At 31.9% G+C, this 105,943-nt stretch overlaps 1 protein-coding gene across 2 annotated transcripts; it reads right to left on the reverse strand.

The window, feature by feature from the left end:
• Positions 1–13,345: 13,345 nt before the first annotated feature.
• On the reverse strand, positions 13,346–100,235 carry LOC143234904 (kinesin-like protein KIF18A). 2 transcript variants are annotated; one of them, XM_076472600.1, is made up of 19 exons: positions 100,138–100,235; positions 94,855–95,316; positions 94,147–94,304; positions 88,531–88,635; positions 82,162–82,272; positions 75,531–75,731; positions 74,213–74,313; positions 72,375–72,450; positions 71,828–71,902; positions 65,702–65,956; positions 63,137–63,211; positions 62,276–62,452; positions 59,763–59,884; positions 51,952–52,060; positions 45,099–45,366; positions 36,822–37,349; positions 19,364–19,930; positions 16,708–16,897; positions 13,346–14,022 (listed from the first exon to the last, which is right to left on the reverse strand). In XM_076472600.1, the coding sequence occupies exons 2-19, from the start codon at positions 95,297–95,299 to the stop codon at positions 13,974–13,976; spliced, it is 3,612 nt and encodes a 1,203-aa protein (XP_076328715.1). In that variant the 5' UTR covers positions 95,300–95,316; positions 100,138–100,235; the 3' UTR covers positions 13,346–13,973. The 2 variants fall into 2 exon arrangements, with proteins under 2 accessions (XP_076328715.1, XP_076328716.1); XM_076472601.1 differs by lacking the exons at positions 88,531–88,635; positions 94,147–94,304; positions 94,855–95,316; positions 100,138–100,235 and adding an exon at positions 86,973–87,093.
• Between the last annotated feature and the right edge of the window lie 5,708 nt (positions 100,236–105,943).

Consider the following 105,943-nt stretch of genomic DNA (forward strand, 5'->3'; position numbering starts at 1 on the left):
ATGTTCTTGGAACTCTACCATGAAGTAACAATAGAAATTGATACATCATGGTTGTGATAGACTATTTAATGGGATGGCCAGAAGTACACACTGTTCTTAACCAGGAAATAGAAACTCTGACAAGAAAGTTCATCAATGAATTATCTTCAGTACTTAGTGTGCCTATGGAACTTCATATAGATCAGGGAAGGAGCTTTGAATCAGTCTTGATTACAAAAACGTGTCAGGTCCCTGGGATAAAAAAGAGAAGGACTACAGCTTAGCTATATGAAAAGTGTAACAGTAACTGTGTTACATAAATTGGTTGGTTATTATAGCCAGTAATAAAGAATTTTACCCTTCATTATGCAAAAAAATGTCAATTTTTTTTCTAACAGCCTAGTGGAGAGATAAACCAAACACTATTAAATAACTTAGCCATTTATATGAATGAATATAAAAAAACGTACAATAAAAATTTTCTACTGCTGCTGATGAACTATTATACAACAGCTCATGCATCTACAGGTAACTGATCATACTCCCTGATGTTGAGAGAGAACCTAAAGTGCATCAGACCTTCTTTAATCTGAAATAGTCACTCAGAAGAATATCACACAAAATATGTAGAGATTAATACACACCTTCAGTACCATCCTTGACTTTATATGAGGAGAACTCAAATCCATTAGTGATAAAATTAAAAGTTGCTATGATGTTAATGCTAATAAAACTAGATTCCATTCAGGTGACATGGTATGATTACAATTTCCACCAGATGAAAGGATAATTCCAAAGTTAAGTGTAAGCTATACTAGAAAGAATCAATAATGTGGTTTAAACAATCTAGAAAGATATGTGATATAGGCCACGTTATCCACTATAACTGTCTTTGAAAGTATTTTCAGTGAAGAGAATGGCCAAATGGGTAACTACAGAAAATAAATTGAGTGTAAAAAAAAAAAAAAGTAAACTTTTATGTTTTTGTACAAATGAAAGGTAAAATATTTATTATTAGGATACAGCTGACACAGTTTACTTAGCTAATGTATGACTGGCCAAAGAATAAGATCATCTGAGATCAAGACTGAACACCATATATGACCATATGAACTTGTAAAATTCAAATCCTACCTTGTTTCAGAATTGCATTTTTTTAGAATTTATTATTCTAGTATATGTAGAAATCATTAAGTTGATTACATTGTGGTTTCCTTTGCGTCATTCATTGGAGATAAAATCTGTTTTGCCCATGAAATAACCAACTCTAATGCTGCAATGGTAGTTCTGGTGATACCTGAAAGTTATAGCTTCCCTTTTGCTTTAACAAGAATGACCAGTCATGTGTAGAAATGTGGTTGCTATGGGTAAATCCAATATTACCTGTTAAGCAAGGAATATTAAACGTAAATAGTATATTACATACTCTCAATACAAAGTCTAGAAGTTATCATTAGGTGAAGTTTAGCAAAAGAACAGCTTCAATCCAGTAAATACTGCAGTCTAGCTTCTAACCACCCCCCACACATTGAGTTTGTGTTATTTGACAAATATTATTTATTTTGTCTAGTCCAGTGGTTCTTAACCTTGTTGGAGGTACTGAACCTCAGAAGTTTCCAACTTGCATTCACTGAAGCCTTCGTAATTGAAAAAATAAAATACAATTTTTTTCAAATTCAAAACATAAGTAGATATTTTATTAGTGCACAAAATGAACCATGCATCAGTTGTACACAATATCACTGTGTTCAAAGAACAAAACATGAATTTCACACAAAAACAAAAAATATAACTCAATGAATATTTACTGCAAATCAATGTGACTTTTGCTGTTGCCTTTCAGAGACAAGTACAGAAATGTGCAGCTTCACCTTGGCAAGTGCCACTCTCATATCATTTTTGCACCAAAGCCTGTTCCTTTTCTTTGTTTTTATGTCTACCATCCTCAAAAAGGATTGCTTGCAAAGAAACGTTGTAACAAATGGTATGAGTATCTCAAGGGCTTTCTTAGCAATAAGAGAGTATGCTACGATTTGTTGACACCAAAACATTGAGAGCATTGTTGTTCTGAAAAGTTGCTGTTGAACCAGGCTCTGCTTAAGTTCAATGATTTCATTGAGGTATTCATCATTGACATCTGCTGTCGCAACACTAAATGTGAACGACTGTCTCACCCATGGTAGATATGACTCTCTGGTGGGGAAGTATCCGTCGAGAGACTTTGCAAGCTCATCTAAGTGCATGGCAATTACTTGCTTCAGTTCCTCGGGTACAGAAATGTCTCCGATTTCAGACACATCTTCGATCTTAATTACACAGTCGTCCATCAGAGGAAAGTTTGTGAAGTTATCATTCTCTGTTCGTTGTTTCCATAACGGAAGCTTTTTTTGAGAAGCCTTCAGGTTTCCTTCTGCTTCGATGATGTTGACTCCATCGCCCTGCATCTGTTGATTGAGAGCATTGAAGATATCGGCCATGTACGCCAAAATGAAAATGAACTCGAATTTTTCGAAGTAAGCTGCATAACAACATTGGTGCTCTCGCAAAAACAGGGCTAATTCCATATGCATGGCAAAAACACGATTCAGCACCTTTAACCGGGATAACCACCAAACATTAGAATGGTAGAGAAGTACCTCGAATTCAGAACCCTTTCATTACACAGCTCTTTGAAGATGTGGTGCTTCAGAGCACTATTTCACACAAAGTTCACATATTCCACTACAATTTTTAATACTTCTGCCAGTTTTGAAGGCAAGGTTTTTGTTGCCAACGCAAGCCTGGGCAGAACACAGTGTATTACAATGATGTGTGGTGCATCGGCTTTCACCAGAGTTTCGTCCCAGCATGACTGGAGCTCTGTCTGAACAAACTAGAGAAACTATATCCCATGAAAGATCGTTGTCTCTGAAGAAGTCATCCATAAGTTTCTTCACATTGGTTGCCTTAGTTGTTGTTGTAAGAGACTTACAAAATAAAAACTCTTCTTTTTTCTTTTATCTCATCATTCTTTACATAGTGCACAAATACAACAACCTGGCTTACATTGGAAACGTTGGTGGTCTTGTCGAATTGAAGGCTGAATTTTGCTGGGCTTGAAATCAGATCTGCAACTACTTGAGCCCAGATGTCATCTATTCTTCTGCTGATGGTGTCATTTGAAAGAGGAATTTGGGATAACTTATTTTCAGCAGCTTTTCCCAGCATGATATTTGCCATTTCAATGCAGCTGGTTTTACAAGTGCTTGACCAATGGTGTGTGATTTGCCCTGCCTTGCGATCAAGTACGCAACTTTGTACAATGCTGCAAGGATCGGTTTGTCTATGGGTACAAAGCCGAGAACAAGTAAAGTAGCCTTTTCATCAAACCTGGCTCTCTTTACCTTGAATTCAATTTAGGGAGTGTTCTCTTAGTTCTGCCGGTGCTAGACTAGAATTGCTAAACTTGGCATTGAGGACGCTGACTCCCATCATGTTCCGTTATACACGTGAATCCATATTCGTCCAACTACTTTCTGTTTTTGCTTGGCATTGTTAGTATGAAGGGATTGAAAGATTAGAAAAAAAATCACAAATGACACGATTACTACAGTCGCAAGTCGACTGCTAAGTGCACGAAGTTCCCTGCAGCACAGATATTAAGGCCAAGTGGAGTATGACGTAGTATGTGTGTTTTGACCTCCACCGAACCCCTGGGGTTCGATTTAACCCAGGTTAAGAACCATTAGTCTTGTCTCTTCTTTTCATTCTCACAAACTCAGAGTGAAAGAATTCAAAACTACTTCACGATAAATATTTTGTTGAATTTTGTCATTCAGCAGACCCTATAACTGGTTTGACCTGAATATAGCAGAGAAATGATCTTTCTGAGCAGGGTGTATGCACAATAACCTGGCAACTACCTCACATAAAAAAAAAACACACCACATACAAATCAGTCAGTTGTGAAAACCGTATGCCTACAATTTGAACAATATCATGTCTAAACATATGGTAGGAGTACTAGCACCAACAGTTATTCAAAAACAGTGCCTTTAAAGAGTAATAGCGTATGGAAACCAAAACTGCTTATGAACAGAAAATTAATTCTGACAAGGGTATGTAATTTGATAATCACAATGAAAAATTAGAGAAAACATTGCCACATGTCAAATGGTATTTTATCATTCTCAGGATAATCAGTTTCATATGAATATAACACATACCTAAGAATAAAAGGTTGTGTGAACAAATAAAAGCTGATCTTCCAAAGTTAAAAGAAAAAACCCTGAAAATTTACAAATAAACATAGAAATATAAGCTAGTGAAAACAAAAATATTAATTTTTATTGATCAAGATCTGTTTGAAAACTAGCTAAAATTGTTTAGTAGCTTTAAGAATTAAAAATAATGTTAAAAGTTTTTAAATATATATATATTCTGCTGTCAGTTGTCCTGAAGTTGCTGTAGGATATCAAATTGTGAAGAAATACTATCAGTGTAGCTTCCTCAAAGATTTATGACTTTAAAAACCTTAGGCATCATAGCTTGATAGACAGATTTTGTGATTAAAAGATGGTCTATTCTGATTAATCTCAAATTTCCACTACTAGTTTAACATAAAGAAATGCTCATAACTAGTAAGTGGTTTTTATTAAAAAGTGTAATTATATATACTTTCCTAAGTGAATACACTAAGTTCAAAGTGGTTTTCAGGAACTGAGTAAGTGTATATACGTATTATATGACTACCAGAAGGTTATGAAATAGCTGGATGACATAAATTGCAGAAGTTAAAAATTGTCAGATTTAACCAAGTCAATATATTTTTACTTAGGTATGTGCAGAATTTTTTACAACATTCATACAAGTTTTGTAGTTAAATAATGTTCTCGTAATAATAAATTGACAAACAATAATTTAAAAGGATAATAAAACAATTTATGTTTTTAAGAAAAACACTACATTCTGATAAAACAGTATTGTGTCAGCTGTTTTACTCCATTTCATTACTGATTATTACTCAGCGTTCTTATTAATCTCAAAGTTGTTTAAATTCAGAATACTGTTATTTTGGATTTAATTTTTCTTCTTCTGGTTGCTTTTCCTTCTTCTTCTATTTTTTGAAATAATTATTAACATTGATATTTATGTTTTACTGTTCATCAACATTATTATCAAGTCCCAACCAAACACATTTACTAACTGTTTTTGGTAACTGATAAACATTATATTCCAACTGTCTGAAACTTTTAATTTGGATTTTTGTGGTTGTTAAATTTTAATAAATTCGTTTTTTATTCAACCATGGTTATAGTGGCTGTTTGTTTTAGTACATCCTGTTCTGTCTAAAGATGTTACCCAAAAATAAATCACTTCTTTGTGCTTATAAATCATTGCTTGCCAACTTATTATATCAACATAATGTGCTTTCTTACTCAAGCAGTCTTTTTAAACAGGATGTTAAGAATTCTTGATTGCATTATTTACAAACCTAAAAATAAATTCCAAAAAATTGTCATTCAACAGAGGTTTTATTCTCATGGCCAGGCTTCTGTATTACTTCTCCTTTTCAAGTTCATCTAAGCGAGTGTGACAGCTTGTTATGAGCGAGGATTTAATCTCACTTTAAATGTAATGAGAATGATTACTGATGTATGAAACCAAGGATTTCTGGATAATTAAGCAGGACTATTGTCCAACTCAAATGCATGAGGTGTTTCAATATGTTTTGCAAATGTAGTCTACTGCATTGTAACCATCTGGTGCATGAAACACACCATATTTCATTGAGAAACCAAGCTGTATACGTTCAAACATTTATCTATCTGTCCATATGCCAGTGTCAATATGTAACTATAGACATTCGGCTGAAATGGTAAGTGGGATGATAACAGAATCAATAACGATGCAGATAAATCAAGCACCTAACATTACATTGCTGTATGACATTAGAAAGTGAAAACATAGCTTCCATAGCATAATGTTACTGATTGAGGACAGCAAAAATGATCTATAGATATTGCATGGCCTGTTGGTTAGGGTGCTCGACTCACAATCTGAGGGTCACTGGATTGAATCATCACCACACCAAACATGCTCAACCTTTCAGATGTGGGGGCATTATAATGTGATGGTCAATCATACTATTTTTTGGTAAAAGAGTAGTCCAAGTGTTGAACAGTGAGTGGTTTTGACTAGTTGTCTTCTCTCTGGTGTATAACTGCTAAATTAGGTACAGTTAATGTATATAACTATTGCATAACAAATCAAACCAAAAATAAACCAGATTCAAATCAAAATAAGATACTGAATGTAACACTTATGGTCATCTGGGTGAGACAACAATAATATATCATATAAAACTATTTCCATACAAACTGTCTTGGAGTATCATAATATGGCCAGCACTTAAATTTAAAGCTTAAATTATTGCATCTTTTTATTTACTTTTATTTTGTATGAGTTACTTCACTTTAAAAAAGGGACTTCAAATTTAATTCAAGTTTGCATGGACAGTTTCTATCAAGTCATAGAATTCTGAGCCATGAATTCATAATACAAAAATAGAACAAACTATTATCCAAAACAGATCACAAAAAACAACTGAAAGAAGAGCCTAAAGAGAAAATAGAACAATAAATCAATGAATGTATAAGGTAAAAATATGAAAACTTCAAAAACTATTTCACAATAGAAATAAACCATTATAACTATATAAATTACCCAAAATTAAAAAACATTAGTATTTTCAGGCCTATAGTTAATACCATAGACTACCCTTGTTACTGTACATAAGCCATCACAACTTTATACGAGTTCAAATATATTAAATTAAAACATTTCAAATCTATAAGACTTTTCAGACATGCAGAACAATGAAGGAATCTCTCTTGTGCACTTATCCCAAAAGCACAAGGGATTCAAGTGATACCCATATTCCTAAAAAAGAAGAAACACCTGTACAGTGGAAAAAAAAGAGAGGTGAGTAAGAGTTGGACTTTCCGTTTCATAGCACGTAGCCAGATGAGTTTGATTAAGATATGTGATAAAAAAAATACCCAGACTTATGACATACTGTGTTGGAGCAAGAACAGATGTCTCAGCTTTGATAATAAAGCCTGCCTTGGTTGCTTCTGAAAGCAGAATCTGGGTGTGACATTTTGAGAAGATGATTCCTGCAGTAACCAGCTGTCCATAGAATGGAGGTATCAAGAAAAGGGTCATACAATTTGGCAGAACACACATGGTAATAATGTTAGTCTGGAGGTAAAAACCCTGAACTGCAAAACCTGACCCTTATGCACAAAAATACCAATAGTGATGGTATGCTACCACTAGTGCAATATGCAAATAGAAGCTGATAACATCAAACTTGGACAACCACAATCCTAATAACAATGCTAATTCAATGTAAGGATTGAGCCAATTGTGAAGTTTGGAGACTCCAGAATTTGATACAGACAAGAAAAATCAATAATTGGATGCTAACCTCCTGTTTGATTAGGCCAAACAAATTGAGAGAAATAAAACCATGGAATAACTGGCATGAAATTCTCTCTCTAACCCCATATTAAACAAACTCTGATAGCCCTAAAAATAAGTTCAAAAATACAAGGATCTGTGGGAGATGGAAACACTACAAGTTTGGTGGATAGTGATGGTGAAGGTGTAAATTGAATGACTAATCCTGTTATCAAGGTGTATCATGTCCAGAAATTCTTGGAGCCAAGTCCCCATTGGCATACAATAGTCATCAACACTGCTGGTGGCTTTTAGACCAAGCAGTGGAACCCATGAAGAGAATTTATCTCAAGCACTAATGGACTGATGTTAGAACCCTTAAACAGGAGCAGAAATGTGATTCTCTGTAGGAACTGAGGGAAGCCAAGATACCACCACCACACCAACAGGGATGAATGTAGATGGGTATATAGAACTAAGGTGCATGCTAACAATGGTCTCAGCTCATCATCAATGTACTTGGAAATCCTGAGTCTTTCAACAAAGTTGAAAAGGTTAATAAATAACTTGGCACTGTATATTAAATGAGATAAATCCTAGAAAGTTGTGATATATTCAGGTTAACAATATATAGACTCTGTTCTTGAACCCCACATTTCCAGGAGCAGGTGTTTTCTTTAAAAGTTGGAATAAGTTTCCACCTAGTATTGGTAGACAAAATCACAAAGTTCCTACAACCATGTCTGATGAGGCATAACTGTCCCTTCATGCAACTGAGTAGTAACCCTCCCTTCATGAACCACAATGTCAGTGGATGGAGGAAAAACTATGAACTTGCTGTCAGACCTTTCAACTATCAAGTAAAATGGCAGCTCAAAAGCAACTGGGGAAAGACCTAAAACATCAAATAACTGATGGACCAACTGAAAGAAAGGATCCCAAGGCAGCTTATCCCAAAGTGGCCTCTTCAGAAACCAATAGAATAAAGGAAGATGCAGGAAAAAGAAAATCTAAATTTTCTCCAGAATGTCCAGGACCACCCTCAGAGTTCTCTAGAGGAACACCAACAAACTAAATATATGTATCCATCTCACTATGAATAAGATCAATGCCACAATCAACTGAACTCTTCCCCCCTCATTGCCTGCTTTGCCAAATCTGGGAACTCATGCCATACCTTGGCTTAAAAAGCAATTTTTTTCCACAAAAATTAACTATATAACATGAAGAATGTGCAAAGTATCTCCAATGGTTACAGTACAAAGAAACCCACTAGTGAATGCTTTGTTAAAAAAAAAAAGTGATATTATATGAAGAGGTCCTTATATAAAGAACTGGGATAGAGAGTGCTTTGATATAGGTGAAGTGTGTTATGAAACAAATATCTCAAGGGCAATTAATTGGAATATAAAAGACTGGGGCAAATGAGAAAACATCATACCAGCACTTAGATAGGCAAAGGAAGAAACCCTGGCAATCAGGTTAACCATTGTAGTGTAAGTAAAATATGGTTTGGAAATGACATTTTTTTGGTGGTACATTTTAAGATACATTATAAAAAAGACAAACCATTGTAGTGTAAGTAAAATATGGTTTGGAAACGACATTTTTTTGGTGGTCCATTTTAAGATACATTATAAAAAAAGAAACCATAATACAGAAACCTAATGCTAAAATTAGTTACAAAAGTAAATATTTTAAACAGTGTGTTTTGTAGGTTTATACCACTGATCAAACACAACATATACTTGATTTCATAATATCTGTAGTAAAAAAACCAAAACAAATAAAAGCTATATAAACAGCAGACACAAAACAATTTTACATTCGTGAGAAATAACATTCAAATTAATGGTGAAAAATGGCATAATAAATATTTGTAATGGTTTCAGATGTACTTGTAATAGCTTAGTTTTAAGGCAAACAATTATTTGTTGTTATACATAAATCACTTTCCTTTCAACAGCCAATAGTTGATATAGTAATATTAGTCAGCGTAATATTACCGAAATGATATAAGCACCAAATTTAGCATGAAGTTTCTTTTGGTAACACTTATCAAATTTTCCCATAAACCCTCTTGAAATATCAAGGGTTTCTGTATAAAACATTAAAATCTAACATGGCCAGTGCTCACCATTTATATTATGCTTAAACTTGTTAGAACTTTCAGACACTTAATTAAAACCATTGAACATTCTAACAATATCTTTTTATTGCCAACTGTTTCTGTTAGTATGAATAGGAGCAGTCCATGCCATTAAAGTGTAATAGTGCAAAATGTCTGGTCCTATGGCACAAGTTGCAATCAATGTATATTTTGGTTAATTTGGTACAAACTGTTTGTAGGTGTCTATGGAAGTAGGAAGTTGACCATTCTACACACACTGTTCTGACTGCCTGATTACGTACCACATTTATAGTTGCACACAGAGAAAAGTCAAGGTTGGCTTTGCTGCATTTTGAGTAGTCTCCCTCGCATAAGCATCTGACCAATATCCTATAGGCTTTAGACAGTTCAGGAACTGTTATCCAAACAGGAACCCATGTTTCTGACATTCTAGTTCAGGCAAATTCCTGTGGAGAAGGAACCATTTGTTTTATATGTGCTAGTAGTTCAGATTTCTGTTTGATATAGAAAACATTTTGTATCAAAACAACAAAGCATTCTTCTAGGGTCAGTCTGTCTATGGATAAATTCCTTCCTTACTTCATTTACACTGTTATAAGTACTAATTTTATTTTGCAGTATGACAATCAGCCTTTTCAACTTAGAGAACACAGACTTTTCACTCAGAATGTAGAAGGGATGACTTGTCAGATAGATGAATGTTTCTGTGACCTCATTGTAGGCCTGCCATGGTGATTTCTTGCACATACCTTTAAATGCTGATGTTGCATGAAAAGTTAGCAATGCTTGGGACCTATTATCTCCAAGGCTGGCATAGAAGGCATTGATACTGTAGAATCTGTAGTTTCTAGCCATTACAAATGCATTCCATATGTTAGTCAAAGGTAGTCATTAGCAGATGGTAGAATGTGTTCACAAAGACAACTACATTTTTGTATACAGCAGGTACTAGGACAATTTTGTGATCCTGTTCATATGTCAAATTCTTCATGATTGACATCTGGCATTGGATTGCTTGAATCTATTGTTATGTGAACTACAGATGAACCAAAAATCATAAATGCTGCTTTACTTGGTGAATGGATAATTTTTAAAATATTAGAAAGCAAGAAAATGCTCTTAACATCCAAGTCATGCAGAAAATTCACCCAGTCACTTGGTAACTTTGCCTGCCCTGACTCTTTTCTGCACACCCTTTCACTCTCTTTTCAAAAGTGGACTCCTTCAAGCTGTCAGGAATGCACGTATGTGACCCACACAACATCTAACCTTGTAGACTCCTGTGGTTGTTCTTGTAAGTGAAGAATAGAAACCCTCTAAGGATATTCAACAAAAGTTATTTTTCCATTATTAGGACAAGCAGTGTATGATAAAAGTACCAATTTGGATTTTGTAGTCATACTTCAGATGGTTCCAATAACTCTGGCTGTTTGAAACACTCATTAACTCAAACTTTGCACTTGGTAAATTAAACATGAGAGGTTGCTCATTTCATAAGCAAAAAACTCTCTCAGATCATTACTTTGGCTCTGCATGGTCAAAGAATTCTACATTATCTTGAAGTACTATGATCTTCTTCCCTTGTGCAGATGGTGTTTTAGGTTGTGGCTTTTTTTGATGGGGGTAGGATTATTTCTTTTGGTTGGGTCAGCAATGGAGCCAGTGCGATCTACAAGCACATTATTGACAAAAATTCCAGTGTCTTTAAGGGTGTGCAGTGCTTCTATTACAGATCTATCGACACAGCTGCAGCTGTCAAGTGTCACCAGATCTCAGAAATCATCTAGAAAAGGATAAAAGATTCCCTATGTCTTGAACAATTTCTCCAAGCTTGTTAACCTGCTTGTAGAAACTTTCCTGAGTTGCAAGACCCTGCTCATGATTTTGAAAGGTTTTTGGGATTTCTACATCATCAATCTGGCAAGTATTATTTCTCAGACTGCTTCTGCAGCCCAGACAGTTCTGTTCTTGAAAGCATCTATTGCTGAGAAGCAGTAGGCTTTTTTGCATGCTCAATACAACCCACCTCAGTGTTTCACATAGTGGCTTTTCATGCTCATGTGCCTGATTAACTGGGTATTGCAGAGAATTTGTTGCAAGCCTTGGAAAGGACTCAGTAGCATTCCTTCTCAAACTCATCAATTACGGACAAGTCTTCACGTCTCCGAGTGGATGAACATTCACCTTGTATAGTTTATATGATACAAGGCAAGAAACAGAAGTGTTACCCGTTCAAACACTTCACATACAGTGTTTTATATCTCATAATGAGAACCTAATACTTGAATGTGGGACTCTTCCTAACATATCATTCTACTAAACTACAGCAGATTCTTTATCTTTAAGGCCTTTGGGTAGTATAACTATTTCCTGCTAGATGATGTAGAAGGCAAGTAAAGTGACTTGATGGGCATGCATAGTACAAGTGAGATGAGCTGCTTTCAACATAAAATCTGCAGTTGCAACAGAAGCCACTTCTGCTCCTGTGAGAGATAATGTTCAGTTAGAACCTTGTAACAAATCTCCCAGTGTCTTCCACGAAGCCATCTCTGTGTACAAGCCACCCAGTAAACAACAAACATTTTCTCACCATGAGTCCTAGGCCATTTTCATTGCACAAGTTTTGCCAAAACAAAGACTGGGATTTGGCCTGGGTTCAGATATTCAATTATTTGTTTCTGGACATCCATATTATGCTTAATCACCACACATGTTGCAGATTTTGCATAGGAAAAAGGAAGTAGTGTACACAGAACAAGAGATTCTTCTGTGTTGGGTTGTAGTGAAGCATGACAGCCTGTAATATCTCAACTGGCAAGTTTGTCTGTTATTATTGGCACAGCCTGCTTGACTTATTGGTTTTTCTGAGCTCTTGCCACAATTAAACAGCTCTGCATAGTCCTTATGTCATATGTCACAGATGTACTGGTAAGCAGAGATACAACTGGAATAAAAGCACAACCATATGTAAGATGGTGCTTTCTTGACCCAGATGTCACTGTAAAAGGTATTCTGGTTTCTTTGGGTATATTCCTCTTTAGAAACTGGAATAGATTGATCTCAGAAGTGGTTGAAGTTAGATTATGGTCTATATTGTCTGAGGCACCAACTGTGAACAAGCCTTTTCTGAGGCAAGCATGGACTACCATTCACAAACACAAGAAGCATCCAGTCTTCAAGCTTCACAACCTTGTTGTATGAAATGATGATACCCATCTGATACAGTTGGACAAGTTATTTGTTTCTTGTTAAAATATGAATATTGAGACCAAAGTAGATGGGGAAAGGCTGTTAACACTCCAAAGTATGCCTTGTTTTTATATCTGACTCGAATAATATTTTCCTCATGTTGTAAAGGGTCATCTGTCCAACAGTAAGAAAAGCTTGAGATCTGTGTCTGTCTTGACTTTTTCTCATTGAACATAGTGAAGGAAAGGATATTGTGAATTGGAAGGCTGAATGAGGTACTTGAGTGACTCTTCTTGACATCGTGGAATGAAGGGTACTGTGAATCTGAAGGCTTTATGGCTGAAGATGGTTTTAATATTATTGTGGCAGCTTTGGCTAGAATAAAAGTTTCTTCAGAGAAATCTATATTTTCAGAATTTCTTGTAATATAGATGGTGGTCACTGGCCATTTTGGATTTTGATGTATTATGCAGAAACACTTAAAATTTCAAGAGGGCTCCTAGCCAAAATTTTATGCTTGTATCTATTCAGTAATGGTAAATTTGCTAAACCATCCAACTATAAAGCTCAATTAAGAAATAAAGTAAATACTCAGAAATAAATTGGATATTATTTTCTTTATTTTGACAATGCTATGCAAGATGTTTTAGTATTTAAATACCAAATTTATAGTCCAATAAAATAAAAAATGCATTTAAATTTTTCTTTGGTGAAGTCACATATAAGTGGTTATTATACAAATTATGAGGTGAAGCTTACTGAAGCACTGCACTGATTCTAAACACCAACATTCTTTATATAATAGTATTCACTACATGCAATATTTACTTCTTAAAATTTTACTACAAAATTATTCAAAATACTTAAAGGCTACAAAATTGCAACAAATGAATCATAATTTCCTCATCTTTTTATTAACACTATCAAACATAGAAATTTCAAGTATTCTATTAATTTTATAGAGTAGAAAATAGCCACAGGTATAAGAAAAGAATATACAAAGTAATATGTACATGCAAAATAATGCAATACACCAAGCACTGTCTGAGATCAAGGGAAAGCTGATTTCAAGGGCTCTTTAGCACCTTGACAATTACAGGATAAAAGTATGGAAGGATACAGCTCAACGTATGGTAGAATGTACAGTGAAATGAGCTGACAGCAGAAGCAGTGATTGTATACAAGTTTATTATCACAATATGCAAGAAACTTTTAATAATGACTGACTGTTCTAACAGATCTTTCTCAATGAAGAAGTTGACATGCTTTTCCTTGCAGACCTGGTAAATGAAAGAAAAGTTGATAATTATTCATGTGTAACAAATGACAACAAGAAAATGGATCTGTTAAATCATACATGCTTAAATTTCTATAACAGTTCTAATTAAATTATTGTACTAAAGCTTGTATACCTAAATAACACACTGTAAAGTATGTAACAAAATATTTTGGTTGTTGATGTCTTCAAGAAGAGAAAGGATTTGGTATTCTTTAAGTCAATATAATAAGCACTTCATATACAAAACAATAGTGTCTTTCAGTGGAAGCACCAGAAACTCACCCTGCTACTAGTAAACTAACCTAAAATTGAATGGAGATGCCTTAAAGTAATTCTATCTGCTACAATTTGTTAAGTTTCACAAAAAGGCAGCATCAAATTGAGTAACTGCCCCAACTTATATTAACTTGTCTCATTAAGTTAGTTGCAAGAGGATAAAGGGTATTTGAGACCCACACAAATGAGCTGTCACATCCCTTTAACCAAAACCTAATAAGAAACCTTAACAATTTCATAAAATATTTTAGTCTCTTGATCTATCCCCAAATATGCAATGGCACTTAATTTTCTCTATGTCACTATGTTCCCTAAGCAAGCCTATAAAATTATAGTGATTTCAATTTTTAATATTTTCTTCATTTAGTTCAGATTTGAACATTTACTAACTGAATTAAAGATTTAACCTCTAGCAATTGCAAGTTAGCTATTTTTTTGATAAACTACCAAAATTACCATATTCTTCTGATATCAAAACAAATTTTTATGTTGCACTACAGTTTTTCTTTGTGGTAACTTTTTATTCCTTATTTCCCCTGGGATGTCATGTGAGTGCTCTACCAATTAAACAAAAAGGTTAACCTACTTGCATTTGATAGTAAAGTACTGTTTTAACAACTCAAGTGACCAAAAATTTTGGAATAATGGCCACAGTCCTGTTTCCATTGGCCACTTTTAATTCCAACACAAAAACATCAGAAAGTTACTCTCCATTTTCAGTTAAATGTCTAATAACATTAAACCTTACAATATGAACAATTGGTTTAAGTATTACAGGCAATTTGTAAAAATTCTGAATTTAGCCTATAGCATAACAACTGGTAAATTTCAGAGCAAATTAATTTTAAGTTGTATTGAAATTACTTTTAAGCACTTGACAGCCTCTAAAACTTAGTTTTGACTAGTCATATAATAATGCAATTCTATAAAAATGAACACTCCATATGCAAGTATCAAAAACAGGTTAACTAAAAACTCACTTGTAGAGCACAATCATTCTCACTCACAAATATATATATAAGGACAAGAGCAAGAATATGTAGGCCCAGCATGGTCAGGTGGGGTTATGTCGTTCGACTTGTTATCTGAGGGTCATGGGTTCAAATCCCTGTTGCACCATATAAGCTTGCCCTTTCAGCCGTTGATAAAAGAGGAGCCCAAGCAAAATTAGGGATGGCTAGCGCAGATAGCCCTCGTGTAGCTTTGCGTGAAATTCAAAAAACAAACCAACAATAATATGTAATGGAGGCCAAGAGTTTAAAGGGAGGATGGACAATATCTCTAGAATCATTAACATATTTGTATGCTAAAACTCAGTAACCTGAAACAAACTGCAAATCTGATAAGATACAACTTGTTTAGTTCAAACTATTGTAGATATAATTAGGGAACTTAAAATTAGTCAATATTATTCAATCCAGGATATGTCAAATGCATAGTTTATTACTTATAATTTCAAATAGTCTAGAGGATTTGAAGTTTTTTGCAGTTACTGAAAATAAGTCCAAGGAGAGACCAGGTAGGTTGAAGATATTTTCTCAGGGACTACTGTCTACCAGGCCTTAAAGGCAGCAAAAATGCATAGAGAATTTATCAAAAGAGTATGGAACATTTAAGCAAGTACTAAACCTACTTTCAGTCTCTTATATGAGTATACATGTCATCATTCAGTTTGACTGAATAAAAACAATAAATAAAATGAAAAGAAATGCTGTAAGCTCAAACAAACCATTAACACTCCTACGAAAAAGTGGGGCCTAATAGGCCCCAGAGCAACTTGAAAGGTTATTAATATTAGGCTAATAATTTTGTATTTAAATGAAATTGCCATTTAATTTAATGAAATGAAATCAAATTAAATGTTGCACTTTTAATGAAATGAAATCAAATTAAATGGCAATTTCATTTAAATACAAATTTATTAGCCTAATATTAATAACCTTTCAAGTTGCTCTGGGGCCTATTAGGCCCCACTTTTCGTAGGAGTGTTAAACTGTTTTAAAATAAAATATATGCAAAGTGATTAGTAGTATATTTAGTGGAGAATAAAATTGACTAGCTTAGATAATTTATAATGGGATTACATTATAAATACAAAAAAAGCAGCTGTGTAGAGAACGTTACTAATACAATTGTACCATTAATACACCCTGACAAAATATAAATTAAAAAGTAGTTACTTATCCATGGTAAATAAATTTAAAACTTGTAGATTGTCCTCAGAGTTCATATAGACATTACAAACAAGTTAAAGAAAAGGTGCCCTGGAAAAAAAAAAAGCTTTGGGCTTCTACTCTGTAGAAAAACACCCCCCATCAATTACACATTTCATGAAATGCAATCTTAAGTCTTCTTCTCATTAAAATAATTATAATAACAAAGTTATAGTATATCTGAAGGATAAACTTACAGCGGGTGTTTTTGTGTTTTACTTGTTGAAGATTTGGGCAAAAATGTTTTTTTTGTTAACCGTTTTGTAACATCATAAGGTGTATTAACACTTATTTCCCTCGTTGTTTTTCCCGAATATGGTTGTTTTATCTTAAAGGTAGCTGAAGTGGTCATGGACATAAAAGGTATTTTCTTATGAGCTCCTACACCTGAAAGACAAAAATTATTTTAAAAATATCATCTTACATACAATACAAAAAATAAAACCTTGGTTGACATACCTCTGCTGGTTTTTATGGAATTTTTAAGATCCCCAAAATATGTTATTCGATAAAGAACTGATTCTTACTGTTTTATAATTATTGTTGTGACGTAATGTTTGTGGTTGATTTTTCTCCAAACCAAACAAATCGTCAACTGATAGAAAAAATGAATCACAAACAGTGTATTCAAGAGTCAGCTACTTTTAGATACTTGTTTGGGAAAATTGTGAGAGATGAGCAGTTATACAAATATATAGTGTTGAGTATGCCTTGTATGATGACAATCAGATAATTTGTCATCTGCTGTGGTTAAATTGTTTACATAATTTTTTTGTCAGTTCAGAATTTGTCTTTAAAAAGATATATTTTCAATAAGGAGACCAGGAGAACTGAAGACATCTTCCTCTTTTGAGTCAAGATAATTTTACACAGTAACAACACTAGCCACCTCATCATAGTTTATCAAAACAGCTGTTACCCAAGACTTTTCTTTCGACTTAGTCTTAAACTTATAAAAACAAAAATGTGATTATGAAATCAAATGCAATTAACACATGAATAAAAACATTTAACAGAAAAGAAGAATTTATAAACACTAGCAATATGAAATGTTATCTTAACATTTCAAACTAACTTATTTCTACACTTACAAATCTAAAACAAGCATTGACACACACAGTACACTTCAGCAAATAGTATTATGCCCTGACAAAGGATGTATAAACTGAATAAAATAAATTACTCTGATAGGAAAAGATAGGTTTCAATTAAATTTAAGGAAATAATAATAACTATTGGAAAGAACATTTACGTATAGAGCACTTTACAAAATAAAAATAGCATATCATGTAAAAACAAAACAAAATGTGAATACAGCTGTGTTTTGGAAGATTGCTACACAATGGAAAATTTGTAAACAAAAATAATGGTAGCAATATGCCAAACAACTCCACCATCCACTATATTATTTTTCAAACATTTTCACTTGTATAAATTTAGTACAAATGTGTTATATATGTTTCACTTTTATATATATAACGGCTAATACTAAAAACTAGGTTAGACAGTCATAACAGGTATGGTAAATTTAATTACTGCGATTATACAAATGATGTTTGAATTCTCTAAACTTGAATATTTTAGCAGATTCAAAAGTCACGTTTTCTTTGATATATGGATTTTTATTTCAAGTATATGTTCTTTTGCAATATTCTAATTCTTTTATTTTCCTTTTGGATTAAAATACTATTGCTTGCATATTAAGAATTTTGTTATAAATTATGTAAGATTCTCTTTAATATAATGATTTGCTTAGTTAGATGCATTAATGTATTATGGATGTTCTAACTGTCTTTAATTTTAGCAGTTTTGCACATGCCAATATCATACTTATGACAAGCAAAAGTACCTATATCCAGTGACAGAAAAAGTTAGTGATCAATTTATATTGTTTCATTAACTATACAAATGTCAGTTGTGCTGCAAATTTGGTTTCACTTGGAGCCAAATCTTCAAGCTACTTTGCCCAATGTGAAAAATGTTTGTCAAGCATTTCAGTCATGCTTAAAGCCATTCAACAATAACATATGGCAAATCTACATTTTTATTCTTTACGTTATTCAAATTTTGGAATGTAAATGACAGAGTGATTAATTTAAAACAGTTTAGTGTATAATATCCTGCTTGAAAAATAAAATTTGACAGTAACATTATTCATAGCTGTTTCCCTATCATTTGAAACAGGAGGTAGATGAATACTTGGATAGACACAATGGTTTGCAATATATAAAAGGTTCTTATCAATTCAACTTTTGTTTTTATATCATGAACAATATTGTTTCTGGCTACTTATATATTGTAAAGACCATAACTTTAGTTTACAAAGTCCATATTTGGTCTTTTTTATAGGGCCAAATTTATACTTTAAGAAGCTACCAAATTTAAATTTCTAAAAAATAACTCAGGCATTAAGAACAAACAAACAAACAAAAGAGGGGAGAGACAGACTACTGATAAATAATAATAACAAAAAGAATACGACTAAAAAAACATTCCTCTTCTTTGAATGATGGAAAGTTATTACATAATTGCAAATAACAAATAATAAGGCATATAGAAATAGGGTATCTTCTATACAATGTTTTCAAAATTACATTTTAAAGTATGAAAATTCATTGATTATGAAGATTCTTCAAGAAAATTTTGAAAATTGTTACTAAAATAACTTACCCTTCATTTTATATGTTAATTCTTCTTTAAATACAATTATTTATAAATTTAATGTTTATGCTCATCTACTTTGGATACCATATATAATTAGCACTATTTCCTTTTTAGTATAAACAATTAAAGATACAATTTTTCACTTTCAAAAACGACTAAGAAAAATAAAAACTTCCACAATCAACATACTTTTTTTACTTCCATTAGATTTTTCACTCTTATCATGGAAAGGCAGCTGTAATTCCCCAAGAGGACCACGCTGAATCTGAGGAACTACTGATGTAAAAGATTCGGTACCTCCATTAATATTCACTAGCTCATTCCTAGTTTCACCATTTAATTTAAACATTACATTTTCTTTGTCCACAGAAATTTTTGAAGAGGTGGGTTTCTCAGAAAGTGAAGCTCTATTTTCTTGCTGGTCATGGATTTCCACAGGTGAAGGCTGTCCAAGATTTGATAACAAAGTACAGACAGAAGAACAAGAAGGTTCAGAAATTGTCATTTTGTGTGTTTTTAATGAAGTCGAAGGACACCAACTATTGGATACTGATGTGCATGGCATATTAGGAAGGCAGCTGTTGAAAGCTGGTGGTGTTGGAGTAGCAGTAACCTGAGATGTTAACATAATTGGATGTGGGGCTGCTGGATTTGGAGGAAATGCAAATGTAGAATCTGATGTTACACTTCTTCTGTGGTGTCGGTATCGATTCTGTGGTAAAGCGAACTTTACAACATCAGCAAATGTAAGCCTTCCTATGATTGACAGAACAAGTAAAGATATTAAAGTAAATTTCACACTAGAGCCAAGTGTAAAAAGATTTCTGTTTCTCTTTACCCCAACTAAAATTCTGTTCTGAAATTGGAACTGAATAAAAGATTTTTTTGGCATAATGATCTGAGAAATATTTTTATTTTCACCAAATTCTACCAATATATCAACCCACTTAACAAAATATTTGACTTTAAAAATATTTTAACAATGAAATTATGGTTAGAATGTTGTTAATTATACACAACTTTTGATTTAAGTATAATGAGAAAGTTCAATTTAGATGTTTCTAGAAGCAATAGTTTATCACAGGTTTGTTTATGTAACTGTGCAAATCATGTGTTATGGTTGTTGTTGTTTCGAATTAAGCACAAAGTTACACAATAGGCTATCTGTGCTCTGCCCACCACGGGTATCGAAACCCGGTTTTTAGCATTGTAAGTCTGCAGACATACCGCTGAACCACTGGGGGGCATGTGTTATGGAGTTCAGTTATCATAAATTGGCAATTGCTGTATTACTGCATAATGGTTTAGAACCTTCTAAAATTCCCTGAGTATTAATATAATATCTCATAGTGTGTGGAAAGCTTTAGCCCCAGTTGCTGCTTGCAAACATGCATCCAAAATGTAGTTCAAGTAAGGTAAAGTTACTGAGAGATACAGACAAATAGGTCTAGACTATGTTAGTTTAGCTGCAAAGAGCATATAAATGCTATTGTAAATTGTATGATCTGATGAAGAGCACTAGCTCAATTATTCAATCTTCTTTAAATAAAAATTTAACAAAAATTTGGCAATTGCTCAACCTATTCTTTAATCTCGATGGAATGAGGTTTGACCCTTCCTCCTGCTGTAAGTTTTCCATCCAATAATCCTGGTAGGTAAAAACTTATTTTTTTTTGGAAAGTAAGACAAACAAACCAAATTTAAATGTTGTTCGAAAAATATTAATTTATTTGGTATCCATAATTTTCCCAGCAGTAACTATGATATGAATGTTAGTATAAACATACCATATCACAGAACAAAATACCATTAGATCCACAAAAATGGAACACACTTTTTTTCTTACCTGACATTACTGTGCTTGGTAATTTGGCTTGTCAAACATTCATATAATTAAATGAAAAGCACTACTTTCTTTAATAAATTATTATATCTCTTTTGAGAGAATTGTTATGAGAAAAATATATTTGAGAGATATTGCATCTGTATAGGAAGTTTTGGGGAAGTGTTTTAAGTTGCTAATGCAAATATCCATCCAGTCAAATTACTCAATTTTATCATATAGGAATGCAGCTACAGTTACAACAAAGTGTTTGTACCCCTGCGTCGTGAGTAGTTTTTTTCCTCTTAACTTAAAAAGTATCATGATTAGGATAATGAAAGTAAAGTATGTTATAAATATTATATTAACACACATCTACATAAATTGTTATGTAAATTGAACGACAAATAAACTGTTTATAAACAAATAACCAAAAATAGGAGGAGCAGAAAGTGTTCATACAGTTCAGAATGTGTGAAAAAACTGATATTCCCATAAAAATTTTTAGTTTGGCAAATAAACTACATTATACTATTCCAGAACTAATGGCTGGGTTCATAATTATTGTAATTTAGCCAGCAAAAAATGTACTTTCGGCAATTTAGCGCTGTCTCTGTCATTATCTGCTTGGTCATCATGGCGAACAAGAAACAATTGTCCAGTGATTTTAAAAACCGAATTATTGTAAAATACAAGTCTCGTGTCTTTCTTTCCGGTATTGTTACACAACTTAATGTGCAAAAATCTACTGTTCAAAGTATAATTGTCAAGTTTAAGCTTACAGGATCAACTGCTAACCTCCCTCGTTCCGGACGCTTCAACAAAATTCCAGAGAGAACCAAGAGGAAGGTTCTCAGAGAAGTTAGTAGGAACCCTCGTTTAACACATAATGACATACAGAAACTGGTAAGGGAAACTGGGGTTGAAGTAAGCATCTCTACAGTTACGAACATGTTATGCTCTTCTGAGTTCAAAGCATGCCGTCCTCGTAGCACTCCTTATTTAAAACCTGTTCATTTAGAAGCATGTAGATAAACCCTTTACCTATTGGAAGAGTATTCTTTGGTCAGACGAGACTAAAATTAAGCTTTTCGGTCACAATTATGTTTGCTATACCTTCCGTAACAAGGGGAAATGAAATCTTCCAAAGAACACCGTCCCTACAGTTAAACATGGAGGTGGCTCGATCATGCTATGGGGTTTCTTCAGCTCTTCTGGTGTAGGCAGCCTTCACTGCATCAACAGAATCACGAAAAAGAAGAGTATGTTGATATATTAGGCACTTATATCAAGAATGATGCTCGGAACTTACGGCTTGGGTATCGTTGGATCTTCCAGCACGACAATGACCCAAAGCAAACATCAAAATATGTGCAATCCTGGTTGCAGAGGAACCATATAAGTGTGATCATTGCAGTCACCTGATCTTAACCCAATTGAAAACATTTGGCATGAGTTGAAGACCAGGGTTCATCAGCGTCATCTGAAAAACTTGCAAGAGTTGGAGGCCTTCTGTAAAAACGAATAGAAGAAAATACCAGTCGAGTACTGTCAAACAATCATGGAGGGCTATGAGGAGAGATTGAGCCAAGTAATTCACCTAAAAGGCTACACAACTGACCATTAAAGTAGACACACAAACACTTTCTGCTCCTCCTATGTTTGGTTATTTGTTTATAAACAGTTTATTTGTTATTGAAATTACATAAACAATTATGTAAATGTATGTTAGTATAATATTTATAATATACTATACTTTCACTATCCTAATCGTGATACTCTAAGTTACAAGGAAAAACTACTCACAATGCAGGGGTACGAACACTTTCTGTCGTAACTGTATGATTTCAAGCTTTATAGGTGGAAAATAAACATAGGACTGAGAATATGCCCACTAGAGAGATCCAGTCAGGACATACTGCAATGCCAACACAAGTAGTCAATAGTCAAATTTTATTAAAAATTAAATCCTGATTGTAGTTGAGTTTTGATATAGAAAGCTGCTTTGAGTTCTATTGTTTTGCAGTGTTTCTCAAATATTTCCAGTTCATGATGTGATAGTGTTGTAACTGTTTTCAGCTGAAGAAGAGTGGTGGCATCTTAATGTTCTCTAACTCGGAGTTCAATACTTCTGTGTGTCTTTCCTAAGCAGGCTTTTACACAAGAACAAGATATTTTACAAATAATTTTGATCAGTTTATCTTCACTTGGCAGTTCAATTACTTCAATCACCTCCTCTTAAACTTGTCAGGTTCAATAACCATTTCACTGTCCTTTTAAATGTAATTATCTTCAACCACAATTTAAACATATCTTCTGACTTTAGAATAATATTTGAAGATGCTTTCAGAAAACTTCTGAAAATCAACATTCATGACTAAACTAAAGTTTTAACCTTGTAGAAATTCCCTTCCTCTCAAACTCAGAAAATCAAAAGAAAATACACTAAAAATATATTGAATATCTCATCTCAATAAAGAGAGAACCAACAAATTTTCCAAACTACCATTGTAAATTTCGGTTCTGGAACTCTAACCCCAAATGAAGAAAAAATTTGCTCCAACCTCTAAAAGAAATCAAAACTACTCACTTAATACCAGCCATTGAAAATGCTATCTGAAGTTTCTCCCAGACTGATGAAAAGAAACTAAACAAATATTGACTGGTAATATCCTAAAACAAAACAAAATTTTCCCAAATCCAAACAGTAAAGTAATAAGAAACCCCAAAAAAGATTTAACCATCACTAGTTTTCCAGCTGACAAAATTAAAACAAGAGCATTGTTTAGAACAGATACAATGTTTCAGTTGCTGGTGTTATCATTCTCTAGTACACATGAACTTGTATATTTTGGAATGATTGCACCAGTGATAAAAGCATCATACCCACCCTAAAAAATGTTTTCTTGCAGTAAAAACTGTAGTTTGGAGTAAAATAATGCTTATAATAAAGAAAGTAAATTCAAAATGAAACAATTAAAAAAAAAGAACAAATTACAATAAGCATAAGAAACTTTGAACCATTATCCCAAAAATACTATACAAACCTTTAGAAAAAGAAGCAATTAACAAATATAAACCATAAAAACTAAATTAAGAGAAAGACTGTTGAGACATGGAAAGATCTGTATGCATTCCCACTGTAGCAGTGGAAGAGAGTGCAGCAGCATCTGTCTGAGACAGAACAGGGGACAATAACTTTTAATCCTCAGGGTAAGAAAAGTTTCTTATAGTCCTCAATCTCTATTTGTACCTCCTTTTTTCTACCCACTTAGGGCAAGAATGAAAGTATGAGGAGTGTGGACCACCACAACTAACGCACTGATTGTTCATTTGATTCTCATAGCCATCACAATCTTTGTTACCACAACAAGCAAATGTCAAAGGAACCATGATTAGATGCCACAGAATGTCAGAACCACTGACACTAGAAACATTTAAGAGGGTTACAAATATAGGGCCATACCTTACAGGTCAGATAAATTGCTTTGACAATGGCATTTAGAAATGGTAGCATAAATGTCAGTATAATAATGCTGGTATATTACATAAATCTGATCTTTCCGAGCGAAGAAATGATGAGCAACAGAAACTCCATGACTGGAGAAACCAGTGAGAATCTCTGATTAGGGGATGTTCCTTAATTCCCTCTCAATTGTAAGTCCTCCTGACAAATATGAAGTAGTATAAACAGATATAGCCCCAATGCCTTATAATTTCAGGAGGAGTTCCCTATGTTTTGGTGTGGATGTTTCCACCAAGATATCTCCAGACTGACTCTGGAGAGCCAGCAACCTCTTTAACCCCTTTTAGATGGAAAAAAGAAAGAAAGAAAAGAGACATGTGCCCTTTGGGTTAAATCAGATTTAGAATGCAAAATATTAACTTTTTTTTTTATTATGCATGCAACAAGCCATCTACACATCCCTACTAGAACCAAATTATTCCAACATGTTTTTCATGCAAATCATTATGCATTACTTCTCCATCAATATGAGTATACTACAATCATGTGATTCCCACTAGGTGCCTCTATCAAACTATCACTTTAAAGTTTAGCATATAACAGAAGCATCAGAAATGAGTAAGGAAAAAGGGCAGAAAGTGTGAGAAAAGGAAAGTACCTATCATATACATTTTCAGTATAAAAAGATTATAACTTCCAATGTGGTATTTTCTCTGTTTACAAGATTAGGAGGAGGGAAAGGTGTGACAAAAGAACAAATGTACTCCCGTAAAGCATCTGAAGGGTACCTCCATTGATAAGAGAGACAAATCTGAAGTCCTAAAGAGGGGAAACACAGCACTTCTGATCCAGGTATGCTCTTTGCTTATTCGTGTAATGTGTAAGAAATCAGGATGGAAAATGAGAGGAGTACATTTGAATAGGAGAGAACATGATAGGAAAGTGATCCTAACTGAAGAAAGATGCATCATCTCCATCCACAATAAGAAAGTGGGTAACTGAAGATGTATTTTATGGTGTGGAGTGGCTAGGGCATAGTAGACTGTATTCAATAAGTTAACCACATCCAACAGCTCCTTGTAGGTTACTGACATCCATGTGAGGGTAGAATGAGGATAATCATTTCAAACAAAAGAACGGGGGAATTGAAAACCACTCCGATTTCTGGGTATGACACAAGATTAGCTCAATCCGACAGGCTCAATCCGATGTATAGATAATCACAAATTGGAGAACATTACGTCACATACACCAACAAAAAACAACTGCCCTATTCTGAACTGAATTTGGCATCCAGTATCCAAAGGAAGCCTTTCTTATGCAATAAACTCTTGCAATTGTAAAACGAGTTGTCATTATTCAAAGGGCAATAACATCTACGTAAGAAGAGAGAACAAGGGAGAGACAATTATTTAACCAGAACAATCCCACATATCCTTGCTGTGACCTACAACCCAGCAGAAAGCAAGGGAGGAAAATATAAAACCTGAAATCTCTGTGGGGACTTAAACTATTTGGTTTGCTCTAAATCCAAAACCAGATCTTGGGGTACCAACATCTACATATGGGTAGGAAGAGTGTTCTCAATGAAAGTAAATTGCATTTTGATGTCTCAATCCGATGTATAGATAATCACAAATTGGAGAATATTATGTCACATACACCAACAGAAAACAACTGTCCTATTCTGAACTAAATGGTTATAGCGATCATATGTAGAATCCATCTAGCAGGGTCCCTCCATAATTAACCACCCGAAAGAAGGGGGGAGGTGCTGAGAATATGTTGGAAAGCTCAGGAAACATCAACACCAAAGACTGTGCAATGGGTGATCGTGAAACCCTATTTTGAAAAGCAGACCATACCAACTTATTCAACTGAGGAATGACTGGGATACACAGCTATATTATCCTTCTTTACACAAAGTCCATGGGTAGTATAGTCCAGGACAGGCCAATTCACGATGCAAATATCACAAGGTTATTCACCTACGAGTAATCTTATGAAACACTCCATTTCAAAGGTGAAAATGCAAAGCCATGGAAAGGAAAGTGTTAGTCAATATAGCATATTGTACTAATTTAGCTTTAAAGAATACTTGGTCAGATACCACTTTCTACAGAGTAGAATTCATGTATTGAAGGAATGAGAAAAGGGCCCCTGAAAGAAAATAAAGGATTTATAAAAACTTAACCATTGTCGGAGTAACACCAAAGTCTTAAATACCATAGGAAGATGGCAAAAACCCAAGAATGCTAAAACCATAATATGATGTAAATAATGGGAGATGAGTTTGTTCACATGTTCAACAAAGGTAGGTAGTGAAGGAAGAGGCGAGATGTTGGAGTTAATGAGAGGTTACATGGAACAAAGCATGGTGGGAAGAGGAAAAGGAGGAATAAACCAACTGGATCACAACCCAATTTGTAAAGATAAGAAAGGATAGATCTCTAGATGAAAATGGTTGCCAAAGCATAAATCCATAGAAATGGGAACCATGGAAGGAAGCTGTTCAGGCAATATAACAATAAAAGACATGCACAGGACATAGAATTTTATCCACATCAGAATGGGGATAAAAATGAGAAAAGAGGAAAGGGAAAAAGGTGAAAAATTACCCTCGTGGGGTACCAAGATTTTGGTAAGGAAGGAATTTATCTGGATAAAGAAGAAAATAGATATAGTAGAAAACACTTAAAACAGAGAGGTGAAATAAAGAGCACAAGGAAATAGATTTGAATGAAGGTAAAGTAGGGTAATGGAGGACCATATTGATATTCCAATCTGGAAGTAATGTTAAGAGAAAAACCCCCTGCAGTAACGAGAAAGATGAAAGGTATGGCATAAAGCTGCCTGATAACCCACGGTCAAAAACCCATGTGAGAAACTGAGACATCAACAACAGTAGGACAAACGGCATGAAATCCCAAGAGCCTGGGCCCATGTAGTAAAGATAGAAATGAAAAGCTACAGAACAAGAGAGACTAGATCTCCTTGCTGATTACCAGACAAAACCCAAGCATAAAGACAGGACATGAGGTGCAGAATGCAGAACTAGTAATTGGGGATTATGGAGATCAGGTAATAAAGGAAATGGTAGAGAAGGGAATAATTGTAGTTGGCATAAAGGAGTAAACAAGAAAAACATGATTAAGCTGGCCAGTAAAGATTAATCAGAAGAATCGGGCATGGCTGGCATGGATAAGAGAAACTACTCCATAAAGCAGTGGTTCCCAACCTCTTTTATGCTCTGCACCCCTAAAAATTTTTAATATGTTCTCACACCCCTCACAGTAATTATTTATTTAAGAATAAAGGTGAAGGTGGCCAAAACAAATGTTATCTCACATCCCCTGGAATGCTATCTCACACCCTTGGTTGGGAACCACTGCCATAAAGCAATCAAACAGGAGGATAAACATAGAATTTCTGTAACTGCAGAGGACCAAAAGAGGGGTAAGTGGTAATTGAGGGCGGTGGCAAATGAGCCAACTTGAGAAAAAACCCAAAGATTGCATAGCCACTTGTTGGGTAAATCTTGTCAGGGGAGAAGAGATAATTCACTAGGAGGTTAAAAGCACTTGGAATATGGCATGCAATTAAGCACAAGTGTTGCATATAGGCCCAGTATAAAAGATCTAATGTATGAAAACAGAGGGATCTTAACCAGATACCACTTTGGTGATATGTCAAGACCAACTGTCGAATGACCATGACCCCAAACATTCTGGTGATCAACTCTAGCCCAAAGGGATGTGCAAGCAAAAAGATGGAAATCTGGATGATGAGGAAGAAGCAGTATACTCACTGATGTGCTAGTCTTGTCCATGTACCAAAGGAAATCATCTCTAAGGGATGAAGGAAAGTTAATAGGAGCATTTATGGGATTCCAAAGCAAGGTTCAACTGATCGTGCAGAACCCACTGAATGGAGCCCATATACGTATGGCCAAGGGGGATTAGTGGTGTTATAGAAGACCATGTCCCCAAAAGTAACAAAACCCACATACAGAAAATAAGAGAGTTGACAGGGTGTGGTAAACCAACAATTCCATAGAATGGAGTCTGATAGAAGAAGGTTGGGTCCAACTGTGATGAGTGTTGAAAATGATACCTAAATGCATAAGATATTGGGCAGAGCACAGGAAGTACTTCTTTAATTTGACCAACCAATCTACCTGAGCAGCTTTGAGATGGAACTAATGAATATGACTGGCCAATTTCTGTTTGTAATGAGCCAAAAGTTGCTATTTGTACATGTAAATATGGAAATGCAACCCATAAGCATGAAGATGAAGAGCTAAAGCTCTCATCGTTCAACAAAAAACATGAAGATAAATTTAGCCTTAAGGACAGTGTGTGAAATTGGTACACCACCTCTTGACAGGTGAATCAAAGATAAGAATGAGATTGTGTAGAGATGGGAATATGCAGATAAGTACTGCAAATATTCATCTTGGTTATTCATAGACCTGAAAAAAAAAGCCACTAAAGAGTGAGATAGGACACATCCAATTTGATAAACAAGCCAACCCAAGCAGCTTTGAGAAGGAACTGATGAGTATGACTGGCCAACTCCTGTTTGTATTGGGCCAAAAGCAACCAATCATTCATATCAAAATGGAAGCACAGCTCTAGGACATTAAGATGAAAAGAAGCTCTCATCACTTGGCAAAAACACAAGAAACACCACCACTTGATGGATGAGCTAAAGATAAGGATGATACGGTACAGAGATGGGAACATGCAGATAAGTATTGGAGACATCTATCTTGGTCATCCACAGACCCAGAGAAAATGCACACTGTAGAGTGAAGTAGGACTCCATGGTGAAATGTGGAGGTGAATAAAATGATGGAGGTATAGCAGATCAATGACAGACCATCATTCCCCAATTTTTTTGAGGACCACTAACAGATGAGAGTTAAATCCCATTGAATGATGTGTAACTGGTTCAATAGCCTGTTTGGTAAAGAGGTTCTGTACTGCCTCTGCTAGATACTGGTAAGTTATGGGATCCTGAGGAGAAGGAAAGGAAACAGATATTTGGGACAAGGGAGGTGGGGTGAGAAATGGAATTTCACGTCTTTCTGAGAAAATATAAAAAACCCAAACATCAGTGGTGAAAGGATGCTGCCAATGAATAAAGGCCACAAACTGAGCTTCTGCTGGACATAAACTAAAAAGGTAGTCATTGGAACTGTTGATATTGTATCACAGATCCCCCCAAAAAAGAAAAACCATTGCACAGTGAGAAGGGACAAGGACTGGATAAGGGAAGGATGAGCACCACATTTGGCTTGACTGAAGTAAATGGACTACAAGATATAAAAAGGTAGGCTTTCGTTGGAGAGATGCCATCCAAATTTCAAAGGACTCTAGAACTGTATCTAAGATGAAATGTCTTTTTATAAGATTCTCAAACAGGAGATGAATTGTGGAAAGGTATTGCAAAAGAGTTATGAAGAATGATGTTGAGGAAATTGGGAATGAGCAAAACTAAGAGAACTGGGAGCTACCCTTCAAATGGTGAAACCAAACCCAATAGCTGTTGGTCAAGATATGGACAGCCAGCTCTATGACATGCAAGGAAAGACTGATCTGAAGCCCATGGGGGAAGAGGCATATTAACTCTCTCAATATAGGCTCAATCAATATATTTTGTACTCATTTAGTCTTTTTAGATTTAATACTCCTAACTTTCAATACAGTGTGTATATCTTCACAACATCTGGCAGTTTTTCAGTTAACATTACAAGTTTTTAACAAAATCCTCAAACTCCTAAATACATTTCAAACATCTTTTTTTTCAGTAAGACTTTATAGTCTTTCTGTTATATTTTCTAAGCTATATCAAAAGAGAATTAGTCAATTTGACAAATCTTGTAACTACCAAAAAATATTGAAATAATTCTAAATTACCTTTTTTCTTTCTTTCTAAAATTACTTCCTATTGTAAAATGAAACAACATTTGTTTATCTTAAGGAGCATTTACTTCATAACAGTATACACCTGTTTATAATAAAATTTTATTGTTTTATTTCCCCTTAAACTGTGTCTAACTACTGCCCACGCCATTATAATTTGTAAACAATCCTGTGCATGTGCAGTTCACATTATGCTATCAAATTACATTACCCATGAGCCACTACAATTGCTACAAGCAGCTCACATGTATACCTCATGAAATGTTTTTATAATATTATTTATTTTACTTAATCTAATCTTATCTTAACTTAACTTAACTAATCTAAAAATAACCCTATTTTAGTTACTTTTATAATTATGCAGAAAGAACAAACATAAAAAACAAGAAATAAAGTACTTATCTAACCTTCCTTTTCCTTGTTCTCAGTTGTCAAAGAGGATTAATCCTAGTTTTTTTATACTACTCATAGTATTGCCCTTAAATTTTATTTAATTAAACAATGCACCAAACAATACAGACTAAGAATATGCAAAAATTAGACAAATTCCCTTATCTCTCAAACTTTTCCTGGCTTTCTGAGTCTATGACAAGAGTCATTACAAATTCATCATGGCTGGCTACTAAAATTTCCATTTAACTGTTCAGAACATAACATTATGCAACACGTCATTTGATAGATTAAAACCTCAAGTTTCTATTAGTTATAGCTAATATGTAATTAAACATAAGGAAGAATTATTAATGAGTTATGAAAAAGATGATGTAACAGTTGGGTTTGGCAGAGGGGTTTTTGATAGCTCTGTAACTAAACAAAGTTAAAGACTATAATACACGAGAAACAATGATTTAATAGAGAATAATTTATGCAAAATTTCGTACTTCCTCAAAGGATGGTGGATATAATAAGTATGACGAGATGCTAAGAGAAAATGTGTCATGTGTGTAATACTAGGGGAAATTCAGGATTTTTAATATTGCCCTGTCGAATTAAGAACTTGTATACTATTACAATATGGATTACTAGCTCAGATTTTATGCTATTCTAATTGGTATACCACAAACAAAGGTAGTTTAATAAAATATTCAATATAAGATGCTAAAACTTTGTGTCATGCATGATAAAGGATACTTATGGCAATAAAAATATCACCATCACCCAACTGAGAGGCAATTCTCCCTGGAAATAAATATACACAAATCTCCCAATGGTTCACCAGTACCTGAAGAGGTGACATTAACTTCAAAATTCATGTTGTATCAGTAGACAAAAGCATTTACAGTAAGAAATAAATACAATAGAATAATGGTAATGGAACCTGAATAATTAAAAAAAAAAAAGTGTTAAATTAAACCATTTCAAGAATGAATCTAATTCACAGAGGGAATCACTTAAGTCAGGTGAGTACACTATGCTCATATTGGTGAAGTAATGCATGTGATTTGCATAAGACACATTGGAAGGGGGTGGGGATGGGTGGAGAAAGCTTGTTGCATGGAAAAAAAGTTCACATATAGAATGCTGTAATGAATGAGAATAGCTAATCTTGTGAAAAGAGGGAAGTACTATATCCGAGTCTTCCAAACATGGCCACTTTACAATTAATGCAAGTTTGTTTTTTTTTGGGGGTCAGTGGGGGAGTCCATAAGAAATGGAAAATAGCTAGTGCTCCCCATGTCACCCTACAAAACCAAGCAATGATATTGTAGCTGCACCAGGGTTTCTTTGGCACTACACCAAAACAAAAGCACACACAAAGCCAACAACACCCACTGAGAATGTCCAACACTGCCACTCAAACTTGATTGACCAAGACCAGCTGATTGACACTGGGGGTGCCACTTTGAGGAAAACTCTTGACTTAGAAAGAACTGTGCACAATTCTTCAATCAAATGGTTATCTTTTAAATTATTAAGTCAAAATATTTGTTTTGAAAAAATGAACATCAATTCCTACTTAAAATCTACAATAAATTAATAAATCTACTCACAAAAATAAAAATAATTTGGCAAATGAATATAAACTGATCAACACTATTTACAAAATACCTTACTTTTGTGAAAAAACCTAAAAAGGAGAAAGAGGCAAAAATATTAAAAAGTCAAAGATGCCACCATACCCCTTTTTATCCAGAAAAATGTGCTTTAGCTGAAAACAATTACGCTAATCACATCATCAACTGGAATTAAATACAAATACTTAACACTGAGGAAACCTAAAACTTATATAAGCTTTCTACATCAAAACACATCAACCAGCTTTCAACTGTGATCAAAACTTAGATTTTGATTAAAGTTGGAACCCTTTCCAAGAACAAAACTATAAATAGTATGTCCAAACAGGGTGAAGTCCATTACATCCCACTTGGAGCTCTCCTTTATAACCATGTTCAGTATAGAGGGCAGCAATGAATGAGAATAGCTAATTTTGTGAGAAGAGGGAAGCGATGTACGAGTCTTTCAAACATGTAGAAAAGTCACACTGACACAAGAAGAGGGAGGGAGCTATGCAACTTACAAAATTAATTCAAGGCCAAAGTGCTATGTTGAAGTGCCACTGATATAACTGAGACATCAAGATGACATCTCTCAACCACAAGAATTTTCTCCTCCCCTTCAGAGGCAGAACTATTAAATAAAATGTCAGAGAATATGCATTGTACTAACAGACTTCTTGCTTTTTTGGCTAAGGAGTCATGATCCAAAATAAAATGCTTTACAGAATTCCCTCTCTTGTTCATTCTCACAACCCCCCTCTATTAACTGTGTCAATTGAAATGTTTCATGATGAAAAGAGATGGCAGCTTAAATACAAGATAACCAAGAGCAAACTGATATACATATATTTTGGTAATAAATAAAAAGAATAAAGTGTGATGATGTGGTCAACAGAAAATTGAAACAATGACCTGAAGTTGTGTAGCAAATGATACAACCAAAGGAATTAATGACTTGCAAGAAGAGACTACTCTAAAACTAAGCACATCATCCAATCAATCTTTCTTTCTTCATCAGTTAAACTGCTATAAAGATATAAATGGACAGTTTTAAAGAAAGATATTCATAGTAAGACTCAAATTAATTAGAACTTTATGTTATCTGTGTCAAACAAAATTTTTGAAAATTTCATTACCATCTAGATTTACCTAGGATAAATAGAGAATCATTCAAATTCTTCTTTTTCACTCAACAATTATGGTGTCATTATTAAGTATATTCACTTCCACAGGATAGGACACTGAGTGTTCCTTTATTTTTGCACTACTTATAAGGAGTGATGTTGAGACCTGATATTAATTCAGACAAGAACCAAATAGGTAGGACTTGATCAATCAGTGGCATTGCATGTTCACAAGGAAATGAGAGTACAGTTAAGGCTTAGGAAAGGTTATTTAGAATTTTTATATCCATCATTTGCTTTCATTCTTCCAAATACAAGTAATAGGATGAAATGAAAAAAAAAAGTAATAAGAACTCTGATAGATTAATTTATGTTTTTACTAGAAGCAGAGATCTTTCTTGCAGCTGCTTAATACATTCACTTTATATCTCAGAATTTATTAATTTTCTCCATGATACTGAGATCTGATTGAGCAAAAACTCCTACAGAGTTATCATATGGGTAAAGCTGAAGGATTAGTGGTATGTGCTATTTTAATATATTTCACTAATCAAACAGTACCAAGTTCCTGAAACTATGACGAAAGAAAGGTTTTGCAGTACATTCTGCCAGACAGTGGAGGTTACTATACAAACTAGCATGTCCTAGTCAGGGTATTTGACTCTTAATCTGTGGATTCAAATCCCATCACTGAAGTTGCTCACTCTTTCAACCATACAAGCTTTATATAATGGGACAGTCAGTCCTAGTTTTAATTGGTAAAAAGTAGCCCAAAAGCTGGCAGTGGTTGGTATTGACCAGCTGCCTTTCTTCTAGTCTATCACTTCTAAATTAGAGTTGAATCGCACAGAGAGCCCTCACGTAGTTTTGTGCAAAATTTGAGAAAAAAACTAGTTTGTGAAAAGATCTAAATACACTCATACAATTCAATGTGAAAGGTGAAACATTCTCTGCTGTTTTGGGACATCTTATGTTTATGGTTTATTATATATCCAGCACTTTAATTTATCCTTATCACATAATTTACAGCTTCTCCTTTTCTTAGGATATTGTGTGTTTATCTGCATTTGCCCAGATGGGACTCTCACGTGATATTTGAACCACTGTATTTGTCACAGACACAAATGAACCCTATATAGTGGTATTTTATAAAAGATTGATGTCTTCTCAAATTGAAGAGATTATGCCATCTGGTGGCTCATGATACTTCAATAGGTATTTTTTCCACCTCTACATGCATATTGTTAAATGACATTTGATATACATGAGGTGGAATGTCCATTCTCATTAGACATCTAATATCTTCAACAAGGATAAAAAAACCTACATTACTATTTTCCATTTTATTTTAATATTTCCAATAAAGTTGTTGAACACTATTTTATGGAATAGTTTGGGTCTTTCTCAGATTAACCTGAATGCCCTTTCCTTTGTTATTTTTGTGAATGGATGTATGAAGTGCTAAAGCTCCAAGAGTATATCTGCTCATAATTTCTATATGAGTTATTCTCTTCAGGACATTCTACTACAGTAGCGGGTCACAGTATTCCTTCTCTTTGTTTATGCAACCATCTGTGCTCCCATTGTTGGCTCTAAAGGTAAATAAATTAACAACCTATGCAACCCCTTTTTTCTGTATGAGCTAAGTGGTGTCCAGGGTGAAGATGAATCCTACTGAAAAGAATGTCTTCCTTCTGTTTGCCCTTTGGTCCACTTTTTATTTAAGACTGATTTGCTCTACTCATTCTCACTTGTATCCAATTTTTTGACTACTTGCAATTTGAATTCTATTCAAACTTTGTTTCACCATATCTTTGGTATGGTTTAGGTTATTCAATTTACCAGCTGTAAGATACATTGATTTTGGACACTTATGTTTTCAAACTATATATTGCAAGTGCAACACTGTTGTTTTTGTCTTATAACCTTAATGATACAGTAATTGTAAAAGTTGTATTAAAAATGATTAAAAAAGAAAAGAAAATAAGTACTTGTTCAATGTACAAAGCATAATGGTAACATCTGTTGTGGATATTGGGCAATATTACTTGCCATTACTGATAATGCACAAGACTTTCTGCCACAAAAACCCAGGATTGTATACTGAGTATTACAACACAGAAATAGTGCTTCTTAAGACTTCCCTAGAAATGAGAGCAGATAAGGAGCCAAAATATTGGATAAAAACTTATTACTAATTAATAATTAGACTAAAAGTGATAGTATAAGACTACTAACCATAACTGACTGGTAATTAATTGCCAGAGCCTTACCATAAGTACGTAATATTCAGTGAATAAACATGATGCAATTCAATATGTATGTATAAAAAAAACATCTCTGAATTACAAAAACGAATTGGAAGACAGTTTAACAATGTGTCTGACATTACAAGGAGTAAGAAAAACACCAGTTTATTTATGCTTATGTATACAGTATCTTTCACAGAATATTAGTTAATTACAGACAACATACATTGTCTTCTTCTCAAGTGAAATAACTACTTACTGAGAAACAGTTGATAAACAACATAAATACAATGTAAAATTTAAAAGGTAGTTAGGAATATTAGGTTTTTACTTGCATAATTTAGTGCATCTGAGCCTTTGACATATTGACAGTTTTTAAGTTTTTATTTCTTAAAATACAACTCATGTGCCAAATTGAGTGACAATGAACGAAAAGAGATGAGAAAAAAGTATGCAGAGTCAATAAAACATATACCATATAAATATTCTGACTGAAGAAAAGAATATGCTATGAATGAACACATAACTAAAATGCTGAAATCAGAATAAAACTTGCAAATGATCTTTCAAATTATTCATAAGTTAATATACCTTTAAAATAATTTTATTCATGTCTTAGTTGTATCTCATTTAATGGCTAAATAACTGAAATAAAAAGCATTCATTTTCCAGTATCTGATGCTATAGGTAAACTTGGTCAAAAAAAAAAAGAAAAAAAGGTAACAACCTCAAAATAGACCTAAATTATCATAATTAAAATTAAGTTTGTAAACATTGATGTAAATACAGCTGAAAACAGATACACCCTATTTAAAACAATAGGATACAAAAAAACTTGTATCAACTTTAATAAGCTTATGTTTCTTAAATATTCAAAGCTCCACTTTCTAGTTAGGATGTTTAAAGCAAAATTTCTGTAAACACACACACACATTATATATTTATTGTGTAATTACTTATTTATTTAAGTGAAAATGAATATCACTGAAATATTAATATCAATGATATCACACTACCAAAAGTTAAAGAAAAAATGCTAAGGGATTTTATTGCTATACTAACCTGCTGGACTGGCAAAACGACCTGCAACTGGCATTGCAGAAATTGATGGCAATGTAAATTTCTGGAGTGGTGTGCTAGGAGAGTTTACAGGGAGAGACTGTGCAATAAAGGTACCATTAACATGTTTATCTACAGTTGGAGTACAAGTTTCATTTGTATCAGACACAAGTAGTGGTGGAGTTGTGTTCAAATCAGGATTACTGTCACCTTTTGAGAATGTTTTGTTAAATTCATCCTTTTCATTAGGGAGAACAGCAAATGTTTCATCTTGTACTGTTGTAACAGTAACTTTAGGAGATACAGGTAAACAATTACCTGTAAAAGTCTGATTTAAACTAGTTTTTACATTTAGTACTGGTAAAGTAATATTTAAAAGCTGTTGTGAAGGGATATTCTGGAAAGTTTCATTAAGAGATCTCTTAACACACAGTACATCTTGAGAATCTCTGGTATGATGAAAACTAATGCCCTTCACACCAGGATGTGGAGAGCCATGTCGAGAACAACTCAAAGATGGACATGGGGAATCTGGCAAAATATAATAAATGTAAATAAATATATATATACACACACACACACACACACACACACACACATATATATATAAAATGACATTTTCATGAACAATTTTTGAAACTTTAGCATCATTTTAAGATTAGCATATAATTAACTTTCTGTAGTTATAGGCTCAGTTACTTTGACCCACCTATTAACCACCATGTCACATTTAAACTATACTTATTTTATTAAGTGCATCTTCACAAACTTTGACAAGCTTTTTGTAATAAGCATTTTGCACAAAAAAAACCTTTTAAATCAAATATTTTAAAGATTTGTCTCTGAATTTATGTAGTCAGAAACTAATAAGACCCTCCTGAGTACACAGCAATTTTAATGTTAAGGTAAAAAATACTTATTTATTTTACAGCTTTAAAATTTCATTTTCAAAATTTCTAGAACATCTGTAATGAATATCAAGCATTTAAAGTAAAACTTTATACTTCATCTCTTATTTTCCCTACCCCAACACTACATACAGTCTTTGTCCATTAACTAACATTGTAATCACCATATAAAAAAAAACCAAAAAAAAACCTAATTACACTTTATTCTTTCTAGAATAACTGCTTATTGTTATGCATTATTTGTTCTTACAGTTAAAGCTAATGTAATTCAAATCTCCAGATTATTAAGGTTTACTCCTTTATTGTCATAGCTGACAAAGAAAATTAATACAAGAGGGAAGTAATGTGCAAAAAGTATAGAGTTACCAAAAGATTCAGTTAAACAAAAACATTAGTACTTATGTAGGGGGGGTCTTGTACTTTTTAATGTTTTCAAAGTCTCAATGAAAGTTAATTTCTTTTCTGGGGTTTTGTTAGTATTTCATGTCAATTTATTTTAAATATTTGATGGTTAACAAAATAATAATGTCCTAAAAGTATTACAATATAGCTGGCTTTCTAATAGTCATATGGGCATCAAAATATTTTCCTTATCTGATCAAAATGATCTTGGCAATAAGAAACTGATACAAAATAATTCAAAAGTGATTGCAAGAATGAGCTAACCTAAACTTGTTAAAAATAATCATTTAGCAAACAAAGAATTATCAAAATGTTTTAAAGAAAGTAAGTGCTGGAAGGGATAAGATACGTAAACTTCACTTTAAGACATACAACTCATTAAAGTGAGAAGAACAGATGCTTTAAACTTTCATTTCAGCTTGGGACTATCTAATGTACAAATCCTTACAAATTTAGCAAAATAATGTAGGGTGGAAAGGAATACCAAAATGTGCAATTTGGAACAAAAAATGTCACATGACAAACAGAAGTGAAGATGCATATTTTGACTTTTCTATAACTTAAAAACAAAAGTGAGATAAGATTAATTAAATTATTAGTTTACATTTAATTGTTTTAAATAATTCCAGCGTGAAATCATGATTCACTGCATTTAAAACAATTATCAGTTTACATTTGTTTTACCCATTCTTTAATTTTCTCTATTTCAGTCCTTTAGGTTTATGTATAGACTGTAACATTATAAAGAGTACAAATATCTGAAAATTGTGGTATTTTGTTGAAAAATCAAATTTACAAAAAAGGAACTTTTTTTGATTTAATATTAACTTTTATTGCATTTTTAAGTTTTCTTTATTTTTTAGAGAATGAGATACAAGGCCAAATTTTACATTTTCCTATTCTGAAAATGTATTTTTGATAATACTAACCCATTCCCACACCAAAATTTTATCCCAACAAAAGTTTCTTTTCTTTGCCTAGTTAAACATTGGTATGAATTATACCTTGTTTACTACCTATATTGCCTAGAATGATTCTAATCTTGTGACTCTTCCCACCAATGTCAATGCTTTCTCGATACCAAATCTGTATGTAAGTTATTATTTCTTATTTACTTTTTTAAGAATGGCAAAATTGTCAGACCCAAACACTGGCCCTCATTGGGAGGAAAGGCAGTAGAGTATGAGAAATGGTAAGCATTATTTAAAATATATTTTTGATACCAAAACCTATTTATCTCCTCATACACTTTATTTAGAATCCCATACTGTCAAGATTGAAGGGCTAGTGAGAATGAGATCCACACAGAAAGCATCTGCACATAAAACGTGTGTAAACCAAGATATGATATAGCACACAAGTGAGGACCATGCTTCTTCTGGAAATAGTACGCTCCTCATGCAGATAACGTGAAATTTAAAATGTGGGTGGTAAAGACTAAGTAGCGACATTGTTGAAAACACCATGAAAATAAACTTGCAAAAAAACATAGATCATCTGACCTGGGACTATGAACAAAAATCCTAACTCACCAACTCGAGAGGCTAGGCAACACTTCCTGCCCTTAGAATTATAACAAGGATATGGATCAAACAAAGTTCAACCAATGGCTTAAGGACTTAACTCTACTTGCTCAGAATTATGAGGAGTTGAGGACCCTCTTCTATGATGATGGAAAATAATATAGTGACCAAAATGAAGGGCCATGTTCAACACAATCAGATAAAGTTTCATCTAAGAACTGTAAGTATGAGGAGTTCTTGTACAGACTGGCCCTGTTACCATTAGATATCTGGAAAAAACTCAGGGTTATGAATGGAAGAGCATCTAGTTTTGCCCTCTACTACTTCAGTGGAATAGTGTTCAAACATCACACAGGAGTAAGATAACTGTTCATAACTCCAAGAACATAGTGCTTCACTGTGAAGAAATGGGTGGGGGACCTGAGGACCAATGTTCTGGATATGGTGCAATAAATGTTCCCTAATTTTAATTTACTCAATCCAAGGTCAGAAAAATGGGCAAATCATTTAATGCTTTACTCATGACAGTCCTTGAGTGGTGGTCTACTTTTGTATATTACATATGGAATTGAATAATCGTGTACCTCCTGGAATGTGACAATGTCATCTTATAGAACACTCCATCTCAACAGAGCTCATTAGTAACAGGAATCTTATTTATTTATTCATTAGTCTACTAGTAGTTGGTGTGGATTGAAAAAAAAAAAAGCATACCTTTCAACACAACACCCACATCCAAATTGAATCCAAATGAAAATGATGAGAGGATCCATGACAAACAAACAGAATAACATAGAAGAAATGAAGTTATTTACCTCTGTCACAATCTAACTGGGGCATATAAAATAGCCATGGGGGTAGCCTAAATCAATCTAAGGAGAAAACTGTCAAATCCTGTAAATAATGTAATGTAATGTAAAGGTGTTAGGTGTGGTCCATGTACCAGCCTGTTCCATTTCCTTCAGTAAGTGATGCAACCCAGCTTCCAAGGATATTGAGATATATGAAAATTAATAAGACAAGACTTCTCCAATGAAAGCCCAGAGTAAGTCCTACAAATAGAATGGCAAATCCAAATTGTCAAAGAGACAGGAGATAAGTGACATGATGCAGTAGGATCTTGATGAATAAACAAATGCTTCTGTGCATGCCACACAATATTAGAGAGTTCAAACTGGGGACAAAATACGAACCAGATTTGAACAGTTGAATAAATGTGAAATCTAGTGAAGATGAGTAACTGATATCTGGATTTCTAATCTTCTTTTAGCACAATACTCTTTCCAAAGATTTCTCACGATCCAACCTAAAATTGAGTTTTGTGCTTAATTGAAAACAAACAAAACAACAATTGGATTTAGTAAGGAGAGAGTTTAAATAGCTAGACTAATTTCACAGCTGCAAAAATAACTCAGTCTCATTATTTCTATAGCGCAGTACCCTAAAATATTACATTTAGTTAGTCTGTATATCACAAGAAGCTGCTTTAGACATGTAAAATTTCAATATGAATAAATTAGTATAAATCTGATGGTTTAAAAGATGTAGTTGTTAAAAAAGAGAAAGAAATGGTTTGTGTGTACTGTGGCTTAACTATGAAGTTGTTTTTGAGGCTACATTGACAAATCATCAAATTCAGAAAGTAAAGGATCATTTGAGCCTGAAAAATATGTTTAATTGATACGGGCAACATTTTGGACTGAAATGTATGCTTCTCACCATTTAATGTGATGGAATGGCAATAACCCTTATCATGGGAAGTGGGACTATGACAATAATAACTTACTGTTTTAGGTATTCCCAGGAAACTACAAAAGAGATTGATATTTTGCACTAGCCATTTCTAATTTTGAACTTGTAGACCTATGGGAAAAACAGCTAATCAGTGTAAAGCACCCACAACCAACTCTTATGCTACTCTAATTGAAAAGGATTTTAATAGTTCTCTTACACCACACCCACTGCCCTCAATGCAATTTTTAACTGGAAAGCATTTACAATGAGATCCTCAGAGTGATAAACTAACCATTAGGCCATGCGTTTTCCAAAATAAAACAACAAAACATTTTATCATTGACTGGCATTTATAGTTTTAGTTACAGAATCGGACTAGTATTAATGGCAACATATCCTAAAAAAATCAAAGATGTTATAACCTTATCTCATACTTAAACCAAATGTTTCCTAAAGAGACCTGTCAACTGAATACATCATGAACCCTCAAGTCTCAAAATGCCATTAAACCAACAGAGTTATCAGTCATAAGCTGAAAGCCCCTGTACAAAAGCTCTGGAAATGTTTAATTTTGAAGAACAAATAAGTACCCATTTGAAATGAACAGGAAAGTTAAGATATATTTAACAACATGTTTTTAGTTTGACACTGCAATTTGAAACAGTAAAAACAAGGTAACTTTAAATCATCAGCTAAAAATAATAAAATGTCTTTCTCAAGACACAACCTCCAGGAATGCTAACAGACATCTCTCAGTATTACACCTGTCACAAATGTTGTACATATTTCTAAACAACACTCCTAAATCAATTAGTTTATCAGAATAGTTTCCTCAGAAATACTTGTATTTACTGTGACATGTTCAAACTCAAATGTAAAAACATAAGCAAAAAGCAAATGTTTGTGATGTTTGTCATGGGATGACTACAGATTGGGCACCTATTTTTTCTGTTCAATCCAAGTTTCTCACCTAGAACAAAATCAACATGCTTACATGCTAAATGAATGCTTTACCAACTGAACGTAACAGTTAATCTTGTAGCAATTGTTAGTAATACACTTCTGATCAACAGAAACTACCATATACATCAACACAACCACCTCCCTTAATAATCTTAAACATCTCAATCAGATATCCAAAAACTACCTTTTTAAGAGAGAAAATAATTTTAGAAATCTCAGCCTATTATTATACAACAACTAATCTAGCTCAAGTACCATCCTGGTAGCCCTCTTTTGAGCTCTTTTCAACAACTTAGTGTCCTTTCTAAGGTAAGGATTACAAGACTTAAACACGGTACTCTAAACATGGTCTAACTAAGGGCTTATACAGTGACATTATAACCTCTTTAAACTTGTATCAATATTTCTATAGATACAACCTAAAATTCTGTTTGCCCTGCCATTAGCAACAGTCCAATCAACTGAACACCAAGATGTATCCCCCCCATGAGACAGTTAAGGTTATTCCCATTAAAATTATACTCATAAGTAAAGTTTGATATCCCACATGTATTAACTTTGCATTCATTATAATTAAAAGCCATTGCTAATTGCTGTGAAGCAGCATCTAACTCTTCAACATCACTGACATATTTAACAATAATTCATTGACCATTCCTTTATCCATATCATTGTTGTAAACATTGAGCCCAGCAGTGCCCCATTAGTAACATGCATCTAGCTTAACTGAACTCTATAACAACCACCTACTTTGTTTCATCCAAACAATTTTCTATCTAGTGAGCCAACCTATCTTTGCATACCTTTTGTAGTAAGTCTTTTATGTGGCACTTTGTAAAATGCTTTTATAATATTAAAATACATCAAATCAACACCTATATCCTCATCTACCTAAGCAATTCTCTCTTCAAAGTGTGCCAAAGTAAAACCATGCTGACTATGCAACAAAATTTTAATTTTTCTAACTAACTTTACAAAGCATTTTTGGTCAGATTAAAGAAAAACGTTCTCCCACAATTGATACAAGATCAATAGGCTTATAATTACTTAGACAATCATTATCATCTCTTTGAAAAAAAGAATAACATCACAACTTCCAATAATCTAGCATCTGCCACTATTCAAAAACTTAAGAGAAAAAATAGTAACAACTAGTTCACATATCCAATCTTCAAAATTCTTAAGTAAATGTTATCTGAATCAAAAGATTTACCCTTTATCATTCTTTAAACTTTCAACTTTTTCTCGCCAAGTTCAGAATTGATGCAATCAACTTGCAACCACCTTTTGCTTCTGCATATTCAAATTTGGAATACTTATGAAATTACTTTAAATTTTTTTCTGCATTTGAGCAATTATCCCCAAGTAATTCAGTTCATTTCACAAAAGATAATTCTTGTACCATCCATTCATTTTTTTTTAAATTTGGAATTAAAATATTGTTATTCCTTATCTTCATATGCAGTAAAACATTGAATTTAATTCAGCAATTATCACTTGCTGCCACCTGATAAATATAAAATAACATTTCCAATAGGTTTACAAACTAATCAATAAAAAAACATCCTAAACTGTTTCTAAAAAATCTATCTCCCTCATGATTTAACATTTTCCTGTCTGTTCTTGAAATTAAAACCTCCAATGATTTTGATCTCATTAACAGCAGGAATACTTTATCCTACTGCAGGGGTTTTTGTTACTTTCATCTACTTGTTCTGTACAACTTCCAACAGAAACCCAAACAGATTCAATCTCATTGCTATTAGCTTCGATATTCTCAGCTAGAGACATGACTAAATTCAGATTTTACATACTACCCTATCCACATTAAATAATTTGTAACCCTGTATTCCAAAGAAGTTCCTGACAACACAGTGGTCTACATTTAACCAGGTTTCAGTTATTCCCATTGCATCAAAACCTGCAACTCAACCAATGTTCTAGTTATCCAACAAGAAAAACCATTAAAATTAATTTTGTTTTACCTTTATGTAGTATATAAACAGTAATAACAAAACAGTAATAAAATAACCAAATAACACCAACAAAAAATATTTTGAATACATTTAGTCACATGATAAAAAGACTTTTATCTCACAAAATGTTTATCTCCCATATGATAAGGCTGCAAGAAAGAAAATAATCTCAGTTTTTAGATGATTTATTTAGCTTTAAAAATTTGAAAAGTATAAAACAAAAAGTGTAGTTAGCCAAACTTTGCAGTTTTTGAAACACTCAATAGAAAACAAGTTCACTATTTTCAAACTATATGAACTAGATGCAAACAGCAAACATACAAAATTACCACAATATTTCAATGTTGATAAGTTTCATTTATACAGGTAGAAAGTTTAAATATTTATATTCCCCCAACTAACTATTAAAACGTAAGTTAGTAGAGGGAAACAAAATCAAAATTTTGATTTTTTTTATATTACTTTATCCACAACAAATACTAATAAATTATGTACCACACAGAACTTTATAATTTCAAATTTCAGTTGCAGTTTAATTATTTAACTAGCTTAAAGTGAGATATTAAACAATTTTTTAAACATTTAATGTCAATCATATTCTTTCATAAAAAATAGGAGATACAGAGATTAAAATGATTAAAAAATATTTTTACTTTAATTTTAAAAAGTGAGGACTTCCTCTCTGTTGTCAAACATTCAAGAAAACAGAAACCATCTTAAATGTGTTAATTAATGATAATAACTCACTGTTATAGAAATAATAATAATACAAACCTTTCAGTGTACTGATTTCTTCTACAGGAGACAAAGGAAGAGCCAAATTTTCTTCACTACTTTTAGGGTTTATGAAATTTGACATATTGTTATCTTCAGTGTTGGGAGAGGGATTTAAAATAGTAATGAGTGGTGTACACGTAGACTGAGATGTAGGGGTTGAAGGAAGTACAGAATAAGTTGATAAAGTCAAAAGATGAATTAGTTCCAGTAACCCTCCACTCTTCCTTGATTCATCAGCCCATATTACTCCTTTTTCACCTTCTGCCTTTGAAAAAAAAAGTCACAGATCATCACCAAACAGCCTGTTTCTCTGAATAAGAAGCCTTAAATAAGGTGTTTTCTGTACCAGACATAATTTTACCTGAGGATCTTTTCAGTTTATGAAGTATTTTTTGTTGCAGCTTGGTTTTCAGTTATAACAAACTTATACATGCATACACAAATACAAACACACACACAATGTTTAAAGGTTTGCATGAAAACATAGCTGAACTGCCACTAGTTTACAATACTATATAAACTGATTATAATTTATTCACTTCTTTCCTGGGATAAAGTGGATATCAAGACAATTCTTGTAAATGAAACTGCAGGACAAATTAATGAATATTGTGTTACTGGTTTTTAACTTGCAAACCATTAAGTTATGTTTTTCAACTAGTCTGAAAGTCACCTACAGATTCTAGAAGACCATTGACTAAGCCCAAAAATGTAATAAATGATTGTGATCTGAAAAAAAATAATGTTTCTGTATTATTTGCTTCCTCTTGAATAACCAACTTAGGGCTATACTGAGATAATACAAACTTTCTTTGCAATGTTGTTATTAATAAGAAAAGTGAGAATTTTCTTCTTTTTTAAAAAAAATACATATTCTAACTTACAGCATATTAACAAATATTTTATATATATTCTTTTCTTTAATTTAAATTAAGATCAGTTCTTTTAAATATTATAGTCTCTAACAAAATATTTTAACTTAATGATTTTATTTTAAAACTGATAAAGCCATTCAATCATTTTCTGTTCTGAAAATTTTTGGAACTATTCTAATTATTAGTACCAGCTATTATTACACCGGGTTGTTATAGCTTTTAATTACCCATTTAAATGCTTTCCTACATTCTCCTAAAGGTTTTCTTATAAAGTTACTTCACAAAGCTGTTTAACTTAACATATTTAAGTTTTCAACCAATTTTATATTCATCAATGTCTACATTTTAAAGATTTCTCTTTGGTAACTTTCTTTGCCTAGTCAAGTAGTTAAAAGGTATTATGACATAGCCTCATTGATTAAATGAAACTTGTATAGACATTGTTTATATATATATTAAACATTACAAATTTTCAACTGTTTTGCTGTCATGTGCTCTTAATCAACTTCCCCAAACAACAAACTAACACACAGTGAAGTAAAAGCAGGGAGTTGCATAGCATATCATCCCTAGAACTTCACAAAAAAAAATCTGCATAGATCTCCAGCAAGCCCACAGCATGTAGTAACTCTGTGAATAGTACTGTTATCAACCATTTGCTATTATACAGTCCATAAAGAAATGAATGTGCTTCTTGATGTATGAAGCATTACTTTTAACCTTCCTAAAAAGAGATCTGTGAAGAACAAAGTGAAGGAAATATCAAGTGTTCCAGAGAGGTAGGAATATGAATATAAGCATCTTCATTTTGTCATTTACAGGCCTGAAGTTAAAATCCAACAAACAGTTAAGTACTACTTTATAGTAAATTTGGGAATGATGAAGAAGTGACTTAGAGATGATAAATCAATCATTGGGTACCAGTCTCTTGTCTTTTTGGGGACGACAAACAGATAAAAAGTGAAAAGCCAGATCTTCTGAAACAACCTTCAAAATCCATGGTTCAAGCATAAAATATCTTCAAATGTGAGCAAAGTCTATCCCAACTGGTCTTGATGCAAGAATCAAGTCATCAATGCAGAATCCCCAAACAATATGATGATGGGCAACCAAAAGATTGCACCAAGAAGTCAGGACTAGCAAACAGTTAGAAAGTGGGGAGCATGCTATTGAGACAGGAACATGTGTTTATGGCACAGGAGAAGCCAATGAACATATGGAGTGATGAATAAAGGCTGATTTCACACTGTATTCCAAATTTTCAGGAAGATCCCCAAATACCTATTCCTGAAAAATGTTGCCATTTTGAAATCACCTAAGAAGGAATCAGGTAAACAAACCCTAGATAACAGAGCTTCCAAACAGCATATCAGTCACATCTGTAAAGCCAGGACCAAAGGGGAGAGGCAGGGCATGTTAGCAAATATAAGACTATGATATTCATTAAAAAAATTCCTCAGGAAGCTAATGAATAGCTTCTGTCAAAAGGTGAAGAGAAAATAATGCACGAAAAACAGTAAACACAACAAGACAAGGACTGGGAGGTTGAAGTGAGGACAAGAAAACTGTTGTATCAGTGTCTGAACCTCACAAAGCAACAAAAAATTCAAAACCTTGCTAGTCTAAAAAACAGTCATTCTCAAGTAAATGTTAACAGACACACAGTATGGAACCAAAAGGTCACATGACCAGAGATTGCTTCACAGTTTAAAATAGGATCTTACTACCCTAGAATTTAACAAACTTATAATTCTGGATAGTTATTGCAACTTTTTTTTTTAATAAATAATGTTGATCCTGCATAACTATGATAATTTTTTATTTAATAGTTTAGTTTAGGACCTAGTTTTTGCAAGAAAATTGAAATCAGTAGTAACTAAGTTTTCTCTAAGTGTTAATTATTTTTGATGTCAGGAATAAATGATAATCTACAATGTAATGTTTTCTTTGATGATGTAAATTTTGTTTGGAAGTTGAATTTTGAGGATTTTGTCTACAAACGTTTATTGCAAGTCTAAATAGGGGTAGTTACAATGATAAAAAGAAAAACAAGGTTGTCCGATGCACTTGGAGGACAATGTATCCTGATTTCTGCTCTCAACTGTTCCCCAAAACAACCAGCAAGAGCCTTAACATCTGAAGAAGGTTGATAAACCAGCAAGTGACTCAAAGATTTGTCCTCAATATACCTAACTAACCCTTTTGCAACAGATCATGGGTCAAAGACCATGTCATCTTGTTTGTTGACTTGCATTCAAAATTCTACTGAACTGTTTTATGAATTTATGTCAGTAGGTTTGGAATGAAACTGCAGATTATAACTCAAACTTTAATGTTACATATGAGTTAATTTCTTATTTTAAAAGTGAATATTAAACAAACACACCCAAATATCAATTTTAGTGAGTCATGTATTATGTTGAATCCAGCAATGTTTAAAATTCGATGTTTATGATATCAAAATACTAAGTCTATAGTTTTGTACAAGTTACAAACTCAATTTATTAATACCAAGAAGCTAGAATATAAAATAACAGCCTCACATCTTGTTATTGTGCCAAGATATGGCTTACGTACTAAATCAAACACTGTGGCCCTGTTCAACTCATTCAATGTTTTGAAACAGGCCCTTATACACTCTTACTACAGTATATGACATGTAAATAATCAATTAACAGCTTAGAATGTCCCCAAAGTGGTTTTTTGAGCCATTTTAATCTGTAAAAAGACTACCATGTTCTTTTGATTCAACTTTTCAAGGAGGTAGGATGTATTTAGTTTGCTCAAAGTTTTGTATTTTTTAAAATCTAAACAAATCTTAGTAACAAAGTTTAATCAATTATAGTAGAATTCTATGGTATCAGTGTTATTTATGATTTTTAATTATTCAAATGTATGTGCATACATGTGAAACCTTAAAAAAATTTTTTTGTTTGATATCCTCCACTTACAAAATTTTAAAGGCTTAGCAACCTATGTCCAGCAACAACCAAGTGAGAAGAGATGATTGTTCATTTTATTTCTTGAGTCATTGTTATATATTTTAAGAAAAATAAGTTTAATAATTTCTTTCTAAGAAGTAATAATCTATATACATATACACACACACAAACACACCTACCCCCAAATGGTAGTACCTTATTTTCTTTATTTTTTATTTTGTTATCTTTTTCTTATTCTTATTTTAATTTGGGAGGCAATCACCTTCCAACAACTGTCTGCAGGCAGTGAAGGGTGATATAGATATGGAACATTGTGAGCTTAAGCACCCACAACTTGCTGTCATAATTTCTAATCTTATGTGAGCTAAGCAAATTGAGGTTAAAACTGATAAACAGTGTATCCCCACTACAATATGAGTCCTACTTCCTTAGTCACCTCCAATACCTAGGATACATTTTATAATCCCACATTGTAGCTTGTACCCTAGGATCTTTTTTAAAAAAATACAGTGTATTTTGTTTAATTTTAATGTTTTGTTTTGGCTTAAAAATCTATGGTTATAATGTGTACACACACACACACACAAATATACACATATAAAATGCATAATAACTGAAATGTAAATGTTACTAAACATTAGTCCACTGAAACAAACCAAGACAGGGAAAACTAAAAGTCAGTTATATATTACTGGAAAAGTCAGTTATATATTACTGGATACATAAAATGAATGCTAGTACACTGTGTCAATCTAAGTTATGCATATTAGTTAGGTATGATTGGGAAGTCAAAATAATAAAAAATATATACACGTAAATATATAGCATTATGAGACTTAATCTACTTGGACTAAACATTTGTATTTTTGTGTTATAATACGTAGTCATTCCAGCACAAAAAAAAAAAAGCATGATTTATATTTATATATGTAAAAGCAGCTGATTTGGGTTGAGAAAAATGTTTATGCAGAGGAGGTCCTCTGCATAAAAAAAAAATTCTCAACCCAAACCAGCCGTTTTTACATATATTTTTCTCTACAAGTGGGTTTTCTCGTCATCACTGATGATTTATGTTTATTTAATTTTTTTTATGGTGGTTATGAGGTTGATTAAGTGACAGACCTTACACTTACACAGAGTATAACAAACAACAAAATATAAAGTCTTACTGAAACAAAAATGATAGAAATGTATTTAGGAGGTTTCAGAGATTACACAAATAATATTCAAGACTCTTTGGACATTTTATTTTTTTAACTAGTAACACAACTGATTATTTTCAGAAACAAATCTTTTGTAAAAATGCTTCATTAAAAAATCTGATATTTTTGTGTAAAAATACTTGTAATCTTTGCTAAGTCTACAAAATGTTGTGAAGTTACACATGTAGTATCAAGTTATTGTGCAAATGTGTAGAAAAACTTGTGTATATTATACCAAGCCCATAGTGAAAGGGTTAATCATGTCAACAAATGGAGGAGGCCTATGCAAGTTTCATGATACAATATATTATTGAGCAGCATATTCAGGAGGGGTAAGATGGCTGTTCAAATTCTAATCCTTTCTGTCAGACACATCAGGCACTGACATGAAAGGATATTCCTCAGGCAGTGGTGAATACTGGATAAAATTAGACAATTCTCTCCAGATCATACATAGTAGTCATGTCATTGGCCTATAACTGTGGAACCAGCCGTGAAGAAGTGGTCTGAAATGCCACTGGAGCAGGAACATCAGAGACAGTAGCAACTACTTGAAATTATAAGTGCATACTTAAAAAGTATAAACTCAATGGAAAGTTAAGAGTCTTCTAGAAAATAAAAAATCAAATATTCCAAAATATGTGAGCTAAAGCAAGCACATCTCAACAGTAAGACTGACAACTGAAATAATGATCAACAGGAGCATTATCATAGAAGATACTAGTTACAACAAAGGTAGTGTTGTACTCCTATTGGTAGACTGCAAGAAGTAGGAGTTACAAGGCTAATGGCGACTAAAAAATTTGCATCAACAGGGGGCAGTACTAATCAAGAAAGCTTTATATGAGAAGATGCAAAATATCCTATTAAAAGTTTAAAGGTGAAATTAGTACTATTTTGTTCAAAACTATTATGTATTTCCTCATTGGGACCAATGCATATTATGCACAGAAAGTAAATTCAGAAAATGCACAAACATAAGTGATTTCATTGAAAGTTCATTGAAATCTACAGAAAACAAAATTGTGCAATTAAAGAAAAACTATTTATAAAATTAAAGTTTATTTTCATTGAATGAATTTTAATTCTGAAACACTAATTATTTTATCTTGCAAAAAGTAAACTGCAAGTTTATTTTCCATAATTCATTCACATCACTAGTGTGAATTTGCAATCATGTATTCATCCAGGAATGAAACATCTAAGCCAAAATTTCCAAGTAGGAACAGTTGAGAGGTGCACTTTCAAATAACATCAACTCATAACTCAAAAACAAGAAATGCTACACAATAGACATAGGCTAGCTTATAGGTTTACTGATGCTCCACTCAACCTTTCCTTCCAAGTTACACAATATACCAAACAAACATTTATTTTCAGTGGTAACATTTCATATTTGAAATATAACATTGATATGAGGATACAGCTTTAATTATTCAACTGCCTATAAATGCTCAAAATATAACATAATTATCCTACAAGAAAAATACTGATAATCTAAGAGCCTTCACATAGAATAAATTAACAAATTTTTAATATCTAATACTTTTGCCAATTTTGAAAAAAAGACAATATCGGAATAACATGAATTTTCAGTAAAAATTCATTTTAGCTCAACCAACATATCAGTTGATCTGTGATAAAAGTTAAAAGATACAATTAAATATGTGCCACTTAAAAACTAGTGTTTGCAAATATTTTCAGTGTCACCATGACATTTTATCCAATAGAGCTGATACTAATTTTAAAATAAGTTGTGTTTTGCTTGCTTTTAATTAACACAATGAACAAATTTATTATTTCAGTTAAGAATCAACATCTTCATACTTACTTGTTTTAGAAGACACTCATAAAGACTCTTCAAATCAGAAGTTAAGAAACCATGTCCATCTAAAAGCATTTCCAGCTGTCGTACTAGCTTTAATGTTGATGAAAGAAGCCTAATAAAATAACAGCAATAAAATTAGTTAATAGCAGAAACAGTAATACAGAGGTTGAATATATTATCCCTGTGTACACAGGTATAGGTCAGAGAACATGTCATCACATGTGTAGACTTACATTCAAAACATTACATAATTATTTTATAAATGCATGTTAATAAGTTTGACATAAAATTGTAGATTGTAATTAAAATTTTAGGGCTATAAATTAGTTAATTTCTTAATTTGAAAGTAAATCTTAAAACAAACAACAATGGCAAAATACTTTGTGTCTGTGTGTGTGCCATATAGTATATCACCTTCTGGGTTTGGTCAAATTACATTTTATGATGCCCCCAGTACAAGGTCTACAAACATTTCAGATATTGGAAAGCTAGAATATAAAATAAGAACATCCCACCTTTAATATTTGCTGACATATGATATTTAGCAAATCCCTCATACTAGTTCAGCACACAACTTCGTCATTTCAAAGCACTTGTTTATCTATGCCTACTTTTGTTTACCAATAGCTTTATAATTAATCAAAAGCTCTACATTTCTTTATGTAAGTCTGTTACTTTAAGTTATTTATGAGAGAAAAGCTCTTACACTGCTAGAAAAAATGGAGAATTATAATCAAGGCTATTTACTGAACATAAATTAGATTTTTTCTTCTTCTTTAGTTAGGAAGTCTTTTAAATTACAGTAGATTTTTGGGATATCAGTATAGTACTATCTGTTGTAAGTCCAAGTAACAACTTTGCAAAGCGCAGATGATGTTCACAAAAATTGTATGGAGGTCCATGAGGGTATACATACAACATTTCAGTTTTGCACTTTGTGGCTTTTATGCACCCCATATGGATGAATCTTCAACAACTTGGATATGGAGGTTCATCGGGTCTATGGAGAGATACATGAACATTTTCAATATTGCATCTTGCAGTTTATATGGAGGTTCAATAGGTCTCTATATAGAGATGCACACAATTTTCATGTTTGCATTTTATACTTATATTGACTTTTGTTTTTTTATCACTACTTTACTCACCCACTGTTGATGTACTTTATCAAATTTGGCATGAAGATTTATTGTATCATGCAAAAGTACATGCAGTTTTGTGGTTTTCAGCTCTTATGGATATTTTTTAACAATTACATATAAGAGAAGCAACTAACAGTTGTACAAGTTCATCAATCATGAACTTTATACAACTTCTGTCTAGTTATAATTTTTTTGGTATTACTAAATGCACATATAAAATCTTCAAAAATTATTACTTTTCATGTGAAATTGGATGAGGCTTACTACGATGGTGAGAATGTTTGATTCACTAGCACAAAGACTTCATAGTATCATAAGTAGTAATGATCATTACTTTGCAAATATTATTTATTTACTGTTCTATGTTTTAAGAAAAATAACTGACATCTAAGTATATTTAAAAATGTAATGTATGGTAACAAAAATGTTACTGTACTTTACAAAATACTGGTAAACTAGTGCTAAGAGTAAAAATTTGTATTTTGTTTTATTTATTGAAACTTTTGTTATTTTTCTTCTCATTTAAACTGAAGCAAAATAACAACAAATTATACAAAATTAAAGTCTTTGGAATTCAAGAAAAGTTTATTTATGGGAGTTGAGAAAGTTGGAATGGTGCATAAAAGTCAATGAAAACATCTATCACTGATAAACTGATATTAGCACATGGAAAATGTATATACAAATGTTGCAGTAAAATCCAATATTAAATATAAGAAAAAAAAATTGGAGGAGTATTTAGATGTTTTGTAGATTCAACAACAAAAAAAAAATCATTGAATAACTTGTTTCTAAAGTGATAAAAAAGAAGTCTAAGCCAAAAATATGATCTCAACCAATATAGGATGTATTTATATTACTGGAAACTATGCATTTATTGGTTCCTATGTAAACGTGGTACGATAGGAAAGGAGATATTCATAAGTACTTATACACTTATATACCTATACTAACACTAAATCCCAACCACCCAGGAGGTTAACTAACATCCAAATACCTAACAAGTTTATTGAAATGGACACAAAGTTGCACAGAGTGATATCAAATATTTTCTCTCACTTTTATCATATACTTCAGACAATTCTTGTTGCAGCTACTGTACTATAAACAAGCCAATAAATTCTACCTCACAATGTTCTCAGAGCCAGGTTTTGAAGAGACTCTGTGTGAAATAATGACTTACTGGATTGGCCATGACTTTCTACAAATTCATAGCATAAACATTTAAAAATACTTCAGACAATTGTCATTGAATCAATTACATTGTCAACAAGTTGATAAATTCTATTCCACCATGTTTTCAAAGCAGGAAAAGTTCTGAAAATTGTGCTGTATGAGCTTATTTGATAGTGATCGTGTCAAAACTAAGTAAGGAACGAAATACTGGTAGGTATTTTGCTTTGGAGCCTTCTAAAGAAAACCTTGGAAGACAACTGGAAATGCTCCAAAACAGTTGTTTCCCTTTGCCACACTTAAGGTTAAAGGTCTTGATTGTGAGTTTAAAACTTAAATGTTTGTTTTTACAAGCTTGGTGACTCGAAACTCAAATGAATGGCTGATCTAAGAACTAGGGCCCTTAAGGGTGGTGGGAACCTACAAATCCTATGCCATAGAATTTGGTGTGCAATATCCAGAGAAAAACCACTTTCACTGTTAATGTGCTCATTCTTTACTAGTGCCTGATTAACATGGAAATATTAAAAAGATACTTGATATACAAGTAGGGAGGCAAAAATGATACATAGCCTCCTGAGAAACTCCATGCCACATTAACCTATGGATTTGTACGAGTATTTACTAAGTACAAAGTAGCAATCTATTGCATTATATTTGAAAGGTTTCTACTTCAGCCATTAACAGTAAAATAAACATAAGAAATAGAAGTGAAAAGATTAGAAGAAACTCTCAGGAATTTTACTTTGGACCTTAGTGATACATGCTGAAAACTATAGGCAGTACTATTCATTTTGTTTCACCTAGCTTCTATGTCAGCTCCTAAGAATAAAATTATTCAAAAATATAAATGTGAAAAGGTGAGAGTTATAAACTGACCATATGTTATTTGAAACATTTAATTTTGTTATATTTTGATTACTTTGATTATACATCAAGTATAATGCTACAGTGAAGTGTCCGATATTTAGTTGTGACATTTTTTTTATTTTTCGTTTGTTTTCTTTCTTTTATTATAAAAACAACTAAAATGTAAGAAAAAAGAAACTTATTCAAGATAATGAAAAAATAATAAAAAAACCTTCAATGGTTATGCTGATGAGCAGCTTGTGCATTACATTATTCAATATGGTAATATGAGCTGCATGTTCACTCTGTCATTTTGAACTTATGTTGGGACATTTCTGGTCAGACATGGATCAAAGAAGATCAATAAAACAAAACATTAATAAATATAAATAGATATATACTGTTACAAGAATTAAGCTACATAGAATAAACATTTGTGGTTTCCTATTACAATTTGCATTCATCAAAGAGCAAAAGAAGGGTAATTTAGATTTTAAGTCCCCTTATCCCCTTAAACTTGGATTTGGAAGCCAACATCCATGGACAATGAAAGTCTCTGAAAGGATAAGTGTACTACCACAGAAACTGCAATGCCTGGCAATATTGCTTTATCATGGCAATCACATTAATATGATTCTACCACTGACCTATTCCAAACTACATATAGAAATAAACTTTTTTGAGTCCAATTTTTATGCCTGGAACCATATCCAAAACAAATTACTATTATAACTCAAGGGGAACTACTTTGTAGCCAATCACCCTGATAGAAAACTAACACTGCTTTATCTGGAGTTGTTTGCAAGTTTTCTATATCTTAAATTTGTTCTCTAGACTTCATGCTTGCATTATTATCTTTAAACAAAAAACATCATCTACACTTATGGTTTCTAAAGATCTAACAATTTTGAAAACTTACTCCTCACTTCCTTCTATTCTTCAATAGAAAATGTCCAGATACTTCAACCTACACTCTAACCCCCCAAACCAGGAATCAGCTCTTCTCTGAACAACATAATACACCTCAACATCCTTTCTTAAATAGCAACAAAATCTAACACAATACTTTAATCAAGTTCAACCAGCACTGGTCGCCTCCTTTGACCCCATGCTCAGCATTCCTTTGTATATAGCCTAAAATTGTGTCTGCCTCATTACACGCTAACATACACATCTAAAATGCTTTCTTTATGCCCAGATTTTTTCCCTTATCAACTTCACCTAATGTTCCCTGCAAAGCTATTAGTGTGGAAAAGAAGCACACTGTATAATTCTTCAGATATTTAATACTTCTACCTTTCAATGTAGTGTGTATATCTTCAAACTTTGGCAGTCTTTCAGTTAACTTTACAAGTCTTTCACATAAAAAATCAACATTTAATTTTTTGATAAACTAATATAAAGATTTGTTGATGAATATATAGAGTATTTCAGTGATGACGAGAAACCCACTTGTTGAGAAATTTATAAGCAAAAACGGCTCGTTTGGGCTGAGAAAACACTTTTACATAGAAGAGCGAACAACGTTTCAACCTTCTATGTAAAAGTGTTTTCTCAGCCCAAACGAGCCGTTTTTGCTTATAAATATAGAGTATTTATTTAGAATAGTCCATGTGCAAAGTAATTTTCATTTTAAGATTAAAAATACTTTTACTCATTTCAAATTTTCTTTCTGTATAGCTTTGTGCGAAATTCAAAAACAAACAAACCTTTCTGTAATCCCCAACACCTAAATATATTTCAAATGCTTCCCCCCCCTAAAACTTTATATTTTATCTGTTATTTTCTCTTCCATAACTCTTTGAAGGATCAGTCAATTTGATTAGCCTAGTAATGAAAAACAAAAACTAAATTACCCCTTTTTTTCCTTTCTAAATTGACTTCAATTTGTAACATGAAACTAAATTTATCATAAGTAGCTTAAAGCTTTTAACAGTATACATCTATTTGTAATCACATTTCATTGTTTACTGCCCTTTGGACTGTCTACCTACTATCTACACCATTACAAGTCATCACTCAAGTGACATACAGCCCACCTTATGCTATTGAATTACATAACCCACAAGCTTCTACTAGCCACTCATGTGCATGCCTCAAGAAACATTTTTATTAGTTTAATATTATCTATTTTACCTAATCTATATTTAACTAAGGTAAAATGATCCCTATTTTCACATTTTAATTATTTTCCGATAATAAATAAAGAATAAATATGTAAGACAAAAAACAGAGTACTGACCCAATCTTCAATTTTTTTTCCTGTTGATTATCAAAGATACTTAACCTTACTCTTCTGTTTTATACTAATAGTAATAATGCACCAAAGAACACAGACTAATAGTACGCAAAAAATAGATAATTTCCTCTACCTCTCTCAATTTTCCTGGCTTTCTAACTGTGCAACAAGAGCCATCACACATTCATCCAAGCTGGTCATTAAGTTTCTCATTGGAATGTTGCTTGTACCCTAAGTGATACTATTATCTCTTCAGAACACAGAATATGTCACTTGGTAGATGAAAACCTTGACTTTATATTTGTTAGATGTAATATATAAATAAACATAAGTGAGAACTATGAACATATCCTGTAAGAGAGGATGTGACATGTTACAAGCTTACCATTTCAAATAACCAGAAATTTGAATATGAATCTAGTAGTTAATGAAATGTTAATATAAATTAATGTTTTTTGCCAACAAGATTGATACAAGCAATTTATTATAACTAATATTTATTACAAATGATGGTTTTTATACAAGTTTTATAAACTTACACACAATACTGATTCTTATATCTGGCCTGGAACTGAATATTTTATCACTGATCCAGATCCACAACAAGAAAATTAAATCTGAGTTGATATTGTCGCACCACCTTTAAGCTACCAAGCTTGACTGGCCTCACACTACTGACTTTTAGAGATAATGATATTTAATATCCTCATAGAAATTTTAATGTTCAAAGTAATTTACTGAAGTTGAACAGTTTGCAATGCTTGAAATCTATAATTGTTCCTAATAAAATTCTGTAGTTTTCCAATTAATAGGCATTAATCACAATTATAGCTTCCTAGGCCTATGGCACACTAACTGTATCTGACAAATAATATTCTTCCTCTCTCTTGGCTAGTAGTTTTTTTTATATGAATTACACAAAGTTATAGAAATTTTAACAATATTGTAGTGCATTTTTGTAAAAGAAAATATTGTTAACTGTTACCCTCAAGAATATTCTACAAATTTTGAGAACAGTCGCGACTTGCACAATACACAGCCAACAATATGTGATAAGCAAAAAAAAATATACAAAAAGTAAGTGTATGCACTAAATTAAAAGTACAACAGTAAATCTGTTATACAAGAAGTGTTTGATTTTCTATTGATAGCTCTGTAATCAAACATAATTGAAAGCTATACAAATTATAGTTTGTCAGAGCAATAACAACTTTATACTGAGTAACTTATGTTTAATATCTTACTCTTTCAAGAGATGTTGGATAAAATGGAGAAGAGAAAATGCCTACAGAAAATATATCATGTGTGTCAAACCAGGGGAAATTCAGGAATTTTAAAAATATTTCCTTGTAAAATTAGTTACTTAAAACTTATACACTATTTACTGAAATATGGATTGTTAGCTAAGACTTTATGCTATACTAGTTGGTATAACAAACAAAGTAGTTTAATGAAAACTTGAATGTAATATAAAACTTTGTCATACATAGTAAAAGATATCTTGGGTGAGTTAACAGATATGGAGCTTTGAAAATGTATGACTGTGCTTGACCTTCAACCTTGTCCCTTCAAAAACTAATCACTTCAAAATTGTGTTATAATTCAAATGTTTGCCAACTTTACTTTAAATCTATTAGAGAAATCTTGCTGATAAATGCACACAGGGATGAAAACAAAACTGCCATCCATCTTCAGTGGCAGAGGTAATAATTTAACACAAAGAATAAATATCAGGAATGAAAATAACATCAAAAAAACTATAAAATAATCCTATATTTGTTTCTAAATGTTGTGAGCTTTACATTAGGATCATATGTTTATTCCTACAAGAGCTTTTGGATAGCTAATGTGTCAACAAGCCTCTAATTACTGCTACAGCCACTGATGTGAATAAATTATAAATCTCTTTTGTTCAACTGATTCCAGCTATTTGTAAAGTTTATCTTCATTAGTAATTGTTCAGTCAACAACTATAACAATATAAAGGTGGGGGTATAAAGAATTTTAGTAGTAAAACCACCAACAAAAAAAGGATGATAGTTTCTTAGAAATATAAATCCATACTCCAGGATGAGCAGAAATATTATATAAATGTATATACAAAAAAAACTAATTTCAGTAATGAAAGTCATACATTTTTTACTGTTTTCAAATTCCCTGACTATTCTAGGTTTGTGGCCACCCTATTTATAGAACGGCAAGTAAAACTTAATTAAAATTTGTAACACCAGTGTAACCATTATTAATAATAATAATAAAAAAAAACTTGTTACTCATCATCATCATCACAAAATTGTTATAATGTATGACAAAAGTTGGTTCACTTTTTGTACATTTAATTCAATTTATTTTACATTTTCTTAATATTAAAAAAAGTTTACCACTCCAAAGTTGCTGATGTTATTTTTTACCTTTCAGTCCTACATGCTTCTGTTTCTAGCATCATGGCTATCTGTTGGGAATGCCTGTTCTGTTGATGCAGATCTCTCACCTCCATTTCAAGACAATGCTGATGAAATTTCAACTTTAGATTCTGTAATGCAACATAAAATATGCTCCCACTTTTATAAATATATATGCCATCAATGTAGTGCCTGTAAATTATTGAAAATTAAGTAATTTTTAAATCTAACAATATCAAAATATTACTATTACAGTCAACTAGTAGAAATACTGCCAATCAGGTAGCTGTTCAGTCAGGATCCTGATGAATTGATTAGTATGCTTCTCCATTACAAAACTACTTAACATCTTCTAACTGCATCTTGGCAAGGAATTTGATATGCTTCTGTATTTCAGGTTTCTTCCTGGTTTCTTACTGGTTCTTGCCTCATAACTTGATATGCAAGCATTCCTTCTGCAACTTGCATTCTGACATTTCATTGTCTTTATCAAAGTTTCACTTTCCTTGTGAAAACCCATTTTTCCATTGGGAAATGTTTAGTTTTGTGATTTCCAATGTTTTTGATCACTTTATACTCATAATGAAGTGAAAAAAAATAGTTGTGTACCTTGTAAAAGTTGTATGCAATGAACATTGTACAAAGCACCTGCGATTCTGCCAGTCAATTCAACAATTCAATACATAGCATACACTTGAATTCACCAGCAGAAAAAGTCAAGTTTCTTCTGAAAAATCACTATGATTCTCCACTAGCAAAACTAACTTTACCAGAACTTTAGAAGTTTTATTAAAGAAATTAATTTTGTTGATAATAACAAATGTACAATTGTTTATTAAGGAAACAAGTTTTGAAAAATGTTATAAAAATTAAAAAATAAGGTCCTATTATTTTTAAAATTTTAGCTTGGGTCTATTTTGTAACATATTTCATTTTGGTGCAATATTATATAAAGCTGTTATTGATTTATTTCTTGAAAAACATGGACACATGCAGTGAATAAACGTTTTTATTATAGTTGTAATAAACCTTTGTCAGGAAATTCCTCTCATGATGTTGGAAAAATTGTGTGAAGTTTCATCCAAAATTAATGCAGACAGGTAGAAATTTTCTAAAATTTTCACACATCATACTATCTAAATGCACATGTATCTGCACTTTATTTCAAGAGATGAAAACAAAAGGTGGATGTAAAAGTACTTTAGCAGACATATTGTACAATAACACCTTAAAAGCCTATCAAAGGTTTTAGAAAGATCTAACATTATGTCATAGAATAACATAAGTTTATTTACTGATAGCATTGAGCATAGTAACATTTAGCCCTGACTAAATTAAAGCAAAAAACATATACAAGTTAGTGTTAATTTATCTCTTTATTAAATGTAGGTTATACTTAATAAAGCTTAACTAATGTTAAGCCTAAGACAACTGGACTTAAATATTTCAGTGTCTGCATTTAGAATTATTTTGTGATACTGTGGAAATTCTGAATCCTGTATTTAAAAAGAAGTTCTGTTTGAATAAAGGGACTAATTTGACCATAAAGATGTTGAAGACATCTGCTAGATTTTAATATTTTTGCCTAATGTAAACAAGGCATTACTTCTAATTATCACAAAGGAATTGTTAACTTTTGATAACTAATGTTCACAGTATTGCTCTTCCTCTAACAAAATTAAACATTATATGGCTCTTCTGATACATAATTTGTTCTACTAAAAAAAAACTAAAATACCCTCCCTTTTATATCAGTTAGCTCTGAAAAGGGTCACTTCTACTTTAAATAAAACTGTTGAGTGAAATAAGAGCTAAGCAGAATTAAAATGCTTTACTCTAGATGTTGTTATAATGTATTTATAACAAATATTTTTAGGCAACATATATACTCAATATGGCATATTAATCATTCACACAGCTTATACTTACCTGTCTTATTTTGAAAGTAAGATGAGAATATCCTCCAATATGGACAGCTGGGAATGTGGGATGTAAACTAAGGTGATTTTTACCCAATAAAATTGAATATCATGCAACATTTCTAGTTCTTGTTCTGTGAAAAGCAAGTCTTGCTCTCCAGTGTACAATATATTTATGTAGGGAAGTCAGCTGAGTGTATATATTCAAGTACTTACTACTGTGTACAAAACCAAGAATTCTGATGTCTTGTTAGATTCAATGAAGTTTGGATGTATTGAACAGCTGTGTCTATATTGTTTATTTCACTGATCTATGTATCATTTTCTCTGACAGTAGTTTATATGCATATCATGATATCATTACAGTTTTCAACATGTCACCATGAACTGTAAAACTAAGAAACTGGACAATAAAATAATGGTACCTCTTTGTTAACACTTCAAAAAGAGAAGAATACAAACTTTTTGTAAAAACATATTTAATACGTGTTTAGGTTATAATAGATAAATATCAAATCTATTAAAGAAATAAATTAGATCTTTTAGTACTCTTAGTTTTTTATTTTTCTATCTAGAACACTGCCATCATCAAAACATTCTTACCTCATACACAAATTTTTCATTTCTGTGTTCAGTATAATAGTTTTCTATTTCCTGCTTCAGTTTATTCAACTCTTCAATGTTTTTCTGCAATTCATTCATCAGGTCAATTTTTCTAGCCTCCAATCGAGCCTGCTTTCCTTTTAATGAGCAGACTGCAGCATCTGCTTTTGAAGTGCTCTAAAAAAAATTAAAAAATCAGCAGTATAAAAACCCCCCCAGCTATAAACTTTGATGCAATAAGCTTATTACCTTTTTTTTTTTTCTTTCTTTCTTCACTTGCAAGAGCAGTCAGCTTGCCACAACTTGTCCGCAGGCAGTGAAAAGTGATATAGATGTGAGACATTGTGGACTTGTACATCCACATTTCATTCTCTTAATTTCTATTACTACTGATAGACAGTGTATCCCAACCACAATATGTGTCCTACATTCTCAGTCACCTCCAAAACCTAGGGTACATTTTATAATCCAATATTATAGCTTGTACCCGAGGATCTTTTCCGTTGATGCAGCATTTTTTGTTTAATTTGTTTTTATTTCAGTTTGTTTTTCAGTTACAACAAACTAATAATAATTAGTCAGAGGTGTGGATTTGCTGTTTTAATGCAGTCCTTCCTTGTGATTTTGCTTATTTAACTTCAGTAAAATGTATTCATTTTCCCTAAAACACACACACACACACACACATAAAGACACATTTTTTGAAGCTCAAAAATAATTTCACACAATAATATTATATCTTACTTGATTATTTTACAAAGTTTTAATGTATTGCCTTTCTTCCATAATCATACTATGTTAAAAATAGTAATCATATTCAAGGATAACTTGAAAGTGCAGCCTAAAGAAGTTACTTCTCACCTTACTAAGTTTGTCTTTATCTTTGGACAATAATGAAATCCTGTCCAAGTAAGTCATACGCCACTGTATTTTACCCTGAAAACCAGAAAAGAAACAGCTGTATTCTAACTATACAGTCTGTAGTGGTTAACTCAATTTAAGAATATATTTTATATCAGCATACATAGAAAGGTACTAGTTTCATCATTTAATTACATATTTTTTATTAACTAAATGCTATTCATTCACAAATTATTGCACTATGAAAAATCTACCTAAAACATATACACTACAGTAAAGCTAATGGACCATTTAAGTCATGGCTTTAAAAATATGAAAAAACAATAAAACTGCACATGAAGTAATAAAGAAAACAAAATTAATCAAATTATAATTAGAATTAACAAAGAAGTTACAGTTTTAAAAAAGTATAATTCTTATATATGCAAATAGCATGATATTAAATAAGATTAAATTAGTTACTATCACGAAGAAAACTTTGCAGCAACTCTCAGATGTATTCCTTGAAAAGTATTTTTTGTAGTTTTAAAACATTTTCATCTCTATGCTTTGGACTTGAAAAATTACATGACAGTTATCAATTGTTCTTCCAAACTTTGCAGGAAATTGATAGAATATTTTGTCAATGAAGAGTATAGGATATCAACAGTAGTACTCATTATTACATTGTAGGACTACAATTTTAGGAAATTTCAACAAATCATTAATGTTACTACTGCAGAGTGAAAAATGAATTTACACTAATTACTGAACGGAAAATTTATAGGTTTTGTTTAGGACAAGGGTATACTAGATAAATTTGTGGGTTTCTAAACTTGGCAGTCAACCTATCTTTATGTTCACTTTCTTATTGAAAGATGCATAATGCTTTTAAATATGTTGAGTAAATTATGTTTAATTTATATTTTTAATGCTTATTTTTTAAGTTATAACAAAAATAATATCTGCTTTCTTTGGCTAAAGTCGAGCTAACAGCTTTATGCCATCCAAGACACACTGTTGATATATTCATTTAGCAGCTTTTGTTAAACAAACATTTTATTTCCTAATTAGATTGACAAATGAACATGATGTGTACATTTAAGATCTGCAATTCTCATATAAATTTAATTATACTATTGGTAAAATTAATAGCCCATGAACGGTGGTGATAGCTAGCTGCTTTTCTCCTAGTCTTTCACTGCTAAACTAGGGAGAGCTTGTACAAATAGTCCTTGTGCAGTTTTCTAAGAAGTTCAAAATAAAGAAGCAATCGAAAAGAAGATGGAATATTCTGGAAGAATTTGGAATGATGATTATTAATGTTCTTTGGCCCTGAGATAAGGTCCAAAGTTGGGTCTTGGATTCAATACTCTTTGCAGGAGATGCAAAACTAGATTAATACACATCTCATAAATGAAGTTTCACATTGATCTGTAAGACACAAAAGCAAGACCAGTCTATTAACACTCAGTATATGTTCAACAAATAGGGAAGAAATAGGGTCATGTCTGTATGATAATCTCCACGTGTTACTTCCCAAAGGTCATGTCTAGTAACAATTGCATCTACCTGATTATACTAGCTAAACCTCATGAAAAAGTCATGTTTTTGAAAACTAAAAATTGGTTTTAAAAATATATTACTTGTTTTATTTGTAAACAAAACTTTAATTTTCATATTACAAATTCTTTATTTTTAATGGTCCAACAGTTTGTCAGTTATAAGGAGAGACATGTATAGATTTCTGTCAAATAATGGTTCAAATTATGAATGAAGATTTTGTGGCTAAACAAACTAATTTTAGGATTAGCATTTTGTATATATAATAATATCCATTTGATGAAACATATGGCAAATCATTACTTGCCATATCAGCATCAAACAAAAACATATACTTATTATCTATGGAGTTAAGTGCAATGGCAACTACATTTATTTTAAACAGAATAAAAGTAGTTAAAATCATATAATAGAAGAGATGTAGCAAAACCATATTTAACAGTTGGGAGTTAGCAAATGAAAGATGTTAATGTAATACAAATGAACAGAACATGCTATTCATGCAAAACTAACGTATGCACAACGTGTTCCAAATAATGTTTCGAATAAGCTATAGCACTTGTTTCTAAACTTTTATGTAGTGGTGTACCCAACTCAGCACTATGTTTCTTGGGGTCCCTCATTTTCATACTGAATAATTTTCACAAGTAATAATAATAATGATAAATACAATAATTTCTTTGCCTTTCTTTATTCAGTTTTAATTATTAATATGAAACTTTAAAGTGTTAAAAACCTATTTGTTCACTTTTTCTGCTTCTTTTATTGTTATATTTAGATTCTCCTGGCAAAAGTGCCATACACCTCTAGAATTTGTTCATAGATTTACTTTTTAAGAACATGTATTATTCAAATGAGTTAAGAACAGCATATTCAAAACCTTGAGTCTATAAATACTTCTTTATAATATATAACTTACAAAACTAAAAACAAGTAATAAATTACACCTCATCATCTGGGGAGATTCACCATTACTCTTCTTCAGTCATTAAAAGTTGTAAATGTACTAAAAAGATCTTTCACCTGAATTTGCTTTAAGGAACTTTCATATTCCAAGTATGTTCGACGCATCCTCAGACCTTCTTTAAAGAGTGCCGACATCTTCTTACTATAAAGGGCAAATTCTTCTATTTCACTATCAGATACACAGACTTGTTTGCCACATGTAGCATCAGGTTGATGTATTGAGTCTTGTCTAGTTTCAACTGTAGCTTGTACATTCTTTGGAAACATTTTTTCACGTTCATATACAGAGAGCTTTTCCTTAAGTTCCAAGATCTAAAAATGACATAAAAAATGGTTATTGTACAACTTCACTACAATCACTAACATCCTATTTCAATCACATCTTTTATTGACTTTATGTGTCAACTAAAAACTTAAAGTCTAATTATTAATAAAAATATCATTCTGTACAGTTTCTTCAAGTTATCAATTTAAAAAAGTATATACAATTTATGTTATTGTTTGTATAAAAACATTTTTACATTACATAACATGCTTGTAGGTATAAATAGTTATAACACAAGTTTTATTGGTCAAATGCATAATCGTTTTGACAAAAATTGTGTATGAAGCTCTCTTTGGTCTTACTGTCATAATTTTTATATAATGTAAAGCAGCAGAGAAGTATGCAACAATAAGCAAAATTTGAAAAGGTAGTTACAGAACCAAGACAAACTGTAAAAGCTCCATTAAATTAACCACATTCAAGAACATCTAGCACCAACTTGATACAACTGAATGAGTACACTGTATTTGATATTGGTTATATGCTAAAAAATGTACAAAGAAATAAAAAATACTACAAGAGAATTCATGTTTACAATAAAATATTTAAATACAAACAAAACTACTCTGAAACTTGTATTTTTAATAAAATGCAACATTTTTATTTATCTAGACTTAATTCTGCAACTTTATCAATTCTTTTGACATCTTTATCACTTTTAAGTGTTTCTCAGAGCATTATCATCAACATTTACTACCAAACTCTTAAAAAACTTTTTTTTGCTCTCAGCTAAATCATGCTTTGCATCTTAGTTGACTTATGGATAAAGAAATTAATATTTTATGAAAATAATTCACGAGCAAGGACAAATCAATAGTGTGATATGATATTTCTCTCCTTAGCATATGAGTCATACCAAGACTATCTGATCTCGGTTGACATCGATCTAGCTTAGCAGTTGCTTAATAGACCAATTTTATATACAATCCCATTAAACCTCAGTTATACTTTTAGTTTTTAACTTTCTCACTATGGGCTTAGTTGATTTGATCTAAGCCTTGACCTTTAGTTTCCACATTAAATATAATTTGTGCACTTTCACAAAATTTGCAAGTTTTCATTAAGCATTACAAGTCAGAATTTTTAAAGCAGCATTTTTACTAAACATTTTTTCCAAGTACAGAAATCTCATAGATTGTTTACTTGCTGAAATTATTATTTTGAAATTATGTTATGTAAGACAATGATTACTTTTATATTTTTTCCAAATGGTTTACTTATAATAAATACCATCAGGTTTTATACAGGGGATTGGGTTCTTTACAATAGGTGTCTGTGACTTAGTGGTGATAAATTTAAACAATAAAAAGACAGCACACAAAATACACTTGTTTTAAAATATATATTCAAAATAAGTGTGTGTGTGCACACACATGTGCAATTTCTTATAGCAAAGCCACATCAGGCTATCTGTTGAGTCAACCAATTCAATAAGTCATAAATACAAACAAAATTTGGTTACCCACAGTTGAATCTAGAGCTTCACATAATGTTTTTTGGTCAAGTCCACACAGGCTAGTTCATTTACTTTAGAACCCAGCTGATAAATTATTTTTCTCTATATCTGTTGTTACAAGATGTGAAATTCACTTCAAAATTACCACTATAACAGTTACCACAGTTGTATCCAGTCTTAAATAACTGTCTTCTTTTTAGCAAAGTCCATAAAGGCACATTCAATTATTTTAAAACACCCTTTGATAAGACAAATTATTCTTTATTACAATACACACTGTGAAACTCTCACTTTATACATCACCTGCTACAGTTAAACTGACAATCACATAGTCTAGCTTCACTTTTACTAACCTCCTTTTAAATTCTCTGTATTTGTATCACATGATGGAAGTCTAGCCCTCCAGTAAGTCAATGTCAAGAATATTACAAAACCCTAGTACAACAATTAAGCAACCTATGACCCATATAGAGTTACATAACAGATCTTGTCATGAAAACTAAATCAGTAAATACTGAATCACTAAGTAAACTAAATAACAACTCTTAAAGATTTTTATTGTTCTATGGCATTGAGATAAGGCCCAAAGTTTGGTTTTGTTCCTGAAATTGTAATATTTTGAGTTATTTAAGTCTTATTTAATGAGCTGAATGTTTAGTTCAGTTATTAGAGCACTTGCTTGACATATGAGTAGCCTTGAATTCAATAGTATTTGCAAGAGATGCACAAATAGATTAATACACATATCAAAAACAACGTTTTACAGTGTAAATCGAACAGATACAAGTAGCACATTTTTGCCAGGTTTTGTTAATTCATAGCTAGGAGTCCAGTTAATAATACCAATGAAAGGCTAAATGGATATTCTTGAACTCTTAAACAGAATATAAACAAATTATAACATGATTAGTTGTATCTGATAGCCTTACAATTACAACATTAATTTTGTGTTTGTTATGTTAGACCAAAAGAGGAGTGCTGTTTGGAACTGAATGATGTTTTAAACTAAATATTTTCTGAAAATGACTGATTAGCATTAATGTTAAATCGAGGCTGAAACTGTTTGCACACACCATTTAAACCTAAAAGACAAAATTAAGTAGGTTATAAAGAGTTCATATAAAAATTACAGTTGATAAAAAACAAAAAAAACACTAAAAGCAAAAAGAACAGATAAACTTAGGAATTTTTATATTTACATATCTAAAAACATTAAAAAAAATCATGTTTTTTCTCAGAATTGCCCAAGATAGCATCTAAAGTAGAATGTCAAGAAGTACAAAAAATGATTTTAACCTAAACTAAGTATTAAAAAACACATTTATAGATTACTAGCTGGAGTACCTGTCATTGGACAGAGGTTATGTAAATTCATGATTAATGAAAGGTTATCTTGGAATCTGAAAGTTGTTTCCATTACATGTAATTATAATAATTATATAAAAAAGAAAACAGAAAAGAAGCAAAAATCACCATAAAATCCACAAAACCTACATTGTGAAACTGCAACTTTGCATGTACTTCTGTATGGACTTGACAAATCTCCATGTCCAATTTGGTGATCTATAAACTGGGGACAAAGTGATAAAAATGCAAAACTGTGCTGTTTTGCACATTGTTTATGTATCTTTTCATGAACACAACAAACTTTCATGCCAAATTTGGTGAAGATCCATCAACAAGGGGTGAAGTAGTGGTAAAAAATGTGAAAATACCAATAAAAATCACAAAATTAAAGATCTGTATGCATCTCTCTCATGGAACCAATGAACCCCCATACCAGGGGATGAAGCAATAGTAAGAAATGCAAAATAAGAAACTGAATTTTTACATAACAACATATGGCCCTAAAAAACTTCCATACCCATACTAAATATCCATTCACATGCTGTGAAATACAAGAGATAGTACTATTGTATTTATATAGATTATTTTATACATTACTTTAATATGAAAATTTGTGCCTTTCCTGAAGAGAGGAATGCTATTTTGATCCTGTTGTTTTTCTTTTCTTAGTGAAATACTTTACCATATTCTAAAAATTTTGAAATACGTTAACCCTTTGGTGTCAGGTCATGGGTCAAAGGCCATGTCATCACATTTGTTGACCTGCATTCAAAATTTCATTGAACTACCATTTTATGAATTTATGTCAATAAGTTTGGAATAAATTGTAGTTTATAATTCAAACTTTAATATTATATGCAAGCTATATTCTTAATTTAAAAGTAAATATTAAAAGAACACATCCAAGTATACATTTTAGTAAGTCATGTGGCATGTTGAATGCAGCACTGTTTAAAACTAGATGTTTGTGATTTCAAAATACTAAGTCTGTAATTTTGTACAAATTAGGAACTTGAATTACAAATATTGAAAGGCTATAATATAAAATAAAAACTTTATATCTTTCTATTTTGCTGAGATATGGCTTATGTACTCAAAACACAGTTGCTGCCATTCACCTGTTTCTCTTTTTAGAAACAGTCCCTTATATACACTTACTTTAATATGTAACAGGTGAATAACCAATAAACAATTCAGAATGTCCTTAGTGATTTTCCCAGAATTTTAATCTGTGAAAAGGCTAACACATTCTTTGAAAACTAAGATTTCAGGAAGGCAGGTTATTTTTAGTCTGCTCCTAGACTCATTTTTTTAAACCTAAATACAGCTTAGTTTCTAAACTTAATAAAATTATGTTGAAATTCTATGGTATCAATATAGTTATTTATTATTCTTTTGTTATTTAAGTGTGTGTGTAAAACCTAAAAAGATTTTGCATGATTATCTTCCATGTGCAATATTTTAAAAGGCTTAGCAGCAACTGATTACAAAGGCCATAACTGTAAAAGCAGTTACTTTTGTAATTATCACAGTAAATAATTGTTTGCTTTCCTTTTTTTATTTATTGTTCTACATTTTAAGAAAAATTAGTTTCATATCTCATTTCTAAATAGTAATAATCTATATATATATACCTGTATAATAAATATATAATAATGGACATGTGACTGAATATTACAAGATACTAGTCCATTAAAACACAGTCCAGACATGGAAGACTAAATGTCAGTTTTATACTATTGGATACAGTAACACAAGTCCACATGCACCACACCAATGCAAGTTATGTAATGTAAGCTAGGCACAACTAGAAGGTCAATATAATAACAATAAAAAAATAAATAAATATATAACATTATTAGACTTAAGCTACTTAGACTAAATATTTGTGTTTTCCTGTTATAATATGTGATCATTTTAGTACGAGTAAAAGCATAATTTATATTTTTTCCTAATTTATTTTATGATGGTTACGAGGTTGGTCAATTGACAGACATCACGTATAGTTAGAGTACAGAAAATAAAAAAATATAGTCTTATTTAAAGCAAATGTTTGAAATGTATTTATGAAGTTTTAGAGATTACAGAAATAATATTTGAGGTTTTTGAAATAAAATGTTTTTAATCATAACATGAAATCTCTTTGCACTTGAACTAGTAACAAAACAGACATATTTTTCAAGAATAAATATTTCATTAAACAATGATTTTTTTGTATGTACAAAAAAACTTGTAATCTTCACTAAATGTCTACCAAACCTTGTGAAGATATGTTTGCTGTATCAAAAGTTACAGTGCAAATACTTAACATGTGTACATGTGCAAATGAACTCATGTATATTATACCAAATTTGTTGTGAAAGGATTAACTAAATTAAATAGCATAAAATGTCTAAACTATGGCTCAAACCACTATGTTAAAACTGTAATAATGTAACTAACTAACAACCTGCTCTGTTCAACAATATTTAGACAGTGGCTCTTCATTAATAATCTTCCTAAAAACATTTTGTAATGTCACAACATGGTTACAATGAAGAGCTGTTGTAATAAAACCACTACCAAAGGAGGAAAATAACATTAATAATATTATACATTCAACAAATGGCAGTTTCTTAGCAAGCATAAACCACTACTTTAGAATCAGAAGAATTACATAAGGTCCATAAGTGCAGTGTGTACAATCAAGACTATTCTGGGCTCTGCAGAAATGAAAGATGAAACTCTTCTTTATGAATGATAGTAGCTAAATATTACAAAAAAATAAATTAGTTTATAAATTACTAAAAGAGATTTAAAATTGTTATTTTTACTTCAATTTTTAAATTTTATATGCAGGTGTAAACTTGATATTTACTGTACATAAAAGGATTAATAATGCTAGTTAGTTTTTATTCATTTCTGTAATGTCTGTAAAACACATAGTAAAGTTTATTGATATCTTCATAATAGAAAGTGTGATCAGTGAAGTGCTATATGCTATATAAGAACATATTTAAACTTTACTTAATATATTTAACATTAAATAATGCCATTTGATGTTACAAATAGTTACCTCTTTTTTCAGGTCATCTACAATTTTCACATACTTGGTAACGTGGGCTTCAACACTGATCACATTCTTCTTCAACTACAAAGGAAAACATTACAGAAAAATTTCTTTACCAACAACTATCACTATCCCGATCTTAAGGGAAAAAAAAAGGAAATCAAAGTTACTTCTTGGGAAAATTAACTGCACATATTTAATAATAGTGCCTTTTTTTTAATTATATTAAATGATTACAGACAGATTTATATTTTCTATTTGTAGTATTATACACTCTGCAATCACAAATTGAAAAAAAATATGTTGTTTGTAATTCAGCACAAAACTACACAATAGGCTATCTATACTCTGCCCACCATGGGTATTGAAACCCAAATTCTAGTGTTGCAAGTCTGCAGACATGCCTCTGTGCCACTGAGGATCTAAAGAGCCATAACATTGCAATTTAATAAGTAGAGATTAGAATTCTACCATAACATACACCTAGTAGAAATTGTATTGAGTCTTATTTAGTCAAATCTGCTTTGAAATAATATACTAATTAACTACTTACATCCAACTGTATGCTCTTAGCCCTATCAGCATATTTCAAGGTGTTGTAGGTGTCCTCATAACTTATGGAAGATGGGCTGTAATACAATTTGAACAGCATTTTGTTTTTCTATTGTATGACATAAAATAGAGTAGTTATACTAGTGACGTATTGTGGAAACAAAGCTTCCACACAAAGCTTATTGTTAATAAGTCATAAAACAGAAGAAATTCAAACTCAGTTATACATTTGATGAGAGCATACTGATATATCTTAACCAGAAGCTAAACTCTTATTAGCTATATTTTATAGATAAACCCACCCAGCAGCTACCTTTATTGAGCAATCTTTTGTCTTATACGATCATCTTCAGAACAACCCAATAACTTTCCCTATATATATATATATATTAACCCTTAAATAAGAAGCCATTTGCCTAATGAGGCAAGCAGTCACTATTTTTTTTTCCAAAACACTCCATGTTACCTTGTTAAAAAGCCACATTTTACACCATAATTACATTTGATCGACATTCTGTGTAATATTTTTGATACTGCACTTTCTACTTTGTGAGACTTAAAAGAGGAGAGTGAGCACTGCTAATCAAACTTTTATTTTTAATTGAACTGGTGTTTTAGACTAAAGTATATGTTTTTAGATATTTTAAAAGGAGTTTATTTGCAACTGTGTTTTAAAGAGAGTATTTTATGTAAGATGACCTCGCCTGACAGACAAAGTTAACTTTGGATAAAAGATACAAAGTTGTAAAACTAGTAAAAAGTGGATCATTCTCCAAAACATTAAGATAGCAATTTCAAGTGGGAAGAACACAAATTCAGAATATTTTGAACAAAAAGGTATAAATTCTTGGTGATTATGAAAGCTGCATTGTCAAGGAAACAACAGACATATGATAAGGTTCTAAAGTTATTAATCCACTTTGTTGGAAATGGTTTGAGGGTGCAACTAGCAGTAGATTTATTGTGAATGGTCTTCTCAATGAAAGGGCTTTGACATTTGATTCAGAGTTGAACAAACTTGAATTTAAGGCTTCCAACAGATGGCTCCAGTGATTTTAATGAGAAACAGTATTTTGTTTGGTTGATAATCTGGATATTAAACAAATTGTCGTAGCAGATAGGAAAAACAAACTAGCAAAATTATGAACCATGCAATATTATCAACGTTGATGAAACTTTTTTTTTTTTTTTTTTGATACAACAAGGAAAACATTTCATGTCAAAAACAAAAAATACGCTGGGTGGAGAGGTTTCCAAATTTTCTTTTCATATTTGGATTTTTTTAAAATCACATAAAGCTATTCTTAATTTTGAAATGACTGATTAAGGAGAAGGCATTTGGCCAACAGCACCCATCTCCAAATCTCCCATTTTATAACATAACATATCTATAACTCCAAGGAGAAAAGTAGTTTATTGCATAAATGAAACATGAAAGTTTGAAATCGTAGAAAAGCCAATAACCACAAATTCACAGCTAATCATTTTCATTAAAAATAGTTCAGTACAATTAAGTTTTAAGTTTGTTTCAAATATTAAAAACAAATGGACAAATTTTTCAAGTAAAACCAAATGACCATGATGTTAATGGTCTGAAAATGAAATATCATTGAAGTAATTTCCCTTCTATTGTTTTAGAGCACGACATTGTTTTTACTTTATGAAACTAGTGAATAATTTTATATTAAAGATAAACAGCACATATTAAAAATAAGAATGCTAGGTCTGGTAACAAATTTGAATTACAATATATATCATGTTTAGTACCAAATATATGTCAGTTTTAAACCTTGAATTTTTAAATTAAAATACAAATATTAAGATTCATATTTCACTTACCTAACTGCAGCTATCATCACAGTTTTACAATTACCACCAAGACAGTCCTTTAATATTCTAGTTAGCTTACTGTTTCGGTATGGAATATGCTGACCTTTGTTCTATACAAATTCAAAAGTTGAAGAATCAGTTACACAAAAAACACCATCACATGAAATCAAACAAGTGAAATTCTTTCTGAATAGGATACAGTAAACATAGACTTTTTAATCTATGAATGCCAATTGTGTAAATGCATTACTAAAATACTCTCTCTCACCCCACCTTCCAATAACAAAATTTTTTGTTTCTAAATAGAAACACAGATATTAATTTTTGTGTTAGAATAACATAAAACAAAGTATCTTAATTTCTTGTAAAGGTTGAATGCATTTCCATTTAAAGAGATTTAATAGCTTAAATTATAATAATTTTACATTTTTATTAATACAGGTATTTACATATATTGTACTAGAATAAATATGAAACTTAGCTCCACAGATGTGTCTAAAATAAGTACATTCTTATTAAGTTTAAATTAAAATGATTACATTGATCCCAGTGTTGCAACTTTTTTGACCTAATTGTTTATTAAATTGAGTATTCTTTGCAATCAACAGATATGTTTCCATTTACTATTAATTTAAGAAATTAAATTCATTGAATGTTTTTAAACGTATTCTATGAATAAACCAAGAGACAGTTCATTTAATATTCGATATTTCATAAGCACAACCACCATATTTTAGATCTGTTATAGCTGTTATGTTAAAAACAAATGTTTAAAGAGGAGTATCTATTAGCTCAATCTGATTTGATTGGTAATTAACATTTAGTATAAATTATTTATAAGTTTAAAGTATAATGAAGAATAAACAGATCAGCCCTTTTCAACAATTAAATTTGTTCCTTAATTTGCCTTTTTTTAATGCTATACAGAAACTGAGATCAAATATTATATAATCAAGTAAGAAATAAAAGTACAGATACTACATAGGACAATGTCATTTTCCATTACAAACAGCACCACAATTTGTTTAAATATGTTTGAATGTTGACACACGTACTGATTTGAAAACAATATAAAAAAGTAACATTAGAAACAGTCTTCAATGATTAGCCTATAATAAGAAAAAAGGGAACTAATCTTAAGATGTGAAGAAAATGATTTGTTTTAGGTGTAGAGCCCTTTACTCACTACTAACAATCTAAAAATATTACTGCGAATCTCTTTAAAATTCTAAATTAAAATATGCTGTGTATGTAAAGACTCAAAAATACTTTTTTGTCAATATATTAAAAACAAACAAGCAGAAAACACTGCAAATTCTGTACTTACCTTTCGATCAGCTAAGGCATTGATACAATTTCCAAGGGCTAGAAGAGACTTGTTGATATTAGCACCTTCTCGTTGTCTGACTCCACCATGTGCAGCTGCTGCACAAGCTCGTTCTGATCCTGCAAGGTCTATAAGACTCATCTTTGCCACACGCACATTAGTTGAAAGGTCAGCAGTACGATCTTGTTGCTTAACACAAACCTTATAAACCAGTAAAATTCAAATTTTATTATCCTCATAATTCACTCTCACATTTACATAAACATTGTTCTCTTAATTCACTGAGATAAAAAGCATATAGTAAATACAATTGTGAAAAACAATAGGTTTTTATGGTAGTTATAAATACTTATGTATTGAAAACATTGATAAAAGTGTGTGTGTACATATATATTAAGTTGCTAACCACAAAAATACTTTAAATATTGTACTTACTAAAAAAACTCTCTCTCACCCCACCTTCCAGTAACAAACAATTTTTGTTTTTAAATAGAAACACAGATATTAATTTTTGTGTGTTAGAATAACATATAAAACAAAGTATCTTAATTTCTTGTAAAGATTGAATACATTTCCATTTAAAGAGATTTAATAGCTTAAATTATAATAATTTTACATTTTATTAATACAGGTATTTACATATATTTTACTAGAATAAATATGAAACTTAGCTAACATTGATAAAAGTGTGTGTGTGTGTGTGTGTGTGTGTGTGTGTACATATATATTAAGTTGCTAACCACAAAAATACTTTAAATATTGTACTTACTAAGCAACTCATTTAAGAACCAAACAGTTTCATAAATGTCTTGCAAAAACTATACATGTGAACTTACAGTTTTAGGTATATTGTGTTAATGAAAAACTTTGACGTTGAGGCGTTTTAGTAAATTGGTGGATATTTTGATACTTATTTACAAAATTAAAGACTGCAATAACACACCTGCTACATAAATTATCATTAAACCAATTAGTAGCTAACCTACAATTTTAATTACTTCTCTTTTCTTTAATGATGTAACAGTTTATCTGGTAAAATTAAGAACTGAAAGTCTAAACCACTTAAAGACAAAAAAGCATTTTATTTCTTTAAATACACATTTTGCAACTTGTATGATTAAATGAATTAGTGTTTATCATAACTTCCCAAACAAACAGTCACATACTAATTTTCTTGTATATATGGTTATCTCTAGTATTTTGTCTGTTGGAAATATTAAAATTCATTTTATACAGTGAGGTCAAAATGAGTCATTTATACGTAGCTGGAACAGGTAGCAAAATGTCCTAGTAACAAAAAGACCTGCAGCGAAATATCCAGGAACAAAATATTCAGTAACAGACTGTTCTAGAACCAGTCTTGACATCATGTTATACCAAACTTATAAAACACAATTTCTTTTAATAAAAATCAGAACTTAAAGGGTATGACTGTAATTATATAATTGAGGTTAAAAACTTATTATATTAAACTCAGATGATGGGTACTTATATTACAATTATCTTAAATAATGACTGAATTTAATAAAGCGTCAAAAGGAAATGAAATAAATGTTTCTTTTTAAAAGATACACACAGTACTTCATTTACACCATCTTGAACTAAGGATAAATGTGCAAGACTTTAAATAGACAAAGATGCAACAACACAAATAAAATGACAATGGCACTGAAAAATAATTCTTTTGGAAACTTGATATAAGATGTTCACAATGGGTCACGATACTGTAATAATCTTTAAATAATGACTCAATTTAGTAAAGATTGTCTACAATAGTCACATGTAAATCAACGAGCACATTGATGAGCAAATAGTTATGGAACTCAAAGATATCTGATCTGATTTAACATTTTTGGGACAGGAGGATTGATCAGATAAAAGTTTCCTTTAAGAAGGTGAACTGGACCAAATATTTCCTCCATCCTTTGCTGATGAAGAACATTTTTATCATGTTTCCTTTCAACAGATGGTAATTTACTATGGCTAGCTATTTTGCCCAGCTTCTTCTCCAGTAACTGTCTTTTTCTTGTTGTTCAACACTCCTTTGATCTTCTCATATCTTCCACAGCATTCATATTATTGTTTTCTACTACTTCATTAAGGTTGCTGATTCCATCTTTAAGCATTTCTTCTGTACAGATACTAACACCTCTCTACTAAGTGGAATTTTATGGGGCCAAAGCTTGTCAGGATAAGTTCACCAGTCCTTGACAGTTCTTACAGCCTTTACAGTTTTTTCCCCAATGGCAATTCTGTCGTTAGTGATATTTGTATAAACAAATGTCTTCCTTCATCTGCATTTCCATGGGGCAATACTAATGCTTTCTTGACAAAAATAAGCAGAAATATGCATTTAAAAGTTTCCACTGTTAAGTGTTTTCAAAACTTTCTTTTAGAAATGATTCACCCTTTCTCAGTCTTCTAAATCATCTTCAATTTTGTACTTTTCCACTTATCATTAACATTAGCTATAACATCTCTTCAAATCTCAGATGTCTAGACAAAACCTCTACATCTGTGACAGAACCTTGATAAATTTGTTTTTAAAGGAGGCCTAGTGATTAGGTAATTTGATATTGCATTGTATAATAACTGTATTCCAAGAATTTCTTTGTGCCGAGTCTATTTTCACCTTGGAAAGCTCCTGCCTTGCTTTGTTACAGATGGTCTTCATCACCTAGCTAGTTTTAATTTAATATCTAGAATTTTCAGGTCTTCTAGTGCTTTGCCATTAACAATATCATTTGACTGTAATAGCAGGTGAATTGTAGGTTAATCAGTTTAATCTCTTTGACAAAATCTTCAAACAGATGAATAACTGACAACAGAAAAAAAAAAATTTGATTTTACATGTTGGGCCAACTTATTGCATCCCTCATCCTTTTGGCACTGCCTTTGAGTCCATCTCTAATTTTGACACTTAATCCCTTATCTCTGATAACAGCCCAATGATGTGCCTTAAGGCTTGTACAGTGCTCAAGCAAAAAACTTGTGTGCTTTATAAAGACTTCCTCAGAAAGGCTAAGATCTATTTGTATGTCTTTGTAATTCTCCTTCCTTCCAAATGAGATCTTGAATAGTTCAAGATATCTATTGTAAAATTGTTTTGTTTCTTGACTATATTCTGTTATGCCCTTGTTGAAGGCATTATGCATTGTATAAAGATTACATGTATCTACAGCAACAAAAATACTCAATTCTGAACCAGCAGCTTTTACTAGCTTGGAAATGTTTCTAAAGACTGTGTCAGATGCTAAGGTTGTGCTATGTTTGCTAATTGTTAATTAAAGGCTATTATATATACTTTTTTTAATAGTATAAATATAGACAGTTGTTGTTGGGTTCAGGATTCTTCTACAGTAGGTGTTTGGAATAATGTAAACATACATAATACTGCACAGTTTTCTTCTCATCAAAAGTTCACTAGTATTCTGTGTACAATTCACTTACAATTGTGATGAGAGTTACTGCAGTTGTATATTATTCTTCCAGTAACTGTCCAGTCCTCGTACTTTAGATATTGTCTTTTCCTTTTATCACAGTTCAATCATTTCTGATGTTGCTTCGACAGAATAAACTATACTTGTCTTATTTAAAACTGTAAGCTTTCCTCTAATATATTAACTGTTAGGCCTATCATTTCTATGGCAGTTAACTTCACACCAAATTTTCCCTTGTATGTGACTGTACTCTCTTCTGCTATTATCTTTGTCTGTCTATTGTTTTCCACTCATCTCAAAATATCTATGTTTACTATATTCTTGATATTAATAACTTGCAAACACAACTTCCAATAACTGTCTGCTTTTATCTCTTTTATAATAACAAAACAACTAAAATTATAAAATATTTATTTACAAAATAAACCTAGTAGTAATATTTACACCAAAATGCCTTTTATGTCATGATAAACTGTCTTAAACATTTGGTTCATTGTTACCTAACATAACTATGGATTCCAATGGTATGCAATCAATGTGCAACATTTACACCACATTCTCAGCAAAAGACTTTCCAACTGCAAAAGAGAAGAACCATGACTTATATTATCTTCACCAGATTTCTTTATGGACTGGGGACCTGCAGCTTATCAAGTAATCCATTTGTTTCTTTATCTGTATCTAAATTTTTCATCGTACTGTAATAAGAGTTATTTGAATTTCATACATCACAGCAGAAGTGAAAGCTAGTTAAAGATCATTTGGTGGTAGATGAGAGTGATTTATTTCTTCTCACACAGATACTGTTTACTATTGGACATTTCAACACGATTTTAAAAATTTCAGCAATGCAATCACTAGCTCTGAAATTTAATAGACAATGCAGTTGTTAGGCAATTTAACACATTTTCAACATTTCTTTTAAAAAGTCTAGACATGTTGATATAGGTTAATATTTAACCAGCATAAATATTTAGAATTTTCCTACTTCAAAACTGACAAATGTTTTTGTTTTTACTACGACAGTACATAGCATTGCATTTTGCCACACCAGTGAATTTATTATCATACTCATGTTTTTAGATTTTTGCCAAAATACCCCAATCCATTAAAAGGTGAGAATAATGGTTTCCTTGATCAAAATAGCATCATATTCAACAACTGAGGCTCTTAGTGACTGGGCAGGGTGCAACAACTTAAGGGCTATCTGTGATAGCTATCCTGAATTTAGCAGAGTAGGACTAGAAGAAAAGGCAGCTAGTCATCACCATTCATTGCCAACTCTTGAGCTACTCTTTTACCAATTAATAGTGGGATTGACTATTACATTACAACACCTCCATGGCTTAAAGGGCAAACATGTTTGGTGTGATGGGGATTCAAACCCACAATCCTCAGATTATGAGTCAAGCACCCTAACTACCTGGCCATGCTGGACATGAAAAAATAAAATTAAGTATAAATACAGAGAAAGAGTAATATGGCAATAAGAAATCACAACATATATATAATTTATAATGTATGCAATCATTCTTTTATGTATAAGCATAAAAGTCATCTAAACTATATTTCATTACTTTTTAAATACAAATGCAACAAAAATCACAAGACTTGAAATACAGATTCTTAAATTATGAAACTATAAAATATGGAGTGTTATTTGATTAATCGATGTTTAATAATCCATGGGTGAAATTCTTAATTTCAATAAAATAGTGCAGTACTCATATGTACATACAACAGAAGGTCTTGCTTATATATGTGATTTATTGTAGTTCACCAAAAAATAAATACAGCCACCATTTTAATGATTTTCATAAAACATGTTGGTGTAAACATGCCCCACCTCATTTGTTTTGCCTCCCATTCTGTTGCATGAGAAAAAAAAAAGACATCAGATGTGCTAATATCATTGGCAGTCAATGATAACAGTGTATCAGCAAATAAAATACATCATTTGGATATCTTTTTTTATTGACCAATCACACAAATGACACAGCCAGATGAGACTACCTAACTGGTTTAACACTGACTGATGTCAATTCAGCTAAATCATATTTTGTTAGCAAGAACTAATATCATTTGACCATTTACTGATCCTTTTCAACAACATTTAATGAGTACTTAGACTCTGAGAGCTGCGATACGTCTCCTTTCTAACAACACAATGGAAAACATGCTAGTTGGATGAAAAGATCAAACAAGTCCTGGTACCAAATACCAGCAGACTTTCACTTCTGATATAGTCTAATATTCCTATTATCAAATTACACATCTCAAATTGTTACCACAATTTTTCACACATCTTTGATGTAGCTCTGTCATAATCATAAATTAAAGACTATTTTATGTTATTTTTAAAATAAATTATAAGAAAAAGGGAACAACTTGACTGTGTTGAACAAAAGTTTTCTTACACAGCAATAGTAGTCATACAAGGAATACTGTATGCAGAGAAAAAAATCAAATTCAGCATAAGCCGATCAATCCAATAAATTATTATATTCTATTAGCTAATTTTTTTTAAGTGTTATTAGTGTACAACACCTTTTATTTTTGCATTAAGAAATATTTTGCCACTGATGCATTTCACATTAGCTTTAAAACTTCAAAAACTTGCATATTTTCACTCCCAGTGGAAACATCAATTTTCTAACAAAAACAGAAGTATGCATTTTATTTCATTCTACTAATAAACGAGCTTATGCGTAGAATCTGTGAAAATCACGAGTTTTAAGAGACAAGATACTAGTGAAAACAACTATTTATGAAAATGGTCAGTGACAAATCAACATAGATAACTTGTAGATATTTAAGACAAAATGCAAAAGATATTTATATAAGTACTGAATCTAGTTTGTTATCAGAAGTTGGGACAAGAATTTTTGATAAAATGTAAAATTGTAAAACCAACAAGTGAAAATTTGGGAAATTTTTACAATACATAATAGATTTTATTTAAACATATCTTATCTTTGTTCTTATTTGGTAATAAGTGATGTAAACAAGTCTTCTTGAGATTTTTAAAGCAATTAATATCTTATTAACTGATTCATTTAAGATACTTCGAAATATAAATTCCTAATGTAGATACACAATGTTTTAATATTAATATTTTAAACCAACAGTGCATCAAATTATGTACATATAGTTGAGGTAATACATACATGTATAAAAATGAGAAATCTTACTTGAAAAACAGCATGAGAACGAGAAGACTCTGCATTTGCATCAGTTGGATGTTGAGTCCTGTTCTTGTTACCAAAGTCCAACATGTTTAACAAGTGTTCAGCATCCTTTGGCTAGAATAAAATTATACTGACAACTGAAAAGGTATCACAAGTTTGCTATTGTCATACAATCAGGTATATATCAAAATAAAATATCCATATCTGACATGTAGCAATTTCACCTGTACATTCATATACTGACAGTCTATAAACATAAATTGAAGTAAACAATTTTTTTTTAAACAATGTGACACTTCATCTATGTCAATGCATCCACTATCCTGGTACGGTGTATAAGCACCTCATTCAGATAATATTATCCCTTTTTCAAAACTGATTCATTCGCAGTCCTCAGTCTAACACTGGCTCTTAGTGGGGAGGAAGGGTGGGAAATACATTTGTGATTTAAGAAAATGTTAACTTCCAATACATACTCACCTCCTCTAATACTACAGCTAAAATTCCATATTGATAAAGGCATTATTCATAGAAAATGCAAAAATGTAGATCATGAACATGCCAATAGAAGATGAGCACCATAAAGGAGAAGCCACACTACATACAAAATAGGTATTCTCTTCACTCTAAACCTAATTCCTGCCATGTGGGTGGAGTTTGACAGATCCATCACCCCTATTGCCCAGGTAACTGAAATTCCACTGCTTGGCTATGATCTCCAAATCTAAGCTGGTGACTAAGATATATGGACCACGACACACACACACACAATTGTGAGTGGATTCCAAGTCACCAGAATCATGTCAAGAAGGTAAGAAACGCCAAAATGTACAAGTTCTCACCTCAATCTGAAGTACAAAAGGCAACACTCCAAACTTGTAATGAGGGAATCCTGTATGCCATACTCAACCTGAGGAAACAGAACTTAGCCATTCTGGAATTATGAACACTCATCCTCTCTTTCAATCATGTGGTAGAGTGAAATTCTACTTGTCCCCAAAATCATGGAACAAACTGTGCTCAACCAAGGACTCAAGATGGGAACACTCTGTGTTTATAATAACAGAGAGACAATGAACATTCTTCTATGAACAATCTTCTGAACCAATATTGATAAAAAAAAAAGTCCCCATACAACCAAATCAGAAAGCTAAGCATCAAATCTGAACCAATACTATAAGGAAGCTCCCATATAGGTTAGTGCTTCTCTTACTAATAGCTGGGAATAAAAAAACCATCCAGGGTTCTGGGTAGGAGGGACCCAAACTTTGCCCTCTTCTTCAAGAGTGCAGGAAATTCACTCAAACATTTGGAGGAAGAATCTTTGTTCAACACCTCAGTAATTGGAAACCTAGTGTGGTAAGGAATCCCTAGTTCCACTATTAAAATATGGTGGTGGTGGAGGAAGGGAGCAAAATGCACACTAGAGAAACATGAGAATCAATGCTCTGAAAACAGTGCAATTGGCAAACCAAATTCATTGTATTTTTAAAAGCAGACTGACCCCAGTTAATTCCATCCAGAGATCAGAAGGAATAGCCAAGATTATTTTATACTTCACTCATGATAGTCCATGCTTCTAGGCAATCTTATGGAACATCTCATTTCCACAGAGCCTATTACAATCTAGATAAAGTATACCATGTTAATGGTTGATAATGCAGAATTGATTTGATCAAGTACATCTACCTATGTAAAACTCACCACAGAGTGAGATCCAATAAAGTAGAGGTAAAGACTCTAGAAAGTAAAGATGAGACAGTATTAGTGATGAAGATACTCACACCTCCATATAGTTTGTGTAAATGGTTAAAATAGGCACATGGAGTAGTTCAAAACCCTCACAGGAAGATATTGCTAAGTCATTCATATAATGTGAGATGAAAGTATTGGGAGAGCTCTACATACCAGCCTATACAATTTCTTCTAGAGTGCTGCTAAAAACAGAAATATTATGAATTTGACTGTGGGAGCATAAAATAAGTGACATGAATCAATATTCTTAACCTCCTCAACAAAATAACTGGTGATAAATCCTAGGAAACTGAAGGATCCCATTGAATAAAAAGTCAATGTATAGCACCTCTAAAGCTATTAACATGGACAATGTGATACTTGAAGGCCCTCACTGGATATAATAAATGATCAAGGTCCGATCAGTCATAGAGGTAAGAAATAGGTCAGATGAATTAGTGAAAAGAATTTATCCTCTTCTCTGGCTGTCAGTGTCTTAGGTAAAAAGAAACTGTCTGGGAACAGGAAGATGCAAGTAGAATGAAAAGCTTTTGGTACACATGCAGTGCAAATAATTCTAAACAGTGATATCCACAGGCTAGCCCTACACATATTATGTGCAGTATAGGTCTGAGGGAGGAAGGACTGCTTAGGATGTAGGATGGTATAAGAATAATGGTAGAGGAGGCAGATTACATTAAAAGGCACAAACATCTGATTTAAAATGTCTGAAAGCAAGGAGAAGAAGGAAATAGGTTTTGAGGGAAAGATGACAGATGGAACACAAAGAAAAAGATCCAAAGAGAAGACAAGAAAGGCATAAAGGACCACATTAAGATCCAAATCAGGTAAATCAAAGAAATATGGAGGATACATAACTCAAAAGAAGTGGAAATGACATGGGAATTTTAAAACACACAAAACCTAATAAATGTAAGGTGTTTGACAAGGCCACCTAAGAGCTAGACATGGTCAAGGTGGAAAAGCCTTTGTTAAAAAGAATGAGAAAAGATGAAGGAAATAAGGCAGAAACCATGGCAAAGAGATCAAAGTCAGAAAGTACAATATTATACATATAGTAAATGTACATAGAAGAAGGTCTAATGAATTGGGAAAGGAAAAATGCAACACACGGAGGCAGTCCCTGGACTGAGACAACGGAGCTGATAAAAGCCACGTGGAAAGACAGAGTATGGGGATGATTGGATGAACAATGTCCAATCAAGGTTGACATAAGAGGGACCAAGACAGAGGTAATGGTCAGAGCAGTGGAAGTGAAGGTTGCTCTGGCAAATATAGATCCACCAGTAGGTCAAGACACAGTGGTTTGAATAAAGATAGAACTATGAAGAGTAGTCAAATAGGAAGTTATGCATAGATACAAAGACCCCTTCCAGCTTGACAGAATGCAACCACCCCTAGAGTTAATGGATATAGAAATGGAGACTAAAGGAAAGGAAGTTAGGAGTTCCAACGAACGACAAAGACATATATGGTGTACCCAGCTGAGAACACACCTATGGATCAAGGAACCACTCAATGAGGAGAATCTTGCTAGGAGGAGAAAAATGATCTATGAACAGATTCAGGAAGTCAGGAAAATGGTAAGTTAAGACTGTGAGCCCAAAAAGAAGATCCAAGAGAAAACTCCATGACTGATCACACTTAAAGGCTCTCAGTTGAGGATGTGTCTATGAATATACTTTAACTTTGGATGTAGTAGAGTAAGGAGCATACCCACCTGGCTGTTCTACATCTAACCACCAAGTTAGGTTGGCTCTGACTGATGGTCCAAAGGTTCTGAGGAGAAGTTATAACAAACAAGAAGTTCCCACTTAAGAGAGTGCATGCGAGTCCGACCCATGGGACTGTCAGCTTCCAAGGAAGCTCACAACCCAAAATAATAGAAGATCTGAAACTGTAAGGAATGAGGTGAACTGCCCCTCTCCAAATATGAAGACCAAAAGGATGGGCCCAAATGAGATTGGAATGAAGAAACTTTCAAATGAACTAGGTACTGTGCAAGGGTAAGAATGAACTGTCATTAAGAATGTCATCTATCCTGCTTCTTGTAGGAGAAGGTGAGTGTGGTCTGGACTATCAAAGGGAAGAAGCAAGTAGAAACAGTTCATCTACAGAAAGAAGAGTACAAAGACTCAAAAAGTGAAGATACTGGGCAAGAGTTTGTACCCCTAGACAAAACATTTAAAGAGCCCAGATTGGTGCAAATATTAAGACCTCAAACTGTAACATTCAACTTAGAGCAACAAATAATCATTGATAATGTAGGCACTGTGGGGAAAATCCCCAAATTGTAGATTAGAAGGACAAAATAAGGTTTCTAGTATTACAAACACAGGAAAATGAGCCAAAGCAAAGCTCAGCCCTCTGAACAAGAAAGAAACAAATATACTAGCAATGGAACCAAGCAAAGTACTTATAAATATCAAATGGACAAACCATCTAAATTTACCTAGAAAACACATTATTAATCAAACTGAACTTACGATTTATCTAAAGTAACCTAGATGACAAAGGAGGCATACTTAAGTCCTACACAAAGGAAAATTAGGATGAGAAAGCACACAGTTAACAATGATAAAAATAGAAAATTAATCAGACAGAACAATGATTTATATATTACTTGTAGTAATAATATGTAATGTACAAACTAACTAATAATATCAAGTTAACAATATATTTACAGCTATCACACAGACAAACCATCAAAGTTTACTGAGTCCACAAAGTATGCAAGAATAATTAACATGCAAGTCCACTAAATTTACCTAGAAAACATACTGATAATCAATGACTAATTTACAGTACATTCAAATTAACTTAAATGACAAAGGACACATAGTTAACAATGATGAGATAAAATGTTATTCAAACAGAACAATCAATTTAATGTTACTAGTAGTAATGATATGTAATTTACAAACTACTGAAACATACCTACTTAAAGTATTTATTAATAACCAACTAAATAGCTCACAAAGTACGTAATATTAACAAATGTGTAAATAATTAAATTTACCAAAACAAAACAAAAAAGTAGTAGTCAATATCTAACTTACAATTTATCTGAAATAACTTAGGTTACAAAGACTAAGCACAGATACTGTGAAATAAGGACATCTGAGCTATGCCTGCCTTGGGTATATCAACCAGGTTTGAAATGTACATGTTAAAGTTTCCACAGATTCCCTAATAAAACTGGAAGAAATAAGAAGAGAACAATTCTCCATCAAAGGGAATGATGTGGCAGTATAGCAACTAGGAGAAAATAGAAACTCTTGAAAAGCCTAAATTGTCTTCTTTGAAATAATGTCACCTTGAAAAGAAAAAGAAATCACCAGCCAAACATGTGAACCTAGCTTCTTGCAAATTAAGGCTTGTACATTTTCTGCAAATAAAGTCAAACCCAATTCCTGGGAAGTCATACCAGTAACATTTCAACTGAAACAAAAATTTCAGTAGTTGATACACTGGTCTCAAATTCATACAAAGATAGTTTATAATAAATGAAATAAATGCAAACATTGTAAAATAAAACCATGTGCATGTGTGCACAGGGGGGGGAAGATTTAAATGGTGAAGAAGCATATTTATAAACTGTAGTCACGTGAGAAAATGCACACCTACATAACGCAGTGCCAATTGAGAAAGTGAAAATCAAGCAAGAATAGCAGAGGAAGTTAGCTGCACTACATAAGTGGTGCAATACTACTGGTAGAAAGTAGTCACATGACTGCATAACATTTTAAGCAATGCTTAGAGAGCAGAAGGAAATCAAGACTGTATTGAAAGACATAGGTTCTGAACCTTTAAATTTATAACACATGATGAAAAAAAGACCACAAGTCAAGACAATTTACATCTAGGTTGAAATACATATATAAATATGAAAAAAATAAAGAGTAAAATCATTATTCAACAGTTTTATATATTAATGAATGACTTCATCTGGAAAGTGAATTAAGTGTTTGTGTTTTTCTTTTAGCAAAGCCACAAAGGCTATCTGCTCAGCCCACCAAGGGAATCGAACCCCTGATTTTAGCGTTGTAAATCCAGAGACATACCGCTGTATAGTGAATTAAGCTTGGTTTAGAATCATGACTAATTTTTTTAAAAGATAAGCAATTGGCAATACCAAAAATACATTTTAATACTGCATAACTTTATATTAATTCTATTTAAGTAGTCTTAAAAAGAAAAATGCTTTTCCTGTAAACAACTATTTTACATATTCGCATTGAATGATAACTAAAGTATGATACATGAAATTTTAAATCGGATTGTACCTGAACGCCGAAATGTTTTCAAGAAGCTAGAAAGATCATGCAATAACAAAAATAAAGTTGAATTATCATGTTTGGAACACACATTTTTATTTATTTGCAACTAATGTGGATGTTTAATACAAAACAATTGGGCTCTCAAATTAAAACTGTACACAACTTTTCAACTAATATAATTCACATTGTCAATAATTTTAACAAATTCACATTTTTGAAAATCCAACAAACCAAATAATATTATTTAGTTTATGCACATAAATTTTATTATTAGTGCACAATTCTCACCCACAGCTATGAAAATACCTTTCATCACAAATTATCAAACATATTTTACCTTGTGATAAGATAATCCACTGATCACTACACCTCTCTGTGGGTCTTCCCTAACAGCAAGTGGAGATGATGGCATGAGAAGATCCCGAATAGTTTCATTATAAACCTGTAGAACAACAAATAAAATACAGAACAGATTTTTCATAAAAATTTATATATCTTTTTACACATGTTTTACAGTCATAAAATTATTCATGAAATGCATGTTCAGTCTTACATTTTGGTTTTCATAAATACCTGGTACTGGTGTAAGTAATAGCATATTATTGAACACAATATTAATAAAACACATTCATTTCCATTAAGTATTAGCTAACATACTTCACTTCTATTAGGTGTCATCATTTAATAGATTTGTCATGCCAGATGCAGTGAAAATAACATTTTTACAGGTGTTAACTATAAAGTTATATCTTTCATTTGTAATTAAAGTTTACTGTAAATTGACTCATAAAAAATATGAGGGCAAGTTTTTAATCTCACAGTTGTTATTCAATCTAATAAACAAAACTTAAGTATATTTAAAAATAGCTTTTCTCCCTAATTACCATAATTTATTCATTCTAATTTTGAACTGACATTAAAATGCAGGAAATTAGTCAATAATGCCCACTGTAAATTCTTGGAATATTCAAATCAAATAGTGGAATTTGATTGCCATTCCTTTATTGCACATCCACAACCAGGCATTCTCCAGCCACTTGTGGAATATATTATGGGATGTTCATGTGAAAAAATCAAATTAAAAAAAAAATTAAAAAGGTTAATCTACTCTACACTTACACACTTCTCTCACTGAACCTGCATACATTACTATTTTAAATATTTAGTGATAGTGGTGCACCTAATTTTGTTTACTCCACAAAAGAGGAAGAGTACCATGTAAAAATTTTGAGAAACACCGTATTTACCACAAGATTATGCCCAACCCCATGAAGAATAATATTCCTTTTTAGTTAATACAGTGCAAAGCTCTCTGATGTGTAAAATGAATTAGCATCTAAATACAATCAACAGATGTTTTACAAGATTGGTATGAGGTATTCTTTATAACTATGTCTTTATTATTATTATTATTTTTATAAACCACAATCCTGCAGTATGATACCAGCCATTTTTCTGCTTCATAACATCTGTATATCCATTCATACTGATGCACTCCTGCAGCACGAATGAGCCACTACCAAAAACTATTATGTTTAACAATGTTACACCAAGCATATTTTTCATCTTTACCTTTTGAGGCATACAAAACTTTATTCATCTACAAATAGTACACGTGCTCAATGGTGTTGATATAAACTCAGAAGACACAAATTTTGTGTCAAATGCAAGATTAAAATAACTCTTCTGCATATTTAACTTGGATTCATAAAGTCTGTTCCTTGCAGTAGTTGAGTCACTGCTAATTACTCTTAAGCCTATATTCAGCCAGTGAGTGTGTTTGATAGGCACTTCCTAATAACCATGTTGTGTAGAAAGTATATTATTATGCAAAGTAGCTGACTTTCCACAATCTCTTGTTCAAATTGACTAGTGGGCAAACTATCCAATAACACATTCATGATGCCAAGAAAACAAGTGTAAGAAATCAATTTAACTCAAAACATGGCACCTCATAACTCAATTTCTTGAACATACATGTATCCAATAACACACATGCACCTTTCCACTATCATACGATTATACAGACAATAACTACATTGAAAGGAACACTGAAGGAGCAAACTCTTAACTATCAAATGGAGATACTGGTTTTCTAGGATGGGTATCAAGCGTAAAATATAAGAAACAAGTATCCATTACAAAAACGAAAGAGATTATGCACAACAAATACATATAAGATGTGATAACTGACAAAATTTTGTAGCTGAGTCACATTTATTTATCCATACTGTGTTAAAGATAACCATTTTAATTTTTTTTGGTGTAGTGTTATTGTGATAGTTTTTACCATAAAATAGTGTCATAATAATGTTCTGAAGAAAAGTATCATTTTATCATATTTTCATTTTTCCTGGGAAAGGAAGATGAGTAACACTTTTTCATTCAACAGAACATTTTACCAATACCAAATACCTTAAGAAATAAGAATTGTAATAACATAAGTAAGGCTTCTCATTTTACGGGTTTACCTGATTTAACATTTTTGTTCCTTACCCCCAAATGAACTTTTTTCAGATTCTTGGTTAAACTTAAAACTTCCCAAAGAAACTTAAAGATAGTATACAAATAATTGCAGAGAACAGTACCTCTTGGTTAAGCAAGCTTTACTTGTTAAACACAGAAATGGTCTTGATTTCAGCAAAGAATGAAGACAATAAAAAAAATCCAGTAGTAGTAGAGGTATTGTCATTAATAAGTAGCATGTAATCAAATTATTTGGTGCTCTACAAGTTACTTAGTAAGTTATAAATCCTAATGCCTGTATTTTCTCTTCCAGCATGAACAATACATGTGAGTACTTATGAAGAAGTATAAATGTTGAATATAGAAATCATAATTTACTAAATCATACATCCATCATGTCTCCCAGTCATTAAAAAAAAAAATCCAAGGCAAAATAATACAAGCTAAGTTTTATCTTATTACAATTACTGCTACTTATTTCAGTCTCAACTTCTCCAGCTTCATTTTAATGTTAAACATAACAGAAAATATAACAAGTTAATTACATTTTATAATTGTTAAAATAACTTAAAATCAATCTTAGAGTTCCATCAACATAAAAAGATTTAAAAATACTTAAACAAGGTTATCTAAAAAAAAAAGAAAGAAAGAATAATTTCAAGCTTTTCATACCTTCTTTTATATTGGTATAATTATTTGGAAAACATAAATAACTTCTAATTTTAGACAATATTTGTTATTTATATTTATATTAGTAATGGTTATTTTATGTGAATTAATGCAAACACAGATTTGCAATTTTCCAGTTTATACTTTGCCATGAAATAATACAACTGTAACAAAGAATAAATTCCACACCAGTTACTACCCAAATGATGATTAATTTATAAACTTCACATGGACAATATTCATCATCATCTATTTAGTTGTGTTGATGAGAGCTGAAACAGTAGTTATCAGTTTGACAAAAATATCAAACAAGAGAAAATATATTATGTACCAAGTAGAATGACTTTATCTCTTGTAATTGCAGTCTTGTGTATTAAACTACTCACCGATTCATTGTTAAAAATGATCCATATTTTAAGCATTTTTGTGCTAATTATAACTGAAATAAGTACTTCTCTTTTTAATTCATTCATTTTTGGTTAATCATAGATGCTTTCAAGAGATTTCTAACATTTCATGCGATTCACAACATAATTACCTGAATTTCTTGTCTACAAGGCTAAAAATAATAAATCAAACATTTAAAAACATTTACATGCTTAACTTGTAACGCACACAAAATAATATTAGAGGAACAACCTAGACCATCCCATTCACTAAATTAAACATTTAAAAATTCAAATCTAGCCTTTATCATTCAAATATCTATCGCTTTCCCTGAAATTAACTACTTTCATCACATCTGAAAGCAACTTGTTTCAAAAAACAACACCATGTTAAAAAAAATAAAGCTGTCTTAGTTGAAGATGACTCCTACCCTGCCAAAATTTACATTTGTTTCCTCTAGTGTTACCATTCTCACCAACAGACATGAAAAAGAATGATGCATCAACACTACCAGCTCTCATAACATCTTAAACACCTCAATCAAGTCCCTTCAAACTCTTCCTTTTCAAGACAAAACAATTTCATTTGTTTAATTTACTCTCATGTAACAACATTTCTATCCTAATGAACCAATCTTTTCCCTACACCTATAGACCTTTTTAAGAAATGTTTTTATGTCGCATCATTTTCTATAAATCCAAATACATGAAATTCACATGTATCCTCATTTACATAATCACTAACCTCTTCAAAAAACATCAAATGATTAATAAGACAAGATTTTTCCCAAGTAAAACCATGCTGATTACCCAGCAAAATTTTAAACTTTATTAAATGACTTTATGGAGAAACTTTTATAATTACTGATATTAGACTAATTTTCCTACAATTACGAAGACAATTTTATCACCTTGAAAGGAGGGATAGCATTTGCCAACATCAGAAGAAATAGTATGTGGCTCACTTATCCAATCCTTTAAAACACTGGATTAAATATCACTTGGCTCAATTGCTTTACCATGCTTTAAACTTCCCATATTTTTCTTCAGAAGCTTAAAATTCATGTGCATGTTCATCTCATTTATTTTTGTTTACATCTAACAACTGTTTAAAATAATGAATATTGCTCAAATTTTATTTGGTGAAAACTGAAGAAAAAGTAGTATTTCATAACCCAGCCACTCCACAATCATCAAATACATCTCTTTCCTGTATCACCTCTCTAAGGCCTCAGACCCATCCTAATATATTGCTTACGACAGAAGTATTTGAAGAAATCCTTACTATTACATTTTTTACATTTTCAGTCAGCCTTTTTTTTTTTCTTCCTAATTTCCAATTTATCAACTCTCTATCTTTCTATAATTCTCCACAGCTCCCATCACTGAAGTTTATTATACTTCTATTTCTAATGCTTTTCCTTTATATTGTACTTGAGCAAAACTGTTTTTACTCACAGCCACCTTTTTTCCAAAAAGATACATGCCTATCTTGAATATTTAACTTCAATGTTCTATAATTGTCAATTTACATACATCTAAAACATGTGGAAAGAACTTCATATCACTTGATAAGTCTTTATGTTTAAGAGGAGGTTCAATTTTAACCTTTTGCTTACTTTAGGGACAAACTTGGTACACCTGCTATTTCTATTCCCAAGAATATGCTTTACAAAAATTTTCACAATGAATTAAATGATGTATGGCTTTTAGAGCCTTTCTTTACTACAATACAAAATAAACCAATCAAATATATTTCATGTTTTATCAAAATTTATCTTAGTTTCTAAAAGTAAAGAATTCATGGCTACGATCATTAATAAATGTTTAATTCATGTTGTCATAGACAATTCAGTCTAGCTACTTAAAATTAAATGTGGTCACTGTGGTAAGTAAAAGCAAACTCAAAACACTGTACATATAATTCAGTTATTTAAATATATATATATTAAATATAAGCTTTAGACCACTTTTTGACATAATTGATCAATTAGAAATATCTGGTAACAATCAAATTTTACTTTTAAAATTATTAAATGAATGTTCATGCTTATATTACTGATATGTGTAAAGAGTAACTAAAAGTTTTGGAACTTAGGATTTTTTTTCTCCAATTAATGTTTCTTTCTAAAATTATGGTTCAAAATGTTGAGAAGTACTTAAAGCTCATCTTGTCTTATATACAATAAATTAACAATTACAAAGTTGAAAAAAAAATGTTGTTTAATCTATCCTAATACTAAGTACTTCATTGTAACACAAGAACTATTTGCAGTGTAGTTATGCAGGGAAGGAGAATTAATGAAATGCAATGAACCAGTAAGATAATTTTTAACTGCTAAAACAGTCTATGTTTAAATGCAATGAATTTACACAAACACAGTACAGATGTGCATATCTTTATACAAATAAATATTTCCTTGATACTTTACCTCTAAGTAGGAAACTGATATATCACAGATTTTATTCTCTTTTATGCTTTCAATTCTTTGGTAGAGTTCCATTACTGTGAGAAATGTTAAACCTGGATTAGAAGGTGTCCCTAACATGGTGTGTGTCTTACCAGCTCCAGTAGCTCCATAAGCAAACACTAAAATGGGTAAAACAATAAATACAGCCTTACTAACTGTATACCTAAAACCTGAAAAATATGCACAATCTGTATTGCTGCTATAGAAAGAACTCAATAAATTTTAAAAGACACAATTAACCACTTGGTTTGAAACAACGTGAAATAGAAAGTTTCACATTTTGATCTAATCTTTATATACCACATTTTAACTAATTCTTCCAACTACATTTTTATTTTATTTTTTATAACATATACATTAAGGCTTATTGAAGAAACTGTAATAAGCATTAAAGCAAGCTGCATATTTTATAATTTTATACAACATGAAACTGCATGTGCATGAAAATCTGAAAAAACAAATCATGACAAATTTACTCTACATAACCTACATAGTAAAACCAGAACATTAAAATCATTATACCAAACTACACTTTGAACATGTATAAACCTATATTTATTGAGTTACTCATACACTTAAGCTAAAAAATCACAATTTTTAAAAAAAGTTTATATACACACACACACACACAATATTTTTGTGAATCTAAAATCATTAAATGGTTTTTACCTGAGCAGTTATAACCATTCAGAAGACCGTCAATGATAGACTTTGTTGTACTTTCAAACACATCTTGATTACTTTCTTGTGGCCCAAAGACATGGTCAAAAGCAAACTTTAAGTCTCTATTTGGTCTCTTCAACAAATCTCTTCGAACCTGCTTTTTGCCATGAAAATAAAAATCACTTTCATCTTCCTTGGGGTCAAATACTAGAAGATGTTTGTCTAATGAACGTACAACTGTGTGGAAGTTTTCACTTTGTTCTCTCTCATTCTCTGGCCTTACCCGAACTACTACTTTCATGCAAGAATCAACACTGCTTTTCTTAATGAAGGAGCTGCCATTGCTTGTTTTCCGTGATCTCGGGGAAAACACATTTGAACCACGGATTGCACTAGTGAGGGATCTTCGGCGCCCTCCTCGACTAAGTGGAGTTTTAGATTTTACAATCATCTGACTTCAGAGTTTTGCTATATATTAACAACGTAAAAAAAATGTTGAAAGTTAACAAAATTAACATTCTTAATGATATTCAATAACCCTAAAACCATAGAAATGTGTATTTTTTAAAAGTAAATCATGTTTTTAAGGCTTAGGTTCTTTCTAAGTTAAGAAAACATTCTTTTATTGCATAAAATGTACAGTATAAAATAAAAGACCTCTATTAGATAGATTTTAAATTTTTTGCAATAATGTGATATTTTCCCTATGCATATAACAAGGATGACATCAGGCAAAGCAAAGTGGTTAAATGGAAATGCTGGCCAGAAAATCAAGTTTTTTAATAGACAAATACAATGTAAAACCGTTTTAAGATAGTTATTTATTGCTATATCATGATGTGCAATATTATATGAAAAGTATGACACACACCTATCAATAACACAGCTTATGTAACTGTCATACAAAGAGATATAAAGTAACTGAAGAACAAGACTATTCACATGAATTCACATCTGACCTGAAAAACATGCAAGGTCTGGTTGCTCCTCTTACATTATATACTGAATTTACTAACACATCATCTAATCTAAGGAATTCTTCATGGTGTCATGCTTTATAATGAAACAGCATTCTACAAACAGTCTTAAATTGACAAGTGTATTTATATATAATGCAGAGTAAATTGTACTTTTAGCTATATACGAGCTCAATCATCACAGAAATGAGTAGAATAGTTCAATAATTTAACTTATGAATTTACATAACTAGAAACAAATTCTGAAATAACGACTTTTCACCCCTACATTCCATGGAAATAACCCATACTGTATACAATCTCAAAACTTTTAAATTGAGAGTAAAACACTGGGATTCAACAGATTTCTCTCAGTGATCAATAAGGAAGAAGGACAAAGTACCTGCTATTATAAAAACATGCTACACACAAAATATGTACACTGAGGGGTTTATAGGAGATTCATATCCAGTACATATGACAAATAACAGCTCAAAAAGTTCATATTCATCCTCATCAATAGACTAAGTCCTGCCCACAACTACATGAGCTTAGATTGTAGAAAAGCATACCACAGTTTTAGATTTTTTTGCAAACCCCTCAAATTCACAAATTTAGTGAGCATTCTAATGTAAATTATAAACACAGAATTGATTATCCTTTCTTTGTCCTTTATTGACTAGGGAGGAAAATATACTGAGAATGACATTTCCAAAGAGCAATCACAGTAATCTAATCAAACAATTAGTTTGATTAATTCTAGACAGAACATTCTTAATAATCTAGCCATGTCAGAAACTAATAAGTAAAGGCCAAAAATATAACTGTTTGCCAGAGTTATGTGCTAAGAGGAAATTTTTTAAAGGAAATTCAATAGTATTTGTAAACTATATTATAAAAGCTCTTACTCTAAAATGGATAGCACTTACGTGAACTACAAACACGAGCTTCTCAGGAAGATTCTGGATTCCTTTAACAAATAATCTTACATTCAAAGTTAATAGTAACTACAAAAATAATTACTTGTGTTATAAGAAAAGTGTGATGCAAAATACATATTATAGTAAACTATTTTATACTATAGTGGAACCTCATTAAAAATATTTAAAAACTACAGAAAAATGTATTTGTTTGTTTGTTTTTTGAATTTCGCACAAAGCTACTCGAAGGCTATCTGTGCTAGCCGTCCCTAATTTAGCAGTGCAAGACTAGAGGAGAGGCAGCTAGTCTTCACCACCCACCACCATCTCTTGGACTACTCTTTTACCAACAAATAGTGGAATTGACCCTCACATTATAATGCCCCCACGGCTGAAAAGGTGAGCATGTTTGGCGTGACGGGAATGAAAACCCACGACCCTCAGATTACGAGTTGCATGCCTTAACACACTTGGCCATGCCGGGCCTAAATGTATTTGAAAGAGTGAAAGTTTAATTACATTTAAAATTTGTGAACTATGTCAAGAAATTATTTGGGTTAACCCTAAATCATTAAAGTATATTAAGCATTAATGCAAAGTTAATTACTCATTAAGTCTAATACTTTAACAGAACCATTAAAAGAACAATCTTGGTTTGAATGATAAAAATTACATTGGAAATTAACTTGGCTTGTAAATGAAGAAGTAAGACTTCTCCTGATGTATTTTGTAAGGCTTTAGTAGCTATTTAGAGGTTTATTGCCAATAAAATAACTGAAAAAATGGATTATACGACTTTCAAGTTTACTCATCATGATTTACTTAGAAATAAATGTCAATATGTAAAAAGTATTAGCAAATTCAGTGCCACATCAGAGACTGACACTCGTGCCAAGTCTCAGTGGGTTTTTTGGTTTCATTAGGAACATTTTAATAATGTAAAATATCACATAATATTTATGGGTGCACATGCTTATTCAACTATGCATAAGTTTCACTGGCTCTGGAAACAAAATTATTTTTTGAGTGCCATATCTGTGCATGATCTTTTTATATATATATATATGGTTTTGGGATATGTTTTGTACACTAAAGGTAAATTATAGTCATGGAAATACCACATCAAAGCTTCAGTGTGGGCTTTGAAGAATCACTACATATATTTTTATCCATTTTATAAAAGCCAATCAGAAAATATATTTAAAAACAAATTTACAACCAAGCAAAGCTTTTATGACAAGAGATCCTAATACAAGTGTTGTCATATGTTCATCCACTGACTGACAGTGAATGTGTTAAACTGGATTCTGGAGAAGTTTTTAGTTTTTCATTAAAGAGTGTGTGAAGGAAGGACAATATCAAATTTTTGGAATGTGAACTTACAAATTTCAATACCTTTTTTTTATTATATGTAAATAAATCAAAGAGAGTATGTGAAGTGCAATATAAACAGAAATCACAATACAGCATGTCCAGGCAGATTTAAAGCAGTGTCTTGAATGATGCACCATGTACAGAATACACAAGCAAGCAATACTTTTATAGTTTATTTGTTTCAAAATGACTGTTTGATCTTTGCTTGGTTATTCAAAATTCACAGGTATACATTATGAAAATTTAAAATCACTTGTGGTACAATTAAAAAATTCAGCAAAACCCTCTTAAGTTTGCACATAAAAATAAAACAGTGTTGCACATCTTTAAATGTACTCAAAATCCATATCCTAGTTTATATTTCAAATACTATGTTTAAGTAGTTTTGCACTTGAAACAGTCACCAATTTTAAATTTTTGCTTACAAATTAACTTACAAAACAAAGTTATATCACACTTGGGATAAACTGTATTAGAATAAATGGCCCCAAGTATGTATAGGGCAATGATTTAAAATTGCACAGCAAGACTTCCTAAGCAAAGAAAATATAAATAAAAAAATATGCACATCCAAACAGTTTAGAATCCGAGGGAAAAAATGCAAAAGGAAAGTTGCCTGTAAATATATACAGGTTATTTGCAAATTTATTCTTTGGATTATTTCTATAAAACTTTTATTTCAAACCAACAAACTTAAAAAAAAACAATGTACAAATAAAAAAGTTAAAGCACTGCTAGTGTCTAGCCTTGGTTTCAGCTGTGTACCTCATATTTTCAAAAACACTGGGTTTTGGTAATGAATTTTCTACAATCTAAACTTTCCTATTACAGCTTACTTATTAGATCCAAGGAATTAACAGAATTTACCAATCAATTAACTGTCAGTCTCATTTAGGACATTAACTATTACATGAAATTTATCAATTATTCTCATAAGATGACTAGAAAAAAAAACATAACTCTTAAAAATCAAGTTTTAGACAGAGCAAAGATAAGCCATTTCATCACTTTGTGCTTATCAAACAAAATTACTAAATCACTGGAATGGTTGAAACAGTAAGAACTGGAAGTACTAATTAATTTCATCAATAATTTTGTCACACTAATTAACATAATAGATTAGTTACTCAGCACTATAGTTTATTTAATATTATACAAAAAAATATTCCTAAGAATTAAAAAAATAAGTTTTGGGGAAACAAAATTAACAAATAAATAACTTAAGGAAGAGTTTTGTTATGCATTGTTTGTACATTGAGTTTGCAGCAGAAAAAATAGAGATAACATAACTACTTTTACTTGCGAGGTTCTTTTTACAAATTAACCATAACGTACTATGTTGACTTATGTTAAGAATTGAAATTAATAAACTCGTAGTTGCATTTACTGGCTGAATGCTATAGAAATACTTGTTAATGTTAGGTTACTAACAGATATTAGCTGAGAAGCATACACAGTAATACAAAATGAAAATCATCAAAATGACGCAATGTGTGATTCCAACTATAGACAAATTACATTTATTTACGTTTTAACACACGAGTTGAACTGATATAAGTGTATAAACCAGTGATAAAGAATAACAGGAAAGAATAGTTAATAATATTAAATTATTACTGTGACCCTTTGTGTTGCGACCGTAAAATAACATTAACAGCGTAAGTCATATTAATCCATTACAAGTTGTAAATCTATAGGCTTAATTCAATCGATGAAAACATATTTCTTCATTGCAGCAGAATTGAACAATACAGTCCAACTTTGAGGCTTGAAAAATATTGGTAGTTATACCTATCATTATTAATGAATTAGTAAATTAAGTGTATACACTTATATATTATACTTTATATTATGCTTTTATACATTACGTCTACGGTACTAGTAATAGTATCGTGTACTCTGAAAATAAAAGTTAAAGTAATCAGTACAAATATTGAGTTAATATTACAAATAGAGTATGTCTTATACATCTGTAATAAATAACTTAATTATATTTCCAATAACATATTATCCTAATTATGGACTCTGTTGTTACTTACCAAACACATACTATATTTTGCAATTGGAATATATAGTTGTCCATGCACTAGGACTTCCTCAAAACATTTAAACATTGCAACGCTTTTCTATCTCTTTGCCTATTGGTTAACAAGAAACACATAGGGAGAAAAACTGTTTTCTGATTGGTTCTCATATTTTTTTAAAGAAATAGGTTCCAGATGACGTAACTAGTTTTATTAATATATTTTAAATTAATTTTATAAGGCATTCACATGATTAAACATTCAACGTCTTTAAAATCTTAATTAATTCATTATGTTAGGAATGACATAAAGCAAGTTTGCCAAAATTGTTATTACTCTCTTTTACTGTAAATAAATATAAACATGCATAACGAATTTAAATAACAAATTATTATTAGTAACTTTGACTAGGCCCGGCATGGCCAAGCGCGTAAGGCGTGCGACTCGTAATCCAAGGGTCGCGGGTTCGCGCCCGTGTCGCGCTAAACATGCTCGCCCTCCCAGCCGTGGGGGCGTATAATGTTACGGTCAATCCCACTATTCGCTGGTAAAAGAGTAGCCCAAGAGTGGGTGGTGATGACTAGTTGCCTTCCCTCTAGTCTTACCCTTCAAAATTAGGGACGGCTAGCACAGATAGCCCTCGAGTAGCTTTGTGCGAAATTCAAAAACAAACAAACAAACTTTGACTAACACAAACTCGAGTTTATTATGAGACATTTCTATAAACAGAAATACAACCAGTGATGTCAAGTAAACCCACATGTAGAGAAAAATATATATGTAAAAACGGCTCGTTTGGGTTGAGAAAATATTTCTTTGTGAACCTGATGATGACCGAAGAAGGTCGAAACGTTGTTCGCTCCTCCACGTAAAAAAATTTTCTCAATCCAAACAAGCCGTTTTTACACATATAGAAATAAAACCAATTTTAATTAAACTGGAGTAGAAAACTCGTAGGATATCAACAGCTTCTGACGAAGCTGTAACAGCGAAATATTGAGCAAATAAAGTTATATTCTGGAAGTATAGGACGTAATTTTATTTACGTTTAGAAAATTCAGGTTATTGAAAAACAACAGAAAATTGTTGCAAACAGTATCTTCTCTGAACAAATCAAACACTTGCGGAACTTCTACTATATGATATTAGACTGAAAACAACAACAACAAACAAACAACTATCATATGATGTAAAGCCTAAAGTTTGAGTGTTTCATTAAGAAATTGAAGATTATGTACACAGAACAATGACATTGAACCAGCGTATAATATCATATAATAGTTGGTTCTCTGTTATTACAAATTACAAGTGTTTAGGTTTGATAATTATGGAGCCCGACTTGCAATCTCTCAGTGGTGGTTTCGAATCGTATATGATGATCTTTTTATTCGTGAGAGTAAACGACCAATTCCACTTTTCGTAAGTGATGAATATCGCAAGAGTTGGAAATGGGCGGTGTTATTAGATGCCTTCTCTCCAATATATCACGTCTAAATTAGAGGCAGATAACGCATATATCCCTAAAAGCATGGCCGAGCGCGTAAGGCGTGCGACTCATAATCCGAGGGTCGCGGGTTCGCGCCCGCGTCGCGCTAAACATGCTCGCCCTCCCAGCCGTGGGAGTGTATAATGTTACGGTCAATCCCACTATTCGTTGGTAAAAGAATAGCCCAAGAGTTGGCGGTGGGTGGTGATGACTAGCTGCCTTCCCTCTAGTCTTACCCTTCAAAATTAGGGACGGCTAGCACAGATAGCCCTCGAGTAGCTTTGTGCGAAATTCCAAAAAAAACAAAAAAAAAACCCTAAAATAGCTTTGCGCAAAATTCAATAAATAAACAATACAAATCTCTAGGATATTAGTACTTTTTCAGGATGTAGAACCTTGCAGAAACCTTTCCTGCAAGAAGTGAATAACACAGAACAATGGATAACTAGAGAGAAAAAAATGATTTTCTGACCAAAATGCTGTGTGAAAACTGCAAATATACCAAAACAAATTAACAAACAAATAAAATAATATACCATTTTAACATAGGGGATATCAACCATATGGTATGTCTACATACCACATAAGCCATTCTGTAAATTATCATGTTGTGTGCCTCATGCTACTTCAAGATGACAGGAGTGTTCAGTTGAAATGTGGATGGAATATTTAATTACAATTAGATGGTTCAGGTATTACATGAGATTGGTTTTAAATGTAAAAAGTTTGTGGTATGCAAATGTAACGTATCACATACTCATGTAATCTGAATTTATATTTGGTGGTAATATTTTAGAGTTTTACTAGAGTTCAAGTTGAAAAACTTATGAATCCTTTCCAAGTCAAATGAGAAAATAGCCTCAGGTTTACTCTCATTAGTAGGAATCAATCAAAGGTTCCCAACATCACTTAGCACGTGAGGCTGTATTATTTTGTTAACTGGAGTAGAAAATGTCATCAACTGTTTAAAATATTTATCCTTCTACATATTAGATCCTCAAACCTTCATTGGAGCCCGGCATGGCTAGGTAGTTAAGACATTCTACTCGTAATATAAGGGTCTCGGGTTTGAATTCCCGTCACATCAAACATGCTGTGAAGGCGTTATAAAGTAACGGTCAATTCCACTATTCATTGATAAAAGAGTAGCTCAAAAGTTGGCGGTGGGTGGTGAGGACTAGCTGCCTCCCTCTAGTCTTACACTACTAAATTATGGACTGTTAGCGCAGATAGCCCTCGTGTAACTTTGCGCGAAATTTAAAACAAACAAGCATTCGTTCATTGTTATAATCAGATACCTGTTTCTGTTATCCAGAGTTTTGAAATATTCAAACAAATGAACTAATATAAATATTGATGAAAAACGATTATTAAAAAAAGCTTTCAATATGAAAAGTGTGGTTGAAACATGAATTTCGAAACAAAATCAAATTTAACAAGAATTACAAGAATGTGCCTTCTGTAAGACAGGCGCACTGCTTTACTTAGCAGACTTTTTCAAACACTAAGTTGTATTTAAACTTAATTTTTCAATAAAGAACAAACAGTCACAACTAAAAGAAGAATAATGTCATGATATTGTTCATGCAAATCAAATATTTAATGTTTATGGACATATTATGAATGAATACTTTGGAATTTAATAGATCACTTTAGATGCTACCTCAGGTTGTTGTTTTTTTACTACGAAGAGGGAATGCATCGTACTATGATTTTTTAGATTAAGCAGATTTCCCATATAATAACAGGATAGAATCCATTTAAAAGCAGGAATTAAAAGAACTATCTTGAAGTTTTGTTTGTTTGTTTTATCACAAAAGTACACAGTAGGCTGTCTGTACTTTTTCCATCACAGAGATCTAAGCCCCAGATTTTTGTGTTGTAAGTCTGTAATCGTACTTATGATCCACTAGCGGATATTACGAAATTATTTTTGAGTTTTCTGAATTTTAATGAGTTTAAGAAAGAAAAATTACTGAATCAAATGTATAAAAACACAATGAAACTATAATTCAAAAATAATGTGTTTATGGATGGCTCAGCAACTAATTGGCATTCGCATTGAATATTCGTCTTTGACATTTTACTTTTCATTTCCTCTTAACTTGTATTTATAATTAATGTCTCACTTTTAGAATTCATCAAAGATATTAAATCTTCATTATATCGTCTTAACATACGAGACCAAATTTTATAAACTTACTTGATCTTAATGTAATGCGAACTCTATCTAACTTGTGAACTGAAATTTCTTCCCAGTGGCACAGCGATATGTCTACGGACTTACTCTGCTAGAAACCGGGTTTCGATACCCGTGGTTGGCAGAGCATAGATAGCCCTTTATGTAGCTTTGTGCTTAATAACAAACACCAAACAGCACCATAAACTGAAATATTGGATAATAGCTTATAACAATATATATATATAAATATATAATATACCTTTGGGGCCGTGTATTCTCTTGCTGTAAAAACAATGAAAGTTGTTTCTCCAGCTTGAAAAATAAGGTGTTGGATCACTCTGGGATGGAACCAAAAGCTTGTCAATCTCTAGCACAACTCCATCTAACACACGGAATTTGGGAGTTACACTGCTTATATACTCCTTCAATTTCTTAATTTTCTGCTCATTCTTCAATACTTAGACGAATTAGATAATTAGAACTGAAAACAAATATTCAACATCTTCCAGCATAGAAGAGCATGATGCAGAAAAAGCTATGACGGCAATAAGTTCATGCTTAATGGTCTGAAAGAAAAAGAAGTATATACGGTGGCGCATAACAACACTATTAAAATAATTAAAACATAAATCTTGAAATAAATTATCCAGAATTTAGGTATTTTACAATAGTGAACAAAGTTAAAAAAAAGACAACAAAGTCATCACAGTGCACAATGTATTTCATATTTTGGAGAATGAAGTTGTGTCTTAAATAGAATTCAACTTAATTACATTATGATTTATTTATAAATATGTAACGACAAAACATTTAAAACTCACTCTGCTCCGGATGTGAATACATATTTCTACAATAAAGTCACCAACCATATACTAAACAATAAAAAACAATTTGAGCCAATTTTCCCAATAAACATATCTGAGACAAACACAAGACCTATCACAAACTATGAAAACACGATACTAACGAAAGAAATATCCCGACAAGAACTACTTGAAGCAATGAAAAACACAAAAACAAATCTCCAGGTGAAGATGAAATACAAGCCATCCTTCTAAAAAAGGGCACTCCAAAATTGTTTGACCACCTAAAAACACTATTTAATCTATCTCTATTCTCAAGATACCTCCCAGTTTCTAAGAAGCTCGCTAATATATTAATGTTCCATAAGGAAGGAATGCCAGCAGTTAAACCTAATAGCTACCGACCAATCAGCCTGACCAGCTGTATAGGCAAAATTCTCAAAAGAATAATCAGTAATAGACTATCCACATTCTTGGAGATAGCATCAGAATTACCAAAAGAACAAAATGGATTCAGGAAATTTAGACAAACGACAGATAATTTAATTAGAGCAACCGAAACTATAATAAATAGCTTCAATAAGAAAGAATGCACTGTCACTTGCTCCCTTGATATTGAGAAAGCATTCGACACTGTATGGCACAATGGCTTAAGGTTCCGAATTAATTAAATTGGACTACCGCGTGGAATTATTCGCTGGCTATCTAACTTTTTGGAAAATAAAAAGTGTAGAGTGAATGTAGAGGGAACCTTTTCTGAGTACTTTACTCCAGAAGCTGGTGTCCCTCAGGGAGGGGTGGTTAGCCCTATACTCTTCATCATGTATGTAAACAATATGCCATTGAATGATCCTAATCATGAATTCTCTTCACAGTTCGCTGATGATGTGGCAGTCTGGAAAAGTGCCGCAACACCAACAATAGCAGCTACTAACATACAACCGCAACTAAATAGAATAAGCGAATACTGTCAAAAATATAGAATAAAAATAAACACAGCAAAAACACAACTCGTAGTTTTTACGAAATTGACAAAACACAAAAACAACAGCCAGAATTATATATGAATGGCACATTACTTGAGACTGTCCCATCGGCAACATTTTTAGGTCTAACCTATGATTCAAAACTAACATGGATTAATCATGTCAACGAAATTAAAAATAAAGTCTGGCGAAGAACTAACTATGCTAGGAGTCTAACTGGCAAAAACAGTGGAGCATCTACAGGTAACATACTAAAAATCTATAAAACATATATTAGACTAGTAATAGACTAAGCAGCTCCAGCGTGGATAACTGTAAGCGACGAAATAATTAAAACCAAACTACAGACAATCCAAAACACACT

Source organism: Tachypleus tridentatus, chromosome 12 (genome assembly GCF_004210375.1).
Source record: "Tachypleus tridentatus isolate NWPU-2018 chromosome 12, ASM421037v1, whole genome shotgun sequence".
NCBI lineage: Eukaryota > Metazoa > Arthropoda > Merostomata > Xiphosura > Limulidae > Tachypleus > Tachypleus tridentatus.

Coding starts and splice junctions, on each gene's coding strand:
- LOC143234904 (XM_076472600.1), bottom strand. CDS start 95,299: ATGATTGTAAAATCTAAAACTCCACTTAGTCGAGGAGGGCGCCGAAGA. Junction 62,453..63,136: donor ATAAAGACAAACTTAGTAAG/GTGAGAAGTAAC, acceptor AATTTTTTTTAG/AGCACTTCAAAAGCAGATGC. Junction 19,931..36,821: donor TCGTTTTGCCAGTCCAGCAG/GTTAGTATAGCA, acceptor TGTCAATCATAG/GAAGGCTTACATTTGCTGAT.